Genomic DNA, 113,871 nt, shown 5'->3' with positions numbered 1-113,871 from the left:
CAGGTGAATAATTCTCATTCAGTGGGGACGCAGGATCAATATCCTTGACAGCCAATCCCAGCATGGAGCCATAAGAATGGGAAAGTTCCCAGCAAACAACTTCTGAGAAGTTTCGCCCACCTAGTCTTAGGATGAAAGGGTTTGTGTTATGAGGAAGAGTTGAACTGGCTGAGCTGGTACGGTGGAAATTTAGAAGGAAGAGAGGTGATGTTATTGAAACCTGTAACATTCTGAGGGGCCTTAATGCTGAACAGGATGTTTCACCTTCGGGTGAGATCAGCCGTACTGCTCCTAACTCAGAATTTCTTAAGATCCTCAGTGAAGCTTCAAGTTTCCATCTCAAGATTCCAGAGGATAAGGAGAAACTTCTTCACCCAGAGAGCGGTGAATCTATGGAATTCACTGCCACAGAAGGCTGTGGAGGCCAGGTCATTGAGTGCATTTAAGACTGAGATAGATAGGTTCTTGATTATCAAGGGGATCAAGGGTTATGGGGAGAAAGCAAGAGAATGGGGTTGAGGAACTTATCAGCCATGATTGATTGGCAGAGCAGACTTGTTGGGCCGAATGGACTAATTTCTGCTCCTATATCATATGGTCTCATGGAATGTCACAGCTCAGTTCAGCCTCAGGAGTCATGATGTGGAAGGGCCGGTGTTTGGACTGGGGTGGACAAAATCAGAAGTCACACAACACCAGGCTTATTTGAAATCACAGTCTTTCGAAGCACTGCTGCTTTGTCAGGCGAAGTCAGGACCCCAAACGGTGCTCCGAAAGTTGTTGGATTGTAACCTGGTGTCGTGTATCTTCTGATTTCAGCCTCAAGGGGGCAGTAGATTGCAAACTTATCCGTTGAACAAAGTCAGCCTTCAAAGATTAGATCTACCAGATAACAAAATGAGGGAGAAAATAATTCTGAAAGGGGTTCTGTGTAGTTCCACGTGAAATTACGCAAAGATAAAGAGACACGCACTTTTGTTTCCCGTGTTCTTTCCAACACTGGTTGCGATAACTTGGGATTTGTTCGCACAATTTGCCCTCTGAAAGACTTCAAAGAAATTTCCATAAACAAACCTTGCAATCAGCGTGTGAAGTCATACCTTTTTGATAACACATTCCTTGCAAGTTGCATAACCCGAGGATGAATAATTGTTCCTTTTGTAACAACCTTTGTTAAACAAAGTTTTACGTCACTCTGCTGCAGACATTTTGGATTAGCAGATTGCAAAATTCAATCAGATTTTAAGAGCTGTACAGCTATGAAACCAAGAGGTACCTTGATTCACATAGCTTTAAATACATTTTTAAGAAGAGTTTGGAGTTCAAATAGCAAATTAAATCTTCTTTTGCCTCTTGCACCCCAGGTGATATTAATCTCTACTGACAAGAAGTGGTTATATATTGTGCTTCATAGAATTGTAAAGATGTTATAACACAGGAAATTATTCAATCTGTCTATTCTGTGAAGACTGTTTATGAAAGCAGTCCGGCTTATCCCATTTCCACATCCTTTCCCTGCAATCCTGCTAACATTCCCACTTCAAGCACTTACCAAATTCCCTTTCTAATTATCCCATAATGTCTGCTTCTCCCGCCCCTAAAATATTTTTATCCATCCATCTGGCGAGTAATGTTTGATGTTTATTCCTAATTGCCCTTGAGAGTGTGGTGATGAGTCACTTCCTTGATGACCGAGTAATTTGTCTGACCATTTCAGAACGATAAGACGCAAGCACAATGTTCTGGGCCTGGAGTCATATGTAGCCAAAGCAGTTATGGATGGCTCGCTAAAAGACATAAATGAAACAGTATTGTTCAGATCTACACCCGTCAATGAGACAGAAACCTAAGCTACCTTCCTTGGTAGATAGAGTTTATTGATAACTCAGTCTTACAGCTTCCTCGACCACCCCACCCAACATTGCAACAGGTACTCTAGCAATTAACAGCCACCATATGTTTCTTCAGAATCTTAAATAAACCTCCCAACGTGATTAACCAGACAGTTACAATGATTGAATAATTATATTGTCATCGTTACTCATTTTAGCTCATTTTTAAATCACAGATTTACATTGAACAGTGCATTGTTTGATTTGAATTCCTTTGACTAGATTGTTAATCCAGGCCTCTCAATTCCCCTCTAATACAACTGCAATGCTGCTGTTTCCATCTAAACTCCCCCCAGTTTCAGGGGAAGCCAGGTACCGTTCACCTGCAATGGAGAGAGCAGGACACCAAGCTGCTCCCCAACTCCTGCCAGTTCCTGCAGATAACGAAAACCTGGTTTTATTTGTTCCCTTCCTGTGTTAGCACATGAACTGTCCTGCCTGCATGGCAGCAAAATTGGTAAATGCGTCTATTCAGCAAAAGCAAACTAATACTCCACTCCCACTCTGATTTTTTTTCTTTTACAGTCAAAATTCCACTGTAATTTCTACAGTGGAAACTCATTATTATGAAGATGTTTCAACATTACAAACACATCTGTTTGTTTTGGTGATGTGTTCTGCTCCTTTCCTGTCTGTTATCCCCTTCTTGCCTCACCTGAGTTCAAACACACCGTAATCCTACCATAGACCACAGGGCTGCCCTCTTATTAGAGATGTTGATGGGTTAACCTGAGAGCTACCATACCTCAAGTGAGGTTGAGCAGGAGATTTCGTCTTGGTAAACTCAGCTGGTGTGCGGATTGAACCCACACTGTTGCTGTCACTGTACATTGTCAAGCAATGGTCTGAGCTAATCTACTCTCCCCACTTCCAGTTGGTTGGGTGGCTGGTGTGTGATGCCAGCAACATGGGTTCAATTCCCACACTGTCTCATTCTACCATGAAGGACTCTCCTTCTCAAACTCTGCCCTCTCCTGAGGCGTGCTGACCCTCAGGTTAAACCACCACCAGTTGTCTGTCTCAAATGAGAGAGTAGCACCATGACCCAGTGAGACTGGTGACTTTATCAACACAATATTCACACGTGAACCCTGATACTGAGCGTCAGCAACTGTACCACCTCATCCAACGTTTCCACAGTGATCATACATACACATTTAGAAATGGGAGAGACTCAGGACCAACATTAAGGGGAATAAGCTCAGAATAATGTTTTGCTTCTTAAACTCAGGAATGAAGAAATCCACTGTGAGACAATAACCACTCCTCCCAACTGAAGCTAACAAACTCAACTCACATCAAGGATCAAAGCTGGATACTGTGAAGAAACATCACTGAACTCAAATTTTTAACTCTGTTTCTGTCTCCACAGATGCTGCCAGACCTGCTGAGTTTCTATTTTTGTTTCAAAACAGGATATATCCAGTCAATGCAGTTTAATAAGGCACTACATGAGACCATTAAGCCACCGAGCCTTTGGATAGCTACTTGGTCATTAATGCAAAGTTTCATTTTAGTAATGACTGTGTTGTCTGTGTTTACTGATTCTCCTCAATTTTCTGTTTCCTCTTTTTTACATAAAAGTGACCAGTACCCAATCACCTAGTAATTCCCGAAGAACCATAACCAAACCCAGGAATTATGGAAACACTGTAATTCCTGCCGTTGAATGGAAATATGCCAGGACTGGTTGTGTGCTCCAGTTGCAGTAGCCGGGACGTGTTCAAATGATCCGAGACTCATTAGTAACAGGAGCACCAAATGCTATTTCAAATTTCTGCATTATCATTGGAAATACATCGGTAACTAGACAAGCAACCAGGGGCATCTCTCTATTAAAGAAAGACTGATGCTATTTGTAGTTGACCAAATCTGTTCGTCTTTATTTATTCACTTATGGGATGTAGACACCACTGGCTAGGCAGCAATTATTGCCCATCCCTAATTGCCCAGAGGATAGTTAAGAGTCAACCACATTGCTGTGAGTATGGAGTCACATCTAAACCAGACCAGGTAAGGATGGCTGCTAGTGAAGGACATTAGTGAACCAGATGAGTTTTTCCCAACAATGGACAATGGTTTTAAGGTCATCATTAATTCCAAATTCTTTATACAATTTAAATTCCACCATCTGCCATGGTGGGATTTGAACCCAGTTTACCAGAACATTAGATAACAAAGTGTGAAGCTGGATGAACACAGCAGGCCAAGCAGCATCTCAGGAGCACAAAAGCTCACGTACCAGAACATTAGCTAAGTTTCTGGATTAACAGTCTAGTGGTAATACCCCAGGGACATTGTCTTCCCAGTAATACTCAACAATAATCCCCATTACTAGCCCACGTAATACTGCAGGATTCTTCATAAGACAGATATCTAAAGTTCATTTACCACAATAACTATTGACAATATCAGAAACCTAGTGTGGGATGCTGTGCTTACTGATGTCACTGTGTATTACATATGCACACAGCTGACTGACACAACACATCCCATTGACTCCGTTACATAAGACAGAATGACTAAAGCAACCTTTATACCAGCTAGTTATATGTCATGATGACACAGTAATTGTTTTAAGCGTGCAGGCCTGTCTGTTCTGGAAACTATACTGTGAGATAACAGAGACAAATGTTTATATAGTATCAGGGACATCAATCTGCGCCCAGCATGGGGAAGAGTGAGGAGTGATGTATCCCAGGTGAAACAGGAATAGAATCCATGCTGTTGGTATTCATCTGAACCACACACTCACCACTGAGCCAACTGAACTCATAGTTGGGGATAAAATTGCCGAATTTACAATTTGTCACCAGTGTACAACATAGAGACAGTGATTGCAGGTTCAAGTATTGGCCTTCATCCTCTGTGATTCCAAAGGGAGTAATGTGTTTTTAAAATGTTTATTTATTCACCAAAGAATAAATTCATTAGAAAACAGAATAAATGCGTTTGCTAGCATCTGCAAAATCCCTACTTACTTCAAAACGCCAATGAATACTGATGAGAGTTTTCATCATACTGAGTGAGAAGTGGACAGGACATTTTGGAAAATGGTCAATTTAATTTATGTCTAGCTCACCTTCAGTGAGGTAGCATGTTAGAAATCAAGCCCAGCTATTCCTGGAGTTGTCACAAAACTTGAACATTTTAGAAAAATTGCATAAAATTCATCTTCCCTTTAAACACAGGATTACAGAAAACATAGACTAGGTTTCTGTACTTCTCAACAATTATTACATATAACAAATAAATAGATTCTATCTTCAGATAAATAATTGTGAACCATCACCATATAACTCTCCTCGTTAGAATGCTACCCTCCTAATAAAATTCCCCCTATTAGCACATAGAGACAGACACAAAATTATGAGTGCCATGTGTGATGGAAAATTCTGGGAAGGCAGTTCACCTATCCCTGTTCACAAACTTCACAGAGACAGTCCTGTTGGCTTATCAAAACTTCCTGCTCTTCAATCATCCTTCTCTGTGTTCACGTGTTTGAAAGAGGCACAGAGTAACTGGTTCACAACTTACATAATCTCTGGCTTATTGGTTAAAATCCACAGCTTTCAATAATTGATGAGGCGAAATAAACCAACTTTCTTAAATGTTGATTTACTGCAAAGACCAGGATAGCACCATCCCTTCCAGAGATCCAGTGGCTTGGAACCAAACATTCCCAGCCCCATGCTCTTCAGTTACTTCGGAGCCAATTACATGATTGTAGGTGCGCAGTGAGCCTTTGACTGATAACTGATCGCCAATCCACAGACCAATCAGCTACTTGTTCATCAATAGTAAGCTCCCCCATTACTGAACAAGCAGCTGTGTAAAGAATACTTACAATGAGTGTCTGGTAATTTGTTGTTAAAACGTTTAGCAATCCCTTCAACAATCCTTAGTTTTTAAAACAGTCCTTTTCTCATTTCAGACCACCATCGAAAATACAAATAACAAGGTCCAGACTTTACACCAGAAGTTTGCATTTTTAAACATAATTTAAGACCTCTGTCTAGTTGCAAATGATAAATTCCTGGATTGTTTCCCAGTGGCCAATACTGTATATGCAAGAAGTGAAGTCACTAGTGTGACTGACTGAGTGAGTGAGTGTAATTCCGTGAGGATGTGTCTGAGAATGAATGAGTGCATGTGGGTCTGTCCGAGAATGAGAGTAATTTCTTTTCTCGTTAATTCATTCAGACAACATTTATTGTCCATCCCTAATTGCCCAGATGCAGCTAAAACGTCAACCACAATATTGTGGGTCTGAGTCACATGTTGGCCAGACCATGTAAGGATAGCAGTTTCCTTCCTTGAAGAACAGTAGTGAACCAGATCGGTTATTCCCCATCAATCAACAGTGGTTTTATGATCATCATTAGATTTTCTATGAGATTCCACATTTTAGTTGAATTCAATTCCAATATCTGCCATGACAGAATTTAAACCCGGGTCTCCAGAATGTTTCCTGCATCTCTGGGCTAATAGCCTAGCAATAACACCACTAGACCATTGACTCCCCTTAGTAAATGAGTGAGTGTGAGTGTGTAGCTGAGAACAAGTGAATGAACGTGTGTGTGAGTGAGTGTAAGTGAATGAATGAATGAGTAAGTGTGTATCAGAGTGTGTGAGTAAGTCAGTGAGTGAAACAGTGAGTATCTGAGAATGAGAGTGATTGAAGTCACAACTTGACACAGAATCACACATATGTTCTTCCTGACAGGCTGGAAATTGACTTACATTCCAAAATGAATGGAAGGCCAAGCTGTTGAAGACAGAGGCTGATGTTTGAAAGCACTGTGCTGACCTGAGACAGATACCTCTCCAATTGGCCTGGGGTGGCGGCAGGGACTGGAAATGGACTAGTCCCAGGGCTTGAGTGGTGCAGTGTTAACAAGACAGCTTGTCTGTCAATTCTCAAATTCTCCACCCATTTCCATAACAGCAAAATAGTTTAAGGGTACAGCAAGATAACTTAATTAAACCCCAAGGTAGATTTTGCATTCCATCTTCTCATGTTAAGGCTTTTTAAACAATGCCATCAATTTTATCCAGTATTTTTCCACTGTCAATTGGCTCCCTTCTGTCCTTAGTAAATAATCTGGCTCAGGCATAATTGACATTGCTCTAGGGTTTGGGTAACTTGAATGTTGACAGACTGTTCAAACACAGGAAGCATTGCACTCACTGACTTCCAGCTGATTGGATTTATTTATTTTCAGTGTATCTTGTTACAGAATACAGTGAAAAGTGTTGTATAATGTTGCCATTCACCATCTGAAAATAGAAAAAAAGCCAAAGCGTACAGTATATCAGGCAGAAAAATGAAGAAGTAAAGCGTCTGTCCGACTTTCAGCTGAGATCATTACGCAGCAACCAGGAGGAGGGATTTCAGTCAATTCTTCCCTCGCTGATCCAGGAACCAGATGTGTAATGCCTAAATTTGAGAGTCAAGATTTTTATATCTCTCTTATCTAGTCTTCTGTCCTATCTCTGTCACCTCTTCCTGTCCCAGAAACCAATGTTCCCTCTCACATTCACCTCTGCACTTGTTTCTTCATTCCATCACAGGATGTGGGCATCACTGGCTGGGCCCAGTATTTATTGCCCGTCCCTAATTGCCCTTCAGAAGTTGGTGGTGAGCTGAACGTCTTGAAACACTGCAACCCATGTGCTGTGGGTTGACCCACAATGTCCTTAAGGGAGGTAATTCCAGAATTTTGACCTAGCAACACTGAAGAAGTGGCAATATATTTTCAAAACAGGATGGTGAGTGGCTCGGAGGGAAACTTGCAGATGGTGGTGCTCCCATGTATCTGCTGCCCTTGTCCTTTTGGGATGTTGTAGCTTTGGACGACACTGTTGGAGGTGTCTTGGTGAATTGCTGCAGTATTTGTTTTGCTTTGATTTATTATTGTCACATGTACCTAGAAATGAAACATATTGTTTTGCATGCTATCCAGACAAATCACACCTAACATAAGAACATCAAAGTAATAGAACAGAATGCAAAATACAGTGTTACAGCTACAGAGAAGGTGCAGAGAAATATCAACTGTAATATATGTCCAATAACAGTGGGGAAGAAGCTGTACTCGAACCTGTTTGTATGTGTTTTCAAATTTTTGTACTTTGTGCCCAATGGAAGAGGGCGGAAGAGAGTATAGCCAGGATGGGAAGGATTTTTGAGAAAAGTCGGACAGTATAAAAAATGACACATCATCTGTTTGGAGAACAAGTCCCATCAAACAAAAGCTATTCCTGCTTAGCAGTACCCATATTAATCACATAATGACATTGTTGTGCCAGCTGAGGATGATAATTAAATGGTTCAGATCACTGCCTTAGTCATCCAATCATTCTGATTCAATTATTCTGGATGAATCACTCTGAGGCACCATTTCAAATGTAATTGATGAATATAATTCTGCAGTTAAAAAAATTCGTGATCACATAAACTACCAGATTGTCATAAAAACCTGTTTGATTCATAATAATCAATCCTTGCCTGGTCTCGCCTACGTGGGTGGGATTTCACAATCCCAATAAAATAGTTCTGTCTTATCAGCATACTCTGTGGGACGAGGTGTTTATGTTTTTGGACTAGAGACTGAAATGGATGCTGAACTGCTATGACTGAAATAGCAAGAGAGTTTTGCTGCTTTAAAAAATTAAGTGTGCATGTACTGTTGATAAATATTGCAATACCACGTGGCTTTTGGGAGCAGCAAAGTGAATTAGAAACAGAACAGCAACAAGAATTATTCAATTTAAGGAGATTCTGCCTGATAACAGCCCTCTGATTGGCTGGTCTACAGAGTGTTACAAAGCTGCAATTACCAAGAGCAGCAGGGTGGAAGAAACAGAGCTGAGATCAGAAACATCCAGCTCTCTCTCTCTGTCTCTGTCTCTGTCTCTCTCTCTCTCTGTCTCTGTCTCCCTCTCCTTCTCCCGATTTCCCTCCTTCTCTCTCGGTGCCTCCTTCTGACAGGAGAAATGTCAGACAAAGCCTGTAGTGATTGTAATGAAGTCAGCCGGGAACCCTGCAGCCCAATGGTATCAATGTGGACTTCACAAGCTTCAAAATCTCCCGTTCCCCCACTGCATCCCAAAACCAGCCCAGTTCTTCCCCTCCCTCCAGTGCATACAAAACCAGCCCAGCTTGACCCCTCCCCCCACTGCATCCCAAAACCAGCCCAGCCTGTCTCCGCTTCCCTAACCTGTTCTTCCTCTCACCCATCCCTTCCTCCCACCTCAAGCCGCACCTCCATTTCCTACCTACCACCTCATCCCACCTCCTTGACCTGTCTGTCTTCCCTGGACTGACCTATCCCCTCTCTACCTCCTCACCTATACTCTCCTCTCCACCTATCTTCTTTTCTCTCCATCTTCGGTCCGCCTCCCCCTCTCTCCCTATTTATTTCAGAACCCACTCCCCATCCCCCTCTCTGATGAAGGGTCTAGGCCCGAAACGTCAGCTTTTATGCTCCTGAGATGCTGCTTGGCCTGCTGTGTTCATCCAGCTCCACACTTTGTTATCTTGGACCTCACAGAATATGGGTTCCCTAATTGGGGCCGTAAATCTGGCCCAGTCAGGGAGCCCTGGCTGACAGATTGAAAATGAAACGTCAAAGGTTCTGTTCACTCTGAGAGCTGGCTCTGAGGGAGCTGGATCAGTGTCAAGGGCTCTCCATGTGTAAATGAAGTGTGACTTGGTGGCAGTTTACCGGCTGCTGTGGAGTTACTTCAAAAACCAATCAAGCATAAAAAGAAAGAATTTATACAGAAAAGAATTTATACAAAGAAAAGAAATAACCATCACCTTGGACTGGACTGGACCTCTTGAAGCCCCTGGACTCCAGTCACCTCCATGGACTGATCTATCCCCTCCCTATCTCCCCACCTCCACTCACCTTTACTGGCTCCATCCACGCCTCTTTGACCGGTCTGTCTCCTCTCCACCTATCTTCTCCTTTATCCATCTTCTATACATGTCCCCCTCTCTCCCTATTTATTTCAGAACATCCTTCCCCTCCCCCATTTCTGAAGAAGGGTCTAAGCCTGAAACGTCAGCTTTCCTGCTTCTCTGATGCTGCTTGGCCTTCTGTGTTCATCCAGTTCTACACCTTGTTATCTCATCACCTTAAAATAAGCAGTGTGTCATCATCGCAAAAATCAGGAGGGACTGAAAGTAAAGCAACTTTCCACCTTGTGGTCTAGAAATTTTCTTTACGCTGACTATATGATTTTTCTATCGATTATTATATATTTTAAACAGTTTGTCTTTTAGTCTGTCTTCATCATGATTGTGTTTGTTTGGGGTTTTGTAATTGGGTAAAGTTTAAGTTACATAAATTAGAAATCCTTTCTTTTCACTGCTGTTGTTAAAGTTATGCATTCTACAATAATTTGTTACAGTTTTTCTATTACTGATGAAACCTGCTGTGAATTGTCTTTGTCCAGAGTAACATTCAGTCATTCGTATCAGTTATTTTGGTGGAAAGGAACAGTCAATGTTTCAGTATTACCCTTCAGTCCTGAAGAAGAGTAATACCAAAAACGTTGACTGCTCCTTTCCTTCAGATACTGCCTGCCCTGCTGTGTTTTTCCAGCCTCCTGTTTATCTACCTTGGATTCTCGCATCTGCAGGCTTTTTTTTGTCTTTAAATTGGTTATTTTGATGGTCTAATTGGGGTTTCATACATTTTGAGGACATGATTATTGACAAACTTTGTAACTGCTAATTCATGACAAAATTAAGATCAGAGTTAAATCATTAGAGCTTCATTTGCTCACTTTGCTTTTCAATAAGATCATGGCTGATCTGTTTATGTTTGTATTCTACATTTTTCTTTCGAGTAAGAATGCACTTAGCGAAGTATTTTGAGATGTATCTTAAATTTCTGCTTGTGTGTCTCAATTGATCTATCCCCCAGCTTTCTATACCGGTTCACTTCAGCTAACTTTCAGGTCCACATTGTTTCTCTTATTTTGATTTAAAATATTAGTCTTAGACCCAAACTTGTCCCATTCAAACTGGGTCTAAAATTCAATCACATTCTGGTTGCCCTGCAATCCCCACTCTCACCTAAACAAGATGAAATAAACCTTAAAACTATTGGATCATTGAAAAGGCTAGTTTTTCTGCTCTTGCCCTCCGTGCTGCTTGTCTGCCTCACTCACAGCCTAACCCTCCTTTCTCTGTCCACAGGCAAGATCAGAAGATCCTAAAAGGTGTGACTGCCTTTGGGTACAAAAAAAGGTAGGCAACATTCTCTCTCACTGAGTATCTATAGCTACCAGCACATAAACTCTGAGCCAAAGATGTTCAACCTTCAAACCCTTACAGTCAACCATTTACCCTGGATCTCAACAATACCCAGGAGCTGCAGCGGTGACCCACCATCTACACGACCATCATTAATCAGTTTTTATCAGTTATTTAATTGTATTATGCACTTATTTATATGGATTTTTATGTATTTTATTAATTTTAACATCACTTTGTTCAGAATTTTAAACTTACAAACCAAAATGACCTCAACCGTAGGGTTCCAGACAATACCATTCTGGATCATCCTTGTACCACAAGTAGGACAAGCCCAGCAGTCATGGCAGCATGATGGTATATAGTCAGAATGGACTTGTTCTAGTAATCCTCAATGTTGACTCCGAAGCCCACTAGGTCACATGGCATAAGGTCATCCATGGACAAGGAAACCTCCCACTCATTCACACCTACCACATCCCCCCCTTGTTCTGCAGTCCAGCTACATCCAGCTGCAAATGGTGGTAAATAACTCACTGGAGGAGAAGGCACCAAAAATATCCTCATCCTCAACAAAGGGGGAGCCCAACACTTCAGTGCAAAAGATGAGGCTGAAGCATTCACAACAATCTTCAGCCAGAAATGCCAAGCACATGATCCATTTCGGCCTCCTCCAGTGGTCACCAGCAACCCAGATACCAGTCTTCATCCAATTCGATTCACTCCAATTGAGAACAAGAAACAGATGAAGGCACTGGGCACTATAAGTCTATGTGCCTCCACATTCCAGCAGGAGTACTGAACATATGTGCCTGAGAACTTGCCACATTCCTAGCTAAGCTCTTCTCATATAGCTACAACACTGGCACCTACTCAACAATGCAGAAAATTGCCCAGATATGTCCAGTACATAAAAAGCAGGACAAATCCAATTACCGCTGCATTTCTCTGCTGTGATCATCAATAAAGTGATGGAAGGTGTCTTTGAGAGTGCTATCAGACAGCACTTCCTTGGTAATAACCTGCAACTAACCCTCAGCTTGGGTTCCACCAGGGCCAGACAGCTCCTGACCTCATGACAGCCTTCATTCAAACATGGATGAAAGATCTGAATTACACGTTCTCTCACATACACACACACACTCCTTCTCACACACATTCTGTGTCTCGCACACATACTCGCACACACACTGTCTCACATGCACTTTGTCTCTCTCACTCTCCCTCACACCCTCTCTCTCTCACATACAGAAACTCTCTTTGTCTCTAAAAGCCTCTCTCACGCCTTCTCTCACAGACAAACACATTCATAGTAAATGTGAAGAGAGGCATAAGGAACTCAATGGCCTAATCCTGCTTATTTGGCTTCATTACTTCATTCACCTGTTCCTTACTCATGAGTCAATGTGGTCAATTCTGGTGTCTCTGCCTTGGTGAGAGAACCTCTCAGCTAAAAACTGCAATGTATTGGATCAGTTCTTTCAAGCTGAAAATCCTGAGTTAAATGCCCCTTTCAACCAACATGAGCCAGAATGTGCTCATTCACAGTGGCTCGATGGGTGAATGGGTGAATAAGTGAATTCGTGCATGGGTAAATAGGTTATCGGTGAATGGGCAAATGGGTGAATGTGTAAATGTGTGAATGGATGAATGGGTAAATGTGTGAATGGATGAATGGGTAAATGAGTGAATGGGTAAATGAGTGAATGGATGAATGAGTAAATGGATGAATGGGTAAATGGGTGAATGGATGAATGGGTAAATGGGTGAATGGATGAATGGATGAATGGGTGAATGGATGAATGGGTAAATGGGTAAATGAGTGAATGAATGAATGGGTAAATGGGTGAATGGATGATTGGGTAAATGAGTGAATGGGTAAATGAGTGAATGGATGAATGGGTGAATTGGTGAATGGGTAAATGGATGAATGGGTAAATGGGTGAATGGATGAATGGGTAAATGAGTGAATGGATGAATGGGTAAATGGGTGAATGAGTGAATGGATGAATGGGTGAATGGGTGAATGGGTAAATGGGTGAATGAATGAATAGGCTGCTTGCTGTGATGCTGAGCAGTCTTGGCCAAAGATACTTCCAGGCCCACATGTTCTGAGTTTTCTGATCTCAGCTGGAGTGCCAGCAGAAGCTTTGCAATTTGCTTGGATACAAAATGTTTCCATTGCACCATTGCATGGTGGCTCCTGAGATTTTGTCTCCCTTTGTTACGCTTTCCACTCCAGATCATTCCAAGCATGTCAAGAAATAATCAACTTAAAAATGTTTGCACATGTTTGGATTTTTATCATGCTGATGTTTGGTCATAACATCTGTGTTACCCAGAAGTTAATTATTAACGACAGCCCAATCTAGGAACTGAAATAACTCAGCCTTTAGGCATTTGTCGTACTCCAATGGTTTAACAGGTAAATTGCTGCCGATACTGATAATGATCCTTTCAGGAAAAGGAAGAAAAAAAGAAAAACATGCATTTATACAGCCCCTTTCATGACCACAGGACGTTACAAAGTACAATCAATTAAGTCCTTTTGAAGTGTATTGTAGGAAACTCAGCAGCCAGTTTGCACACAGCTAGTTCCCACAAGTAGATAACAACTGGGCAACCTGTTTCTTTTTACAATGCAATCTGGGGAATAAGTATTGGCCAGGACTTTAGGGAAAACTCCCCCACTTCTCATCAAAATAGTGTCCCATGTTCATCTGATTAGGGATCAGTTCAAAGTGTCTTCCTAAAGATGGCATCTCTGCCAGTGCAGCACCACCTCAGTCCTGCAAAGGTGTCTCAGCTTTGATGCCTATGCCCTGTTTTCTGAAATGGAGCGTGAACACACAACCTTGTGGCTCAGGGGTGAGTGTGCTACCAGCTGAATACAGAATGGGTCCCCAGTTTTTGCTGGGATACCTTATCCCAGCTGGAGGGGCTGGTGGAGACATTGCAATTCGCTTTGGCGCTGCTGTCAGCATGGAAAGGGGAATAGGTTCGACCATGTCACCAACCCCAGGTGATGAGGAAAGATATTTTCTCCTGCGTGCCATTTCCGTAAAATGGGAAACCCACACTGCAATGACATTCTGCTCCAATGTATGAACTGTACAGACCAACCCCTCAAATCTAGCCAGATTCTATACACAAGAGTGCAGAAATCAAATGTTAACAATTAGTATGTATGTATATTAGTTAGTATGCCAAAGAAGCCTGTACGTGTGAAGTTATACAATTTGACAACAACTCAAACACAGTTTTGATAGCATGTTGCAGAATGAGTTAAAGAACAAATTGTACCGTATGGTAATTAGTATGGAATTTGCAGCAGAAACCACTTAGGGACATGTGAATGCTGCATGTTTTAGAAATTACCTGTGAGTTTTGTGATCTTAATATCACACTCAGGGTACAATTTGGAATGGCCATACCCTACACAGATTGATGTGTAGAGAACTTAGCATCTACATAATATCTATAACACATCTTGGAAAATATCCATCTATTCAACATCCTCCTCAATCTCAAACCACTTAAAGATGAGTAACATTTGAAATGCAATTCTTAGGTACAAGTACAGAAACCTGGGTTTTATGAATAAAATAAAACATGCAAAACCAAAGACATCATGATAAATGATAAAATTCTGCGCTTGGCTGTAACTGGAGTGTCGTATCTAGTACTGGGCACTCCAAATTCAGAATAATGTTGAAAGCTGTAAGGGTACTGAAAGGATTCATGAGAATGTTCCCAGGGACGAGAGGCTTCAGGTATCTGGATAGATTGAAGAAACTGAATTGTTTTCCTTAGTGAAAAAAATTGAAAGGAGATTATCAAAATCTTAGGGAATCTCAATAAAATAGATGTGTGAGAGAGAGAGAGAGAGACAGAGAGTGTCTGTGTGTGTGAGAGAGACAGAGAGAGTGTTCCTGTTGAGAATCCAATATGACATGAGTGACAAAAAAAAACCAACAATGACTTGAGGATAATCAATTAACATTGGGATCTGGAATGTATTGCCTCAGCACATGACAGACACAGATTCAGAAGGAAATTGAAGAAGTTGATTTTTTTAATGCAAACGCGGGTTGTGGGCGTCACTAGCTGGGCCAACATTTATAGCCCAGCCCTAATTACCCAGGGTGCAGAGAAGATTGCTGTGATCTGACGTCACCGTGTAGCCCAGAACGTGTAAAGGACAGCAGTTTCCTTCCCTAAAGGATACTAATGAACCAGATGGGTTTTTCCAACAATCAACCATGGATTCATGGTCATCATTAGGCTCTTTATAAGGGACCAGAAAGTAGACCTTGCTGAGTTGCTCTTGGTGAGAGCCAGCACAAAGGTAGTATTCCCACTCTGTGAAGTACTTCCACTTTATGATTTCATCCTACAGACAACAAGGTGATAAATTATTGGTTAACATGGTACTGCTGAAAACTGGCCTGGGCACCCTGTTTTTCAAATGGCAATGCAGTATTCCCTCAACGCCATCAGGTTAACACCCCATTAACCCACCCCTGGATCAGAACTAAGGCAAAAAGTTCTGACAATGGTTCCCTACCTGAACACTTTGCCCATCCTTCTCAAATCTGTTATTCAACTTTCTGTACATTTCCAATGCTTCCTGATTTCATTTCAAATCTTCAACCTTTGTTTTTCATCTTCTTTGATTTTTATCGATGTACATCTCATTTACAGTAGAATGTGTTAAAGCATTTGATTTTCCTGAGAAGGGCAATGTAGCAATTTCTTCATAACTGTTTAATTGTGAGCAGCATAATGGCTAAATGTTTGGCACTGCTGCCTCACAGCACCAAGGACGTGGGTTCAATTCTAGCCTCGGGCGACTGTCAGTATGGAGTTTGCACATTCTCCTCGTGTCTGCGTGAGTTCACTCCAGGTGCTTCAGTTTCCTCCCACAGTCCAAAGATGTGTTGGTTAGGTGGATTAGCCATGGGAAAGTGCCCAAGATGTGTAGTTTAGGTGGATTAGCAATGGGAAATGCAGGATTAGAGGGTGGGGGGTGGTTGAGTGGGATGAATGGCCTACTTCCACACTGTTGAAATTCTCAAATTTCATAAATCTTGTATTTACAGTTACAAATGGTTGAAAAAAAAACAGGATGTCAAATACTTTATTCCCACGATAAACGTATGTTATGTTGAACTGGAACTACTGCAATCAGAGGGTTGAATTGAATAGGCCCAAGGTGGGGGACTGCTCCACTTCTTTACACAGTTTTTTACAAGGAGGGCAGTGGGTGCCTGGAACTCGCTGCCGGGGGAGGTAGTAGGAGCAGGTACGATAGTGACTTTTAAAGGGCGTCTTGACAAATATATGAATAGGATGGGAATAGAGAGATACAGTCCCCGGAAGGGTAGGGGGTTTTAGTTGTGATGGGCAACATGTCAGTGCAGGCTTGGAGGGCCTGTTCCTGTCCTGTAATTTTCTTTGTTCTTTGTTCTAATGGCAATCATATGGTACATACCTCTTTGTAATCCGATCGTCTCAGTTAGGAACGGATTTCTAGAATTAGTCCACTCTACTACTTTGGACTCCGCTGTGTCTAGTTTTATCAACAGGAAGCTTAAAGAAAAGAGCTGAGGTGGCAAAATAATATGACCCCCAACTTCTTCTACTGTCCTATATGTATTTAAGGAGGTGTCCCCCTTAGGCCCCAACAGGGTTACCAGTTATTTCTAATGTGTTTGCAACAAATGCTAAATTAAAAACTGCTTCACCGGAAAGAGCGCAAAGTGAGAAGGGAGGAGGGGAAAAACCAAGAGTTGTTTCTCCTGTACTAAGGAATGCATAAGAACAGGAGTAGGTCATTCAGCTCATTGGGCCTGTTTCTAAATCGTGATGATCATCGTCTAAAAGTCACTTACCCATATTATAGAGTCATACAGATGTACCGCACAGATGTGTCTCTTTGGTCCAACTCATCCATGCTGACCAGCAATTCTAATTTAGTCTAATCCCATTTGCCAGCATTTGGCCCATATCCCTCTAAACCCTTCCTATTAATATATCCATCCAGATGCCTTTTGAATTTTGTAATTGTACCAGCCTCCACCATTTCCTCTAGCAGCTCAATCCAAACACGCACCACCCTCTGCATGAACAAGTTGCCCCTTAAGTCCCTTTTAAATCTTTCCCACCTCACCTTAAACCTATAACCTCTAATTTTGGATTCCCCTACCATGGAGAAAATATCTTTATCCATGCCCCTCATGATATTATAAACTTCAATATGGTCTCCCCTCAGCGTCCAATGCTCCATTGAGAATAACCCCAGTCTATTCAGCCTCTCCCTGTAGCTCAAAGCCTCCAACCCTGGAAACATCCTTATAAATCTTTTCTGAACCCTTTGAAGTTCACAACATCCTTCCTATAGCAGGGAGACCAGAACTGAATTTTACAAAGGAATGTATAAAAGCTCCAAAGAGAATCTAGCAAAAAAACCAGTTGTAATTGATCATTTTTAGAATTGATCATGCCATCCAGCATTCCCTAATATCTTGAAAACACTACGCAAACATATTGAACAACATTTGCATTATGGCAATTCACCAAGGCTGCATCCAAACCCATGACCACTACCATCTAGAAGGGCAAGGGCAGCAGATACATGAGAATACCCTGCAAGTTTCCCTCCAAGTCACTCACCATCCTGACTAGGAAACATAGTGCCATTCTCTCACTGTTGCTGGGTGAAAATCCATGAATTCGCTCGCTAAGGGGACTATGGGTCAACCTACAGCACACAAGATCACGAACGCGACATGGGTCAGCCCAAGAAGGTAGCTCATCCACCTTCTCAAGGAAGCGATGTCATTAGTGACATTTAAGCGACTGCTGGACATGCACATGGACAGCAGTGAATTGAGGGGAATGTAGGTTAGGTTATTTTAATTTTGGATTAGGATTATTCCACGATACAACATTGTGGGCCGAAGGGCCTGTACTGTGCTGTACTTTTCTATGTCCTATGTTCTATGTAACAGCAACTAGGGACAGACAATAAAAGCTGGCCCAGCCAGCAAAGCATGCATTCTCTGAATGAATAAAAAATACAATTTTGGAGAGAGAGCCAAAAAGGCAGACTACATGATGGGACTACGCATTTGCAGTTGAATGACCTCTGAACTCCTGTGACCAAATTTACAGAAATAATATAAGAGGACAAATGATCTATACAGAGCCACTATCTCAGAATGTGTTCCCACACTCTTTAAAAATGGAAATTTTCCAGAGACTGCCTGGTATGATAGCAAGGCTCTTCGACCAAAACACCTTCATACACTAGATTAGTCACGAATGAGACTGTTACAATACGTAATAAGTTAAAGATTTTGGGGGAATAATAATTACATGTCGCATTCGTGATCTTGTGTCCTGCAATAGTAAGGCTGGTAATAGAATACACAACAATAGTACCCAGTAGTAATTCTGCACAAAAGGAACTTCTTGGAAAATAAATATAATAAAGGGATCAGGTGAACTAACGTACAATTTATACAATTAAGAGTAGGGCCTTGGGTAGTATTGTGGAAAAAAGAGACCTTGGAATTCCAGTACATAATTCTTTGATGTTTGCATCACATGTGGACAGGGAGGTTAAGAAGGTATTTAGCACACTTGCCTTCATTGCTCAGACCTTTGAGCATAGGAGTTGGGAAGTCGTGTTGAGGTTGTTCAGGATGCTGGCACCATGTCCAATTCTGATCACCCTGTTGTAGGAAGGATATGATTAAGCTGCAGAGGGTTCAGAAAAGATTTGCTAGGATGTTACCTGGAATGAAGGGTTTGAGTTATTGGGAGAGGTTGGATAGGGTGGGACATTTTTCACGAGAGTGTAGCAGGTTGAGGAGTGACTTTATAGATGTTTATAAAATCAGGAGATATAAACAAGGTGAATAGTAGGTGTCCTCTCCCTAGGGTGAGGGATTTCAAGACTCGTGGACATATTTTTAAAATGAGAGGAGAAAGATTTACAAATGACATGAGGGGCAATTTCTTTACAGAGACTGTGGGGGTAGTAGGAGCAGGTACTATAGTGACTTTTAAAGAGACTGATGAAGGGTCTAGGCCCGAAATGTCAGCTTTTGTGCTCCTGAGATGCTGCTGGGCCTGCTGTGTTCACCCAGCTTCACACTTTATTATCTTGTGTTCCAGCATCTGCAGTTCCCATTATCTCTGTGGGAGTTTGTGTCTGGAATGAAATTCCAGCGGAATTGATGGACGCAGGTACAGTTACGACGTTGAAAGTATGCTTGGATAATGGATAAGAAATGGTTGGATGGATATGGGCCAAGCGCAGGCGGGTGGGACTAGTTTAGTTTTGGGATGTCTGGTCAGCATGGACTGGTTGGGTACAGTCCATGCTGTATGACTCTATGACTAGAACTGAAGAAACAGGTAAGCTTCAGAAGCAGCATCTTTCAAAAAGTCCATCTTCCTTGAGGGTTAACTGCAGAGGTGTAGGCTTGGAGCTACGGTAATAGTGCTTTTGTGAAAAGTGATGCTACTTACCCTATTACAGAGTTTATATTCCCAACACAGGGGCAGGATTCTGCCTTTAGAACTGCTCACTGTGAACCATCTCCATACATGCCATCACATCCCATTTCCAAAACACAGTTTTGTTTTACATTTTATATGGCTGTCTCACTGGTTAGAGAGTAAATTTCTTCAAATCCCCCAGACTTCAAAAGAGTAAACATCTAGTTGTTATAGCTTTAAGCAATCAAAGAGGGTGAGGTTGGACTAAGAGTAGCTAAAGCATTGCTTCTATAAATTTCGCCAGAAAAATTAATCGATAAGTTTTGGGCTGTTTTAAAATGCACCCTGCAAAGTCAAATGTTTCCCATGTGCAAAGTTTCAAGTCCGATCACCCTGAATGAATGGATTATATTCTGATGAATCACTGAGCATTGACCTCTCGCTTGGCAATAAATCTGCAATGTTCTACAAGGATTTAAAGATTAAATGAAATACTCTGATACTGTGTGTACACACTCGGTGCCCCACCTAAATTCTGAAGTCGACCATAAACCCAGCCTTTATCTTTAAGAGGAGCAAGGCATCGATGTTTGTAAGTTTATTAAAACCAACAGTGTGCCTACTAAGAGACAGTAGGAGCTGCCAACGCTGGAGTCTGAGGTAACAAGGTGTACAGCTGGTTGAACAAGACAGGCCAGGCAGCATCAGAGGAGCAGGAAAGGTGACGTCTTGGGTCTAGACCCTTCTTCAGTTATGACTATTGGACATTTTCCCCGCCCTCATGGGTTCCGGCCAAACCTCCAAGTTAGGATTTAGTTGCAGGTTCTCTACGCCTACAGCTGATTAAAACAAAAGAACCACAGATGTTGGAGATCTGAAACGGAAACAGGAACTGCTGGTGAAACTCATCATCTGTTGGGAGAAAGCAAGGTTAACATTTCAAGTTGAGTGACTCTTCATCAGAACCTACAGCAGAAATGAAGGCAGATTAGACAAAGGAGATGTCAGAGATGGAAACTAAGAAAGTGAGGGGAGGGCAGAAATCTGCAGAAAAGTTCATACAATTTTCCCATCGGGGCACAAACAAGGAAATTGCACCAGCGCTGTCATCAGAGTCCTGCCAATAAAACGCTGAGGGAGGGGGACCTGAGGAGGTGCATGGAATGTTTCATATCCACCACATAAAGTTCAGAATCGGCAGAGCTCCCACTCCTTTTATTTGGAGGATGTGAGTGCAGTTAAAGGCGAAGTTGTTTATTATGAGAACAAGTTCAACCAGCTGGAGGAGGACACTGGTTGGATCAGGTTTGCTAAAAATAAACCTGCGTTGACATAGCACTTTAAAAAGGCCCCAAGGCATTTCACAGAAGCATAAGCAGAAATAGAAAAATTGACACTGAATCATATAAGGAGATAATTAATGACAAAAAGCATCAAAGACCAGGTTGTCAATTTGAATTCAAAATCTTGTTCATGTGTTTAACATCTATCTATCTCTTGTCTCTAAGTGATGCACCTCTGAGATTTGCCTTACCTTCCCTTGGAGATGGACTGGATACTAATCAATGATGAACACCCCACGAACCCCAATTATTTATTAACACCCACCACTATAAACAGGGTCTACCAGAACTTGGTGACTGTCCCACTGCGCATTCAATAAACCCAATGGCACATTGTTCATGCATTTGTCATATTACGAAAAATGTGAGAACATCGAACAGCTCATCATTTGGACTGCATTAATATTACACACAATCAAGTTGTATAGATCTATATTATCGCAATAAAGAATGATATTTTGTTAAGAAGTATTGGAAAATATTTTATTGTCGTCTTATTATTGTTTACAGCTTGTAGCATCCATAGCAACATCAACAAACAACAATTACAACCTAATCAGATTAAGCAGTAATTCAAAATGTAAATGCCTGATTTGACACTTTGCCACCATGCCAACTTACTTTTTACCTGTTTAATACTAGTTACTTGAAGGAAATGGTGGAGTCTATTAGCACCAGTCAAAACTCATGCTTTGTAAAGAACAATGGTAAACATGCACAGTGTCAACTAATCACCATTACACATCTGAACAAGTGAGTGTGAACAATACACACAGGGTAACATGGGTAAAACATACGCTCAGAATTTATTTAATCAAATTCAGAGTTTCCAGCCCCTCCTAAATTATTTCTGACTTTCTGCCCCTCTCATTAAGTTTCAGTATAAATTAGATCTGAGGAAGGACCCAAAATGTTAACTCTGATTTCTCTCCACAGATGCTGCCAGATCTGCTGAGCTTTTCCAGCAATTTCTGTTTTTGTGTCTGATTCACAGCGTCCACAGTTCTTTTTATTCAGTATAAATTATTCTATTTCTTCATAAATTTCTCTTTTCTCTTTGCAAGTATATATGTCTGTACATTTCCAAAATTTGCAGGGTTTTTTTATTATTTTAAAGGAGATTACTAGTTGAATTCAACCAAACTGATTTTACAGACCATGTTTCACTGTTTTCTCACCATCACTGGGGTCAAAATCCCAGAACTCCCTTCGAAGAAGCACAGTGAGTGGATCCACCAGAGACAGCCTGTACATGTTTTTAAGGTGCTAGTAATTTATCACTGTCAAGTGGATCTTAGCACCAATGTGATCCCAGGTACATCATAGTGACTGGCCGATAAAATCTAACACCAGCTCCTTCAATTTTTTGTAGTAGGCAGAGAACAGAAAATGCTTAGGTGTGGGTCCACAATTGGGCACCCATGCTGAATAATGCGGAGGGTACAAATTGCTACACTAACTAACAATTTAAGATCATCAGTTAAGCTGTTAAGATAGTTCATTCTTGCTAGTTAGATGCAATGTGCTTTCATACCCCAGGACATGTTCTCTGCAAACAGAATGGATATTTTTAAGACTTGCACCTTTGTTGAATTAACTGGAATCTTGAGGAGCCTTTGCCTTCCCATTGCTTTCAGTATGGTAACACCTTAGCCAATTAGAGTTGACCTGCCAATCAACAAACACCCCTTTCTCCTGTAGTATAAAATGTTTCAATTGTCTAAAATTTGGTATTCTTGAGTTTGTCCTGATGAGTTCAAGATGAAATACTTTGGCCACTCGGTTCTCATTTCAGCAACATTCAAGCTGTGGGCCAAATATCTTCAGCTTCTAATCAGAAGTTGGGATGTTACCTAATAGTTATGTAAAATTCAGCATCATTTGCGACTCCTCAGAAATTGCAGCAAGTCATGTTTAGATGCAGCAAGACCTGGAGAATATCCAGGCTTGGGGTGACAAATGGAAAGTAAACTTGTGCTAGATATGTGCCATGCACTGACCATCTCCAAAAAGACAGAACTTAATCACCACCCGTTTACGTTCAGTTGATACCATTAGTGAACCCCTCGAATATCAACATCAAGAATTTACTGTTGACCAGAAGTTGAACTGGACTAGCCATCAAATTCTGTTACTTCAAGGTTCAAGCCAGTAATACTCCACATGTGCCTGGGTGAGTGCAGCTCCAACAATACTTCTGGATGTGAGTTTGCTCGCTGAGCTGCAAGGTTCGTTTTCCAACAATACTTAATAAGCTTTATGTCATCCAGGACAACGCGGCCCTTGACTGGTGCACTACTCACCACTTAACCCCCTTAACAAGTAACACATAGTAGAAACAGTGCACCACTGACACAATGCATTACAGTAACTCACCACTTCTTCCCCAACAGCACTTTCCCAATCCACTACCACTACCATCTAGAAGGACAAAGACAGCAGATACATGGGACTAGCACTGCCTGAAATTTCACACCACCCTGTCTCTTCACTGTAGCTGGGTCAAAGTCCGGGAACTCCCTCCCTAACATTTCTCAGGGTCTAACACATCCCATGAGCTGCAATGGTTGAAGAAGGCAACTCACCACCATCTTCTCTGGGATAATTAGGGATTGCCAATAAATGCTGTCTTAGCAGGTAATATCCACATCCCACGAATGAATGAACTAACGGCATTCTATTGCTTTACTTGATGATAGGTATGTAACAAATTTGCCGAAAAGAGTTAGGAATTGTCTAATTCCTAGTTGTAGTATAAATGATTTTTAAATTCTACGTTTTTTTTATTATTAATATGCTGGAAGTGAGCCATCCTGTCAAGGATAGCATTTATTTCCAATTGCTATTTACACTTGAGCAGGTTGGAGAGAACCACTATCTTAAACCATTGCAGTCCATATCCAAATATTTTAATCACTTCTAAGCAACCTCTCTGGCACTGAGGTTTACAGCTACAGCATCTCATTCCTACAGATGAGAATAATGTTTGAAAATTGAGTAATTTAGTTAAATTTCTTCCACATTTTTTGGTTTTCAACTCTGCTTCTTCTAAGCTTCACATATTTCTTTCTCCCACTCTCACTTTTTTCACATCATTAGACATTGAATAATATTGTCTAACTGATACTTGCTAGCATTTCCACAACTCACTGGGGTAGCAATCTGGAAATCAAACCCACTGACCTCAGAGTTATCACAAATGTGAAAATATTTAGTTTAACCATTCAAGATCTTCGATCTACCTGACTGTTCAACACGGATTAAAATAAAACACTCGCCAGACAAGATAAGACAATAAATAATTATTACAATAAATTGTCTTCAAACAATAGCAAATATGGATTACTAATCTGTAACTCTACCACTTAAACTTTATCTCCTCTTAAATTTACCCTTTCACAAGCAGATAGAGACACAAAGACAGACAAAACAGATATATCAGGGAAACATAGTTTGATAGCACCAGTATGGACCACAGAATTCAATACATTAGGTGGAGATACTATTAGCATTAAGAGGTATATTTTGTCCATTTCTTTAAAGAGAGGTTTTAAGACAGAGGTGATAAGCTGTCTATTTGAACCTAATAATCTAAACAGGTTGTGAAGCCTTGGGGTTTTTTTAAGTTGAAACAATATAAGCTGCCTGAATGGGTGATGTCAAGCTCTCCCACAACCAGGACCTTCTGTTCTAGTTTTTTTAGGAGCAGTTACTGGGGTCTTGAAGCTGGATATGGAAGCTTTTATCTCTCTCTCTGTCACAGCTAAAAGCTGAGGTTCTCTTCCTGCGGCTAGTAAGACAATCCTTATTGTTGAATTTTCCTTTGCCAGGCGTGTATTTATGAAATGTTAGTATACTGGAACAGCTGCTGTTTAGTCGTTAAATAATCTATTATTCTGTTAAGCTTTCTAATAGATTTAAGTTATTCCAGTTCTTTCTTTTATTGTATTTTATCTACAGTATACGAACAAAGTATATTTTGCTTTAAGACTGATAGTTTGACCAAACAAATTGTATCTGGAATGCAATGCCTGGTACATGCCTTTAAAATAAGAAAAATTTAATATGTAGGCTATCTCCTTAAGATATTTTGAAGGGGTTTGGTCCAGTCCATAATAATTGTTTCTTTCAGTTTCTTCCAATTCATTTTAATTCTTTGTTGTTGACCCAAGGTTATTTATACATTGATGCTCTTTTTCACTCAATATTTGAGAATTTGCCCTTTTAGAGTCTCGGAATTTCTCTATTTTTGTTTTAAGACGGGAATGTGCACAAGAAGGTGAGAGCAAGGCAGCTAGCTGTTACCAAAGAATTTCTGTATGGGGGAATCATGTGGTTTAGAATTTCTAATCACTGCAAGTCCCAGTGCGAAAGCCCATAAAAAGCCTAAGGTCAAGAGTAAGACTTGGGACATTCAGTTGGCACCCATCACAAAATCTGGGCTACATTCTCATGTTCATTTAAATTTCTGGAGTACAAATCAATGAACCTAAGTGTGAGATTGGGGTTGCTCAATTTGTTTCTGTTGCCTAGTGGCAGACACTCGGTGTTGTGTACAAAATTATTAATAATCCATGAATTGCTTCGGTCTGCCTCCCCGTCTCTCCCTATTTATTTCAGAACCCTCTCCCCATCCCCCTCTCTGATGAAGGGTCTATGTCCGAAACGTCAGCTTTTGTGCTCCTGAGATGCTGCTTGGCCTGCTGTGTTCATCCAGCTCCACACTTTGTTATCTTGGATTCTCCAGCATCTGCAGTTCCCATTATCTCTGATCAATGATCCATGAATTGTTGACTTAGTGGCAAACAGGTAACATTTGTTTTTCACAAATGCCAGACCCTGACCATCTCCAACAACAGAGAGTCTAACAACCTCCACATAATAGTCAATGGGATTACCAATATCTTGGGTATTACCATTGATCCGAAACTGAACTGGAACAATTATGTACATACTAAGGTTGCACAAATATCTCACATACTTGGAATTATATTGTAGTAACTCACCTTCAGACTCCCGAAGGCCTGTCTAGTATCTACAAGATACAAGTCAGGAGTATGATGGAATTCTCCCCATTGCCCGCATGAGTGCAGCTTCAAATAACACTAAAGAAGCTCAACACCATGCTGGACAAAGCAGCCCCTGCTCATTTGGCATCCCCTCTAACACCTTTAACATTCACCCCTCCCTGGCCCCCAATGATCAATGCACAGTTGTAGCAATATCTACCAGCTACAACAGCACAGTGGCAATTCGCCAGGCCAAATATCAGCATTTTCTATACCTGTCACATTGACTGCCTAGAAGGGAAAGGGCAGCAGATACATGGGAACGCTACCCCCTGTAAGTTCCACCTCAAGCTACTCATCTTTCTGAGTTAAAAATATAGAGTCATAGAGACATACAGCATGGTAACAGACCCTTCAGTCGAACCAGCCCACGTCAAACATGTTCCCAAACTAAACTAGTCCCACCTGCCCGCACTTGGACCACATCCCTCCAAACCTTTCCTTTTCATGAACTTCTCCAAACGTCTTTTAAAAAGTGCAATTGCAGCTGCATCCACCTCTTCCTCTGGCAATTCATTCCACAAACTTTGCCCCTCGTGTCTTTTTAAATCTCTCCCTTCTCACTTTAAAAATCTGCCCCCTTGCCTTGAACTCTCCTGCCCTCATAGAAAGCCCTCAACATTCACCTTATCAATGCCCTCATGATTTTTCCGACCTCAATAATGTCGTTCCTCACGTCCCACGCTCTAGTGAAAAAAAAGTCTCAGTCTTTCTGGTCTATTTTTATATCTTAAACTGTCCTTTCCCGGCAGCAGCCTTAGTAAGTCTTTTCTGAACCTCTCCAGTTTAATAATACCCTTCCTATAACAGGCCACACAGGACGGCACACAGTACTCCAGAAGAAGCCTGACCAACATCCAGTACAACCTCTACATAACGTCCCTATCGCTGTTCCTTCAGTCGTCGGGTCAAAGTCCTGGAACTCACTGCCCAACGGCATTGTAGGTGTCCCGACTAAACAAGCATTGCAGAGGCTTAAAGCATCAGCTCACCAACACCTTCTCTGGAGCAGCTAGGGATGGACGTTGATGCTGTCCTAGTCAGTGATTCCCACATCTCATGAATAAATGTGTTTTTTTTAAATAGTCTGCTTCAAGGCGGTAAATTAGGAGCAAATCGTCAAGATCAAGCTGTCAGGGAAAGAAAAGACAAGTTTCAACACAACTTTACCAGTGGGAACCACCCCAACTTTGAGTATTGTAAAGAAAAACAGGTAACGCTGGAATTTCTGTGAACCAGTGCAGACAGGATGTTCCCCTAATCCTGTAGAAACAGTCGTGATTACAAATGTCAATGCTGCTTCTAGCAGGAAGATAAATGTTGCTGGCTGGATAGCAGCCAAAAGGAAAAACTTACACAAGGACAGTTGTGTTACCTGTAGACATCGAACGCTGTGGAATTTACCCTAACTTCCATTGCAGCAGCACATTTCAGAACCAGTTTCTCAGTGGAACAAGTTTAAATGTAAAAGTATCTTTACAGTTTTAGGCTTTTAATTCCAGGATTAGATATAAAGCCCTAATTTTGCTACATTAAATCATTTCATTAAGTCTGGTGGTGGAATGAAAGAACAGCAATATCTAAATAACAATGATTCGACATATCTTGCAGTGAACAGCTTAAACTCTTTGAGTTCAGCCACAAAATTCTATATAGAAAAAGCTGACGGAATTGCACACTTTGGGTATGGACCTAAATAAAAGAAAGACTTGCATCTCGATTTGATTAGATTCCCTATAGTGTGGAAACAGGCCCTTCGGCCCAACAAGTCCACACCGCCCCTCGGAGCATCTCACCCAGACCCATCCCCCTATAACCCACACACCCCTGAACACTATGGGCAATTTAGTGCTGCCAATCCACCCAACCTGCACTTCTTTGGACTGTGGGCGGAAACTGGAGCACCCGGAGGAAACTCACGCAGACACGGGGAGAATGTGCAAACTCCACACAGACAGTCGCCCGAGGCTGGAATTGAACCCTGGCGCTGTGAGGCTGCAGTGCTAACCACTGAGCCACTATTGGGTCCTTTAGGTTGTCAGTCCATCTCAATTGGCATTGCAACTAACAAAGGTCTTTTGAAATATGTTCATTGTTATAATGTAGGAAATATGGCAGCCAATTTCCAAAATGCAACACCTCACATTCATCTAAATTAAACTCCATCTGTCAGTTCTTGGCTCATTTGCCCCTCTGTTCAAGGTCCCCTTGTACTCTGAGATAACTTTATTCATTGTCCACTACAGCACCTACGCTGGTGTCATGGCTATCTCCGCAATGTCCATGCAGTCGCTGAGGGTGTGAGTGAGACAACTCTCTGCTGGTAAGTTTTAATTAAAGCAAAGTTGCATTATTATTTAAATGATTTATGCTGCAAATAAAGCATAACATTGATGTGTATACCCGTTGCATTCTGTTTCTATCACTTAAGCGTGCGTTTTCACACTGATGACGGATCTCTTGATCAACCGGCACATTCTATTATCGTGGGTGCCGGTTAATACAAGTTTGTTACACGACCAGCTCACATTCTGCTTGGGAACCCTGCAGCCCAATGGTATCAATGTGGATTTCACAAGCTTTAAATTCTCCCCTCCCCCCACTGTATCTCAGAACCAGCCCAGCTCGCCCCCGCCAGCCTAACTTGTTCTTCCTCTCACCTATCCCCTCCTCCCACCTCAAGCCGCACCTCCATTTCCTACCTACTGACCTCATCCTGCCCCCTTGACCTGTCCGTCCTCCCTGGACTGATCTATCCTCTCTCTACCTCCTCCACCCCATACTCTCCTCTCCACCTATCTTCTCCTCTATCCATCTTCGGTCCACCTCCCCCCTCTCCCTGTTTATTTCAGAATCCTCTCCCCATCCTCCTTTTCCGATGAAGGGTCGAGGCCCGAAACGTCAGCTTTTGTGCTCCTGAGATGCTACTTGGCCTGCTGTGTTCATCCAGCTTCACACCTTATTATCTTGGATTCTCCCGCATCTGCAGTTCCCATTATCACTGATACAATATCGTATTTGCTTGGTGCAAAGGCAGAGTTTGTGCGTCACCCATTCTACTGTACAGCCATATACCCTGAACTAGCAAACAAAATGAAGCGCAAGAATTAACATTAAATTATTTATGGGTTTATCTATAGCCTACTGCATAACATGTTATCTTACAACTTGCAAAATGTGATGAAAATTCAAGACTTTATTTTTTGAAAAGTTGTATTCTGAATTGGAAAATCAATACACAGCTTTAGATTTGATTTGTATTTCAATATTGTGTGTGTTAATGCCACCAAAGTGGAATATAGCCTTTCCAAAGCAAGCAATCTTTACAAACAAATGGGAAGCAACCACAGTCTCAGAGCAAAGACCAAGCCCAAAGTTGACAAAATTGTCACCACGCTTCTGTATGGTACCCAGTCATGGTCCTGTACCAACAACACATACATCTTCCGGAAGCTTCCATCAGCACTGCCTCCACAGTATCCCCAGGATCTGCTGACAGGAGCACATCATTGAAAACATTGAGGTTCTGGGAACAGGCAACATCGCCAGCATTGAGGCCTTTGTCCTGTCAGCCAATTGCATTGAGCAAGTTGTATCAGAGATAATGGGAACTGCAGATGCTGGAGAATTCCAAGATAATAAAATGTGAAGCTGGATGAACACAGCAGGCCAAGCAGCATCTCAGGAGCACAAAAGCTGACGTTTCGGGCCTAGACACTCTCTCCGCCTATCTTCTTTACTCTCCATCTTCGGTCCGCCTCCCCCTCTCTCCCTATTTATTCCAGTTCCCTCTCCCCATCCCCCTCTCTGATGAAGGGTCTAGGCCCGAAACGTCAGCTTTTGTGCTCCTGAGATGCTGCTTGGCCTGCTGTGTTCATCCAGCCTCACATTTTATTACATTGCATTGAGCAAGTTGCCTGGATGGACCAGACAGTCATCTGCCTGAAATTGTGTCATACTGAGGGCTGTCCATCAGGAAACTGCTCCACAGGGATCCCAGACAAACCTGTGACAGGCTCTCTGAGGAAGGCCCTTTCCATATCCTCCACCAACCTCTGTCTGCTGCCAGCAGAAACTGCAGGCCAGCGATGGTAAGGCTTGGATATGCTTCTTTAGGAGTGCTACAGATGCCTATTGAGACTGAGCAAAGAAGCAACATGGAAGAGAAAAGAAGGAAAGTTTGAATGGTTCCACAACAGTGAGTACACCCCAACCTGTACTCACTGTTGTAGCAGCTACAAATCCTGGAGAGGACTCTTGAGGTCACAGCAGACTCTCAACCAACGAAAACAATTTTCCAAAAATCTCTGTCTGTGAAGAAATGCTGAGAGGGAGAGCTAGGCCATGGAGGTGATGTGAGGACTCCTAATGGTCACTATGTCGCCTTAATGGATGCAGTATCTGTCATTACGGTGAGCATCTTTGGATTGCAGGCTGATAGGTGCCACCTGTAATGGTACAGTTACCAATTTTTATAGATGCACCATAGACAGCATTCTATCCAGATGCGTCACAGCATAGTATGGCAACTGCTCTTCCCAAGACCACAAGAAATTGCAGAGAGTCATGACCACAGCCCAGCCCATCACACAAACCAGCCTTCCTTCCATTCCCTTCTATACTCCCCGCTGCTTTGGAAAAGCAATCAACATAATCAACGACCCCTGCCACCTCAGTTATATTCTCTTCAATCCTCTTCCATTAGGCAGAAGATATAAAAGTTTGAGTAAGTGCACGAACAGATTCAAGAACAGCTTCTTCCCTGCTGTTATCAGACTTTTGAATGGATCTCTCAAATATTAATTCTGATCTCTCTCTCTCTCTCTCTCTCTCTCTCTCTCTCCCTGCACCTTCTCTGTGGCTGTGACACTGTATTCTGCACTCTGTCCTGCTACCCTGATGCACTCTGTATGGTACGATCAGCCTGTATAGCACATAAAACAACACTCTTCACTGTATCTCAGTACGTGAGAATAATAAAGCAATCAATGAATCAACTAATTCAGTGCTAACCCTCACTACTATGGAAAGAGCAATCAATGTGTCTGCAGTTCCACCTCAAGCCGGTTACAGTACTTAGTGACTAGCCTCTTCTGTGAGGCAGATGCAGCATCATCTACCCTCTGATATGGCCAGGTGAGAGTGTTCAGGTTAGGTATCATTCTCAACCGCATTCAATGCCCCCTTACAAACTTACATTTCTCCTCAGAGGCATGGAGCACAGTAGAATTCCTGAATTGATTTCCTATCCTCAGCTTTCAATTTATTCTGCGCTGTATTAAGTGAGTCTGTCAATTTTCACCAAGTTTGATTTTTAAAATACATTCACGTGGGTCTGGAGTCACATGTAGGCCAGATCAAGTAAGGATGGCAGTTTCCTTCCCTACAGGGCATTAGTGAATCAGATGGGGGTTTTCCTGACAATCAGCAGTGATTTTATGGTCATTATCCGACTCCTAATTCCAGATTTTTCCTTAAAATTCAAATTCCACCATCTACCATTCAAACCCAGGTCTCCGGGATATTTCCTGGGTCCCTGGATTAACAATCCAGTGATAACACCACTAGCCAGCGTAGGGATTGTAATGAGGTCAGCCAGGAGAACCTCATAGAATCTGAGTTCCCTGATTGGGGCAATTAATCTGGTTCAATCAGGGAGCCATGGCGGTGTGCCTGCATAGATCCCAGATTGATACAGTATGCAACATCAAGCTCCTTTGCTGCAACAACATTGATACGGGGAAAGTAGAGATAAACCAATGCAGGGAAAGGTTTGCAACAATATGCCAACCCTGCATTCAATAAACTTCAAGTTTTGATTGATCTTTGGGTTTGGTGAGATATTTGGAAGAATCAAACTTCTGGAGATTAGGAGACTGAGTTACTGTCTGTCCGTGTTACTGAGTACCAAGGATAGAGCTACAACCAAGAGAGATAAACTCTTTTAGGGGGCTTAATGTCATAACTGCTCCATTGCAAGGAAGTCAAGCTGACCAGTAACATAGCTGTGCACATTTCATGCCAATACAAAATATGAAATTCACCTTCTTAGCAGTGACAGAAAGCCATTCAGCCCCATGACCCTGTTTCACGATTCATAGCTGACACGCATCTTAACTCTATCCCCCTATCTACGTGCAAAAATATATCGGTCAGATAAAAAAAATTTATCAAAGTTTTGAAATTTTCAATCCAGGTCACCCCTGAATTCTTTTGACACATTTACTTGAATGAATGTTCAACATTGTGTTTTGAGAAACAGTTTTTATTTAGTCATTATTAATTTTGGTTTCAAAAATTTCCAAAAAAATGGCCCATCATCACTCAATAGCTTTTCTAGAAGCGTCTGTCAGTGAAATTATTTACAGGATCTCTGCAGCATTGGAATGAGTAGAAATGGAAGTTCTTTCAAAACCAACTTCCACCGGACATCAGAACGGCAAATGGAATGTGCCTCCAAACTGCACAGTTTCTGGTCTCCGCTAAATGCACACAATGTTTAGCACGGGAGTTGATTTGAAAGTGCCCCAATACAGTATTTCACTGCTGAAGTGGTACAAGATGAGAGAAAGCTGTACAGACTAGGCAACAGGCATTTTACTGCAGCGGCCACACCTGCCATTATACCCCTTTGGTACTTGATGGTCTTGGCACACTTACTCCAACAATGACCTGGGACACGAGGTATACAATCCCCCAAGGTCAGCATGCAGCTATTTACAGACTGCTTCATAACAACATCTTTGCATTCAAATGGCACTGTTAAAGTGACAAAACCTCCCTAGGTGCTTCATGAGATCAACGTATAACACCAAGCCACATAAAGGAGGTTTTTGGAGTAGATGATCATAAATCTTGTCAAAGAAGTCAGTTTTCAACAGTATCTTAGCGGAATACAATTGAATTCAAAGAATAAAGTCTGGAATTGATGGCTAGTCTCATATTATTGATCACAACACCATCTTTGATTGTCTTAAAACCCCAACTGGTTCACTAATGTCTTGTAGGAAGTGAAATCTGCCTTCCTTAGCTGGTCTATGAATCTAAACCCACAGCATTGCAGTTGGCCTAAGGGGCAACGTTTTCCTGAGGGGGGTAGTGCGTGTTAGAATGAGCTGCCAGAGGAAGTGGTGGAGGCTGGTATGATTACAACATTTAAAAGGCATCTGGATGGGTACATTAATAGGAACGGCTTAGAGGGTTATGAGCCAAATGCTGGCATATGCGTTCTGATTTATGTAGCATATCTGGTCGGTCTGGACGAGTTGGACCAAAGGGTCTGTTTCAGTGTTGTATATTCCTATGACTCTCAACTGCCCTCTGAACTGGCCCCCAATCTAGTTACTCATGTGGGTTATTCTAAAACTAGGGTTACCGTTTAAAATAAGGGGTTACACAACTCAGACAGAAATGAGGCGAAATTTCTTATCTCTCAGGGGGTCATGAGTCTTTTGAGCTCGCTTCCTAGAAAGTTAGTGGAAGCAAGAGATCTTGATTTTTTTCTTAAAGCCGTGTTAGATTGATTCACGGTAAGCAGACAACTTAATGGGGGACAGGCCAGAACATAGAGTAACCAGATCAGCTGTGATCGCCGGAGCAGGCAGAATGGCCTCCTGTTCCTAAATGGCGTGTCCCACAGAAATAACAAAAAAAAGTTCCAAATATAAAAAACACCTAAATCCGGCGATCGGGACTGACTCCCAGAATATTCTGAATTCTGAGTGTCACCAGCTGACAATAGGTGGCAACATTTCAACTTTCCAACAAAACGGATAAATGATTTTTCTCAACCAGAAAAGAAAATCAGGTGAAATTGTGATCACATTGCGCCAAGGGAAGGGAAGGAAATAGTAGGAGACACAGCTACTCATCTGGGACCTCTCTGTCCACACTCTGACCCCGTGTAAGCTGCACGGAAAGTGTCCAACAATGATGTCATGTGTACATTTCAAAGTTGCATCCACATTTCCCAGTGTCCACCCTCAATCCAATTCACCCCCTTTCAAAGTAAAACACCAGTAAGATCGAGAGAATGCAAGCAGAAGCGTGGTTAAAACCCAGAAAAGAGATCTAGCACTGAGCTCGCCCTTTAATTCCAAAGACTTGTTCCCTCCTACTGATTGGAAACGATTGACAGGCTGGAGCGCTGTTGCGCTCGGGCAGTTGCCTAGAAATGTGAGTCTTTAAATCGAGAATTAATCAGTAACTCGCTGGCAGAGACTGTGAAGTCAAAGCTCGAAGAAGGAACTTGCAGGCGGGCGTTAGGATACAGCTGGCAGGCTGGAAAAGAAGATGAGGTTTTAGACATTGACGCTGATATAAACACCCAGTTTGTTACATCTGGGAGTCTCTGTCCGCTGCGGCGCCAACTCAGGTAAATCATTGGGGTTTCAATTTTCGTGTGTAACTGCTTCTTCAGATCTTTACTCCGACCTGACTCACCAGAGATTTCTGGCTAATGTTGTTTCGTGTCTTTCGGGGCAAATAGAACAAAGGTCCGTAATGCTGTTTTATTCTGTCTCTCTTAAGCGAGAGGAATTCAGATGGAATTTAAAGTGTGAGCTGATGCATTTTGAGAGGGCTAGCAAAGGAGGACAGACACATTGAAAGTACGGTGGATCAGAGGGGACCATGCTGTGCATGTTCACAGACCCTTGAAAGCAGTAGAACAGCTAGGTAAGGTGGTAAAGAAAGCGCTGGGATACTTGTCTTTGTTAGTCAAGGCATTGCATACTAGAGCAAGGTGGGTATGCTGGAGCTGTGCAGATATTATTTAGGTCATACCTGGAGTACTGTGTGCATTTCTGGTCACATACTATTAAAAAAGATGTAATAGCACTGGAGGGGGTACAGAAGGGATTCATTCACCAGGATGTTGTCTGGGCTGGAGCAATTCAGCTCTGAAGAGAGACTAAAATAGGCTCCACTTGTTTTTCATAGAGTGAAGGAAGCTGAGGGGGATCTGAATGAGGTGTAAAAAATTCCAAGAGGCATAGACATAGTAGATAGCAAGAAGCCTTTCCCCTCTGAAGAGGGGTCACTCGCTAAGTAACATGGATTTAGGGTAAGGAGCATTAAGTTTAAAGGTGATTTAAGGAAGTTTTTATTCATGGAATTGGAAATCTGAAACTCACTGCTGGATGATAGAGTGAGGAACTGTCACAACAATTAAAAACTTATTTAGATAATCATTTGAAACCCTGTAGCTTACTATGGGCCAAGAGCTGGGAGATGGGATGAAATTAGAAAGTGTTTAATGATTAGCATGGACATGATGGGCTGAAGGGACTCTTCCATGCTTAAAAACTGTACGACTATATGATCCTGGGCCACAAGGCATCCGTTTGCTGTGTGCATCCGTTTGCTGTGTGCTTACATTTTTGTTATAAAATACATGACTAAATATATTTACACATTAATCAGCACAGATCATGACAGATTCAGTCGGTCATAACTCTTTAATGCCAAATTGAGAAATTCCCTATTGTGGTGAATTAATGTGTAAATCATCAGAAAGAAAACTGTTTCAATGCAGACTAACATCATCTCAGAATGTCTAACGCGCTTTGGCCAGGGGAATACTTTTTGGAGTTTAATTGCTGCTATAATGTCAGTAGGACAGCAGCAGATTTTACAAACAGCAAGCTCCCTCAAACAGCAATACTGACCAGGTATTTCTGTTTCTGTATTGTTGATTGAGGGATGGATATTGACTGGAGTCCCAAGCATTATCTTATTGAAATTGTACTTTCGGAGCTCTTTTCTTCATATCCACCTGCGAGGATAATATATTTTTTTAAAGATTATACTCAGAGATATGGCAGCAGCTTTGAAATGTACAGGTGAGTTGGACATCATTCCTGGACACTTCCTTTGCAGTTTACACTGTGCTGACAGAATATGGAGAGAGGTCCCAGCGGACAGCTTTCCCTTATGTTTGCCTATACACCTTTCCCTTTCCAATGTCGTCTTCTTCCTCAGCATTACGGAATAATAATTTCATGTGTATTTTGTTGAAAAATCAGTTGCCAGAAAGTTGGAAGTCACCACTGCAGTCAGTTTCCAAGTGAAAGACAGTATCTCTGACAGTGCTGGGCTTCCTCAGTTCTTGCAGTGGAATTGCATGTTGATTTTTTCACTTGATACCTGAAATGGGACTTGAACCCACAACCTTCAGAAGATGTTCACCAACTGAGCAATAGCTAAACTTGAGATGTTAGCTTACTTTCTCTGCATGGTTGCTGCTGACCCACTGTGTTCTCCAGCATTTTTTTTTGTTTTCAGTGCAGATTCCAGCATCTGCAGTAAATAGCTCCAACAAAAGCATTTTAGCTTGGGTCGTGGATGGTATGCTCTTTCCTGGGTTAGGGGAGTTTGTGAAGCAAAGCAGGCCTGGAATTGGATTCAATCAGAGTACCCTATTAGTGCACCCATGTTGCTGTACCAATATCAACATTACCCTGTGTCATGATTGATATTGACGTGCTGAGTTGATTATCGATATAGTTATTTTGTATCACTGCAGCATTATGTACAAGTCAGTATTAGTCTGCATTTTTCTGTGTCAATGCATTCTGTTGACACAACTTTACCAAGCACTAGGGGACCTTACTGTACATTTGCTCAATCACGTAAAGGGGAATTACATTGATGTTCCGTATAATAGCACTTTGCCGGATTTGTTTGTGCACCTTTTTAAGGTGTGTCCAGTTAACACATCTTGTCATTTCTGAAGAAGGTTCTCAGCCCGAAACGTCAGCCTTTCCTGCTCCTCTAATGCTGCTTGGCCTGCTGTGTTCATCCAGTTCTACACCTTGTTATCTCCATAACACATCTTGTCAGAGTGTATTCAGCATACCTTAACAATGCTCCTTATCACTGTAAATGATTCATTTCAGATCAACCCATCCAGAGGTTTTGATGGTGAATATGGGGATATGGCCTGGTGGTGGGGCGGGGCGGGGGGAGGGGAATGGTACATGGGGAGATGGTGACGTTGTGGTAAAGTGATTGGCCTAGCAATCTAAAACCCCAGACAGGGGGTATGGGTTTGAAGCCCACCGTGACAGTTGATGAAATTGGAAATAGCTTTAAAAAAGCTGGAATTTAAAAGCATGACCAATGTTGACCACGTTGACTACTGCCAATTATTGTTTTAAAACTCACACCCACCCCCCCAAGTTCATCAATGCCTGTTCTCCTAACCTAGTCTGACCTACATGTGACTGCAGACCCACAGCGATGTGGTTGACTCTTATCTGCCTTGTGGGCAATTAGGGATGGGTAATGAATGCTGGCCTAGCCAGCGACACCCCCATCCCAGGAACGAATATTAAACAAAAACCTCTCCTGATGCTGAACTCAGTGCAAAGTCTGTATCAAGTTATTGTTCATGGCATATTCCTGGTCTATAGAGAGGTAAAGCCAGCTGCAGTTCGTGCAGCTGATTGGAATTCCTGCTGGAAACTGCAAGCATCTCGCTGTGGAATGGGGGCAGGATCAGGCTTGATTGTGAGGCTGTGATCTTCCAGCATTTGGCGTCTGGATTCCTGCATAAAGAATGCTTGTTCAAAAGGGGTGGGCGGAGGACGGCTGCCTGAATGAAACCTCGGGTTGAGTCACCGTCTTGGGCAAGAGATAAACACAAAAGCTACAAGCCACAGGCTGCGATACAGACAGGCAAGCATGTGACAAGCATGGTTTACCCTCACAAGGTCCTGAAGAAAAAATATTTGCAGGTTTATGGTGTAAGAACAGGGGGACTGTCACCACCAGCCACCTTCCCCACTCCCCAGTCTATTTGTTGCCTATAGCCACTCCAAGCCACGTGCCAGTTCTTTTCCATTTCTCCATCAGAAATTGCCTGGATATTAGATGCTGGTATTAAGGGAAACAGCTGCTCACATTTATCCATTTGGTTTAAAAAGACACACGCCCTTGCTTTAAGGTGGGAGAATGTTCACATGCAGCACAGACCAGTTGGAAATGGCTTTTGAGTCCCCACCGCTGAGCCAGGAGGCTCAAGTTCAAATCCTCCCTGTTCCACAGGTGTGTATAACAAGATCAAAACAAAAGTTGCTGGAAAAACTCAGTAGGTCTGGCAGCATCTGTGAAGGAGAAAATGGAGTTATTGTTTTGGGTCCAGTGACCCTTCCTCAGAATGTGTAATAACAGCCCTGAACAGGTTGGTTAAAAAATATCTCGACCAGTTGTGATGGAACAGAGGTATATAATTGTATCAGGTACTGGTTCTGAAATACTTAATGTTTGAGCTACCTGGGGATTCATCCAGTCTGAGGTCTCACAGTGTCTAGTTGGAGAAACAATTGGAATCTGAAATGGTCTCCTGATGGAGACAGTCTGATCTACACTACCTCTTGTTAGCAACACGTAATATGCCCAAGAGCTGATGCAAGGTTACGGAGTAATTGCTATATAATTAAGGTAAAGTTGCCATTGTCCCACCAGACCCTAGGGCTGCTCTCTCATTAGATACAGAGGGAGAAGGCGAGTGGTGGTTTAACCTCACCACGCCTCAGGCAAGGAGAGAGGTTGAGAAGGACAGCCCTTCAAAGTAAATTCAGCCGATGCAGGAATTGAACCCACACTGTTGGCTTCATTCTGTCTTGCTAACCAAACCCCACCAGTAACGTAATAAACTGCATCTTATTATGAAAGACAAGTGCCTCTTCTGCCGAGCCATTTTTGTGGGTTGTTCCTCAGACAACTGGACAGACCTGTGGGAGGAGGACTGGTGGCAGCTCTGAATCCTAACCACCAAGCTAGCAGCTGTTGGTACCTGAAATAGAACATGGTGCCAGCAGTGATCGTCACATGTTGTTACAACAAGGAGTGAAATCCCAACAGCACCTTGTGTTTCTGCAGTACCTTTAGATTTGTTCATTATTTTCATGGGATGTGTGGCTTTCTTGGTTGAGCCAGCAATTATTGTCTATCTCTAATTGCCCTGAACAGGACCAAGGAGAGCAAAAATTTTGAAGGAAAGGTGACATATTTCCAAGTCAGATTGGTGTGTTGCATTGAGAGAAGGCGATAGTGTTCCCATGTCTCTGTTGCCCTTGTCCCTTCTGAAAGAGGATACAGGGTGGGAAGGTGCCGTTGCTGGAATGTAGTGAATCGTCCCAATATATTTAACTGGTGAACTTGCAGACAAAATGTTTACAACTTCATTACGTGGTGTAATGAAATAAATAGATGTTATGGCCTGTGTTAAAGGAAGAACAAGAGACGCAGAGGATTAAAGTGAGATTTTCTGATACTTGGGTCTTGGCAGCTAAAAGCGTGACAGAGGGACAGAATAGTTTTAAAATCAGGGATGTTCAAGAGGTCAGAACAGGAGGAGCTCAGATATCTAATGGAGAGCCAGAAGACCAAGTTGGGGGTAGCATAAAACATAGAACAGTACAGCCCTTCGACCCACAATGTTGTGCCAACCTTTTATCCTATCTTAGACTACCCTGCGTGTCCTACATGTTACTATCATTCATGTAAGGTGAAGTCTGGAGCTGGGGCAGATTACCAAAATGGAAATGGGATGAAGACCTAATGGGATTTGAAAATAAGGTTTGAGGCAGCACTGATGGGGAGCTAATGTTTATCACTTTTCAATGTTAGCCCCCCATCAGTGAGCAGAGCTGGGCACAGAAACCACCTAGCTGGGTGCTGCCTTTGATCTGGGCATCCCACCCTGACCACAGTTCACCCTCATAATGAGCAAAGCTTCACCCCCCACCTGATGACAGGACCGCCCCCCTGAGCAGATCTCCTCTCCTCTCCCCTCCCCACCATCCTAAGAACAGTAATCCCCCCCCCGCCAACAATCCCAAGCACAGCTGCGCTCCAACATCCTGACCACAGGTCCGTTCCTCCGTCCTTTGTACAATGCCCCCACATTCTGAACACAGCAGTCTCTTTGGGCCCAAGTCCCCAATTTTGGGCCCAGCTGCTCCCCTCGCCCCACCCACATTCCCCCCTCCACAATTTAAAACATGGGGTGGGGTGGAGAAATGTAAAGGTTTGGAATGAGAACTTTGTCAGCTGGGTTGCGGGAATCAGGATAATTAGTGGAGTTTGTAGAGTGTGTGTACATGTGAGTGCATGTGTTGTGCATGCGTGTGTTGTGTCTACGCGCATGTATGCTTGTGTGTGCGCGTGAGTGTGTGCATGCATGTGTGTGTTGGGGGTGGAACAGAAATGGGTTATGGTATCCTGAATGACTTGGTCTTTAGTATCTCCTCCCCCCTCCTCCCTGCTGGCATTAACAGTGAGAAAATCAGGAGTGTAAATCCGTACAGTCTAGGAACAACACTTCTTCCTCAAGATGCCCCACTCGAGGTCAATCGATTTTGGGCTCTAATGGAATCAAAGGGCACAGGGATCAGGTGTCAAAGTGGAATTGAGACAGAAGCTCAGCTATGACCTTGTTAAATGGTGGATTAGGCTCAAAGAACCATGTTGCCTCCTCCAATGCCTGTACTTTGTGTTCTCATTTTTCCTGAGAATGACCTGGTTTTGGAGCGTAGCAATGTCATTTCAAGAGTCTCCTGGAAGGTGACAATTTCTTGTGGTCTCCAAATTATCACCTTCATAAACATAGTTGTATGAGTTCCTGTAAGACAGTGAAGGTATTCCTTTGAAATGTTCTTGCAATGTAGACAGAAATGGCATTAGCAGAATTCATTTCTTGGTGAAAAAAAAACCCAAAAGAACTGCAGTTGCTGGAAATGAGAAAGATAAACAGAAACTGCTGAAAAATCTCAGCAGGTCTGGCAGCATCTCCAGTTCTGAAGACGGGTCATTGGACCTGAAATATTAACTCTTATTTCTCTCCACAGATGCTGCCAGACCTGCTGAGATTTTCTAACGATTTCTACTTTTTCTTTTATTTTCTTGGCGTCTTCCTTTGGTCTCTAGCACACGGTGGTCAAAGAAAATAATCTCACAAATTAGAATGGCTAAATTCAGCAAGGAGGAGTACCCCGACCAATCGTAGCTGACATGCCAAGCAATCAGCACCCGTTTCCCATATGGTATGAATTGTTGTTCCTTATGGAATTTGGTATTCTTCTGATTCAGTCCTGCTGGGTACGGGATGATAACACCTGTGATGCCATTTTCAGCAATGCTTGAGGTAAAATGTTTACCCAGATCAAATGACTTCTCCACTCCTGGGACTTCACAGTTTTCAGGCAACAAAAGCTGTAATCTGATTAGCATTGATTAATGTTCTGTGCTGGCAATATATATTTTAGTCACTTGGCTGAACAGAATTTGAACAATGCTGAAAAAGATAAATTTATCAAAACATTACATCTTGCACCCATCAGGACAATTTGCAAGAAATTCCAGTGTAGAAGAAAACACGGTTTGTTTTCCCTTTGTGTTGGCACTCTTACAAATTGTCTTGATGAGTGTGCAAGGTAAAAAGCTGCAATAAAATATGTCTTTTCTTCAGAAACACTCAATATATGTTCTGTTGTAAAAAAGATAATGTTAAATATTTATGATTAAAAGTGGTGAAGTGGCACAATTTTGATCATTTAAGGGGACAAAAATGTGGCCAGCATATTTGTGTATCGTCTTTGGAAGGTTCTAAATCGAGGTAATCCAACTGAGACTAAAATCACTTGGGTTCCTCCACTTGATTTCTTTTGGATGTGAGCAAGTGGAACAGTGCAGAATGAAGCTCCATTCCGAAAAGATTTACCTTGGACCCTTCCGTGTCCGTGAGTGTGAGACTGCCTCCACCACTGAGAACATCTTTCCAATGTCAGCAGCGTCAAGTTCCCTTCAAATCTTGTATGTTTCAATAAGATCACCCTTCATTCTTCCAAACTTAATGAGTAAAGGCCTAATCTATTTAACCGCTCTTGATAATTCATCGACCTCTTCTCCCCCACCATCTTCCAGTTAAAAAAATAGATAGGTCCGAAAGAGTACTTTTGCCAGACGTAACACAAAGCATAAAGAGTGTCATAATTATGTTTGCAACAGCCCAGTGCATTTGCAAGTTTACATTAATAAATATCATTGAAGGAGCCTGAGATTAAAAACAGAAAGCTATATCCATTGGAGATAATGGGAACTGCAGATGATGGAGAATCCGAGATAACAAAGTGTGGAGCTGGCCAAGCAGCATCTTGGGAGCACAAAAACTGACGTTTCGGGCCTAGACCCTATTTCGGCCCCGAAACATCAGCTTCTGTGCTCCCGAGATGCTGCTTGGCCTGCTGTGTTCATCCAGCTCCAAGCTATGTCCATTGCTGTGCAAGTAAAATGCGAAAAGTAACACCGAAGCATAGTGTTCTGTTTCATTTAGGAAACTGGGACTACACAAGTTGATTTGGATTGATTTCAACTGCAATTGTATAACTGAAAATTGGGTGGTTTTAATTTGGTGAAAACAAACAGCAGTAATGTTTAACAAAGTTATCAAATTCAAGATAAAATAAAGAACTACGGGTGCTGGAGATCTGAAACAGAAATAGAAATTGCTGGAGAAAATCATCAGGTTTGGCAGCATCTGTGAAGAGAAAGCAGTAGTAGACGTTTCAAGTTCCAGTGACCCATCTTCAGAGCTGATAATAGCAAGGAAAGAGTGGTATTTATATTGATGACAGGGAGTGGGGATGCAGGAGGAGTGAATAGATAGATGGAGATAGTGCCCAGAGACAGAGAAACAAAGGAAGTTGGGTAGGATGATTCATTTTGGCTAACTTTCTTTCTCTCTAGGTTCCATCTCCAGCTATCTGCTCACTCCTTGTCTTCAGCACAAAAAAAACCTTTGCTTCACTACTGTAAGTTCTGAAGAAGAGTCACCGGAACTTGAAACGTTAACTGTTGCTTTCTCTTAATAGGTGCTGCCAAGGCTACTGAGTTTCTCCAGCAATTTCTGTTTTCTTTATCAACACTAAAGCTGTGTTCCATTAGAATCTTATTAAATACCCTCTGAACTGCTTTTCAAGGCAGCCTGATAACTTAGGCATTAGGTCCAAGATCATGGGGAAGTTGATAAACAATTGAAGGCACCTAGATTTGACAGCTCTTGCCACGGAAGCAGCAAAAAAAGGGGATTTTGAGAGTTGTCCATGATAAAACCCAGGCGGTTTAGAAACTTGATTGCAATTACATCCTGAAATGACGGAGGTAGTAACTGCAAATAAAGTGGACCCGATTTGTGAATAATTTGACGCAGAGGCAAGTTAACAAAATTATTAGTTCAACCTTCAGAAAATTTATGCTGAAGCTAATGCTCCAACACCCATTGCTAGTCACGTCGTCATGCTCGGGGAAATGGGAAGAGCTGTAACCCACAGAACTAAGTCCTCATGGTATCCAGCTCTCTCTAATGCAGAGCAGTGCTGCTTGATGTTTTACTCAGTTCAGCTGAATACAGCAGAGAAACAGCACCTATCCACAGATTACGCTACCATCAGAGAGGCTACACTAGAATGACGAGAGTTTTAGAGAAAATAGAGCATGATAGCCTGGAGGGGAGATGAACAATCTGGAGGCTGAGGGCTGTTAGGGAGAGAATCTGAAATTACATTTATTAAATGCAATATGTTGGTAGAGTGTGAAGGGAACACTTTGCTGCCTGTAACCCATCTGCAGTGGGAGTAATTAATGCCGACACAGAGAAAAATATTTATTCCTGCAGTGCTGGTAACAAAGGAAACATAGGAACAGGATTAGGCTCTTCATCACTTCAAGTCTGCGTTGCCATTCTCGATCATGTGTAATCTCCACAAAGCCATTGTCCCATAAGCTCTCCATACCCCTGACTGGGATTATTCTCCAGGATTTCTGTCCTGAATCTATTTAATGATTCAGCTTCTGCAGCTCTCTCGGGTAGGGAATTTCAAAGACTCGTGCTCTCTGAGTGAAGATATTCTTCCCCATCTCAGTCTTAAAGCTCTTATCCTGAGATTATATCCCTTAGTTTTAAAGAATCCAGTTCAGAGAGGGATCTAATATCGACCTTGCCATGTCCTTTTTGTAAGTTTCAATCACCTTTCATTGTTTGAAACTTTAGATAATACAGTCCCAGGTTCCTCAACCTTTCCTCAGAAGACAATCATTGGATCCCAGGGATTGATCTGGTGAATTTCTGTTGTTTTTCCTAAATGTCAAGTATATCCTTCCTTAGACAGAGAGACCAAAACTGTACACTATACTCTAGGTGAGATCTCACCATGGCTGTATATAACTGCAGGAAAACATAGTCATACAGCATGGATAGACCCTTCGATCCAACTCACCCGTGCCAACCAGACATCCTAACCTGACCTAGCCCCATTTGCCAGCATTTGGCCCTAAACCTTTCCTATTCATGTACCCATCCAGATGCCTTTTAAATGTAATTGTACCCACCTCTACCACTTCCTCTGCATGAAAAGGTTGCCACTCAGGTCCCTTTTAAATCCTCCCCCTCCCCCCGCCAGCTTAAACCTATGCCCTCAAATTCTGGACCTCCCCACCCTCAGAAAAAGACCTTGACTATTCACCCTATCTGTGTCCCTCATGATTTTACAAACTTCTATAAGATCACCCCTCAGTCTCTGACACTGCAGGGAAAAAGCCCCAGCCTATTCAGCCTCTCCTTATAGCTCAAACCCTCTAATTCTGGCAACATCCTTGTAAATCTTTTCCGTACCTTCTTAACTTTAGCAAAATTCCTTCCTATAGACGGGTGATCAGAACTGTATGCAGTATCCTAATGGTGGCCTCATCATTACTCCCGGACTCAAATCTCCATGAAATGATCGCCAATGTACGAGCTGACTTTCTAATGCTGTTCCTTCCTTTGATTTTCAAACTAAAAGCCTCCACCAAAAATTCTAATGCTTACACAGTTCAATTGAGAAAATGGGCAACCAATTTTTGCCATTCACCAATTGCAAGCAAGTTTGTTTCTTGAAGTGTTTGCCCACCCCAGTTAGCTCGCTGTGCATGCATTGTTTTTAATTAGTTGCCATAAATATTCTCATTGGGTTCAGCAGGACAATAAAAATAAACCTTATCGACCCTCGCACACTGACTACCCTGTGCCTTCACTTGTTGGGATAAATATAGCAAGGCCCAGGGAATCAAACAGAGAACCCAAATCACTCTGTGCTGGATTACTATAACCATTATCACCATGGTATCACTAGGCCTCTGCTTATCTTTTGGAGGGTGACACACTATCAGGCAGTAAATCAATAACAACAACAGTCTGTATTTATAATGTACCTTTTATCATGATAAAACATTTCAAGGTGCTTCGCATGACTATTTTACTATGAGATGTCAAGATACTTAAGGAAATAGTAGGAAAGAGACATAGGTTTATGAATCATCGTAAAGTAGGGAGAGAGGTTTACGAAGACTGTAAACATCTGAACAGAAACAGGCCATTCAGCCCATTGAGTCTGCTCCACCATTCAACAAAATCATGGCTGATCTGATGATCGTCAACTCCACTTTCCTGCCTTTTCTTTATAACCCTCAATTGCCTTACTGATTAAAATTCTGTCTATCTCAGCCTTGACAATACTTTAACAACTATCTCAATAACCATTCATGGTAAAGAATTCCACAGATTCACCACCGTCTGAGAGAAGAGACTCCTCCTTACCTCTGTCTTAAATGGATGGCTACTTACATGGAGATTATGCCCACTTGTCCTAGTGTCCCCGACAAGACCCTAAAACCATTAAAATGTAGGAGTTAATTAGGCCATTTGGCCCCATTTAATACAGTCCCCCATCCAATCATGGCTGATAAAGTTTCTCAACTCCATTTTACCGCCTTCTCCCCGTGACCTTTGATCCCCTTACTAATCAAGAACCTAACAATTTCAGTCATAAAAGTCCTCAACAACTTGGTCTCCACAGCCGTCTGTGGCAATGGGCTCTACAGAGTCAACTCCCTCTGGCTGAGGAAGGGGCTGTAGGGTCATCCCTTCACTCTGAGGCTGTGCCCTCAAGTCCTAGTCTCCCCTAGTGGCAGAAACATCTTTTCCACATCCACCATATCCAGGCCTCTTAGTATTCTGTAAGTTTCAATGGGAGACCCCTTCATCCTTTTAAACTCCATCGAGTATAGACCCAGAGGCCTCAACCAATCCTTGTACGACAAGTCCTTCATCCCTGAAATCATTCTTGTACCCTCCTCTGAACTTGCCCCAAGGCCAGCACATCGTTCCTTCGATATGGGGCCTGAAACTATTCACAATATTCCAAATGCAGTCTGACCAGAGCCATACATAGCCTTTGCAGTACATCTCTGAGCTTGTATTCTAGCCCTCTTAAAATGAATATTAACATTCCATTTGCCTTCCTTACTGTCAATTGAACCTGCATGTTAATCTTAAAAAAAATCCTGAAATCAGGCTCCTAAGTAAGTCCCTTTGTGTTTCAAATTTCCAAAGCCTTTCCCCATTGAGAAAATCCACGTCTATTCTTCCTACTAAAGTGCATAACCTCACACTTCCACATTGTACTCTATCTGTCATGTCTTTGCCCTCTTTCCTAACTTGCCCAAGTCCGTCTGCAGCACTTCCTCAACACTACCCTCAAAAAGGGGAAACATCTCTCCACATCTATCCTGTCAAGCCCTGCAAGAATCTTGTTTGATTCAATAAGGCCACCATGTGCATCTAAACTCCAATGAGCACAGGCCCAGCCAGCTCATCCTCTCGTCATAAAAAAAATCTGTCCATGCCTGGGACTGATCTATAGAACCGTCTCTGGACAGCTTCCAAAGCCGGTATACTTTTCCATAGATTTGGGGAGCCGAACAATTCACAGTATTCTCGGTATAAAGTATCTCTGAGCTTAGAGCCTGGACTTCAAAGGGCTTCAAAGGCAGAGCCACTAAAATTGAGACAGTAAGATTCCAGAATTAGAAACAGGAATGCAGAGCCTGCTGTCTCCACAATGTCTCCTCTCTCAAATTGGCCCCACTCATCTTTTGATTACTGTTTAACCAATGACCTCTGTGTTCCCTTTTTCCAATGTTTCTAGTATAATCTCAATCACTTCATACCACAGTAATTTTCTTTTCATAAATCTTGGTACTTTCTGTCTTCAACTTTTTTCTCTCAGACAACCTGACCTTTCCCTTCATGATAAGCTTCCTTTCTCTGTTCCAGGATTAGGTAAGTTCTTCCTGCAGAGGGTTGGTGTCAATATAATGAGCTGAACAGCCTCGCGCTGTAACCATTCTGTGATTTCAGTCATTAACCAGTTTCAAACACAGAAATTGCTGGTAAAGCTCAGTAAATCTGGCAGCATCTGTGGAAAGAAGTTGGACCCGGCGACCCTTCTTCAGACCTGATGGTAGCTGGGAAGAAATTGTTTTTTATGCAGAAGATAGAGTGGGGGGAGAAGTAAGGGGTAAATGATAGATGAATATGGAGCCAAAAGAGAGACAACAGTTGGGCAGACAAAGGAGTGGTTAACAATCAGTTTGGGAGAATGGATGCAGACTATAGGGGCTCACAATGGGATATGTGTAATAGCAGACCTTGTGATAACAGGCCAGGTGTGTGGGGGTTTGGGTAAGATCATGGGAGAAGGTACCTCAAGCCCTAAAATTATTGAACTCAATATTGACTGCAGAAGGCTGCAGAGTTCTCAAGTGGAAAATGAGGTGCTGTTCGTCTAGCTTTGATTTCTGAGGAAGGGTCACCCGACCTGAACCGTTAACTCTGATCTTTTTTTTCTTCACAGATGCTGCCAGACCTGCTGAGCTTTTCCAGAAACTTCTGTTTTTGTTGCTGTTCTTCCAGCTTGCACTGAGCTTCGCTGAAGCACTGCTGCAGGCCCAAGACAGATATATTTGCCAGGCAACAAGGTAGTGAGTTGAAGTGGCAGTTTTAATGTTTTGATAGTGTTGGTTGGTGTATTAGTCAGTTTACTAGAAGAACTCCCTGCAGTGTTGCCAAACAATGAGACCTTGAGATGCAGTGTCATAGATCCTTCAAAGCAGAGTTGCATATAGACAGGCTAACGAAGAAGGTGTTTGGTATGATCGTCTTCTTTGGTCAATACCTTAAGTATAGAGATTGGGAGGTCATAGAAACGTAGAAGATAGGAGCAAGAGGGAGCCATTCAGCCCTTCGAGCCTGCTCCACCATTCCTCACAATCATGGCTGATCATCCAACTCAATAGCCTGATCTTGCTTTCTCCCCATAACCCATGATCCCATTCACCCCAAGTGCTATATCTTGCTGCTTCTGGAACACATTCAATGTTTTGGCATCAACTACTTCCTGTCGTAATGAATTCTTGAGGCTCGCCATTGGGTGAACAAATGTCTCCTCATCTCCATCCAAAATGGTCTACCCCAAATCCTTAGACTATGACCCCTGGTTCTGAACACACCCACCATCGGAAACATGTTGAACTTGTACAAGAGATAATGGGAACTGCAGATGCTGGAGATTCCAAGATAATAAAATGTGAGGCTGGATGAACACAGCAGGCCAAGCAGCATCTCAGGAGCACAAAAGCTGACGTTTCGGGCCTAGACCCTTCATCAGAGAGCTCTCTGATGAAGGGTCTAGGCCCGAAACGTCAGCTTTTGTGCTCCTAAGATGCTGCTTGGCCTGCTGTGTTCATCCAGCCTCACATTTTATGAACTTGTACAAGATGTTGGTTTGGCCATTTTTGGAATACTATGTTCAGTTCTGGTCTTGCTGCTGTAGGAAAGATGCTGTTCAACTTTTAGGGCGGCCGGTGGCTCAGTGGTTAGCACGGCAGCCTCACAACGCCAGGGACCCGGGTTCGATTCCAGCCTTGGGTAACTGTCTGTGTGGAGTTTGCACATTCTCCCCGTGTCTGCGTGGGTTTTCTACGGGTGCTCCGGTTCCTCCCACAATCCAAAGATGTGCAGGCTAGGTGCATTGGCGGGGCTAAATTGCCCATAGTGTTCTGGGATGTGTGGGTTATAGGGGGATGGGTCTGGGTGGGATGCTGCAAGGGGCGGTGTGGACTTGTTTCCACACTGTAGGGAATCTAATCTAATCTAAAACTTGAAGGGGTACAGAAAAGATTTACAAAGACGTTGGAGAGTTTGAGCTATAGGGAGAGGCTGAATAGACTGGGGCTGTTTTCCCTGGAGCGTCAGAAGCTGAGAGGTGACCTTTATAGAAGTTTATAAAATTATGAGGGGCATAGATAGGGTGAGTAGTCAGGGTCTTTTCCCCAAGGTAGGGGAGTCCAAAACTAGAGGGCGTAGCTTTAAAGTGAAAGGGGAAAGATATAAAGGGGACCTTAGGGATTACACTTCCACACAGAGGGTGCAGCATGTATGGAATGAGAAAGTAGTGGAGGCTGGTATAATTCCAACATTTAAAAGGCATCTGGAAGGTATATGAATAGGAAGGGATATGAGTCAAATGCTGCCAAATGGAACTAGATTTATTCAGGATATCTGGTAGGCATGGATGAGTTGGATCGAAGGGTCCGCTGTACACTGTTGCAACTTCCATGACTTTATCTTCTGTGGAAAAAGAGCCACTGTGTTTTGTTTACATTCTGAGAAGTGTACAGGCTGTCAGTTTTACCATATTCATTTGAAACATGCCAGCTACAACAATTCAGTAGTAATGCATTGAGGCATCAGCGTACGTTTAGTGAAAACTCTGGAATTGGTGTGAACCAAAGGAATTCAAATCAATAATGTCATAAAAGCAAAAACAAAATGCATTTTTTCCCCATTAGTGTTCTTTCGATCTGCAAATGATCAGAGAGCTGAGAAGACAAGAAACTTTCAATGTCTCAAAAACCAGAGAATGAAGGGCTCCTTGTAGCTATTTTTCTCTCATTCCCCTCTCCCTCAGGTTCTAGAAGAATCACTTTTTTTCCAAGTTTCATTCATTCCCCTCCTTTGGGAATCAAACAAAAAACGTCTGGTATTTGGGAGCTTTAGATTTAATTGAAATGTATAAAATAGAGGGATTTAGACTTTTTGTTTTGCAAATTATTTCACTACTTAGCAGAAAGTTAATAACCAGGGGGCATAGATTTAAAATAAAAAGTAAAGTTGCCATAGTCCCAGAGGGCAGCTGTTCCATTAGAGAGAGAGAGAGAGAGAGCGAGAGAGAGAATGATTGGTGGAGACTAAACCTGAGGGTCACCAAACATGGAGTCATGGAGTTACAGCATGAAAACAGACCCTTTGGTCCAAATTACCCACGCCGACCAGAAATATCCTAAATGAATCTAGTCCCATTTTCCAGCATTTGGCCCATATCCCTCTTAAATCCTTCCTAGTCACATACCCATCCAGATGCCTTTTACATGTTGTAATCATACCAGCTTCCACCACTTACTCTGACGGCTCGTTCCACACATGCAATACCTTCTGCGTGAAAACATTTCGCCTCAGATCCCTTTTAAATCTTTCCCCTCTCACCTTAAACCTATGCCCCTCTAGTTTTGGACTCCCCTACCTTGGAGAAAAGAACTTGGCCATTCACCCTATCCATGCCCCTCAATTTAATATTTGAATTCAATTTAAAAAATCTGGAATTGAGAACGTAATGATGACCGTGATTCCATTGTCGATTGTCAGAAAAATCCATCTGGCTGACTAATGTCCTTGAGGGAAGGAAATCTGCCATCCTTACCTGGTCTGGCCTACATGTGACTCCAGACCCACACCAATGTGGTTGACTCTCAACTGCCCTCTGGGCAATTAGGGATGGGGCAATAAATGCTAGCCCAGCCAGTGATGTCCTCATCCCGTGAGCAAATAAATAAAAACTTAATTCATCATTATTAATTATGGGGGAGGATGGAAAGTTGGATGGGTGAGTTGGTTGGATAGCTAGCATGTGGGTCAGTTTAACATCAACATCACACTCTCCAGTCCACAGGCCACTGGCTGTAGACTCAGGGCCTTCTGATTTCTAGAGAGAAAAGAATCGCAGATGGGATTTAGTGAATAATTGCCAAGGATCAGCCTTCTGACAGGGAACTGCAGAAGAGGAATTTATTCCAGCAGCACAAGTGAGTCGTGGCTCTTCTCTCTGTGCTAGTATTGTTGTGCTGCAGTTTTCACAGATGTACGTTTGCTCAAATCTGTTTAAGTGTTGCTAGGTGGGGGAGGGAGTGAGGGAGAGATAAAGCATTAAAGAAATTGGAGTAGTGTTACCAGCACGGATCAAACTAATTTAGAACCATTCTCAAAATCAAACGGCTTTTGTGCAATAAATCTGAAGTGAGTAAGAATGTTTGCCCAGTGCTGCAGCAGTTGACCAAAGCCAATTAACAACCCTTTTTATTTTGCTATATGTTCAGTCTACCAACAGTAACCTGAAACTTGCCTTCAGAGCCAGAAATACCAGTTTGTGGAGCAGTGGCACATGCTTGTGATAGCTTTTATCTGAGCTGAAGGTAGCTTTGCTTGACCTCATAAACAAAAAAAAGCCTTAACCCTTCAAAGCAGCTTTCTGACCCAGCTGTGGCTGCCTTGCTTATCTAAGGGCATTTAGCCAGGAGGCACATGCCAAGTATAACTTGAAAGTGTGTTTACAATATGACTGAATGGCCATTTAAAATGGCACAATGGAGTGAAGGAGACAGAATAAACCTGAAATAAATCAGAAGTGAATGCACCTGCTGCCAGTTCTGCCTGCATGTCAGCTCTGATGACGCGTTGTAAATAGCACACTGCATTTGGCTTGAATGCATGTTATTGTCTTTCATTGTAGTGCCTGTGGGGATAGGCGACCTGTCCCTCCCCAGCTGGTTCCAATAGATTGAAGATTGCGTAGAGATAATTGAAGCTTGGATTCGGCGGAGAATTCCAGTTCTGACATGCTTTTTGCTGTTCGGTTCTATGACATGCCAGTGGGAAGTGACCTCTAACTATGATTGCACCCTTGTTACACTCTAGCGTGGTGATTCTTACAGTTGTGGAATGCAGATGCCCGGTTGCTGTATCAGTGGAAATGGAGGGCACCAATTTGCAGGTTCCTCTCAATCTCACATTTGCTGTTGTGACTCCAGCATCAACTCATGGCCTGGTGAGGGGGTGAGGGTTAGCAGCACGGTGAGGGGGTGAGGGTTTGCAGCACAGTGAGGGAGTGAGGGTTAGCAGCACGGTGAGGGGGTGAGGTTTAGCAGCACGGTGAGGGTTAGCAGCACGGTGAGGGGGTGAGGATTTGCAGCACGGTGAGGGGTTGAGGGTTAGCAGCATGGTGAGGGGGTGAGGATTTGCAGCACGGTGAGGGTTTGCAGCACGGTGAGGGTTAGCAGCACGGTGAGGGGGTGAGGATTTGCAGCACGGTGAGGGAGTGAGGGTTTGCAGCACGGTGGGGGGGTGAGGGTTAGCAGCACGGTGAGGGAGTGAGGGTTAGCAGCACGGTGAGGGGGTGAGGGTTTGCAGCACAGTGAGGGGGTGAGGGTTTGCAGCACGGTGAGGGGGTGAGGGTTATCAGCACGGTGCTAGCAGCCAGCACTCAGATCATGTGGGAGCTCCCCTGCGTTGATCTGCTGCAGAGAGCCTTTGGAGAGAGACTGCGATGTTCGTCTTTTTAACTTTGCTCCTGGTTTTTCTGACCTGTGGTTACACTGTGTATCGTCACAGTGTGACTGCTGTTTTTTCCTTCATTTCTCTATTCTGTAACTAAGGATTGTACCCAGGTCCCTTTGTACTTGAGATGGTGCTGTAATTGGGAACTTGTAAACATTCCACTGCATTCATTTCGATTACATGTGACAATAAAAATAATTCAGTTCAGGTCAACCATGTGCAGTGGCCGTTCCAACACTAACCATACTGTTGTCTGCGGGTTTGAGAAAGGGAAGTAAGTGGCTGTTCTTCAGAAGAACGCCAAAGTCCCTTGTGTTTATTAAAGCTGTATCCGTTAAACCCAATAATACATTCATACCTCACATTTTGGAGTGCACGTCTTTCTAACTTAATGCATTGAGGAGGAACATTTTTCAATTTGTTCCGGTGATGTGGCCATCGCTAGCTTAGCCAACGTTTATTGCCCATTCGAAATTGCACTTGAAGGCAGCTCATTACAAGCATTCTCGAGGTATAGGGACACCCACAATGCCCTTAGGAAGGGAACTCCGGGATTTTGACCCAGCGACACTGGAGGAATGGCAATATATTCCCAAGTCATGACGGTGCGTGGCTTGCGAAGGAACTTGCAGGGGTGGTGTTCCTATGTATCTGCTGCCCTTGTCCTTCTAGATGGAAGTGGTCATGGGTTTGGAAGGTGCTGTCTAAGGCAGCTTAGTGAATTTCTGCAGTGCATCTTGTCGATGGCCCACAGTGCTGCTATTGAGCATCAGTGGTGAAGGGAGTGATTAGCAATTAAGTAAATATGAAAAGAATAATAGGATGTACCATGGTGTGGGGGCTGAAGGTGAAGTTAGTGGGAGGAAACTTTAGATGGCACGGTGGCTCAGTGGTTAGCGCTGCTGCCTCACAGCCCCAGGGACCTGGGTTCAAGTCCAGCCTCGGGCAACTGTCTATGTGGAGTTTGCATATTCTCCCCATGTCTGCGTGGTTTTCCTCCTACAGATCAAAGATGTGCAGGTTAGTTGGATTGGCCGTGCTAAATTTCCCCATAGTGTTCAAGGATGTATCGATTAGATGGGTTACAGGGGGATGGGTCTGGGTGGGATGCTCTGAGGGTCAGTCTGGACTTGTTGGGCTGAAGGGCCAGTTAAATTTTTTTCATATTGATCTTAGTAGGCTAATACATCGGCACAACATTGTGAGCCAAAGGGCCTGTACTGCACTGTACTGTTCTATGACTTGTATGAAGCATGAACAATGTGGTATATGAGATAGCAGGAACTGCAGATGCTGGAGAATCTGAGATAACAAGGTGTAGAGCTGGATGAACACAGCAGGCCAAGCAGCTTCAGAGGAGCAGGAAGGCTGATGTTTTGGGCCTAGACCCTTCTTCGGAAAAAAAAATTCTGAAGGGTCTAGGCCCGAAACGTCAGGCTTCCTGCTCCTCTGATGCTGCTTGGCCTGCTGTGTTCATCCAGCTCCACACCTTGTCATCCACAATATGGTGTATGTTAGTCAGAACAGCCCATTTGCTTGGGGATTATAATTTCTATGCAATTGGATTCACTGCCATGACAGCTTCAGATTCTATGCTCAGGTCAGCCTAGAAATAAACAGCACACCAAGTTCCACGCAGGGGTACGGGTGGATTTACCATCATCATCGTCATCATGGTTTCTTCCACTTGTTGCACTTGTTCCCTCTTGAATCTGTGGAATTTCCACACTGGTGCTTGTTCTGTTTCAAGTCCACGAGGCCAGCGATTCTGTTTGAGGGATGATAGATTGTCATAGAATAAATGAGTAATGATAACAGTACTGGTATCTTGCAGCTGTTTGTGCTGACAAATGCTTCTTGCAAGTAGCACCCTGATGGAAACATGCATACAGTAAAGCCTAAATATGAGGGAAGCCAGCCACATCTTCAAATCCCTGAGCTCCCACATATTTAGGTCAGTTGGGATCGTATAATGGAGGTGCTGATGATGACTTTCTTACTGCAGGGGTGTACTTCAGATTGGGAGAAATGGTGGATATTCTGCTGCGGACTGGAAAAGCCAAACGACAAAGAAATTAAAAGCTCTGTCAATTTTGATTGACACAGATCCTTAACACACTCAAACTGTAAAGGCTGAAATTTCTGACAGTCAATCCTGATTTGTTTGGAATCACCTAATGGCCTATCCAGAGTGTGGGCTGTGACGAATAGCTTCAACATCTCTGGGGGCTGGGAAGAAAAAAAATCAGCTAATTTTCAACTTGCAGTTTCGGAGTGTTGCCAAACAAAGAGACCATGGTGCACAGGTTCATAGCTCCTTGAAAGTGGAGTCGCAGGTAGACAGGGCAGTGAAGGACATGTTTGGTATGCTTGCCTTTATTGGTCAGTGCATTCAGAATATGACTTGGGATGCCATGTTGCTGCTGTACATTGGTTCGGGCCACTTTTGGAATACCGCATTCAGTTCTGGTTTCCCTGCTACAGGAAAGATGTGAAATTGAAAGGGCTCAGAAAAGATTTACAAGGATGTTGTCGAGTTTGAAGGGTTTGAGCTGCAGAGAGAGGCTGAATAGACTGGGGCTATTTTCCCTGGAGTGTCGGAGGCTGATGGGTGGCATGTAGAAGTTTACAAAATCATGAGGAGAGGGATGTGGATAAGGTGAATAGCCAAGGTCTTTTCTCCAGGAGTAGGGGAGTCCAAAACTAGAGGGCATAGGTTTAAGGTGAGAGGGGAAAGATTTAAAAGGGACCTAAGGGGCAACTTTTCCACACAGAGGGTGGTGCGTGTATGGAATGAGCTGCCAGAGGAAGTGGTGGAGGCTGGTACAATAACAACATTTAAAAGGCATCTGGATGAGTACATGAATAGGAAGGGTTTAGAGGGAAATGGCAAATGGAAATGGATTAATTTCGGATATCTGGTCAGCATGGATGAGTTGGACTGAAGGGTCTTTTTCCGTGCTGTATAACTCCATTGACTATCTCTTATGAGAGAGAATGACTATGGCAACCTTTTAGTTAGGGTATGGAATGCACTGCCCGGAAATGTGGTGGAGGTGTTCTGGACGGTATCAGATGATTATTTTGATTGGGCTTCTGTGCAAGGGATAGAGGGAAAAGGTAGGCAGTTGACTCTAGGACATAGGACCATTGCAGTCATGATGGGCCACATTGCATCCTTCTGCATTGTAAGGATTCTGTGAATATTTTCCAAACTTCCTGAGAAATACTATTCCTGCTTAACAAAGTATAGGTAAGAATGAAGAAGTTAATTGTATCTCCTCAAAATGCAACACTACTGACACATATGGGACAGGGACAGAATCTTACATTTATCCATCTCGGGTAATTATAATTTTGTTCAATTACATTTGCTTACTCAACAACAATCTGGAACAATTCGTTTTAGTGTGTGAATTGTTACTTTTATGGATAAAAAATCTGACACATTTATAAACCATTCCTTCTTCACTGTAGCTTTGCTATAAAGTTCACCAGTTGTTAAATTCCTTACAAATGACCTTTATGACCTGGTTGCTATTGTTCTTTCATCAAATTAGCATTTTTGAGGTTCTTTAGTTCAGCTTTACTGCACAAGTAAACATTTTCTGGAGAGTTACTGTAATGTCCCTCGAAGGAGTTTTTGTTTCTGTTGAACCATTGACTGCCTTATTGCTGCTGTATATTGTCAGTGCTTTGGATTGTGGACTAACAGCTGGATTTTATCATCTCTTGAGTTTACAGGGGAGTGTTTGGATGTGACACTGGGGAATTTTCTGCACACCAACAAAAGCAGCTAGGATCAAGTGCTTGCTAGATACTAATTGGCTGCCATATTGCAACAACAACTGCATTTAAATACGTAAACGGGGCATAAAACACTTTGCAATGTCCTGAAGGTTTGGTGTAATTGAGTTGAGACTAGCCAGGCTGGGATTTGCCACACTCCGGTAAATTGGATGTTTGCTGCCTAAACACACAGGGAGTGATCACAACAAAACGTTGCTGTGCCATCTGTGAGTTCACTTTCATCATGTCAGTCTTGGCCAACACAGAAAATACTTCTTTTCAAGAAATTGCCTTTTCTCCAATTAGCAATGTCCTCAAAAGGTTCCAATAATTTGCTCGCTCATTTAAACATTAAAAATAAATCATTCACAGAGTGTGTGAGCATGGCTGGCTGTGCCAGCATTTACTGTCCAGAGGAAGGCTAAGAGCCAACCACATTGCTGTAGGTCTGGAGTCACTTGTACACCAGACCAGGTAAGGACGGTCGACTTTCTTTCCTAAAGGATATTAGTGGGTTTTTTCCAACAATAAACAATGGCTTTCATGAATCTTAAATCCAGATTTTTACTGAATTCAAATTCCGCCATCTGGTGTGGTGGGATTGGAATCCAGGTTTTTCGAACCTGGCCTGAGTCTCTGGAATAATTAAAAACCGAAAGAACTGTGGATGCTGTAAATCAGGAACAAAACCAAAGTCGCTGGAAAAGCTCAGCAGGTCTGGCAGCATCTGAAAAGGAGAAAACAGAGTTAACGTTTCAGGTCTGGTGACCCTTCCTCAGAACATGTTGACTTTTTGTTGTCTCTGGAATAATAGTCTAGCAACAATGCTGTTACCTCCCAGACATCCCAGGCCCTTATTACTCACCTTCAAGCCATTCCAAAATTCATTCTCTAAGAACATGGCTGGAATTATTCATTTTCATAGGAGAGAGATCACCCCTTTTTGGAATGTATCACATAATAATGATAATTTTGTGATTATCACATGTAAGATGGCAATGTGTTACCTTTGAGAAATGAAGCTAAATAACAAAAATCTGTGAATCTGGTACAGGATCAATGAACACAAACATTTCGAACAGCAGACTTAAGCTTTTCTTCAAAAAGCCGAGTGCATTCAATACTGGATGTTTAATAATGGAAAATCATATCTGGACAGCGGTCAGGAGAGCATTGGGGTGGCCAGGGTTTGAGGCGACAAAGACTATGAGTGAGAGCCTCAGGAACTGGTGAGTTGAGGCAGGGTGGGGACCTGACAATGTTGGCGATGGTGGCAACGAAGAGAATGTGAGCCCAGCACATTTCTGGGTCCAATAGGATACTGAGGTTGTGAACAATCTGATTCACCCTGAGTTGGTGCCCTGGATGGGGAGGAGTGGGGGGAAATGAACTAAGTAATGAGAGGGCAATGTTTTGTGATGGGGTGACTGGACAACTAGACAAAACTATGGCTCACCCTGGGTGAGGTTGTGGAATGTTGAAGAGAGGTTGCTGATAAATAGATCTGGGTGTCAACATCCTCATGGAACGTACTTCTCTGGATGACACAGCCAAAGGACAGCATATCGATCAGAAAGATGAGCACCTGTGAATATATTCTTGGAGAATTTCCAAGGTAATGGTGAGCGGGCAGTAACAGGGTCCGTCACGAGAGATTTTCAGTCTTGACTGCAGAGATAAGAATAGAACCAAGCTTCTACCCTGATAATAAAATGTGAGGCTGGATGAACACAGCAGGCCAAGCAGCATCTCAGGAGCACAAAAGCTGACGTTTCGGGCCTAGACCCTTCATCAGAGAGTCTGAAGCTTCTACCCTCACTTGTTCCCACATCTTAACTGTGACAAAGGCAAATGCACTTTGCTGCCCTTTATTGGCAGCTCACCTCATTCAGAATTTACTGCAACCATTTTTCAAAATCTTAAAGCTTCCAAAAATAATAGCCAAGGTGAACCTATCTGTTATTGAATGAAGTAAATAAATTTCATCTTAGCAGCCACTTGGCAGCACCAGGATATAAATAAATAATACCAAAAGAGAGACATGCTGCTGAGAATGCTATTTTGTACTCTTCAGAACAGACAGCGGAATGCCATATTTTAAATCATTGCAACAATTTATACAGACGGGAATTTATCTTCTCCCAAGTGTAACTTGTTGTGATTGTTGGAAATTTGACATTCTTGCATTTGCCCTGATGAATGTGAGATGAAGAAGTTCAATAATATATGCCTCTCTTCAACAAGATTCAAATTGCATATTCCCTGAACTTAAATGTGTGTTGTTTGAAATTTCACTTCTTCTTCCACAGAGTGATAAAGCAAGCAGCAATTAATCAGAAAAATATAGGTGCTGCAACATTACAAAATCCTGCACTTTGGCGGGAAGAGTAGAGGAGCTGAATATTACTTAAATGGAAGAAGGTGGCAGAAAGCCACATCACAGAGGGATTTGGGAGTCCTCATGCGTAAATGACAAAAAGCTAGCCACCAAGTTCAGCAGATAACAGAGAAGGCAAATGTAGTGTTGCTGTTTTATTTCAAAGGGAATGAAGTGGAAAAATGGGGAGGTTCTGCATAAAAATTATACAAGGTCCTAGTCAGATCACAATTTGTGAACAATTTTGAGCCTCTTACCCAAGGAAAGGTATGCTGGCATTGGAGGCAATTCAGAGAAAGTTCCCTATGCTGATATCAGATATGGAGGGACTGTCTTATGAGGAGAGGTTCAGTAGTTTGGGCATGTAGTCATTGGAATAAAGAAGAATGAGAAATTACTGTATTAAAACATCCAAGATTCTTGGGAACTTGATAGGCTAAATATGTAGAGATTATTTCCCATTGTAAGAGAGTCCGTGAGCAAAGTGCACAATCTCAGAATAAGGGATGACACATTTAAAACAAGATGCAGAGGAATTTCCTGTCTCTGGTAATGAATTTGTGGGATTCTTTGCCATAGAGGGCTTTTGAGGGTGAGTCATTAAATATATTCAAGGCTGAGATAGACAGATTTTTAATCAGGAAGGCAATGAAGGATTATGGACAAAGACAGGAAAGTGGAGTTGATGATTATTAGATCAACCATGATCACATTGAATGGCAGAGCAGACTCAAGGGGCTGAATGGCCTACTTCTGCCCCTATATTTCATGGTTTTATGATCTAATTTGGTTGATTAAGTGATATGGCTTTCAGGATGGAAATACATTACTGTGGATAGATTGTAGTATATGGTCTATCTGGGATCTGAGTTTGTTCGCTCACATCACTTTCTTTGAGGTATAATCATAACATTATGGGTTACAGCATCCCCAACAGCCGTTGATTGATTAGTGGTTTTGCATTTCATTGAACACTAATTACATCAATAGTACTGCTCAGTGCATTTCGCAGTTTGTTGCCACTCAAAAGCAATCACACTGAATTCTCCTCTCCACCTATCTTCTTTTCTCTCCATCTTCAGTCCGCCTCCCCCTCTCTCCCTATTTATTCCAGAACCCTCACCCCATCCCCCTCTCTGATGAAGGGTCTAGGCTCGAAACGTCAGCTTTTGTGCTCCTGAGATGCTGCTTGGCCTGCTGTGTTCATCCAGCTTCACACTTTTCTTATCTTGGATTCTCCAGCATCTGCAGTTCCCATTATCACTCACACTGAATGTTTGATCTCCGATTTTCCCAATTCACACCTTCAATTATTCTGCCTATGCAAGCTGTTTGCTTATTCCAAGGCTTTGCATAGTTTCAAATGCCACCCTGTCGGATGATGGGTGATCATTAACGTAGAAGCGTAGAAGGCAGAAAGATTGATACATCGGCGATGAATATTCTTAAACTCTTGGTAAACTTGGCTTCATTCATGGTAAACTTCACTCATTGTTAGGGCCACATACCCAGCTCACATTGTGAGAGGACACTCATTGTATTTACCTGAAGAGGAGAGAGAGAGTTAATGCATGCCTGACCTTATCTGTCACCTCTGGTAAACTCGACACCATCAAGTAACTTATTCAATATCCTCAGACTCAGCTGGTTATCCTGCACGGTTTCTCCCCAGCGAGGAGACGTGGTTTGTTTTCTCAATAGTCAAAATTGGAAGTTGGTTATAGCTTGGGGTTGTTTTTGTTAATTTTGGGATAACAAAATGATTCACTTGTTCCACTTTACTCTCCTTTCAAGCCCTCTACGTTCCCTGGATGACTGCTAACGATAGCAAATGTAAACAGTCTACACTGCTGGTACTGGGCTGCTATTTTTGGATTAGGCATACAATTGGTTGACCTGTGTGGCTGTTGCATAAATGGAAATGACAAGCTTCTGCCATCATTGACACATATGGGCCTGTCATTGGCGAGGGCAGGGGGAAGGACTTCAGACTGGGACACTCACAAATCTGTGGCAGCTTGGGTTTCACCTATGGAAGCACCTGTTCCAATCCTGCCTTGACGTCCCCACTGAAGCGAAAGCTTGGCATTTATGTAGCACTTTTTGTAACCTCAGGACATCGCACTTTGCAGTGCAGTCAATGTCGTACGGTAACAAATATGGCGACCAATTTACACACGGTGGCGTGATTTTTAAAAATTGATTCATAGGAGATGTACACCACTGACTGGGTCAGCTTTTATCCCCCACCCCTCAAGAAAGTGGCGGTGAGCTGCCTTCTTCAACCATTGCAGTCCATGTGGTGTGGTTTGACCCATAATACTGTTAGGGAGGGAACTTGCAGGAGGAGATATTCCCATATGTTTGCAGCCCTTGTCCTTCTGGATGGAAGTGATCATGGGCTTGGAAGGTGCTGCCAAAGGAGTTTCGATGAATTTGTGCCGTGCATCCTGTGGATCGTACACACTGCTGCTACTGAGTGTCGGTGGCGAAGAGAGTGGATGTTTAGGGATGTGGTGCCAATCAAGTGGGCTGCTTTCTCCTGTTTGGTGTCAAGCTTCTTGCGTGTTGTTGGATAGTGCATCACATGGCTGACTTGTGGCTTGTAGATGGACAGGCTTTGGGGAGTCAGGAAGTGAGTTACTCACCACTGTATTCCTAGCTTCTGACCTGCCCTTGCAGCCGCAATATTTATATGATGAGTCCAGTTTAGTTTCTCGTCAATTGTAAATCCCAAGATGTTGATAGATGGGGATTCAGTGTTAGTAACCCTGTCAAATATCAAGGAATGATGGTTGGAGATCTCTCACTGGGGGTGGTCATTGCCTGGCATTTGTGTTGCGCAAATGTTACTTGCCAAATGTTAGCCCAAGCCTGGATATTGTCCAGATCTTGTTGTATGAGAACATGGACTGCTTCAGTATCACCTAAGGAGGTGCACATGGTGCTGAACATTGTGCAATCATCAGTGAGCATCCCCATTTCAGACCTGTTGATGGAGGAAAGGTCATTCATGAAGTAGCTGAGGATGATTGGGCCAAGCCAAGAATAATGATCAGATCATCTGTTTTTCATGTTGTCCAAGGGTTAAGTATTATCCAAGACACCAGACAATTCCCTTCAAAATAATGCCATGCGATATTTTTTACATCTACTTAAGAGGAGCAGATGAGGCCTTGGTGCAACAAATCATCCCAAAAAGTATGCCTTCCTGACCGTGCACAGCATACCCTGCACTGGTGTGCTCCTGAGATGCTGCTTGGCCCGCTGTGTTCATCCAGCCTCACATTTTATTAACTGGGATTTCAGTCTTGTCTTTTGTCCTGAAGTACCCACAGGCCTCCGACTCAAAGATAACAGTGTCACGAACAAAAACAGGGCCTCAATGTCCAATCCCTGCTGCTTTGGTCTCCTCCTTTCCAGCTCCCCACACCCAATAACCTGGCTGCCTCTTTAAACAAAACATCTGCTTTAGCTTTTCCTTCAGAAAAACATAAGGAACTAAAATCAGAAATCAGGGAGGCAATGGCCTAGTGGTATTATCACTGCACTGTTAATCCAGAGACCCAGATAATGCTCTGGGGACCTGGGTTCGAATCCAGCTACAGCAGATGGTGGAATGTGAGTTCACTAAAATATCTGGAATTAAGAATCTAATGATGACCATGAATCCATTGCCAATTGTTGGGGGTAAAACCCATCTGGTTCACTTGTGCCCTTTAGGGAAGGAAACTACAATCCTTACCTGGTCTGGCCTACATGTGACTCCAGACTCTCAGCAATGTAGTTGACTCTGAAATGCAGTCTGGCAATTAGGGATGGGCAATAAATGCTGCCCCGCCAGTGATGCCCTCATCCCGTGAATGAATTTTAAAAAATACAGAAATTGCTGGAAAAGCTCAGCAGGTCTAGCAGCACCAGTGGAGATGAATCAGAGTTAACATTTCGGATCGAGTGACCCTTCCTCAGGGCTGGCATTCCCTTTTTTGGGTTGGGATCAATTTAATATGATTATAGTGGGCCAATCAGGATATTTCCCTTCTGAGACTTTATAAAGCTCTAGTCAGGCTCCATTTAGAATACCGTGTCCAATTTTGGGCCCCACACCTCAGGAAGGACATACTGGCCCTGGAGGGTGTCCAACGGAGATTCATACGGATGATCCCTGGAATAGTAGGTTTAACGTATGATGAACGGCTAAGGATCCTGGGATTGTAATCATTCGAGTTTAGAAGGTTGAGGGGAGATTTAATAGAAACTTACAAGATAATGTATGGTTTAGAAGGGGTGGACGCTGGGAAGTTGTTTCCGTTAGGTGGGGAGACTAGGACCCATGGGCACAGCCTTAAAATTAGAGGGGGTAAATTTAAAACTGAAATGAGATGGCATTTCTTCAGCCAGAGAGTGGTGGGCTTGTGGAATTCATTGCCACGGAGTGCAGTGGAGGCCGGGACGTTAGATGCCTTCAAGGCAGAGATCGACAAATTCTTGATCTCAGAAGGAATCAAGGGCTACGGGGAGAGTGCAGGGAAGTGGTGTTGAAATGCCCATCAGCCATGATTTAATTGGCAGAGTGGACTTGATGAGCCGAATGGCCTTACTTCCACTCCTATGTCTTATGGTCTTATGGTCTTCATCAAGGCTATTGTACATGTAAACGGTCGCCATTGTAACATTATTTTGTATTTTAGAAAGACTAGCCATAAATATGATTGAAGCACTTCGAGCGCTTTGTAAACTGATACTGAACTGATTTCATTGGAACCTTGCTCCCATGTTTCATAAATAAAAAAAATGTGCACGGAATGCTTAATGGTAGGAACATTCCTGGCCTCTTGCAATTAAAACCGGCCCAATTTATTTCACTGAGGAGCCTTTGTGGTGTAGGTTGGATTTGGGTTGAGAACAAGAGCAGTGATGCGCAGTTTGCTAAATCATCACATTGGACAGAAAAGTGGAGTTGATGTCGAGTTGTGATCAGCCGTGATCATTTTGAATGGTGGAGCAGGCTCAAGGGGCTGAATGGTCTCCTAGCTGTTATGTAAATTGTTTCCAAATGGTTTGAGAAGGACTAGCCTTCCTCAAGAGGTTGCCAGTGATGCCAATGGTTGGAGTTGGAGGATGTGCTCAAAGCAATCCTGTTCTCTGGGTGTTGTGGATCTAAGGAGGATATTTGCTTTTCTTTTCGTTTTTGTGATGTCTGCAACATGAAAACGGTGCTCTCAAGCAGCACACGCTCCCACCTATAGCAACACAAGCATGCTACATGATCCCAGAAGTTTTGATGCCATTAAGGGATAAATTAGCAACCACCTGAAGCACAATACCACAGACTGAATGTGACAAGCCTACAACTCATGTCTGATATAATCTGCTCTATTCTTTATAAACATTCACCATACTATATGTCTTTCACCATTTGGCACAAGTTTTCAGAAGGCCAACACAGAGGCATTGGACCAAATGGCCTCTACCTGGGCTCTGCCGTTCTACAGATGTGTATACTTCTATTTTAATATTTGGAAATGTGCATGTTTAGTTTTGGGAATGCTGTCCCCTTTTTGTGAGAAGTAGTTTCAATATTTTTGTTTGTATAATGTGTAAGCGATCCATGTAGGGTCATCACAGTAAAGCATGTTATATGTTCAGTATTCTTCGAGGTTCTATCTGAAAGTAATTGTCAGAGGCTGGTATCCCATCACCAAGTCACCCTCTATTTACTAGCACGTTGGCTGTAGTCAACCAGCTCGGAGTCACCACCCTGAATTGAGGAGATGCTAAGTTCCCTGTTTCTATTGGTCAGCCAGGACTCCTTAATTAGTCCAAGTTAATAACCCCAAACAAGACCCTGTAGGCAATGAGATCCACCTGGTTCCAATCACTACACTGTCCTTCTGAAGTAATTTATTTTGGTTGTTTAACAGACATGTGAGGACTGAAATGAGAAAAGACTGTTTCAAAACCAGTGTTGAAGAGGGTGGCAGCAGTTTGGAAAAGCAAGTAACCTGACACCCATAGTAGATATTGTGTAAATGAACAAGTAGCAATTGAAGATTGAGTTGCAGATAATTCAGAGCAAGTGGGGTGTACCATTGCAGCTTTTGCTGGCATTAAGAAGTTGATTGACCCATGGACTAGTGACCATTACCAATGACAGAGAACTTTTTGCCTGCCAACGACTGTGACTGGTTCTCAGGTAACAGAACAGTCTGGAACTGGGAACAACTTCTAGAAGGAGAGAGAGAGAAAAGTGTTCAGTTCTTCTCCAAGCTGGTGAGTGGTGTCTCTGTTCTCTGCAGTCAAAACTCACCGCTAACCTTGTGCAAGCCATTTTATCTTTCCCACAACAGTTGGTGTAAGCTGCGACTTTTAGCTGAGAAGTCAGACTTCTCAGTATGTGAAGCAGCCACATAGAACATAACAGCACAGCACAGTACAGGCCCTTCGGCCCTCGATGTTGCGCCGGCCTGTCATACCGATCTCAAGCCCATCTAACCTACACTATTCCATGTACGTCCATATGCTTATCCAATGACGACTTAAATGTACCTAAAGTTGGCGAATCTACTACCATTGCAGGCAAAGCGTTCCATTCCCTTCCTACTCTCTGAGTAAAGAAACTACCTCTGACATCTGTCCTATTTCTTTCAGCCTCGTGCTCGCCGTCACCATCCTTGGAAAAAGGCTCTCCCTATCCACCCTATCTAACCCTCTGATTATTTTATATGTTTCAGTTAAGTCACCTCTCAACCTTCTTCTCTCTGATGAAAACAGCCTCAAGTCCCTCAGCCTTTCCTCGTAAGACCTTCCCTCCATACCAGGCAACATCCTAGTAAATCTCCTCTGCACCCTTTCCAAAGCTTCCACATCCTTCTTATAATGCGGTGACCAGAACTGTATGCAATACTCCAAGTGCAGCCAGAGTTTTGTACAGCTTCACCATAACCTCTTTGGTTCCGGAACTCGATCCCTCTATTAATAAAAGCTAAAACACCGTATGCCTTCTTAACAGCCCTGTCAACCTGGGTGGCAACTTTCAAGGATCTGTGTACATGGACACTGAGATCTCTCTGCTCATCTACACTACTAAGAATCTTACCATTAGCCCTGTACTTTGCCTTCCAGTTACTCCTACTAAAGTGCATCACCTCACACTTGTCTGCATTAAACTCCATTTGCCACCTCTCAGCCCAGCTCTGCAGCTTATCTATGTCTCTCTGCAACCTACAGCATCCTTCGTCACTATCCACAACTCCACCGACCTTCATGTCATCTGCAAATTTACTAACCCATCCTTCCACGCCCTCATCCAGGTCATTTGTAAAAATGACAAACAGCAGTGGACCCTACACCGACCCTTGCGGTACACCACCAGTAACTGGTCTCCAGGATGAACATTTCCCATCAACTACCACCCTCTGTCTTCTTTCAGCAAGCCAATTTCCGATCCAAACTGCTATATCTCCCACAATTCCATTCCTCCGCATTTTGTACAATAGCCTATTGTGGGGAGCCTTATCGAACGCCTTGCTGAAATCCATATACACCACATCAACCGGTTTACTTTCATCTACCTGTTTGGTCACCTTCTCAAAGAACTCAATAAGGTTTGTGAGACACGACCTTCCCTTCACAAAACCATGCTGACTATCCCTAATCAATTTAATCTTTTCTAGATGATCATAAATCCTATCCGTTATAACCTTTTCCAACACTTTACCAACAACTAGGGTAAGGCTCACTGGTCTATAATTGCCAGGGTTGTCTCTACTCCCCTTCTTGAACAGGGGAACCACATTTGCTATCCTCCAGTCATCTGGCACTATTCCTGTAGACAATGACGAGTTAAAGATCAATGCCAAAGGCTCGGCAATCTCCTCTCTGGCTTCCCAGAGGATCCGAGGATGAATCCCATTCGGCCCAGGGGACTTATCTATCTTCACCTTCTGAAGGATTTCTAATACCTCTTCCTTGTGAACTTAATCCCACCTAGTCTAGTAGCCTGTATCTCAGTATTCTCCTCGACAACATTGTCGTTTTCTAGAGTGAATACTGTTGAAAAATATTCATTTAGCGCTTCCCCTATCTCATCTGACTCCACACACAACTTACCACTACTATCCTTGATTGGGCCTAATCTTACTTTCGTCATTCTTTTATTCCTTAAATACCTATAGAAAGCCTTAGGGTTTACCCTGATCCTATCCGCCAACAACTTCTCATGTCTCCTCCTGGCTCTTCTGAGCTCTCTCTTTAGGTCTTTCCTGGCTACCTCGTAGCCCTCAAGTGCCCTAACTGAGCCTTCATATCTCATCCTAACATAAGCCTTCTTCTTCCTTTTGACCAGAGATTCCACCTCCTTCGTAAACCACGGCTCCCGCACTCTACAGCTTCCTCCCTGCCTGACAGGTACATATTTATCTAGGACACACAGGAGCTTTTCCGTGAATAAGCTCCACATTTCTAATGTGCCCATCCCCTGCAGTTTCCTTCCCCATTCTATGCTCCCTAAATCTTGCCTAATCTCATCGTAATTGCCTTTCCCCCAGCTATAACTCTTGCCCAGTGGTATACACCTATCCCTTTCCATCACTAAAGTAAACATAACAGAATTGTGATCGCTATCACCAAAGTGCTCACCTACTTCCAAATCTAACACCTGGCCGGGCTCATTACCCAGTACCAAATCTAATGTGGCTTCGCCCCTTGTTGGCCTATCTACATACTGTGTCAGGAAGCCCTCCTGCACGCTCTGGACAAAAACTGACCCATCTATAGTACTCGAACTATAGTGTTCCCAGTCAATATTTGGAAAGTTGAAGTCCCCCATGACAACTACCCTGTCTCTCTCATTCCTATCGAGAGTCATCTTTGCTCTCCTTTCCTCTACGTCTCTGGAACTGTTCGGAGGCCTATAGAAAACTCCCAACAGGGTGACCTCTCCTTTCCTGTTTCTAACCTCAGCCCATACTACCTCAGTTGACGAGTCCCCAAACGTCCTTTCCGCAACTGTAATACTGTCCTTGACCAACAATGCCACACCTCCCCCTCTTTTACCATCTTCTCTGTTCTTACTGAAACATCTAAATCCCGGAACCTGCAACAACCATTCCTGTCCCTGCTCTATCCATGTCTCCGAAATGGCCACCTTGTGCCTCTCGCCAACCAGTGTAAGTACCCAGAGAGAGATGATTGAAGCAATGTGCCTGCCAGCAGAAGAGTCATATAGATCTTGTTGATGACTGAACTGTCTTTCCCAATTCTTCCCTCTGTTCATATCTTACATTACCGACTGATAATCTGACTGTGTGTGTGTGTGTGTGTGTGTGTGTGTGTGTGTGTGTGGTGGGGAGTTTCTAAGGGGGTAACAGTCTTAATCAGTAACATTAAATGTTGGTAGTTTATGACTGTTTATCTGTTGCTAGATTCTTCTGATAGATTGTGATTCCTGTTCAGTACTGAAACCTGATCTGTGCTTTCTATCAACCTGGATTTGAAAGATAAATTAAGAGACTTTGCACACTTTTTATGAAATCTTTAACTTTGGTAAGGATTCCATAAATAATGGGGATGCATTTCCAGTGTTCCGTAACAGTGAGCAGAGATTGTGCTTGGGTTCTGTAGCAGAGAACAACAGAAATCAGTGCTGTCAGTGAGGAAGTTACTTGAGAAAAAACATAGGGTCAGCCTCTCTGGCCCAGAGGGTAATTTGAACATGTTAAAACCTGGCCCAATGTAGTTTTTGTTTTTCTTTTATCCTCCCTGGGTGACTAATGCAGCAGGTAAGCAGTTTCATGGCTGATTCCACTTCAGCCAGACAAGAGGAAATATATAGCCTGGTGACAGAGTTCCTTCCCAATTTCCATATAGACTCTTCCCAGAATGAAGACCTTGTAAAGAAAATGTTTAGATAGATGTGGATGGGCTGTGAGCAGTAATTACTGCCTGATGACAGTCCAGATACCTAGCTAGTCAAATTTCACGACTGACTATATCTTAGATGCTTGAATCAGGGCAGTGAACTATAAAACCATAAGAAATAGGAACAGAAGTAGGCCATTCAGCCCTTCCAGCTTGCACTGGCATCCAGTGGAATGACAGCTGATCTGACATTCCTCACAGCTACTTTCCTGTCCTTTCCCTGTAACCCTTGATGCCCCGAGTGATTCAGCTTTAAATACCTTTCTCCATGACTCCTCTATCGGTCACTGAACATGATGAGGTCAGCCGGGTGGAATTCACAGAATATGAGTGGGCCGTTGATCTGGTCTAATCAAGGATCCCAGGCTGACAGATATAAACAGGAGTTTCAGTGATTCTGTTCACTTTGAGAGCTGAGGGAGGTGGACCAGTGTCAAGGGCTCTCCACATGTAAATAAAGGGTGACTTGGTGATGGGATACCGGCCTCTGAGGTTATTTCTGTCACCTGTCTTAATATCTCTGTATGTGGCTTGAGTGTCAAATCTTATTTGGTTTCATTTGGGAAACATTACGACATTAAAGGGTGCTTGGTAAATTCAAGTTCATATTGTGTACATAAGAAAAGGAAACATCATTTTATATGAAAATAACATGGTTTTTTCTGCAGGTTGTGCCCAAATGAGCTATGCTTCACTTTAAGAGGGCTTCAGTTGATACTTGCATAAAGTTGCTCAAGTGTTACCTCTGAAATAAATTAACAATATTCCAAGGAAACTTCAGCCATTGCAAGTCTTTTGTTTTCCTAAGCAGAGCTTGGCACCTATGCTTGCTCATTGGCTAAATTCCTGAAACCCAAACATTCATGAAAATACCACAACACTCAAAGCTTTGGCATTCTGTTATGCAACTTCGTTCTGGGGAATAATTAAAAACTCACGTTTTTTTTTTCTCACCAAAACAATTGGGCTGTTTGTAAATCATTTTAAAATTGTTTTTCATGTCAATCTATCTCTAGTTAGGAATTGCTTGGCTTGCAAATGGGTAAAAGGGGATAGTCTGTGGATATAGAAATGGCAGCATTGGTGAGCTCAGTTTGCAATGCAGTGTGATGCCCGTGGTATGGGTTCAGTTCCCATCACTGGCTGAGGTCACCATGAAGAACTCGCCCTTTCAATCTCTCCCCTCGCTTGTGGCATGGAGACCCTTGGGGTAAGTCACTGCCAGTCTCCTTTCTCTAATGAGAGCGCAGTCCTATAGGCCACTAAAGACTATAGTGACTTTATTTAAATAGCATCGTCAATCCCATTATATGGACAAAGAGTTAAGCTAATCCTTCAAAACAAACTTTCATCAAATGTAGAGGGAGGGCTTGTACTGCAAAGTGGTAGTGTCCTTCTCTTTGAGCGAGGAGACTTGGGTTCAACTCCCACCAGTTCCAGCGGTGTGTCGCTGAACAGGGTGAGATAAATTATATCTAAAAGGATGCATTTTACTTGCCAACAAAAGTCACGCTGCTTAGTTTTGCTACCAGACCCAGTTGTATTAATATATTTAACAACCCGGATTTTGCAGTCCGTAGTGAAATGACAGCATACAATCTCAACCTCAGATAAAGCAACCTGAACATGTTTCCTGAACAAATTGTTTCCCCTACTCCTGAAAGCAGTTTGAATCTGCTGCCAAGTGGAAGGGCTACAGCGATGATGTCACAAGCTAGGTGAGTAGCCAAATGTATTAAAGCATTTCCCCAGACAGCAAACCAGGAAGGAACAATCACTGAGCCCTTCACTTCGTCATTTTCAATGTTATGGAGAGTGAAATAAACAATTCAGACATAGACATTAAGATAAAAGATAAAATATCTCAAACTTTAATGTTGGGCAATAAATACTAGTCCAGTCAATGACACCTACATCCCACGAATGCATTTTTTAAAAAAAAACTTCTATTAAACTTATTTTTTTAATTTCACAATGCTGAAAGTTGACACTTATCAAACATAACATTTCAAACACAGTGAGGATGTTTCATGGTAATCATAACATTCATACACCATTTTAAAAAAGTTACATCTCATCCAGAACAGTAACTTTTTCAATGGTTTCTACAACAAAACTGGGAATGTAAGAGTGGAAGTTCTCTTCAGTTCAGTGATTTCTAATTGGTTGTTCTTTGGGGGAGTTTGACCATGCACCCTCTGGTGAAACATAGTAACATAAACAATAACATTTGTTACTGACCACAACTTCAGGATTTCTGTGTTTAACTGCATTTTTTGTGTCCTGGGACACTTGTATAATTAGATTCATTAACAATCCAGTCAGTTGCAAAGTGTTGAAATCAGATTAAATCGTCAGATACAGGAACGGAGTAAGCCATTTATTTCATCCATCCAGTCTGCTTCGCCATTCAATGAGGTTATGACTGATCTGATACCTCACAGTCCACTTTGCTCTCCTGTCTTTTCCACATAGTCCTCGGTTTGTTTGTCTGATTAATCGTTGTCACATGTATTGACATACAGTGAAAACTGTTGTTTTGCACGCTCTGTAAGCAGATCTCACCATACAATATGCATCAGGGTAGCAGAGCAGAGTGCAGAATACAGTATTACAACTGCAGAGAGATCAACATTAACATTTGAGAGGTCTGTTCAAAAGCCTGATAACAGCAAGGAAGAAGCTGTTCTTGAATCTGTTCTCAAGTGTACGCAAATCTCTGCCTGACCAGAAGAGGGTGGATGAAAGCATAACTGGTATGGGAGGAGTCTTTGAATGTCTGTGCTGCTTTCCCGAGGCAGCAAGAAGTATAGACGGAGTCAATGGCTGGCAGGCTGGTTTTTGTGATGGACTGGGCTGTGTTCATGACACCCTGTTTTTTCTTGAGGCCTTGGGCTGAGCAGTTGCCATACCACACAATGCTACATCTATAAAAATTGGTTAGAGTCCTTGTGGATTTCTTCAGCCTCCTGAGGAAGTAGAGACATTGTGCTTTCTTGACCTTCACATTAATGTGCGTGGACCAGGACAGATGGTTGGTGATCAGCACTCCCTGGAACTTGATGCTCTTAACCATCTCCACCTCAGCACTATTGTTGCAGGCAGTGGCGTGCCCTCCACTCTGCCTCCTGAATTTAACGACCAGCTCCTTCATTTTGCTGACTTTGATGGAGAGACTGTTGTCTTTACACCATGCTGCTAAACACTCCGTCTCTTTCCTGTATTCTGTCTCATCGTTGTTTGAGATCGGACATACTGTGGTGAGATCATCCCTTCAAAATGTCTATTTCAACCTTGAATATCCTTAATGACACAGCTTTGATGGCCCTCTGCAATAAAGAAATCTACAGACTCACTACCTTCTGAGGGAAGAAATTCCTCCTCACCTCTGCCTTTAAGTGGACAATCTCTTATTTTGATATTATGCTCTCTGGTCCGAGGCATTCTCACAAAACAACCTCTCCACATTTACCCTGTTAAATCCCATAAGAATTTTGTGTTTATCAATGAGGTCACCCCTATTCTTCTAGACTCCAATGAGCATGTGCCCAATGCACTCAAACGTCTCCTCAGCAGGCAGCCCCTCTGTTCCCAGGATCAGCCCAGTGAACCCTCTGTAGTTTGCAGAGTTCCAGATGTCGCTGCCAGTTTCAAGATGGTACTCCTATTGCTCATTCAGTTCCATTGTTATTGTTATCACAGTATTCAGGCTGATACTCGTGTCATGACAAATTAGCCTGCTCAGTGGCTCAGCTGCTTATGATAACAAGTCACCAAGGAATACTAGAAAAAACATTCTTCAGATGGTTCTCTAGACTGCGTGCGACGTTAGCTGTGGATAGACATTGAACAGAGACAGCACATTATCCCTCATCACACCGGGAACCAGCCAGGGTAGCTACTCTTGATTGTTATCCCATCACCATAGTCCTTGTTTGTGAATGTTGGGTGAGGACAGGGTCACACTGTCCTCCCTTCGTCTTCCCTACAGCCCACACTGAGTTCCACTCACCAACCAGCACTCAAATGCGTGAAAGGCAATGATTTGGCTGACGGTGCCCATGGTTAAACTCAACCCATGCCACAAGTCAGTATTGAACACCATCCCACAGAGCTTAAGGGAGTGCACCACAACTGCACGTGCCCAGTTTTTCACTCCATTGGGGTATGGTGTAGAACTGAGAAGGAAACTAAACATTATGTGCCTGCATCTCCATTCCCATCTGATGTCAATGTCATGAGGAAAGAAGACTATTGAGGAGCTGGCTGTTCACTGTTGGAAACAAGTAAAGACCTGCTTCCTTGCTGCTTTTGGAGAGTTCATGAGGAAAGATAAAGAGCCACAACTTGAATTTAGAAACATGGGTGGGTGTTGGACAGGGGTGATTATTAGACTGACTTAGGACACGCCTAGTGTCTGTCTACTTTGAAACAGCAGCTGATCAGGGAAATATGTAGTTATATATTGCATCTGTTTCAAACTCGATTTAAGGCAAGGTATTTGGGGAAAAGCAGGAGACTGACACTGGGTAAGGATGCTTGGTTGAAGAGTCAGTGCAGGCAGATGGACCAAATGACGACCTTCTGTACAATGACTCTGTGCATTCAATGACCTCATCCTTATCCACCTCTACCGCCCAGAATCAACAAAGCAATCGTTGTCTGATTTGGAAATACACTTCCCAGCTTTCTGGGATGAATTTCTCGTAATATTTATAATTGCAGGTTTACGAAATTCAATGCCAGTGCAAGGATCTTGGACAGACTAATAAAGTGCCAGCTCCGGACATATTCCAACATTGGCCGGGGGGGGGAGTCACCACGAAGGATTCTCCTTCTCAACCTCTCCCCTCGCCTGAGGCGTGGTGACTCTCAGGTTAAACCACCACCAGTCATCCCTCCCTAATGAATGAGCAGCCCCATGGTCTGGTAGGGCCATGGCAAGTTTACTCATAGAACGTAGAACATAGAACAGAACAGCACAGTACAGGCCCTTCGGCCCACGATGTTGCGCCGAACTTTTATCCTCAACCTAATGTCTATCTAACCTCTACCCCTAGCTCATACTATCATCCATATGCCTGTCTAATAGCTGCTTAGATGCCCCTAATGAGGCTGACTCCACCACCCTCTCTGGCTTTTAAGCAAATTATATATATTTAATATGTATTTGAATGCAGATCAACTGAAACAGCCAACAGTTTGCTGTGTCTAAATAGAGTTACTGATTTTCCTCCCGTTTTAGAGATTCTACACTCTGGTATGTGCATTACTAACAGTAACGATGGCAGTTTCCTTCCCTAACTGAGATTAATGAACCAGATGGGTTTTTCCTGACAATAGTTTCATGCTTATCATTTGACTCCAGATTTTTATTGAATTCCAATTTCACTAGTTGCTGTGGGTGGGGTTTGAAGCTGAGTCCCCAGAACATTACCCAGGTCTCCAGATTAATAGCCAAGTGATAAGTCCGCTGGACTATTGCCTCCCCATCTGTAAATTGTGCTGGCCTGTCAGGGACTGGAACCTTCCATTTGATCCTGTTGGATTGTAACCCCCTGGTGACGGAGCGTGGGACTCCACTCTTTGGTAGGCCACAAGGTCCCACCTTGTCTTCCAGGCTCATTTCAGCACCCACCCCCAGGATATCCCCTTCTGGGAGGTCTGACAGCTGTGGTCATTTGTTTAAAAATTCCTTGGTCACTATGAAGTCACCGTCTCTCCTGTTGTTTAGTGCCAGAGGCTGTTTTCAATCCTGCTGGCTGACAGCTTTGCAGAAATCACAGGAAAACATTCCTTATTTTCTCCTGGGGCTTTGGGACCTTAATCTCTCAGCTTGTTCAATTGGAAAAATAACACAGGATTGTATGTGAAATTAGTTAGAAATCCAATGCATCCAAGATTAAATTCAGTCCCGGTGGATCTGTTAAACAGATCCTGTGAACCCAGTGGAGTACTGTGTACAATTTTGGTTTCTGTATTTAATAAAAGGATGTGGAGGCTGTTCAAAAAGAAATGCAAATGGTTCGTTCCTGGGATGAAAGGGCCATCTTATCAAGAACAGCTAAATAGGGTTATGCCTTTATTCATTAGAATTTAGAACATGTGGAGTGATCTTATTGAAACAGACAACATTCTGAGTGGATAAAGATAAAATATTCAGTATGCAAGCATCTGTATTTAAGCACAGGTGGAGGAACTCAGCAGGTCTTCCTAAAGAAGGGTTATACTGCACTCAAAACCTATAATCTCTCTCCACAGATGCTGCCAGGCCTGCTGAGTTTGAGGGATTTCAACAGTGTAGATGTTGAGGAGATGTTTCCACTAGTGGGTGACTGTTGATCTAAGGACTTAGTTCCAAGAGAAGGGGAAACTCATTTGAAACTGAGAAGGAGAGGAATGTCTTCTCCCAGAGGGTAGTGAATATCTAGAATTACCAACCCCAGAGTGTTATGCTGACTAGATCACTGAAAGTATTTAAAGAGGAAGTAGTTAGATTTTTGAAATCTAGGGAGGTAAGGGCTAAGAGAAAAACAGAGGCCTGGGAAGAACAGCCATGACCTTATAGAATAGAGCAGGCTTGAAGGGCTGAATGGCCTACTTCTTCTCATAGCTCCTATATTCTCTTGTGACGTCTCTTGAGTAAACACTCTTTACTCATTTGCGTTCCATTAATTCAATAAAGAAACAGCGTAAGTTTCTTGCCTGGAGTCACATTTCAGGTGCTTTTCAACAGTGGCTCCCTACTTACCCAATGGTTTTCAAGATGTTTTGTTGAATTAATCTCACTCCTGAGTTGCAAATCAAACATTGTAGCAGATGTTCAGATTGTAGTAAGGTTTCAAAGGGTTGGCTCTAGCTTTAAAGGAATCCAAAGTGATTAGAGAGGGAGAAACCAAACAGCCATTTTCAACAGAGTGGGAATGATGTGGATTAGGTACACAATACAACAATGGGAAGCTGATGTGTTCTTCACCCAGGGGGTTGTGAATCTGTGGAATTCTTTGCCCAGTGAAGCAGCAGCGGCTTCCTTGTTGAATGTTTTTTTAAGGCAGAGACAGATTTTTGAACATTGAAGGAGTAAAGGGTTATGGTGAGCCCGCGGGTAAGTGGTGCCAAGTCTACGGGAAGATCAGCCATCATTGGGCCAGATGGCCTACTCCTAATCCTGTTTCCTATGTTCTTCTGTGCAGCTCTATGAACATTACAGAACAGGTAGAAATTCCAGTTTGGATTGAGATTGCCGATTTAACACTGTAAGGATATTGTGATGAATTATCAGCACTCTCTTCCAATACAGTATAATTTGTCGTCATCTTATGAGATTTGGCATTCTTGCAATTCTGTGCTGATGGATGCAAAATGAAAATCTTTGACAGCTTTGTTTTTTTATCCCTGAGCAATGCATCATTGAAGTCACTGTTTATGATGAACCTTTTACAAAGCTTGTCCAGAAGCAGGAGGATTGTGAAGGGTCTCGGCCCGAAACGCCAGCCTTCCTGCTCCTCTGATGCTGCTTGACCTGCTGTGTTCATCCAGCTCCACACCTTGTTATCTCAGATTGTATCTGATTCTGGGCACTTCATTGTATGAAGAATGAGAATGTTTTGGAGAGTGTACAGAGCAGGTTCTGGGGCTTAGGAAGTTCTGTGTTTGTAAAGATTGGTGAGTCAAAGGCTTTTCTTGTTGGACGGGAAAGGATAGCTAGTCGATACCATGAGGGATCAGGTCAAAAATATCCACCAAGAGAAATTGTTCCCATTGGTGGAAGGATCCAGGATCAGGGGACATCCATTGGTGAAAGCATCGAAGATGATGTGAGGCAAATCTTTTTGATGCAGTGACTGGTTAGGATCTAGAATTCGCTATCGGAAACTATGGTGAAGGCAGCTTCATTTGTGAATTGCATACCACGAACTGCATAATGATTGATATTGAAAACAGTCTGAAGAAGAAAAATTTGCAGGTTTGCATGAAAAAGATGGTCAGTATCTTTGGATGAGTTGCTGTTTCATCGAGCTGGCATAAACACGATAGGCAGCATATCCTCCAATCTGTTGACACAATCATGCACAGCAACACAATTGTTGTCAGTGCCCTCACATCAGGTGAAGGAAAATAAAATTGATTTCTTGCTTCAGATTGCTGTTCAATCAGTGCCCAGCCATGACCAACTATTCTGTGGCTGACAACCGCAATGTAGGAATGATGATGGACAAGATTGGAATTGGCTCTGAAGCCGATCACAGTAGCATAGTCTGCTAACATACACTCTCTATTATCCAGATGAAGAGTACTGACCTTGGTGAGGAAGCCCAGACTGCTTGGTGCTTGTGGAATTAGATAGCAGCGAGAAGGGTCCACCCTCCAGGGTGACAATAAACTGGGCTTAGAAAGAATATAAGGAAACAATAATGAGAGAAAGAGGGAAGTAGGGTAGTGGAATAAATGGGGAAAAGGTGGTTGAGTATATATTGTATCAGAGATAATGGGAACTGCAGATGCTGGAGAATCCAAGATAATAAAATGTGAGGCTGGATGAACACAGCAGGCCCAGCAGCATCTCAGGAGCACAAAAGCTGACGTTTCGGGCCTAGACCCTTCATCAGAGAGGGGGATGGGGTGAGGGTTCTGGAATAAATAGGGAGAGAGGGGGAGGCGGACCGAAGATGGAGAGAAAAGAAGATAGGTGGAGAGGAGAGTATAGGTGGGGAGGTAGGGAGGGGATAGGTCAGTCCAGGGGAGACGGACAGGTCAAGGAGGTGGGATGAGGTTAGTAGGTAGGAGATGGAGGTGCGGCTTGGGGTGGGAGGAAGGGACGGGTGAGAGGAAGAACAGGTTAGGGAGGCAGAGACAGGTTGGACTGGTTTTGGGATGCAGTGGGTGGAGGGGAAGAGCTGGGCTGGTTGTGTGGTGCAGTGGGGGGAGGGGACGAACTGGGCTCGTTTAGGGATGCGGTGGGGGAAGGGGAGATTTTGAAGCTGGAGAAGTCCACGTGGGAACCCTGCGGCCCAATGGCATCAATGTGGACTTCACCAGCTTCAAAATCTCCCCTTCCCCCACCGCATCCCTAAACCAGCCCAGTTCGTCCCCTCCCCCCACTGAACCACACAACCAGCCCAGCTCTTCCCCTCCACCCACTGTATCCCAAAACCAGTCCAACCTGTCTCTGCCTCCCTAACCTGTTCTTCCCCTCACCCATCCCTTCCTCCCACCTCAAGCTGCACCTCCATCTCCTACCTACTAACCTCATCCCACCTCCTTGACCTGTCCGTCTTCCCTGGACTGACCTATCCCCTCCCTACCTCCCCACCTATACTCTCCTCTCCACCTATCTTCTTTTCTCTCCATCTTCGGTCCGCCTCCCCCTCTCTCCTTATTTATTCCAGAACCCTCGCCCCATCCCCCTCTCTGATGGAAGGGTCTAGGCCCGAAACGTCAGCTTTTGTGCTCCTGAGATGCTGCTGGGCCTGCTGTGTTCATCCAGCCTCACATTTCATTATCTGAGTATATTTGTCTTTGCTTATGGGACATGGCTGTCATTGACTGGGTCAGCATTTATTGCCTGTCCTTAGCTGCCCCTTGAGATGGTGGTGGTGATCTGCCTTCTTGAACCCGTGTGCCATTGGTTGACCCACTATGCCCTAAGGGAGGGAGTTCCAGGACTTTTCCCCAGCGACAGTGAAGGAGCAGTGATATATTTCCAAGTCAGTGTGGCGAGTGGCTTGGAGGGGAACTTGTAAGTGGTGTTCCAAGTATCTGCTGCTCTTGTCCTTCAAGGTTGAAGTGGTTGTGAGTATGAAAGGCACCATCCAAGGGTCTTTAGCAGTGCACTAATAAAAAAAAGAATTCTGCCTTCCAAAAAAGCGTGATTCAGAATTATGGTTGTGTTTTGTATTGCATCAAGACATGAGTGACAGTAAATGTTCTTTCTTGGCCCCGATACACAGCTCTATAAACACTGCTCAGCTAACTCATAGGTGTGTATTGCCAAAACATGACATGCATTACAAATGAATAATGCAGAACTATTATGGATTGAATACATAGGGTTATGGGTAGTGTTTATTTTCACTCCTTAGCAACCTTAGCGCATTACCTGGAATTCTTGTACATTATCAGTCCTCCATGGTCTCTGCTCAATATGACAAAGATTATGTCAACAGTAAATGACTTTCATTTATTTTTAAAAAGACGGCTCAACCCTTGTTTATACAAACCTGTGAACTGGACATTCTGGGCATCTAAGCTCCTGCCACAATTTCATTTCATATTATTGTTGCTACCTTTGTACATTGGGACTTCACCTTAACACAGTCTACAGGGTCTGTACCTCAATACTGCAGTGTTTATGAATTAACGCTCAGTGCTGTAACGGTGCCAGGCCTATACCATCTGTATATGTCTACAGTCTTCATGCTTGCTGTGTAAATCAAACAAATAATTCAATTCTAAAGAAGGCTCCACTTACCTGAAACATGATCTGTATTTTCTCCACAAATGCTGCAAGACCTAATGTTCTCCTGCAATTTCTGTTTTCGTTTCAAATAATTAAGTGGCAACCTTCAAATATTTGTTGTTCTTTTAAACGGGCAGCCGTGTTTGTAGTGGAGGGACGCTCGTGAAGACATTGTTAAACTGAAAACTTTGTAGTCTGGGACTAACACAGTCCAGGCACAGGACTAATGCTCTGGGGACGTAGGTTCACAAGCAGCGGATGGAGTTTAAACATAGTTAATAAATCAAGAACACAATGCTAGGCTCAGTGATTAGTGACCACAAAACTATCATCATTTATTGTAAAACCCATCTGGTTCACTAATATCCTTTAGGGAAGGGAATCTGCCATCCTTACTCGGTCTGATCGACATGTGACTTCAGACCCACAGCAAGGTAGCTGACGCTTAATTACCCTGTGAAGTGGATGAGCAAGCCATTCATTTCAAGGGCGATTTGAAAGGGTCAATGAATACTTGCCTTGTCAGGGTCAGCCACATCCTGTCAAAAAGTACATTTTTAAAAACATTCCAGAGATAGATGCTGGAGAATCTGAGATAACAAGGTGTAGAGTTGGGTGAACACAGCAGGCTAAGCAGCATCATAGGAGCAGGAAAGCTAACATTTCGGGCCTAGACCCTTCTTCAGAAATGGGGGAGGGGTAGGGGATTCCGAAATAAATATAGGGAGATAGGGGCAGGTGGATAGAAGACGGATAGAGGAGAAGATAGGTGGAGAGGAGACAGACAGGTCAAAGATGCGGGGATGGAGCCAGTAAAGGTGAGTGTAGGTGGGGAGGTCAGGAGGGGATAGGTCAGTCCAGGGAGGACGGACAGGTCAAGGGGGCGGGATGAGATTAGGAGGTAGGAGATGGGGGTGGGGCTTGAGGTGGGAGGAGGGGATATGTGGGAGGAAGGACAGGTTAGGGAAGTGAGGACAAGCTGGGCTGGTTTTGGGATGCGGTGGGAGTGGGTGAGATTTTGAAGCTTGTAAAGTCTACTATACCACCTGCACATCTGCTAATGTGGCAACTGTATCCACTGTTCCTGTTGTGACCTCCTTTACATTGGGGACACCCAAGCAGAGGCTTGAGGACAGCTTTGCAGAACACCTATGCTCGGTTTGCACTGAACAACTGCACCTCCCAGTCGTGACCCATTTCAATTCCCCCTCCCATTCTTTAGATGACACGTCCATCCTGGGCCTCCTGCAGTGCCACAATGATGCCACCCGAAGGTTGCAGACACAGCAACTCATATTCCGCTTGGGACCCCTGCAGCCCAATGGTATCAATGTGGATTTCATAAGCTTCAAAATCTCCCCTCCCCCCACTGCATCCCAAAACCAGCCCAGCTTGTCCCCGCCTCCCTAACCTGTCCTTCCTCCCAACTATCCCCTCCTCCCACCTCAAGCCCCACCCGCATCTCCAACCTGCTAACCTCATCCTGCCCCCTGGACTGACCTATCCCCTCCCTAACTCACCACCTACACTCACCTTTACTGGCTCCATCCCCGCCTCTTTGAACTGTCTGTCTCCTCTCTACCTATCTTCTCCTCTATCCATCTTCTATCCACCTCCCCTTCTCTCCCTATTTATTTCAGAACCCCCTTCCTCTCCCCTATTTCTGAAGAAGGGCCTAGGCACGAAACGTCAGCTTTCCTGCTCCTCTGATGCTGCCTGGCCTGCTGTATTCATCCAGTTCTACACCGTGTTACCTCTTTTTAAAAACATGCCCACTTACAGCTGTGTAATTGAGACTGCTTGACATTGCAAAATAATTATGATAGTCTGCCTTTATTTACTGAAGCCGTTTTGTAAAGTCATTGTTTTGCTGAATAGTTAGGTGTGCTGTTTGCTCAAAATCCTGTACAAACCTCCACAACCTGCTAGTGTACTTATGACTCCACGCATAAAAATTGTTCTATTTCTGATTCTAATTGTGTTTGGACCTCCCCGAAACCAAGCCACACAGAGATAAGTAAGGGGACGGGATCCAACATTAACTCTTTTGGAACCATTACTTTGTTTTACACCAAACTTACCCATTATTGCCCAGTCAGTCCACCTGACCCAACCTCTCCCAACCTGCTACATCCCAAAATATAATTGGGTGTATTATTAGACAACCAGGTTGACTATCAGGTGGATAACCTGTTGAAAAATTAAAATTTGCACTAAGTCCAGAAACTATGCACTTAGTGGTATTGATATTCATAAGCCCTGTACTGCCCTCCTTCCCCAGTTTGTCAGAATCCCATTCAGCCCACCATGCCTGCGCTGGTTGTATTTCCTCGTGCCAATCTCCTGTCTTTTCCCCATATCCCCGCATGCTATTTCTGTCCAAACAGCCCTCCAATGCCCCCTTCAATTGAACCTGCCTCCCCCACATTTCCAGGCAATGCATTTCAGACCCTAATTACTCGCTGGGTCAAAAGATTGTTCTTCACATTTGCCATGTTTGCTTTGTTTGTTTTAAATCCATGCCCTCTCCTTCATTTCCACTCCCCCTCCCATTCTTTAGATGACATGTCCATCATGGGCCTCCTGCAGTGCCACAATGATGCCACCCGAAGGTTGCAGGAACAGCAACTCATATTCCGCTTGGGAACCCTGCAGCCTAATGGTATCAATGTAGACTTCACCAGCTTCAAAATCTCCCCTTCCCCCACGCATCCCTAAACCAGCCCAGTTCGTCCCCTCCCCACACTGCACCACACAACCAGCCCAGCTCTTCCGCTCCACCCACTGCATCCCAAAACCAGTCCAACCTGTCTCTGCCTCCCTAACCTGTTCTTCCTCTCACCCATCCTTTCCTCCCACCCCAAGCCGCACCCCCATCTCCTACCAACTAACCTCATCCCACCTCCTTGACCTGTCCGTCTTCCCTGGACTGACCTATCCCCTCCCTACCTCCCCACCTATACTCTCTCCACCTATCTTCTTTTCTCTCCATCTTCGATCCACCTCCCCCTCTCTCCCTATTTATTCCAGAACCCTCACCCCATCCCCCTCTCTGATGAAGGGTCTAGGCCCGAAACGTCAGCTTTTGCGCTCCTGAGATGCTGCTTGGCCTGCTGTGTTCATCCAGCCTCACATTTTGTTGTCTTGGATTCTCCAGCATCTGCGGTTCCCATTATCCCTCTCCTTCTTTTACAAGTGGGATCAGTTGCCTACCAACTCTATCCAATCCACTCATGATTTTGAAAACCTCTATCAAATCTTCTCCCAACTGCCTTCTGTCTGAGAAGGACAATCCCAACTTCTTCAATCTATCCTCATCAGTGAAGTTTCTCATTCCTGAAGTAGTGCACATTCTTGAATGCATTCCACATCTTTCCTATAACATAGTACCCACAACAACACTCCAGCGGAGCTTGTACCACCTTGATAGTTTAAGGCAACTGGGTTGACATGACAGAAGCATTGAAGCATCTTAGTCCTGTGTCTCAACTGGTAGTCAGCATTAGCTCTGTAACTTTTCAATACCGCTGTCACTAATATTAACATCCCCAGTGGGGGTGGGGTGGTTGGTTAGTTAAGGTGGCTGGATGCAGGTCTTGTAGTGTAGAGTGACACCAACAGCATGGTATCATTTCCTGCACCAGTTGAAGTTACCACAAAGATCCGTCCTTCTCGAGCTCACCCCTTGCCTGAGGCATAATGGTCATTAGGTTAAACTCACCAGCAGCCCTCAACCTCTCTGAGCAATCCTAAGGCTCTCTGGCCACCTAACCTTCCCTAACCCTTCCAGTGATGTGCTTGGCAATGTATTTACAAGCCAGTCTCATAATGGCACATTTGCTGAGAACAATTTCCAACTTAGTGATGCAAACCACAAAGTTTTGGGTTGAACCTTAGCCAGAAGTTGAAGATTAGGTAGGAGGACCTTGGCCTGGGATCCTGATACATATCCAAAGAATCCTGCTGGAAGGTGCCTGGATATAAACCTGGAGACAGCCAGAATTGACTGGCAGTTGTTATCTGCCCTGCCAGCAATTGAAATCTGGGTTTGTAGAGGGAGCATACCCCATGACTATGCTGTCTCATGTGAATTGCTTTATTAAAGGTCCCATTATCTTTGAGATGTGGACCTAGTTTAATACAAGATAGTGAAAGTCCTGTCAAACTATTGACAGCCAGCACTTTTTCAGATAAAGAGAAAATTGGCAACAAGTGAAGAAGTCTGAACTTAGCCCCTTCTCAGAGCCTTGGCAATGACATCAATTAGGATTAAAATACACACCTGGCTGGCATTGATTGGACAGTGAATTGAGCCCAAATAAAGAGACAGTAAGTCCATAAACTGCCCCACCCTGCCTTGTGTCATTAAATGTGGGTGATTGGGGTCTCGCTCATTGCCTAGAGAGCTGACGGATCTTACTTTCACAAAGAACATAGGAACAGGAGTAGGCCATTCAGCCCCTTGAACTTGTTCTGCCATTCAGCAAGACCATGGAGGATCTGTGGCCAAATTCCATACACCTGCCTTTGGCCCCCATCCCTTAATCATTTTGCTTAACAAACCTTTACCTATCTCAGATCTAAAATTAACAATACCTCTTGTGGAACAGAGTTCCAACCCTCTACCCCTGTCCCTTGTGTAGAAGTGCTTCTTAACATCTCTCCTGAATGGTCTGGACTTAACTTTCAAACTGTGGTCCCCCTTTCTTCTAGAACATAGATTCGTACCTAGTTGTAGAACTTTGTCCAGCACTCTTATCCCCAACCCCCAATCCTGATCGCAGATGTCTTAATCAGGCTCCATGGCTTACAACAAGGGAAACCCCCTCTTTCTCAAAGCCCTCAAGCAGCCCCACTTTTTGCCTTTTTTTGTCACTTTTTGCCTTCCTGCTTTGCCCACTAGCATCACGGTGAGGAGCTTTTGAGTGGGGCATTAATTGCCTAACTGGGGGTTTCAAATAATCCCAAACACAAAGTCCTTCCCCCAGTCCCACTCCACACTTCAAACTTAATCAAGGTAGATGCAGAGGGGTAGTGGAGTTCGTCCTAACTTCTTAAATGCCAGTGCTGCCATCAAAGCCAGCATTTAGTTCCACACCCAGGGTGTGTGTCAAGTTGGAGGTACATACCTGCAATAGTTCACTCTGCAAATAAATCTATACCGAGCAAACATTGGTCCCAGATACTTCCTTCAACAGCTGTCTCCGTAACAGCAAAGGTCTAAAACACAGCACCTCCCACAGCACAGCACTCCCTCTGTACTGTGCTGCATGGTCAGCTTGATTACGGTGTTTCATGTCTCCGCAGTGGGACTTGAACCCACAAACATCAAACTCCGAGAGTAGGGAGTATTATCCACTGAGCTACAGCAAGAACAGCTCTTTCCATTGCTTGGTTGTTGGAATTTCCACTTGCTGCCACCCAATGAGCCATGAGAAATGGCCCATTAATCAAACAGGAAGATAAAGGAGCTGGAATTATCAAAAACTAAACAATACTAAAGAATGCAAGTCAAACAAGGCTAAATCTACCAACCACTCAGTCTGAAGGGCTATTAGAAGGGCTTGTCATATGAGGAGTGGTTGAGGACTCTAGGTCTGTACTGAGTGGAGTTTGGAAGGATGAGGAGAGATCTGTTTGAAACTTGTGAATTACCAAGGAGGCCTGGATAGAGTGGGTGTCAAAAAGATGTTTCCACAAGTAGGAGAGACTAGGACCTGAGGGCACAACATCAGAGTGAAAATCTGACCTTTCAGAACTGAGGTGAGGATGAATTTCTTCAGCCAGGCGGCAGTGAATCTGTGAAACTCATTGCAGAAAGCTGTGGAGGGTAAGTTATTGAGTATATTCAAGTGAGAGCGTGATAGGTTCTTGATTGGTAAGAGAATCGAAGGTTGAGGGGAGATGGCAGGAAAATGTGGTTGAGGAACATACCATCCATGATCGAATGGCAGAGTAGACTTGATGGGCCAAATGGCCTAATTCTGCTCCTGTGTGAAATATTACACTGTTACAGTAGCTTTGAGTATATTGATGTCCTTTACTCTTTCTGTGTCAATAGTGCTTTCTGTTCTATGGCATTTAACAGTGAAAGCATAGGATTAGAACAAAGCTTTGGCAGATCAGGCACTGGTCAGCTGGTTCTCACAAAACACTGTGCAGTCAAACAGATATGAAATAACTCCAGATGTTTGTGGTCACTTCAGTTTGTCCTGGCACATTATAAATACATCTAGTTGCTCAACTCTGAAAGTAAGAAGCAATGTTTAAAATCTGAGCCTGTGTCATTTTTTTATGGCTGGGCCTCGGCTGAAAATGATGTCATTGTTTACTTGTTAAATCATTGCAAAGTTGATAGATTTGCAGGGTTGGGGAAGGTTTCAATTGAAAAGGCAAAAACACAGATCACATTTAAAACAAAACATTTGGATATCCAGATGAATCAACACAACTGACAGGGCTACTAAGAGCTGGAAAGTGGCAAAGCAAGATTAAGCTCCATAGCTCTATCTTGGTCTGCATGGACATAATGGGCTGAATGGTCTCTTTCTGTAAAGGACAGTTACATGTGGAGATACAAAGATGATGGAAGAGCCATCATTGCAGCAGAAATCTGACCAGGTGCTAAACATCCTTACAGACCTTATATAATCATCCCATGCCTGTCAAACTCAAAATAATCCATCAACTATTGGAGGAGATTCTGCAGTCTTGGTGAATAGCCATGAGTGCCATAATATCTACATAACGGTCAGACTCATAATGTGGATCTTACACTTGCTAGAAGCCATAAATATTTGTGCCAAAGTCCCAGTTCTCTGCAAACAAAAGGAATCTGTTCAAGCGTTACAGAGATATAGGAACTGTCAATACTGGAGGTGCTGAGATAACACGGTGTAGAGCTGGATGAACACAGCAGGTCGAGCAGCATCAGAAGAGCAGGAAAGCTGACGCTTCAGGTCTAGACCCTTCTCAGAAAAAAAAATCAAGCGTTCAAGCATTTATGTCTGTTTTTGAATTACCTGGGAAAGCTGAAGTTCCTCCGAGTATTCTCTGCTGCAACCCCTTGTCCCATCAGCTTGCCAACCAATTGACACTTTTTTCTCCTGCAGTCTAAACTGATGTGGTCATTTGAAATATGACATTCTTACATTTATCCTGATAAGAGTGAGATGAAAAGCATTGACTACACACCTCCTTTTTCTCATCAGGAATATTCAAGTTTGAAATGACAACATCTTCTCCCTCACCCAGACCACTGTCAATTTCCAATTGCTAACTGAGCTCCAGAACAACTAATACCACACAAACCAGAAAGTTACCCTTGGGATATAAGATTAGTCATTCACAGTGTGGAAGGAGGCAATTCAGCCCACTGTGTCCATGCTAGCCAAGAAAGAGCTGCCCAGCTTCATCTTGCTTTGCTGCTGCCTAGCTCTTGGTCTGTACTCTTGTCAGTTGTGTGGGTTTATCTGCATATTCAAAAGTTATTTTTAAATGTGATCAGAATTTCTGCCTTAGACACCCTTTCAGAAAGTGGGCTCCAGGCCCCCATGACATTATCAATTCCTCCCATCCGATTCTTCTATCAATTACATTAAATGTGTGCCCCCAGGCTATTGACCTCTCTGATAAAAGAAATAGCACCTTTACCACGTACACCTCTAATCAAAGAATCCCCACAATGTGGAAGCAAACCATTCAGCCCATCAAGTCCACATCGACCCTCCAAAGAGCATCCCACCCAGACTAAACACCCTTCCCTAACCCTGTAACCCTGCATTTCCCATGGCCGATCCACCTAACCTGCACATCTTTGGACTGTGGGAGGAAACCAGAGCACCTGAAGGAAACTCATACAGACTCAGGGAGAATGTGCAAACTCCCCACCTGAGGGTTGGAATCAAACCTGGGACCTGCTAACCACTGAGCCACCGTGCTGCCCTGTATTAATCATTTTTAATACAGTCCAATTAACTCGAGGTTGGCTGCCTCCGTTTCAGAGTATCTTCTGATCTGTCTCATTTTGGGGAGTGCAGTGTTATACCATCCAAAGGCAGTGGCAGGTGCAGACAGAAAGGTGGAATTAAGGCCTTTATCTTATTGAATGGCAGAGCAGGCTTGAAAGACTGAATGTCCAACTCCTGCTCCCATGTCCTGTATTCCGAAGAGTGAGGGAAGCTTACAGTCAAATCCTTCCACATGTGTTGCCCACCTGCTATTGCGAATTTTAACTCCAGAATTCTTTCTCACTCCCTGCAGGAAGCATCAGTTCCTTTGGAACGAACAGCAGGGTGACACACATTAATACAACATATTCCACTTAAAGTTCCTTCTGTTGCTGGAGTCAACTGGAAATGCCAGTTGAGTCGAGGTATTCTGAGATGGACTTTGACGTTAAACCTAGGAATAAACTTCAGAGTATCGGAAGAATGGGAAGTGGTGACAGTGGCTTCGGTTCCAGATCCAGAAACTCCAATCTGGTAAGTGACAGAGTCTGTCGAGAGAGATTGTGGTGTAGTGGTAAAGCAATTGGGCTAGAAAGAAGCCACCATGGAGATAGTAGGACCTGCCGATGCTGGAGAATCTGAGATAACACGGTAGTTGCTTTCTACAGTGTCTTACACTGTAGATTTATTGGTAGCTGAAAACAAAAAGCAACAAATTACTGTTCCAAAGTTTTAATATTTCAGTCAGTGGCGGCAATTTTATACTTGCAATTTCTGGCACTTCCTATGATTGCTGATTGTTAGCCTCTGCTATAGCAAATACCTGGGGCTTCTTTAAATGCTTTTCCTCTGTCGTCACACCAGGCAATTTATGAGGCAACAGTTTGCTTAATTGGATGCCGTGGTGTTTCAAATTTGTGATCTCGATAACTCAAGCATGTCCTTCGAGCTGAGAAAGCTGGGGGGTATGGAAACTGTTTGAAGTCTACTAAGCTCTAAGGGGCATAGACAGGGTAGTAGGAGAGAAACTTTTCCCTTCAGTGGATGGGTCAGTAACTGAAGGCCACAGTATTAAGGTAGGGAGCAGGAGGTTAGAGGAAACTTTATTTTACTCAGAATGTGGTATCAGGTATGTGGAACTCATTGCCTAAAGAACTGGTAGAGGCTGGAACCCTTGAGATATAAAATGTATTTATATGAGCACTTGAAACATCTTTACATACTAGGCTACGGGCCAGGTGCAGAAAAATTGAATTAAAATAGATGGCTGCTAGATGACTAACATGAACATGATTGGCTGAAGGACCTTTTTCCATGAAAATCTCTGAGTCTACAGTGTCACATTTAAGGAAGCTGATCATGTCCATAAAGACTCTTACCATCGCATTCAAACCCATATCCCAGAATATTAGCCTGGAACTCACGAGTTACTAGCCCAGTTGGTTAGTTCAGTTGGCTGGATAACTGGTCTGCGATGCAGAGCTGAGAAACTGATGCTAAAAGCATGGGGTCAATTCCTGCACTACCTGAGGTTACCCTGAAGCACCCTCCTTCTCAAACTCTTTCCCTTGCCTGATATAGCAACTGTTCTTCCCAAGACCCTGAGAAACTACAGAAATAGACAAGTTAAGTGAGTGGACAATTGCATGGTAGGTGAAATATTATGTGGATAAATGTGGTAAACTTAAGAACAACAGCGCAAATGATCTGAATGGTGATCCATTGGGAAAAGGGGAATTGCAACAAGGACCTGGGTGTCGCTGAATGCAAGCATGAAGTTGCAGCAGGTAGTGAAGAAGGCAAATGGTATGTTGGCCTTCATAATGGGAGGATTTGGGTACAGGAGCAGGGATGTCTTGCTGCAGTTGTACAGTGTCTCGGTGAGATCACATCTGGAGTACTGTGTGCAGTTTTAGTCTTCTTATGGACGGAAGGATGTAGTGGGTATGGATGGAGTGCAGCAAAGGTTTATCAGACTGATTCTGGAGATGAAAGGACTGGCATATGAAGAGACTCAATCAGCTAGAACTATATTCACTGGAGTTTAGAAGAATGAGAGGTGACTTTTTAGGACACCTTATAGAGGACAAGACAGGGTACCTGTTGAGAAGTTGCTTATCCTTGCAGGAAAGTCCAGGACCAGGGGACAAAATCTGAGAATAGGAGATTGCACATTCAAGACAGAGGTAATGAGGAATTTCTTCCCTGAGAGTTGTGAATCTGCGGAACTCTTCACCATAGAGAACTGTCGAGGCTGGGTCATTACAGACATTAAAGGTTGAGATAGATTTTTAATCAGGAAGGGAATGAATGGTTATAGGAAAAAGGCAATAAGGTGGAGTTGAGGATTATGAGAGTGACCATGACCTCACGAGAGTGGCCATGATCTTAGTGAATCACAGAGAAAACTCAATGGGTTCAATGGCCTTTTTCTGTTTTTATTTCAAATTTCCAATATCTGCAGTATTTTGCTTTTCTTGATGGATTAAGGGTACGGGTGTAGCTTTTCTGATTCCACTTGAGTAAATTCCAGGGAGTGTCCAGTGGTCTAGTATTTCACAACGATGTATCCACTATCCCTTCTGTCTGTGTCTGAGTATAAATAGCCTAATCATTACCATCCAAGATACCACAGGATATTGGGTATATTAATCAGGATCTGATGGGATAAAAGTGGAAAAGGCTCAGATTGTATAGTACCTTTCACCTCCTCAGGCTGTTCCACAGCAATGTGCAGTCAAAATATTTCTGAAATGTAGTCATCATTATTGTGGTGTTACAGAGTGAAAGTTATGTTCCCAGCGGTGCTCATAATTCTCACCAGTTCTGCCAAAAGGTCACACTTGAAATATTCAAAAACTCATCAGAGACAGGAGCAGAATTAGGCCATCCAGCCCATCAAGCATGCACTGTTATTAAATGAGATCATGGCTGACCTGATAACTGTCAACTCCATTTTCCTGTCTTTTCACCACAACTCGATTTCCTTAGTGATGAAAAATCTATATCTCAGCCTTGAAAATGTTGCCTCTCTGCTACATACATTGCTTTTAGCATTTGGTTTTCTTGCATTGTCCTTTTTTTGACTAACCGTTGGACTTTATCTGTAGGATGATGACTTCATGAATTATATGTCTCATGAGGAAAAGGAGTGTATTCTGTTCTTCGACACAACTTTGGATTCGCTGAATGATGATTTTGAGGAAGGTTGCTCTGTGTGCAGTGTAAAAAGTGAAGATCCAGCCACACCAACACAGACTACCCTGGGAACTGACGAAATCATTGACTTAGTGATGACCCGATCTCAGACAACAGAATGTGTTCCTAAATATGACAATATTCCTCCAGGTATGCTAAGCAGCCACATTATCTTGCTTTTCCTTGGGTTCACATCAATATCTGCACTCATTCTGTTTGAAAGCTTTGGAGTCCCTTTTGTATGTCAGATTAATGCCAGCTAACCAGTCGTTACTGATTTACCTCATGCTTTCTTGCTCTGTTCAACTGCACTGATTCAGTTGATGTTAATGTTGCCTCTTCATCCAGGCTTTTAAAGAGAAATAAATGAGTAGTTTTCTTCATTACATCAAAGATGATTATAAAACACAGAAAAGTACAGCACAGGAACAGGCCGTTCAGCCCACAATATTATGCCAAACTTGAGGCTAAATGAAACTGATCCCTTCTACTTGCCCTTGGTCCATATCCCTCCTTTCCTTGCATATTCATCTGCTTCTCTAAAAGTCCCCCTTAAATACCCCATCTTATCTGCTTCCACCAACACCCTGACAATGTGTACCAGAGTCCTACTAGTCTCTGTGTAAGAACTTTGCCCTTCACATCTCCTTTGAAATTTCCCCCCTAACCTTAAATACATGCCCCCTGGTATCAGGCATTTCATCTATGGGGAAAAGATTCTGGCCATTAACCCTATCTATGCATCTCATAGTTTTATAGACTTCTTTCAAGTCTCCCCTCACACTCTGCTGCTCAAAAGAAAACAACTCAAGTTTTCTAGCCTTTCTTTGTAGCTCATACCCTCTAATCCAGGCTGCATCCTGGTAAACCTCTTGTGCACCCTCTCCAAAGCCTCCACATCCTTCCTGTAATCTGGTGACCAGAACTGAGCACAGTACTCTAAGTGTGGTCTAACCAAAGTCTTATAAAGCTACAACATGACATTCCTGACTCTGGTAATCAATTCCCTGACCAATAAAGGCAAGCGTGCCAAATACCTTTTATACCACCCTATCTACTTGCATGACCACTTTCAGGGAGCTATGGACTTGAACCCTAAGATCCTTCTGTATATCAATGCTGTTCAGGGCCCTGCTATTAACTGTATACTTTTCCTTAACATTTGATCTCCCAAAATGCAGCACCTCACACTTAGCTGGATTTAACTCCACCTGCCATTTCTCTGCCCATATCTGCAACTATATATCCTGCTGTGTCCTTTGACAACCTTCTACACTATCCACAACTCCACCAATCTCCATATCATCTGCAAACTCACTAACCCAGTCATTCTACATTTTCATCCAAGTCATTTATATATATCATAAATGCAGAGGTCCCAGTACGGATCCCAGCAGAACAGCATTACTCACAGACCTCCAGCCTGAAAAATACCCTTCCACTACCACCGTCTGTCTTCTATGGGTGAGGCGATTCTGAATCCATGTGACCAGGTCACCAGGGATCCTATGCATCTGAATCTTCTGGATGAGCCTACCATGAGGGATCTTGTTGAAAGCCTTTACTAAAATCCATGAAGACAACATCCACTACTCTACCCTCATCGATCACCTTCACCACCTCCTCGAAAAATTCAATCAAGTTACTGAGACATGACCTGTTCTGCACAAAGCTGTGCTGACTTTCCTTAATTAGGCCATGCTTTTCCAAATATGTATAAATCCTATCCCTAAGAATTCTCTCCAATAGCTTCCCAACCACTGATGTGAGACTCACTGGTCCATAATTTTCTGGATTATCCCTACTCCCTTCTTGAACAGAGGAACAACATTAGCTACTCACTAGTCCTCCAGGACATCTCCACTGGTTAGCGAGGATACAAGGATCTTGGGCAAGGCCCCAGCAATCTCCTCTCCTGCCTCTCTCTCAGTAACCTGGGGTAGATCCTATCAGGCCCTCGGGAGTTGCCTTCCTTAATGCTCTCAAGAGATTCAACATCATTTGTTTCCTGATCACAAAATGCCCAAAGCATATTAACATGCTCCACACTAATCTCATTATCCTTCATATCCTTTTCCTGGGTGAACACCGATGCAAAGTACTCATTTAGGATCTCATCCACAATCTCTGCCTCCAAGCACAAGTTCCCTCTTTTATCCTTGAGTGGTCTTACTTTCTCCCTAGTTATCCTCTTGTTTTTAATGTCTTCTATGGGCGAGGCAATTCTGAATCCATGTGACCAGGTCACCAGGGAACCTTTACATCTTAATCTTCTGGATGAGCCTGCCATGAGGGACCTTGTTGAAAGCCTTTACAAAAATCTATGAAGACAACATCCATTACTCTACCCTTGGGATTCTCTTTAACCCTATTTGCAAGATCATTTCATGGTCCCTTCTTGAACTCCTAATTCCTTGCTTGAGTACTTTCCTGCTTTCCTTATATTCCTCATGGGCCCTGTACGATTTTAGATTCCTAAACCTTACATATACATTTTTTTCCCCTTTTTGACTGAGAGGTGACTTAATTGAAACATATAAAATAATCAGAGGGTTAGATAGGGTGGATAGGGAGAGCCTTTTTCCTAGGATGGTGACGGCGAGCACGAGGGGGCATAGCTTTAAATTGAGGGGTGAAAGATATAGGACAGATGTCAGAGGTGGTTTCTTTACTCAGAGTAGTAAGGGAATGGAACGCTTTGCCTGCAACGGTAGTAGATTCGCCAACTTTGGGTACATTTAAGTCGTCATTGGACAAGCATATGGACATAAATGGAATAGTGTAGGTTAGATGGGCTTGAGATTGGTATGACAGGTCGGCACAACATCGAGGGCCGAAGGGCCTGTACTGTGCTGTAATGCTCTGTGTTCTATGTAAATTCAAAACCCCACTTGTTATCTAAGGGTCCCTTACCTTGCCATCATTGTCCTACTTCCCTACTGGAACAGACCGATCTTGAATTCTCCCCAGCAGGTCTTTAAACAGTTCCCACGTGTCAAATGTGGATTTGCCTGATCACAGCTCCTCCCAATTAACACTCATCTCCTGCCTAATACCTACATAATTTACGCCTCCCTGATTTTAGTACCTTTCCTTGTTCATAGCAAGCTTAAAACTTGAACAGTTGTGATCATTGTTGCCAAAATGCTCTCCCACTGCAAGGTCAGTGATTTGGCCAGGCTCATTAGTCAATACAAAGTTCAGTACGGCCCCTCCTCTAGTTGGGTGATTCACATACTGTTTCAAGAAACCGGCTTAGATGCACTAAACAAATTCCGCCCCGTCTAAGCCTGTTGCTCTAAGGGAGTCCCAGTCAATATTGGGGAAGTTAAAGTCACCCACTACGATAACTGTTTTTATTGCACATCTCCATAATCTGCCTACATATTTGTTCCACAAAGTCTTGGTGGCTGTTGGGAGGCTGATAGGATTATACTATCATAGCAATTGCACCGGTCTTATGTTTGAGCTGTGCCCATATTTCCTCACTCGATGAGCCCTCCAGTATGTCCTCTGAGTGCAGATGTAACATTCTCCCTAATTAGTAATGCAACTCCTTCACCTCTTACCTGCCTCTCTATCTTGTCTAAAACAACAAAACCCTGGAACATATACAATATTATGCTGCAACACAATGGAGCATTGTTGTGTCTTGCAACACAGAGTTAATCCTGGATATCACCTGAATTTTCAGTCCTGGTCAGGTCACTTAATTTAATCATCCAATGATTGTATTAACACAGAAGGAGGCCATTCAGTCCATCGAGCGTGAACCTGGTCTTTCAAAGAGCAACCCAGTTTGCCTCATTTCTGGCTGCATTCCTGCAATTCAATTATTTATCCAACTCTCGTTTTGTAGCTATTGTTGAATGGTGTCCACTGTCGTATGAGGCAGCGAGTTTCAAATCCTAGGCACTCACTATGAAAAATATCTCCTTACACTGAGTTCTGATGAAGGGTCCTGACCTGAAATGTTGACTTTCCCACCTCTCTGATGCTGCCTGACCTGCTGTGTACCTCCAGCTCCACGCTGTGTTGACTCTGACTTGAGCATTTGTGGTTCTTGGTATCTCTTTATGTTGTCTCTGTTTCTTTTCTCTTTCGCCTTAATACTGGGTCATCTGGTTATCAGCCTATTCAGCCATTGGAAACAGTGAGGATGCTTGCCGAAGACTGCACAATGTTCAACACCATTCGCAACTCCTCAGATATTGCAGTCCATGTCCAAATGCAGCAAGACCTGGACGATATTTAGGCTCGGGTTGATAAAGCATGTAACATTCACATCACACAATTACCAGACAAAGACCATCTCCAATAAATGCAATCTAATCACTGTTCCTTAACATTCAATAGCATCATCATCACAGAATCCACCACTGCAAACATCTAGGGGTTACCATTGATCAGAAACTGAAATGGATTCCCCATAAAAATGCAGTGGCTACAAGAGCAACTCAGAGGCTAGGAATACTACCGTGAGTAATTCTCTTCCTTACCACACAAAGCCTGTCCACCATCTACAAGGCACAAGTCAGGAGTGTGATGGAATACTCCCCACTTGCCTGGATGAATGCAGCTTCTACAACACTTAAGAAGCTTCACACCATCCAGGACAAAGCAGCCGCTTGATTTGCATACATCCACAAACAACTTCTGCTTCCGCCGTCGATGCTCAGTAGCAGCAGTGTGTACTATCCGCAGGATACACTGCAGAAATGCATCAAACATCCTTAGACAGCACCTTCTAAACACATGACCACTTCCATCCAAAAGGACAAGGATAACAGATACATGGGAACACCACCCCCTGCAAGTTCTCCTCCAAGCCACTCACCAGCCTCACTTGGAAACATAGCGCTGTTCCTTCAGTGACACTGGGTCAAAATCCAGGAATGTCCTCCCTAACAGCGTATGGGCCTACCCAGTCCAAATGGACTGCAGTGGTTCCAGAAGGAAGCTCACCACCACTTTCTTGATGGGCAATAAATGTTGGTCCAGCCAGCAATGCTGATGCCCCACAAATGAAGAAACAATTGCCAACAACTACCAGGATTATAAAGTTGAGCAATAACAGGGTCAGCACATTCATGGTACTGATATGACACTATGGCATAGCAAGCCAAACCAAATCAGCTTCACAATCACTAGATTCGACACAGTGAAATTAAAATATTCAATAATCCTCAAAGTTGCCCAATTGCCCCTAAACAGAATTTATGAATAGCAGATCTTGGACACAAAGCTTATAACTTAAACAAGAAAAAATATATTAATACTGTAGCATTAGTAGAACAAATCAAAACAACAAGCTAATTTAATAACTATAATTTAAACTCCGTCTTCTTTTATTGTAACCCACACTCACATTCGGATGGACTGACAGAAACAGTTAAGAGATAAATTACAAACAAAATGAAAGAATTGTAATTTGCTATTTCAATTAAACATTTTCGAATAATGGATGCCAGGTCTTCAGGCAATCCTTGGATAACGAATTGTCCATAGGCACATAACTGTATGTCTAATTTTAATCATCACCAGTGATTGCAAACTGTTTCAATAGATTACCAGAAGTATTTACTTATTTCTTACAGACTGAGACACTTTTCTCAGAACATTCAACAATCCCTTAACTGGTCAAGAGCGAGAGAGAGCGAGAGAAGCCAGTCATAAACCTTCGAAAATCATTCTCCACCTGCCAAATGCACTTAGAACCAGCTATCTCCCTCCTTTATCCTCCATTTAAAATTCTTATGGTTAGCTGCTTAGCATTGGTCCTCCCTTGATTAAGCAACTCAATATCTGACCAGATACCATCCCTGAGGGAAGCAGCACTTGATGCTGAATCACCTACACTGTCCCTTAAGTCAGTAATTAGGTTGCATTGTTTTCCAGGCCAGTCACCAATGTCAAACATCTGCAGTTGTTTTCTGCTCTTCTGAAATATGCAGCTGTTCAAAACTCTACTAACCCAAACCTCAATTCACAGTTCCACCTAAAAAAGGAGAAAAATAAAATAAAAACAGTCAGAGTCTCTACATTAGGGCAAACCTACCTTCTAATAAGCAATGAGTAAAATGAGAGGGTTTTTACTATGGCAATAATTTATTTCTTCCTCCCGTTGACAATAATTGAAGTCACCATCTGGAACGAGAATTATAAGTCATGACAATGTTAACTAGTGAAAAGAAAGGCATTTTCCAACAGATAAAAACATGTTTCTTTCTTTCTAGTTGACAAAGACGATGGCATGTTTCAGAAAGAGGTGTCTCAGACCAAGCAAGAGAAAGCTCAGCTGGGAGAACTGCCCACCCCCCACACAGCACAGGTTAAAAAGCAAAGAAGCTTTGAGAGAACTTTACCAGAATTGGAAATAGAGTCAGCCAGAGCCTCCTTGAGCCAGACAAAGCCGCCTGGATCAGTGCCAACTCCAATGGTTATCGCACAGAAGATTGCGGAGAAAAAGGTTGGGAATGGGGTCACATCGCCCTTGTCGCCAAAAGAATCCAAGTGGTTCGCTTCCGAAAATGATCAGACAGACTCGATCTCGCCAACTGAGAGTCACGAGTTTCAGTATAGAAATGTGAAGCTCCAAAGGTTCCCATCGAACATTAGCATTTCAATGGCCAACAAGGAATACAACAACACCATCACCAAAGCAGCTGTGAAAGTACAAGAGCGTAAAGCCCAAGTGTTGGCCAATCTGGGTGGGACAAGCCTCCTTGCTGTTGAGTCTGACGACAGGCTTCAGAAAAATAAACTCAATGGCCCGAAGCAGAGCTTGTCGTTCAAAGAGGTGGTAGCAAACCCACCAAGAGGCGAGGCCCTGAACAAACTGGAACAGGTCAAAGAGTCGAACGAGACTGCATTGGATAATCCCAGTGGCTTCAAACCAAAGATCAGGAATTCTGCTTCTTCTCAGTCAATGAAGGCACAGCCTGTCTCCAACGGTGCCCCTACAACTAATTCTGTGGCCCCACCTGTGAAAGCTCCCATTTCCAAGCCCGAAACAAAAGAGATGCCTCATCATGGTCCATTAATAACCACTTCTGAAATTCACAGGTCAAGGTCCATTCAAAAACCATCTGGATTTAGGCCTCAAGGAATAACAGTCCAGTTTTCAGGCCGTGGAGCAACAGATGAGTCACGCAAAGAAGCATTACGGAAATTGGGCCTGCTGAGGAGCAATGACATTCAGTGAAAACGTGACAAACACTTTTCAGGAACGTTTTATGATGCCTTTTGTTTAAGAACAAGGAAGATGATCTTTCTTCCATGCAGCCTTTAAATATAACCAAAAGGATTTCTTTAAAGTGCTAGTGTTTGACTAATGATAGCTAGCTTATTTTTGAGCGATCGTAATGACACATTGACCAAAGGGCCTGAAAACTGAAGTAGATTCTCACTGATCTCTTTCTCATTCAATGGGGCCAAGGGAAACTAAGTAGATGACATTATTGACCAGAATGGATCAAATTCAGGTCATTGTATTTGTGATTCTGGTCTCTTTGAGTTTATTTTGAGCACTGTGCAATGTCCCAAATGCATCTAAAATGGAAATATTGGTGAGTCTTGGGCTATCTAAGCTGTGGGAAGGCTATTTCGTAAGTTATAGACCATCTTTAATGTCACAAACCTCACCAATAAGATGTAACTCACCAAATCATAATTATAAGGCATGGAAGGACTCGGCTCATTTGCGCAATTTCATTGCCCAATATACAACCGTCACAATGCAGCTATAACCCAGTGACAAGTTGTTAAGTACTCTGTTTACAAGAAGAATACTGAAATACCGTACAAGACCTGTAGCCGCTTTTGGTGAATGTATTTGCTTGTTTGATCTGTGCTGTTAAAACAGGAAAGCATGGGCCTTAGCTACTAGACTGGACTAGACTATCCATACTCGAAAATGCCAATAGAGTGACACTATGTCCCTACACCAAACAGATCCACCAACAGCCAACATGTGAAAACAAAAACCGTCGAAAAGTGTGCGCAGCAAACCAGTCCTTCTGACTTAAACTCTAAATAAAAAAGAAACCCAAAAGAATTGGGGATGTTGGACAGTGAGTTAAAACTGGCTGTGTCAGTCACACTCAATAGAATTGGACTAATCTGCCTGCTACTGATTAGAGGGCAGGACTCGAAGGACCATTCAATAGTGGAACTTACCTTTACGAAAAGTCAATACCATTTTTATTTTTATTACATTTAGCTTAACATTCTATATTATGAAAAGACAAAATCTAATTTTAAGCAATACAATAATCTTTATTATTTGCAGGAGCATATGATTCCATTCATAAAGTTGTTGCAATCGGAAACAGTAAATTTATGAACAAAGTACAATTTTAAATCACATTAAGGGGAAGGAAAGTAAGGGATGTGTTTTTCTTTTGGTCAAAGTGCTTTTTAGTGGAAGAAATCACAATGCCTATTTTAATAGGATAAATTGCTGATAATGTCCTTAGCGTCAGAGAACAGAATCTCTTCTCTAAACTCTGCTAATCTGTCAGCTGTGAACTCTAGCAAGGGTCTGTGTGCAAATCAAGGAAGTGCAACTTTGTAGAGAGTATAGTTCGAGCTATCTAAACCACACTAATGTTGTAAATTCTTCACAAAACCTTGACGTGGAGGTGCCAGTGCTGGACTATGTCAGAAGTCACACGACATTGAAGGATCAGCGAGACTCAGAAAGCTTGTGATTTCAAATAAACCTATTGGACTATAACCTGTGTCACTTCTGACTTCACAAAACCTCAGGTCCTGTGCTCCTCCCATTCAAGGTCTCTCATTCTAGCCTCTACCAAACAAATTGCTCTCAAACCCTCTGTTCCATCATTAACTATTTTTTGCACTTATTGCCTGTCCCATTTGCCCTTGAGAAGGTGCTGGTAGTGACCTGCCTTCTTGAACCACTGCAGTCCCTATGCTGTAGAGACACTGTAATGCTGTGAGTGAAGGGAGTTACAGGATTTTGACCCAGCAACACTGAAGGAACGGCATTATATTTCCGAGGCAGGACGTGTGAGTGGCTCAGAGGGAGATTTGCTGGAGGTGATGTTCCCATATATCTGCTGCCCTTGTCATTCTGGAGGATATTAACCCCTTCTCTTGATTACCAATCCAATGGCATTGCCACTACATCACCATCTGTGCCTGTTGCCTCTTCTCCAAACTCCCTATCGTGCTGAAAGTGTGACCTTCCCGGTTGTGCACGTCCTCTTCCAGAATTCAGTTGGAATCTATCCACTCATGTTTCTGCCCCTCTCACAGCTCTGATGTAACCTTAACCATGTCTAGGCAAGCGTCCTGCCTGGCTGCAATCAGAGCACTTTAGTTTTACTTATCTTCCTCATCCATCCTGCAACCTTTGATGTGTCTGATCACCTGGATCTTCCTGCAATCTCAGTCCATGCACTGCCCAGTTCAGCAAAAGCTGCCTGCACCTGGTTCTACGTTTTATCATGACTGTGTGGAGTATCTCATTTCTACCTCTACATCATGAATGCAGCAGCGAGCCAGGTGTCCATCATTAGCCTCCTGCCCTTTTCTCAATTCCATGCCCCTTGGAGACATCATTCGCTAAAAGCTAAAAATAAAGATATGTGCACTTTTTGATGTGCTTGTGATGTTTGGCTGCAGGAACATCAATGGTTTCCAGAAGACCCTCAGACAACCCTTGAGCCTTGACAATGTCACCCACTCACTATGGGATTGACACACTGTGCCAAATATTAGAATCGTACTGGTTACAGCATGGACAGAGGCCATTCAGCCCACCCTACCTGTGTTGGCTCCTTGCAAGAGCAATTCAGGAGGAGTGCCTTCTCATATCCAATAAAATAATGACACTCAACTGCGAATTTGACAGTTATTCAGCAAAGATATTCACAGATTATCAAAAAAACTGCAGTTAGGGAGTAACCAGGAAGTAAACTAGGAAAAATATCTCCCTAGTTGAACAGACAGACAGGCATCATCGTATTTGGAACTCTTTATTTCTCTGAAAAGAATTTGGAAGTTTTGGGGTCGTAGCAGGGTATGTGAGCTAGCTCTGGGACTGATGTACTTTTTATTCTAGTCAGGTTACATGGATTGGCCATGCTAAATTGCCCATAGTATCCAAGAATGTGCAGGCTAGGTAGGTTAGAGTAACAGGGACAAGTTGGGGGTGTGGGTCAGTGTGAGATGCTCTTTAAAGGGATAGCATGGACTCAATTGTCTGAATGGCCTGTTTCCACACTTTAGGGATTTATAACCAAGTTTTGTGGACCCCAGTCAGACAAGATGAGTTGAATTACAGATCATCCCTAGTCCAATAGATATCTTATAATCAATCTGTTCAGAGATGTTATTACACACCTCTGGGGTAGGTGGGGTTTGAACCCAAATGGAATGGCTCAAGAAGCCATTTGGCCTACCCCTCATTCCTACCTGCTCAGTTTGTAACTTGGTTTCCAACGGCCTGGTTGCACCAGAGCAGTTTGAAGCTGTATTGCTCTCCTGGGCTATTGTGATTGGGATGGCTCCTACTCTCTCAGGGGTAGCTCCTTGGAACTCACCCCATTGCAGCAGCATTGCACAGAAGGGAACCCACTCGCAGTGTTGCAATTTCCAAAACAAAATGGTCAAGTAGTAAATTTCTGGCAAGACCGTTATTCTCCCATCCCTTAGACTTTCCTTCCTTTTTATTTACTTCAGTCGGTAGGGTGTGTACAAATGGGATGTTTTGTGTAAATATGTATGAATGGCATTGTAACAAAATACTGTACATAACCTACACAGATGCTTCAGGTCAAAACCCTTTATTCAGTGCCATCTCTATCCAATAAACTGACCCATTCACAACTACTACAACTATTAACTCCAAATCATGTTTTCCACAGAAGCCTACCCATTTTTCTTGCTAACAGAAGGTTTAGACCATGTGTTTAAAACTCAGCAGTTTCTTTTGTAAGTCATCATAAGTACAGATAACACACCACTATCTGCGGGCAGCCACTTCTTTGGAGTCTTCGTAGACTTGGTTGGGCTTTCACTCATGGTCAGCCTTAATTTTGGGATGTTGAGGCAGTTAATTGAAATATATACATGAATCAAACCCTCATTTCAGGGGGGTAACATCTCACCCTCACTTGTACAAGTGATGTGGTTGAGAATTAACATTCCAATCACTGTTGCACTGTTCCTGAGAATGACACTCCAAACAAGACATTTTGGAAAGTTAGACCATAGGAGCAGGAGTAGGCCATTCAGTCCCTCAAGCATTCTCTGCCATTCAATAGGCTCATGGCTGATTCAACATTCCTCACATCCTCTTGCCTACTCTTTCCCTGTGACCCTTGACTCCCCTGATCAAGAGTCCATCTGTCTCGGCCTTAGATGTACGCAAGGACTCTGCCACACAGTTCTCAGTGGCGAGGAGTTCCAAAGTCCCTCAACCCTCTAAGAGAACAAATTCCGCCTCATCTCAGTCTTAAACTGATGCCCCTTTATTCTGAGACTATCCCTCTGGTCCTAGACACTCACATGAGGGCAAATATTTTCTCAGCTTTTACCCTGTCAAGCTCCTTAAATTGTCGTCACACAGTCTATTCTTACTGTGGTCTGTGTTTTACGACGTTATTGCTTAAATCGATGTAATTTTTTGTGTGCTGTCCATCTATTCAGTTATTACTTTTTCCTGCATTACAAGGTTCCTTTCTCCTGCTTCCTGACTGATTGGTTAAAAGGTTTTTGTGGTGAACATACAGAGTTGCGAGTTACCAATGGGGTGGATCACCCACACTGGAATAGTGTGAGCTGGCCACTAGTTACAGTATATTCATAATGTGAAGAGCTTATTAATATTCAGCTCATCATACCAAATAAAACTAGTGATGGGCTGTTAATGAATTTACTATTAAAGATTTTATTATATTTGTGTATATATTTTATGTCTTTTCAACTAATCATTTTGAAATACATCCCGATTTTAAAAGATATTTACGCACATTGCAAATATTAAAGTTTTAAAATTACTTTATTAATTACTTCACTTGTGTTCACTTGATAAATCACACAAATGTACACCTAAGTGCAGTTATCAAACAAAAAAGACAATATTTGTTTCTAAAGACACTGTGAATGTTCTGGAACAGTTGCGCATATTAGTGGGAGATGCATTATATTTCTTATTGGTAAACATTAAAAAACTACATAAGTAAAAATAAAAAAATCCTGCATTGATGGGAAGTTTTTATGATCAAAATAACCTTTTGAACACTATATTGAGGGGCATTAATCTACAGACCAAGTCCATTAACAAAATTGTGTCAGAGTTAATGGGAACTGCAGATGCTGGAGAATCTGAGACAACAAAGTGTGGAGCAGGATGAACACAGCAGGCCAAGCAGCATCCCAGGAGCACAAAAGCTGACGTTTCGGGCCTAGACCCTTCATCAGAGAGAGGTCTAGGCCCGAAACGTCAGCTTTTGTGCTCCTAAGATGCTGCTTGGCCTGCTGTGTTCATCCAGCTTTACACTTTGTTATCTCCACTAACAAAATGTCATTTTGATATCCGCTGTTCAGAATTGGGCATCGCTGGCTAAGCCAACATTTACGGCCTATCCCTAAAAGCCTGGTAAAGGTAGACATTTTGCTAACAATTAAAAATGGAGAAACAATCTCTATTTTATCCAGCCACCTTCATACCTGAAGACACTGTTGCCTCATCAAAATTTGGTCCCATGCTCATTGGAGTACTCTATCCATGTGGTCATTTTTCATCAGTGCATCTGTTGAGTTGGAAGAAGCACATTCCTTGCCATCCTGAGGTTGGGTGCCGACACTGTGTACAAAAGTCACTCAGAATGGAAAATTGGTACTACACTGATGTCGAGTAAACCAATGTAGAAGTGCTCAATGACCAAACCGTTCCGTCTGCATTAGTTAATGCTGACTGAGATTCCCAATGAGAATGAGCGATGCCAGTTCGCCTGCTTCCTCAGCCACTACCACTTCTGTTCTAATAACCTTTGGACGCTGTGGAATGCTGACCCGAGGTGATTCGTTCTCTTCATTTTCCCTTCCCTTGGAGAAGCGCTAACACTCCACTTGGCACCTTCTGGCCCAGCTGAAACTGGAAACTTGGCACCTGGTGTTTGACAGACCTCATTAGAAAGGCTCACTCATGCTGAAAGGTAACCTGTACCCACTCAGAAATTCTCTCTCAACTATTAGGAAGCAAAGGATCTTAACAAATGACAACATATTAATTTCTGTCTTGCGAGACGATTCAATTACCTGCTGGCATCACTTTCTATTTATTACAGTGCCAGGCCACTGTTAGGTACATGATACTTTTCAATTGTCTCTTTTTTTTTTCAATTTGACACCAGAGCCAGGTAAAGATTTGAAAACTATATTCCCTGCTTTAAAAGAGAGTTCCTTCTTATAGTAATGGTTCAAGTGAATTCAATCCAATTGTAACATGATGAAACATGATCAAGAGTGATAATGGGAACTGCAGATGCTGGAGAATCCAAGATAATAAAATGTGAGGCTGGATGAACACAGCAGGTCCAGCAGCATCTCAGGAGCACAAAAGCTGACGTTTCGATCCTAGACCTCTCTCTGATGAAGGGTCTAGGCCCGAAACGTCAGCTTTTGTGCTCCTGAGATGCTGCTGGGCCTGCTGTGTTCATCCAGCCCCACACTTTATTACCATGATCAAGAGGGGCTCACTTGTGACTCAATGGTAATGTCCCTAGCCCTGGACTGGGATCAAGCCCCACTTGCTCCAGAGCTGTGTATTACCATATCTGAACAGGTTGATTAGAAAAGTGGGTTAATAAAAGAATTTTTTCTAAAAGAAATGAAACATGCTTAAAGATCTCTTGTGGCACAGTTGTAGTAACCCTATCCCTGGACCAGGAGGCACGGGTTCAAGACTCACCACTCCAGAGGTGTGTAATGACATCTCTGAACAGGTTGATTAGTAAAACAAGTTTTAAAAAATGAAACATGATTAAGGAGCTCTTGTGGTGCAATGGTAGTGTTCCTACTTCTGACCCAGGAGGTCGGGGTTCAGGTTCCACCTGCTTTAGAGCTATGTAATAACATCTTTGAACTGGTTGATGAGAACACTTCTAGGAGTGATGGACATCTTTCAAACAGAGTGAGAATATTTCCAGAACACTGGATGGGCAGCATGATCTTTCATCATCATCATCATTACTGAGAGAAACATAATTTAAATCGCCTTTTGTCACAGTGTCTAGTTGTTACTTTGTGACACGACATTTGTAAAGGAATGTTTCAAAGACTGGAGATTCATGCAACAATCTTTTGCTCAATCAGCCCGTTCTGTTACACTTCCCTGGAGCGCATCCAAGTTGATTTTTTTAGAAAATTGTTTGTAGGAATCACAGTACTAAGAAAGCATTTTATTGCCCATCCCTAACTGTTAAGAGCTGATCACATTCCTGTGGATCTGGAGTCACGTCGACCAGACTACGTTCTGGTTCTGAAGAAGGGTCAGCCAACCCAAAATATTAACTCTGATTTCTCTCCACAGATGCTGCCAGACCTGCTGAGCTTTTCCAGCAATTTCTGTTTTCATTTCTCATTTACAGCATCCGCAATTCTTTTGGTTTTTGTAGACCAGACTAAATAAGGATAGCAGATTTCCTTACCTAAAGGACATTAGTGAACACAGATGGGGTTTTATAAAAATTAACAGCGGTTACATGGACAGTTTTTCTCTAATTACAGATTTTTTATTGAATTTAAATTTCACCATCTGCCATGATCGGATTTGAACCCATAATCCAGATTAATTTTTAAAAAATTCATTCACAGGATGAGGGCATCACTGACTAGCGAACATTTAACATCCACCCCTAATTGCCCAGAGGGCAGTTAAGAATTAACCACATTGTTGTGAGTTTGAAGTCACATGTAGGCCAGACCAGGTAAAGATGACAGTTTCCTTTCCTAAAGGGCATTAGTGAAATTTTCCAACAATCAGCAATGGATTTATGATCATCACTTGGCTCTTAATTCCAGGTTTTTATTGAAATCAAATTCCACCAGCTGCCGTGGCCAGATTTGAACCCTTGTCCCAAGATTTCTGGGGTTCTGAATAACTAGCCCAGTGACATTGCCATCTCCCTTCATATTAAACATGGAACACTCCAGCTGAGATGTATCAAAGGTTCAGCAGAAGCGTCAGCATCAGACATCCTAACCCCTGAAATGAACTGACCAAATCACTCTAATTGCTTTCTCAATCTTGCTATCACTTTGTAAAGGTATACATCAACGCGGTCTTGAGGAAAACCACTCCAGTTGCTTGGTGCAATACACATTGGCCAAGAGCAAAACATGGCAGAGACACGTAATAGAATCATAGAGTCACATGGTCCAGAAGAAGCCTTTTGGCCCTTTGGAGTCTGTACTGCTGAAAATGCATCAGTCCCGCCTTCCTGCACTAGGCCCATGGCCTTCAATGTTATGACGTTTCAATTCCTCACACAAGTGTTTATTAAAGGTTGTAAGGTTTCTTCCTCAACTACCATCCCATGTGGTGCATTCCAGACCTCAACCACCCTTTGGGTGAAAAGTGTTTTCCTCAAGACCCCTCTAAACCGCCTGCCTTTCCCTTTAAAATGATGCCTGTTTGTTATTGATCTGTTAGCTCAGGGAAACAGCTGCTTTCTATCCCCCTGTCCATGCCCCTCATAATCTTTACCCCTCTATCAGGTTCCACCTCAGCCTTCACTGCCCCAAAGAAATTATTCCGAGCTGATTCAACCATCTTCGTACCTAAAAATCTGAAATAAAACAGAAAATGGTAGCAGCACTCAGCATGGCAGGCAGCTGCAGTAGGCCTTATATCAAGTAATGTTTCAACTCTCCTTCGCAAGTGAAGAGTTATATTGGCTTTAAAATATTATTTGTTTCACCCTCCATTGATGCTGTCAGAGTTTCACCAGATGTTTGTGTTCTTGTCACAAGTATAACATTTGGAAATCAGAAACATTGATCTATTTCCACCTGCATATGAGTCTGATACACACTCGGTAACTTCTCTTGTTGCATGGCCTTGGGGAATATTTATACTCAAAAGGAACTTCTTCAGAGTCTTTAGTTAAAATGTGTGTTTGTACTTTCCCAGAATAATACATCACTTGTGCTTCAGTCAACAATAACCCTCTTCACCGCACTGTGTAAGAAAACCTACCAAAACAGTGAAATAGGTACCTGGTAAATTGATACCTGCATAAAACAAACTGTCCTTTATATGGGAAGAACCAGGTCAACCTGTCACAATGCTGAATAAAATTTATCTCAAATTTCATTGGTGTTCAAAATTATTCTGGACAATGAATTCAAATTCTGAATTAGAAAAAGAAGACTTGCATTTATGTCGTGCCTTTCATGACGTCTTAAAGCACTTTATAGCCAATGAAGTGCTTTTAGGCTGTAGTTCCTCTTACAAAGGTGTGAAAATGCAGCAGTCAATTTGGCACAGCAAGCTCCCACCAACATCAATGCGATAACGATGAATTAAATCTTCAGGATGCTGACTGAGGGATAAATATTAGACAGGGTACCAGCGTAAGATCCCTAAACAAAAAAAACCCAAAAAGCTGCAGATGCTGGAAATCAGGAACAAAAACGGAAATTGCAGGAAAATCCCAGCAGATTTGACAGCATGTGTAGAGAGAAATCAGAGTTAATGTTTTGTGTCCAGTTCTTTGGAACTGGTGGGCATTTCGGAAGACCCTTGTTCAGTAAGTTTCCTACTCATTCAAGTAAAGCCATGGGATATCTATTACCATTCTGAGTGGCCAGATCGGTTGTCAGTTTAATGTCTCACTTGAAAGTGCCTCTGACAGGACAAGACTACCTTAGCACTGCAAATGGATAAATTATTTTTGACTTAAAGGTCAGAGTATTAACAAAAATGTCTGGTTCTTTCAGATTTCTGATATTAACAGTTTGTAGTAACACTCTTTTTCTCATTCATGGGATGTGGGCATTGCTGTCTGGGCCAGCATTACCCATCCCTAGTTGCCCCCTTGAGAAGGTAGGGGTGAGTTGCCTTCTTGAACCACTGCAGACCACCTGTTGTAGTTGACCCAGAATGCCATTCAGGAGGGAATTCCAGGATTTTGACCCAGTGACAGTGAAGGAACAGCGATATATTTCCAAGTCAGGATGGTAAGTGGTTTGGAGGAGAACTTGAATGCGGTGGTGTTCCCATGTATCTGATGTCCTTATCCTTCTCAATGGAAGTGGTTGTGGATTTGTCTGAGGATCTTTGGTGAATTTCTGCAGTGCATCTTGTAGATAGTACACACTGCTGCTCCTGAGCGTCGGTGGCGGAGGGAGTGGATGTTTGTGGATGTGGTGCCAATCAAGTGGGGGCTGTTTTGTTCTGGATGGTGTCAAGCTTCTTGAGTGTTGTTGGGTCTGAACCCATCCAGGCAATGGGGAGTATTCCAACACACTCCTGACTTGTGCCTTGTAGATGGTGGACAGGCTTTGGGGAGTCAGGAGGTGAGTTACTCATTGCAGTATTCCAAGCCTCTGACCTGCTCTTGCAGCCACTGTGTTAATGTGGTAAGTCTAGTTGAGCTTCTTAAAATGGTAACCCCCAGGATGTTGATGTTGGGTGATTCAGTGATGTTAACACCATTGAATGTCAAGGGGTGGTGGTAAGATTGTCTCTTATTGGTGATGGTCATAGCCTGCATTTCTGTGATGTGAATGTCACTTACCATTTGTCAGCTCAAGCCTGGATATTATCCAGATCTTGTTGCATTTGAACATGGACCGCTTCAGTATCTCAGGAGTCATGAATGGTGCTGAACATTGTGCAATTGTTGGTTTTTGTTCGTCCTTCTTTTTGGTTCCCTCACCACCTGGCACAGACCCAGTCTGGCAACTCTGTCCTTTAGGTCCCAACCAGCTCCATCAGTCATACAGCTGCTGAGCCACTCTTGGTGGTGGGCATTGAAATCCCCCACCCAGAGTATATTTTGTGCCCTTGCCATCCTCAGTACTTCCTCTAAGTGTTGTTCAACATGGAGGAATGTTATTCATCAGCTGAGGGGGGCCAGTACGTGGAAATCAGCAGGAAGTTTCCTTGCCTATGTTTAACCTGAAGCCATGAGACTTCAGGGGGTCCAGAGTCAATGTTGAAGACTCCCAGAGTCCCACCCTCCCGACTGTATACCACTGTGCCACCCCCCGTGCTGGGCCTGTCCTACCGATGGGACAGCACATATCCAGGGATGGTGATGGTGGTGTCTGGGACATTGTCTGTAAGGTATGATTGTGTGAGTAGGACTATGTCAGGCTGTTGCTTGACCAGTCTGTGAGACAGCTCTCCCAATTTAGGCACTAACCCCCTGGTGTTAGTGAGGAGGACTCTGCAGGGTTGACAGGACTGTTCTTGCTGCTGTCTTTTCCGGTGCCTAGCTCAATGCCAGGTGATCCATGTGGTTTCATTTTCTTTGTTGAGAGTTTGTAACGATTGGTACAACTGATTGATAGACTTTGAGCTTTTGAAGTGTCACGTCAAAGACTATCGGCCTACTGCAGGTAAGTGGGACTGGTGCAGGTAGCATTGTTTCTTGGCAATACAGACTCGATGGGCCGAAGGGCCTGCTCTGTATTGTATGATCCTATACATGGCCAATTTGTTGGAAGAAGTCATTAATAACATCAGCAAGTGGCTACAAATATTTACTTCTCAATGTTCCAAGTTTGGCCAGAAAAATATGCCCAAGTGTTGATGTAGACTGTACAGAGTAACTGTTACATAATGAACTGCATCTCATTAGGATGGACAAGCACCTCTTCTGCCATATTCATGGTCCATCCTCCAGCACAGATGACTAAACGATCCTGTGGGACCACAGAGGAAAGAGGCCGGGTGGCGGCTCTCAACCCCAATGACAAGCCATCAGTACCCAAGCACGTTACCTCATAAGAGATAGTAGGAACTACAGATGCTGTAGAATCAGAGATAACAAGGTGTAGAGCTGGATGAACACAGCAGGCCTAGCAGCATCATAGGAGCAGGAAGGCTGACGCTTTGGGTCCAGACCATTTCTGATGAAGGGTCTAGGCCCGAAACGTCAGCCTTCCTGCTCCTCTGATACTGCTTGGCCTGCTGTGTTCATCCAGCTCTACACCTTGTTATCTCGGATGTTACCTCATAAGGAAGCTGTTTTTGCCTTTCATAACTCCTGCAATAATGGAGCAGCCCTTCTCAACATTAAAACTATCAGGGTAACATTAAAAAAAACACAAAAAAACTGTGTGCTGGAGATCAGAAGCCAGAACAGAAATTGCTGGACTTGAAACTTAATATCTCCCCACAGATGCTGCCAGACTTGTGTTTTTAGAACAATTTCTGTTTTTGTATCAGGGTTACGTTCTGGCTTGGCTGATGATTTCTAATACTGTCCCTGGTCCGTTGGGTTTACTCTGGATATCAATAACCCAAGGCAGTTCCAACAATGAGAGATATCCAATGTTATTTATTATATAAAAGTACACTGCAAAATACTACAGAAATCTTACCCGTACAATGCTAATGATCAGAAGTGACCTGGTTAATGTGGATGTCTTTGATGATCAGACCAAAAGAGGTGATCCTCTCACTCTGTCCCAACCTCCAGACACTGACCAGATGACCTCCTGAGCAAGCTAACCACACTCTGAAGCAAGCTTTCGTTATGTGCTTTTTTCATACAGATAGACTGTGGGTTCAAACTTTGACACTATCCACTATTCAGCAAATGATCAGTTTGACCACTGGCAAACATCACAGATTGGCAAGTTTTCCACGGCCCATTTGATTGATTACTCGTTAGGACTTGCTGGCTTCACCTTAGACAAAAGGTCATCTGTTAAATTTAACAAACTTTGTTAACAGCAACCTTCTCACTCTATTGCCACCTTTATGTCAATCTGCTATCTATTTACACGGCACAATTCAACGATCAAGAACTCACTGTCAGCTGATCAATTGTGCACGTTATCATTTCTAATTCACTTTGTCTGTTTGCAAATAAGACTCCAGCCTTTCAACGTTATTGTGAAAGTTCAGTCCATTACAGCAGAGATTAACACACATAATTCAAATACACATTCTTTCAGGCACAGAAACATATTACAGCCTATAGCCTTTCTAATCATTACACCATCACAGGCTTTGGATGTATTTTTTTTTGTTGTTTATTTGGCTAACCCAGCATATTTTAGGTTGATATCTACAATTTCCACCCCCCTAGCACCAGTGTGATATGTCTGTTGTCAGCAACATCTGATATGCAGCAGCTCACTAAGATTACGCATACAATGTTGATACAACATTATTAGCAGACACAATATTTACAGCTAAGATTACACAATCAATGCTCTTAACTAAATTCCACATTAGGTTCAAAGAAAGAGTCAATATGAAGATGCCCCCACCTACCTGCAGACAGGAATTGGTTGAGGTATGAAGACTGAACTTTAAAAACTGAGTTCCATTCAGAACTGACTGGATTTGTGACACTACTAACTCTGTTTTCTCTCTCTCCACAGATGCTGTCAGACCTGCTGAGCTTCTCCAGCACTTTCTGCTTTTGTTTCAAAACAGTCCAGTTCAACAAAACATAAATGCATCAACTCAATAAGTGTATCAACCTCAGTGGAGCCACCACGCTCTTCCTGTACCATGTAAATGTAAGTTGTTGTAACAGTTGCATAGAGAAACAGGAGCATGCATTAATATTGATAAATGAAGAGTGAATGGCAATAGATATAGTAACCATTTACTTCAACAGAATCTAGTACCAAAATGTTATTGCTGCACAAGTTCCGAATCCTGTATCAATATCTTCAGCGGATAAGCAGCGAAAATAGAAAAAGATAGTTGTCTTAGGCAAAACTTTGCCACATGTTGCTATTTCAAAGATTCTTTCATCATCTTGACTTGGAAACATATCACTGTTCTTTCACTGGGTCAGAATCCTGGAATTGCCTCCCTAATGGCATCGTGGGTCAACCTACAGCACATGGACTGCAGCGGTTCAAGAAGGCAGCTCACCCCCACCTTCACAAGGGGGACACTTGAGGCACAGAGGTAGTGTCCCTCTATCCAAACCAGTAGGATGGGGTTTGAGTCCCTCAGATGCTCCAACGGGAAGCAATAGCCTAATGACATTATCTCTTGACTGTTAATCCGGAGACCTTATCCTTGGGATAATGGGAACTGCAGATGCTGGAGAATCGGGACCTGGGTTTGAATTCTGCTGTAGCAGACAGTGGAATTTGAATTCATTAATAATCTTGAATTAAGAGTGTAATTTCTGAGGGAAAAAGAGCAAAACCTTTAGGGTAGGAAACGTGGCCTACACGTGATTCCAGGCCCACAGCAACATGGTTGTCTCTTGGATGGGCAATAAATGCTGGACCAGCCAGCGATGCCTTCATTTTACAAATGATTTTTTTGAAAGAAGTATATGGGTAGGTTGAAAAATAAAGTTGCCATCTCATTGACCCCGATCCAATTCTTGGGATTGGGTCAAAGATCAGGTTCCTTTTTTGGACAAATTGAAAGAAAGGTCAGCGCATAGTTCAGTGACTGTTTTCAAATGTGAGTGATAAAGGTTTCGTTGGCTCGCCAAAGATTTCACATCAAATGAAAGATTTTCTGGAATGCCTTATCTACAAGTTATATCTTTTTTATTTGAAATCACCCATTCTTCATAAAATTCCATAATAGGATGCATAAAAGAAATACTGTTCGTCTGTGGGTTTCTGTGTTATCTGGTAACATCACGTATCACAGACTCACAACAGAAGCATTTACCTCAGCAATTCTAACGCAAACTGTTTCTGAAAATCTGACTCTTATGAATGAATCACTCATTTCCCCTCTCCTCGTAGTATCAGCTAAGCCCAACGTATAAAGATTCCATTGTTATACTGGGATCTCCAATGGCTATGGTCTTCCTTTTAAAATCCAGTCCATTTGAGATCTCAGTTGCTGCTTTTTGACATAGAAGCAGTAGAGTTTATGTCCTTTCTGAGACAATCTAAACACAGGTATAAAGGCTGCCTTAATCCTTGCTCGCAGGGTTAAAACTTTTTTAAAAAGAACGAGTTCTATAGGGTTAGCTCAGTTGGCTGGGCTGCTGGTTTGTGATACAGCATGGGTTCGAATCGCACACTGGCTGGGAGTTACCATGAAGGACTCTCCTTCTCAACCTTCCTTCTCAACCTCCCTCCTCAGGTTGAAGTGCCATCACTTGTCTGTCTGTCTCTCTCTTTCTTACGAAACAGCAGCCCTACAGTCTGGTAAATGTAAGGTGACTTTCCTTTCAGGGTGCAGTGTTACAAGACTAACAAACCCGAGACAACAGTTAAAATCACACGATGGTAGTTGCAGAACTTAAATTCTGTCAATTAAATAGACCTGGAGTTAGAAACAAAAGGCAGCCTCAGGAATGGTGGCTACTGAATTGCTGTAAAAATACTTCTGAGCCAACCCTTTCCTGCCCTCCTTACCAAATCATTACCCACAAGCAACTCCCAGATCTGTGGCAATGCGGTTGAATCTTCACTGTTTCCTAAAATGGCCAAGACACTTGAGAGTGGAGGGGAAAAGATGTCAGTGATGTGAAGTTTTTAAGAAGTGAATTGGTGCAGTTGCATGCCATTGTGTCTGCATCAGCTCTTTGTGTCAGGTGACATCGCTATTTCTTCTTACATTTGTGGGATGTGGGCATTGCTGGCTGGGCCCAACACTTATTAGCCCATCCCTCGTTGTCCCCTGAGAAGGTGGTGGTGAGGTGCTTTCTTGAGCCTCTGCAGTCCGCGTGCTGTGGGGAGACCCACAATGCCCTTGGGGAAGGATTTTGACACAGCAACAGTGAAGGAATGGAGATTATATTCCTAAATCAGGATGGTGAGTCACCCCTCAGCCTCTGATGCTCCAGAGAAAATAGCCCCAGCCTATTCAGCCTTTCCCCTTAGCTCAAACCCTCCAACATCCTCATAAATCTTTTCTAAACCCTTTCAAGTTTAACAACAGCTTTACTATAGCAGGGAGACCAGAACTGGATGCAGTATTCCAAAAGGGGCCTAACCAGTGTCCTGTACAGCTACAATATCACCTCCCAACTCCCATAGTCAATGCACTGACCAATAAAGGCAAGCATACCAAGCAGCTTCCTCACTATCCTGTCTACTCATGACTCCACTTTCAAGGAACAATGAATCTGCACTCCAAGGTCTCTTTGTTCAGTTACACTCCCCAGGAACTTACCATTAAATGTATAAGTCCTGCCCTGATTTGCCTTTTCAAAATGCGTAAAAGACAATGGGACAGGAAAATGGACAGGAAAGGTTTGGCAGGATATGGGCTAAATGCAGACAAATGGGACTGGTTCAGTTTAGGCGACCTGGTTGGCATGAATGAGTTGGGCTGAAGGGTCTGTTTCTATGCTCTATGACGGCTCTATAACAGGATAGTTCTAT

The 113,871-nt window shown here is 43.0% G+C and overlaps 1 protein-coding gene across 3 annotated transcripts; it reads left to right on the top strand.

The window, feature by feature from the left end:
• Positions 1-33,938: 33,938 nt before the first annotated feature.
• On the top strand, positions 33,939-102,490 carry LOC125463363 (proline and serine-rich protein 2-like). Of its 3 annotated transcripts, none has more exons than XM_048554573.2 (4): positions 33,939-34,460; positions 87,446-87,666; positions 90,243-90,480; positions 96,567-102,490. In XM_048554573.2, the coding sequence occupies exons 2-4, from the start codon at positions 87,541-87,543 to the stop codon at positions 97,532-97,534; spliced, it is 1,332 nt and encodes a 443-aa protein (XP_048410530.1). In that variant the 5' UTR covers positions 33,939-34,460; positions 87,446-87,540; the 3' UTR covers positions 97,535-102,490. The 3 variants fall into 3 exon arrangements, with proteins under 3 accessions (XP_048410530.1, XP_048410531.1, XP_059510816.1); XM_048554574.2 differs by lacking the exon at positions 33,939-34,460 and adding an exon at positions 84,773-84,946; XM_059654833.1 differs by lacking the exon at positions 33,939-34,460 and adding an exon at positions 84,773-85,013.
• Positions 102,491-113,871: the final 11,381 nt, after the last annotated feature.

Source organism: Stegostoma tigrinum, chromosome 25, assembly GCF_030684315.1.
Source record: "Stegostoma tigrinum isolate sSteTig4 chromosome 25, sSteTig4.hap1, whole genome shotgun sequence".
NCBI classification, from domain to species: domain Eukaryota; kingdom Metazoa; phylum Chordata; class Chondrichthyes; order Orectolobiformes; family Stegostomatidae; genus Stegostoma; species Stegostoma tigrinum.
The sequence above is the reverse complement of the archived record's forward strand: the minus strand, read 5'-3'. Positions and strand labels throughout refer to the sequence as shown.

What these genes read in the sequence shown, in the direction of transcription:
- LOC125463363 (XM_048554573.2), top strand. Translation starts at nt 87,541, where the DNA reads ATGCCAGTTGAGTCGAGGTATTCTGAGATGGACTTTGACGTTAAACCT. An exon ending in GATCCAGAAACTCCAATCTG is followed by an intron (nt 87,667 to 90,242) that starts GTAAGTGACAGA and finishes CTTTATCTGTAG; the next exon opens with GATGATGACTTCATGAATTA. An exon ending in ATATGACAATATTCCTCCAG is followed by an intron (nt 90,481 to 96,566) that starts GTATGCTAAGCA and finishes CTTTCTTTCTAG; the next exon opens with TTGACAAAGACGATGGCATG.